Source organism: Capricornis sumatraensis, chromosome 4 (genome assembly GCF_032405125.1).
Source record: "Capricornis sumatraensis isolate serow.1 chromosome 4, serow.2, whole genome shotgun sequence".
NCBI classification, from domain to species: Eukaryota; Metazoa; Chordata; class Mammalia; order Artiodactyla; family Bovidae; genus Capricornis; species Capricornis sumatraensis.
In genome coordinates, this window is record NC_091072.1 from 140,903,424 (window position 1) to 141,047,602 (window position 144,179).

The following is a 144,179-nucleotide window of genomic DNA, read 5'->3' on the forward strand; positions in this document are numbered from 1 at the left end:
AGTATATTGTTAGTATATTCATCATCAATATTTAAGTAAAATGTCAATATTTTTAATGTGCAAGTGATATTTTTGTTGGTGTTTTACAACAATGAAATAACACACGTTAATTCCCAATGTTTCTAAAGTTTCAAATTACACTGTACTAAATATTAGGTTTTTAAAGTTCCCCTATACATTTCTAACTGATAATAAGCATTTTGAATGTTTTGACAACACATTTTAACGGTCATGCAACAGTTATTTTCCCATTAAATATTAAGATCACTTGGCATGATTTTAACTTGCATGGTCATTGCAGCAGTAGCTTAAGTAACAGCTGTAGAGATTACAGATAGTATATTTTCCATCAAAGAGAGACTCTTTTTTTCCCTCAGGCATTTAGGTAAGGGGCTGATCAACTTAAGTCAATCAAACAACAAGCCAAGCCAGGGCTGTTTTATTAAGACTACAGTCTAACTTTGGTACAGTCTTGAAGTAGCTGGGTTCAGTTCTTGGTAGCAAAACCAACACGCTGGCTGGCAGGAAGGGTGGGGTGGCAGGGAGGGTGGCGGGGAAGGGGGAGAGGGGGTGGGGGAGCGGGACTGGAGTTGGTAGGAAGAGAGTTGAGCCCTTAACAATGTACACGGCGCTTTTAAGTACCAGACAAGGCTCTTTTAATCCACTCAGCAGCACTGTGAGTTGACATTAAAACCCCAACTTTGCAGATGTAAAAACTGAGGCCTGGGGCTTCCCCGGTATCTCGGTGGTAAAGAATTTCACCTGCCAGTGCAGGAGACATGGGTTTGATCCCTGATGCGGGAGGATCCCACATGCCCATACGACACAACTATTGAGTCTGTGCTCTAGATCTCAGGAGCCATACCTACTGAAGCCAGCAAGCTCTGAAACATGACAAGCCGCAGCAATGGGAAGCCTGTGCACGCAACCAGAGAAAGACCCATGCAGCAAGAAAGATGTGGCACAGTCAAAAATAAACAAATAAATGTATTTTTTAAAACCTGAGGCCTGCAATCTTCTGAACAGATGTCCTCTGATTCCTAAATGTTTTTTGCTACCTGACCACATGAAGAATTAGGCCCCTTTTCACTGTACCTAGTTTAGTAACTAAAATAGATGATCAGCTCTAATATCAAGACCAACTTTGTTAATCATTCGATAATCATTATGCAACCCCTGGCTGTGGTGAGTGAGGAAAAGGCTAAAGCAAAATAGATCTTTACCCTTGAAGATCTTCATTTATAACAAAAGGACATGGCTATGAGCAGCCCCTCTCAGGGGCTCTTGAGAGCAACATATAATTTCTTATAAGCTGCCCACTACTTCACATTTTAATATCTCTGAATGCTGTAAAATCAACTGAACACCACAGTTAACTTGTTAGCATTTGTGTTCTATGTTAATGGGATGTAAAATAACATGCCTCTTAAAATCAACGGCATCTTATAAAAGTAAAGAAAACATAAAATAATTAAGTGGCCACTTATTTTATAGCAATCAACAAATATTTGTCAAAAAGCAGATGGTGACTGCAGCCATGAAATTAAAAGACGCTTACTCCTTGGAAGGAAAGTTATGACCAACCCGGATAGCATACTGAAAAGCAGAGACATTACTTTGCCAACAAAAGTCTGTCTAGTCAAGGCTATGGTTTTTCCAGTGGTCATGTATGGATATGAGAGATGGACTGTGAAGAAAGCTGAGCGCCGAAGAATTGATGCCTTTGAACTGTGGTGTTGGAGAAGACTCCTGAGAGTCCCTTAGACTGCAAGGAGATCCAACCAGTCCATTCTGAAGGAGATCAGCCCTGGGTGTTCTTTGGAGGGAATGATGCTAAAGGTGAAACTCCAGTACTTTGGCCACCTCATGCGAAGAATTGACTCATTGGAAAAGACTTTGATGCTGGGAGGGACTGGGGGCAGGAGGAAAAGGGGACGACAGAGGATGAGATGGCTGGATGGCATCACCGACTCGATGGACGTGGGTTTTGTGAACTCCGGAAGTTGGTGATGGACAGGGAGGCCCGGTGTGCTGCGATTCATGGGGTCGCAGAGTTGGACACGACTGACCAACTGAACTGAACTGAACTGAACTGAAGCCTTTTTATCCACAGGTAATAAAGTTAATGCTGCTGCCGCTGCTAAGTCATTTCAGTCGTGTCCAACTCTGTGCCACCCCATAGATGGCAGCCCACCAGGCTCCCCCATCCCTGAGATTCTCCAGGCAAGAACACTGGAGTGGGTTGCCATTTCCTTCTCCAATGCATGAAAGTGAAAAGTGAAAGTGAAGTCGCTAAGTCGTGTTCGACTCTTAGCAACCCCATGGACTGCAGCTTACCAGGCTCCTCCGTCCATGGGATTTTCCAGGCACGAGTACTGGAGTGGGGTGCCATTGCCTTCTCCAATAAAGTTAATATGTTACCATAAAACTGGAGATCATTAGTATCACCGTTATTGATTCCCACTGCCCCACTTGGGTTCAAGGTCTTCCATCCCAAGATACAGGCACAGCAAGAGGTTCCTCAGTTTTGGTTCAGAAAAGCCTGCACAAAGGAGGCAAACAATCAGGCTGACAATCCCAGATGACAGTGTAACCAGTGGGCAAATATGCAAAAAGCATAATTATGTTGAACTTCGTCCTTTGTAAAATGACTATAAAAGACGTTTAGCGGTGTGATAAGGAGAGAGAATGTTTGTAAAATATTTGGTAGGGACAGCAGACACTCGATAAGTGGTAATAAAATTGGTTAGACTGTTTTGAATAGAAGTAAATCCGAAAAGCTGAGCTTTTAGGAAATTAACGTAGAATCTGTGACTAAAATGGGTTGGATAAAGAAAGTGATAGGTAGAAATCTAGTTAATATGCTTTTTCACTAGGACCTCCATCGGTGGAGATGCGGCAGTCGGGGGTCCCTAGAGGCGAGGGCTACAAAGACTGCGAACCTGGTACAGTACCTGCCTGGGTACAGAGCCTGGTGGGTGGCGGCCCCGCAAAGCACGCGAGGAATCCGGAGGATCTGCAGCCCAAGTACCAGAGAGAGGCCGCGGAGGGGGACAGATTGGGGGTGTGGAGAGAACGTGTTCCCCACCGCTACCTAAGTCCCGCCCTGGGGAGCATCTGTATCCAGGCAAACAAGTCAGTCAGTACTGGAGGCTTAGACTGGCAGAAACCGGTTCCCCCGCGGGATACTGGCGGGCAGCCGGGATACTGGCGGGCAGCCGGGCTGAGGCGGAGCCCGCAGTCCTTGCTACGCTTCTCCAAGCGCGTTCCGAGGGGCGGAGGCTAAGAAGCCCGCCCATCTTGGCCACTCCCACTAGTCGCGCCCCGCCCTCCCGCCACCCCGATTGCGTTCTGAGGGGCGGAGCCCAGTGCGCGACGCCTATAAGGGCCACGCCCATCCTCCGCGCCCCACCCTCCCTCGCTAGACCCGGAGCTCTGCTCGCGCCTACTGCGCCAACCTTTTTCCCCTACCCCGCGTTTCCCCGCGCGTCCTGCGCACCGCGGCGACACCATGTTGGGCATGATCAAGAACTCGCTGTTCGGGAGCGTGGAGACTTGGCCTTGGCAGGTCCTGAGCAAAGGGGGCAAGGTAGGCCCACAGGGCTGTTGAGGACCGGAAAGGGGGCTCTGCTGGGAGGAGGGGGGACAGAGAGACAGGATGGGTTTGAGGGGAGAATCCCAGCTTAACGAGATGGGCTGCGCCTGTTGATTGCACTGGTCCATTTATACATTACAAACATTCTGAATATTCGTGTACTGCGAGGTCTTCGGTTGCAGGAAGGACTGAAAAAGTGCTTATCCTTAAGAAGCTGCCAAACCGTCCTCGGTGGAGAGCGGAGTTTAAAAGAACAAGATCCGCGCCGCGTGGAGGTAACTCTGGAAGGCCAGGAGCACCTGGCAAGGAGCAGTCCAGTTCTGCCAGTGGGTGATGGTGAGGCCTTCGCAGAGGAAGTGCCTTCAGCTGGGCCTCGGGAATATGCAGGAATGCTCAGAACCGAGAAGAGCCTGTGCAAAGGCTCAGAGCTGTGAAATGTCTTGTTGGTCAATGGAACTCCCAGAACTGGGCGCCTAGAATACAGGATGAATGAGACATCATCGCAGTTTTCCCCCAAATTGACATCAGTGCTCACCCAGGCAGATTGGACTGCTCCCTGAAAACCAGGAATCTGCCACTGGGTGATAAGCTCCTTGCAGACAGGTACTTTGTGCTCCTCCTGGCTGGATACTCAGCTCCCCACTCAGTGCTTTTTTTGTTAAAAAACTGTGTTGTCTAGGCGGCCAAGGCCAGGTACCCATTACAACAATCATCACACAAAACCCTCAACTAGAGTCTGGACTGTTAAAGCAGCTAATAGCCAGAGGCCTGTGCCTTTGTCTTTATCTGTCTCCTTGCTCATATGTAGAATGAGCAGTTTAGATCTATCAAAGGTGACCTTTTCAGATGCCTACAGGCAGCCAGGCACGTGATGAAAATGGGTGACAGACTGAGGCAAGCTGAGGCTAACTGGAGTGAGAACTCAAGTGCTCATCTGCAAAGAGTGATTCCAAGCAGTTGTCATGCAGTGGTAAAGAATCCACCTGCCAGGGCAGGTGATGCAGGAGACGTGGGTTCGATCCCTGGGTCAGGAAGGTTCCCTGGAGGAGGAAATGGCATCCCACTCTAGTATTCTTGCCTGGAGAGAATCCCATGGACAGAAGAGCCTCGTGGGCTACAGTCCATGGGGCTGGAGAGTCGGACACAACTAAGTGACTGGGCACACACGTCATGCATCGATGTGACCCAGGGTTGCCAGGTTTTTAAGGAAAACCAGCAACACAGACTTTTGTGTGAAATTTCTAGATACACAATTCATTCATTCAACAAATAACTGTTAAGTGCCAAGTGAGGGTCAGGTACTCTTATAGGCAGTGGGGTAAAATAGTGAACAAAACTGGAAAAAAATCCCTGTCCTCATGGGGCTTCCGTTTTAGTGACTAATGAACAATTAAATGTCAAATATTTCATGTATTGGGTGGTGATCAGTACTGTGATTTAAAAAACAGAAAAAAGCAGGAAAGGGGAGTAAGGGCTAGAGAGTGTTAGGCTGAGGCTGTAGTTGGAGTAGGGCAACTGTGTCAGTTTTAACTGTTAAAATGTTTGTAAACATTGCAGATCAGGTGGGCAGGAGGAAGTGTCTGTGATGGGATGTCGCCCGTGTGCACACCCATCTGTGGACTCAGCCCAGTGACCTCCAGGGTCCTTGTTGGCCTTGACACTGAAGAATCCACCTGTTACTTAAACCTTGCAGAGATCTTTCCTTTCTGTAATAGAATTGGGCTTACTTTGTCTTTGGGGTACAGGATTATTTGCAATGCAGGTTGAGGGTCTGGTCTCCTAGGAGAAAGCACTAGATGGAGACAGGAGGATGGGAAGAAGGGAGAGACCAGGGTATTTCTCATCTCCTTCTCCACCCTATGAGGTCTCTGGAACCAGGAGCTTCTCTGGGGCTCCAACTCTTGCTGGCCAGGTTACCATGGTTCTAGGTTTCACCACATGACCCAGGTATCTGAGCTCAGGTAGCAGATCACCCTCCCTCCATAGCCCTGTAGGGCTCTTGCAAACCTCTGGATTGCTTCACTCTTCCCTGGTGGGCTTCTCAGCTCTTTTGCTAAGTTGTTCAGTCGTGTCTGACCCTGCAACCCCGTGGACTGTAGCCCACCAGCCTCTTCTTTCCATGGGATTCTCCAGACAAGAATACTGGAGTGGGTTGCCATGCCTTCCTCCAGAGGATCTTCCCTATCCAGGGCTCGAACCTGCATCTTACATGTCCTGCATTGGCAGGCTGGTTTTCTTCACCACTAGCGCCACCTGGGAAGCCCCTTTCAGCTTTTTTAGTATCTGTGAAATCAATTCCTTGAGTCAAGGTGCCTCTGTTCAAAACTCTTTTCCCTTACTAGCCGCTTATCACTACAGAGTCACCTACCACGGATTTGTGGTCTCCAGGCATAAGTGCACCTCCCTGATAAGCATCTTTCCTCAACATTTGGTAAGAATATGGGGCCAGTTTACAGCAACATGGGTGGACCTAGAGATTACCACATTGAGTGAAGTAAGTCAGACAGAGAAGGAGAAATATTCTATGACATCCCTTATATGTGGAATCTAAAACGATACAAATGAACTTACAAAACAGAAAGAGACTCACAGACTTAGAGAACAAACATGGTTGCCTGTGAGAAGGATGAGGAGGAGGAATAGTTAGTCCCTGATGGATCTGTACAGACTGCCATATTTAAAATAGATAACCAACAAGGGCCTACTGTATAGCACAGGGAACTCTGCTCAATGTTATGTGGCAGCCTGGAGGGGAGTTTGGGGGAGAATGGATACATGTATATTGTTGGCTGAGTCCCTTCCCGTTCACCTGAAACTATCACAGTGTTGTTAATCTGCTATACCCCAATAGAAAATAAAAAGTTTAAATTAAAAAAAAAAAGAATATGGGACCATACAGGGTGTTATTAACAAGCCGAAGCAAATCATTTAACCCGAATGAACCTCAGTTCGTGCAGCTTAGAAGGGGTATGAAAATATCTCCTCCATCCACTCCCAGAGTTGACAGAAATTTTATATTTGTTTGAAAAACATGAAAATGATTTATAAACTAAAACACCTTACAAGTGTAGTGATATTGTTATTTCAGACTTCAGCTCAACTCCACTCTCACTAGCTTCATGGTCCTGGGTAGCTTAACCTCTCTGATGCTGATGAGGGGGGAAAAATACTTCACATCTTATAAGATTGTATTGAAATTTAAATGAAACCCAATTATAAATTGTGCAACAGAATACCTAGCACTTGATTGTTAACTTTCCTTTTCTTACAGGTAATTTGGGGTAAGTTACTTAACCTCTCAGGCTCAGCTGGTAAAGAGTCCATCTGCGATGCAGGAGACCTGTGTTTGATCCCTGGGTTGGGAAGATCCCCTGGAGAAGGGAAAGGCTACCCACTCCAGTGTTCTGGCCTGGAGAATTCCATGGACTATATAGTCAATGGGGTTGCAAAGAGCTGGACATAGCTAAGCGACTTTCACTTCACTTTGCTTAACCTCTCAAACTCTCTGAACCCTGAAATTCCTCAACTGTAAGATGAGACAGTGCCTTGTGTGACAATTAAACATTCAAAGACTCTTACAACCCTTTTAAAAAATATATACACTTTCAGGGTGTTATCATTGTGAAGAGAATCTTTTTTCTGAAATGATCTCTCCTTAGAAAGAGTCTTAAGTCAGAAACTGTTGTCCACTGTCCTGGGTCAATGGATGGAGCACACGGTATGCCCCATGTAGCTTAAGGTTAGGTTCAACCAGATATTCAGGGTTGATTCCAGGTACCTGCTGGGGGCCCAGGCTGCTGCAGACCTTATCAGGTGCCTTCTGCCTTGCCTGGAGGGGGAGAAGGACATAGAGCTCTCTGTGTGGGTTTGGGTGGGACTTGTGGGTGCTCGGTGCAGGACTGATATCACTAACTGCACTGCCTGGCTTGCAATCCTGGCTCCCCTTCTTGCCACTGTATCTTGGGCATGTTGCTTAACCTCGTGTGCTCCAGCTTCATCTGAAAATGAAGATGAGAACGCTTCACTGGGTTGTTGGAGGGTTGAATGAATGGATCCACATAAAATGTTTAAAATAATACAGGACACATAGAAAGTACTCAGCTTGATCATCATTATTGTTATTCTCTTATAATGAGAAAGCTGTCTTCCAAAATCAGTGTGTGTACCCACCACATCAGGTGGTGTTGGGGTCCCTTAATGGACCGGAACCTGGTGGTCCAGAGTTGACGATAAGAAAGTGAAAGAGAGAGAGCCAGAGGGAGGGAGAGAGAGAAAGAGAGAGGGAGAAAGAAAGACACGGGGACCCAAACTCTGATGGAGCAAAGATGCTTTAATGATCTTTCTGTGAGTGTATATAGGCTGTTGTTCAAGAAATTTCTTTGGACAATGATAAAGATCAGAAAACCAAACGTATAGCAACCGTTACCAAGGGAATAAGGGATTAATAATGGTCACAAGGGCAGGAGACAATCCATATCTCAAGAAAGGGGATCCGGACTAAGCAGTTTTGTTGTAAAGAGAATGTTTACGGAAGGAGATTCAAGCCTGTCTCACGTAATGACCTCAGTCCTGGGAGCAGCTTTCTGTTCCACTAGTTTCTGACGATGGAAACTGATAGGGAACAGAGGATTTATGAGAAACAGCACATAGGAATCCTCCTCTTAAACATTCCCTGACAATTCCCCCTTATTTATTTATAATATTTCTAAAAAGGGTTCTGACCATTAGAGTTTGTTTAGCTTTAACAATTTTTGCATGAAGGCAATGGTAGACGACAAATATAATTGTTAAGACAATCACCAAAATTATAGTTCTAGACCCGATGTTGTGAGTAATGCTTTGAAACCATCCGTGTGGGTCTAGCCCAGATAATTGATCAGCTAGTTCAGCTAAAGTTTTCAAATTAGTGAAAGAGGGCAGATTTTTAGAAAAGGTTTCAAAGATTTCTTTTTTTAATAATTGTACATTCAGAGAGGCATTATCATGTATGTTTTGTAAATGAAATTTGATTTGTTCCCAGTTGTAGGCCCTATTATTGAATTGAACAGGAGTAACACAAAATTGAGTAGAATTCCAATCACATTTTAGCATCACCTGTTTTTGTACATCTATTAATTGATCTCTAACCCATTTGATGGCTGTTTTTAGTTCCTGTATTTCATCTTGAATGTCCTCATCTATCTGAGCCTACTGCTAAGTCACTGCAGTCGTGTCCGACTCTGTATGACCCCATAGACGGCAGCCCACCAGGCTCCCCCGTCCCTGGGATTCTCCAGGCAAGAACACTGGAGTGGGTTGCCATTTCCTTCCCCAATGCATGCAAGTAAAAAGTGGAAGTGAGGTCGCTCAGTCGTGTCCAACTCTTTGCGACCCCACCGACTGCAGCCTACCAGGCTCCTGCGTCCATGGGATTTGCCAGGCAAGAGTACTGGAGTGGGGTGCCATCGTCTTCTCCGATCTGAGCCTCAGTGGCCCACATATGAGGGCCACTTATATGAGCATCTTTAGTCCAATTTTGGATAAAATTATGTGTTTGAATTGAAGTTTGTAAAGTAACACCAGTGACGGCAGAAGTGGTGCAAATAACTGTTAATCCCAAAATGCCAAAATGCAGCCATCCAATGAATTGCTTAGATCGCCAGAGCAATTTAGTAAATAACCAGGAAGCAAGTCGAGCCATGGGATCTTCCCAGGCTTCCCAGGGCCGCTGGAGATTTATTGGTAACCACAGATTATGTCGAGATTAAAGAATCAAAAGGGATTCATTTCTTAAGGGAGCAGAGGAATTAAGACAAGTAAATAATTTGCAATTTATACAAGTTACAGAATGTAAAGTCTTATTGAATTGTTAATTTTGTATAGCTGCAACAAAAGGGAGCGGAACACAGGCTTGTATGAAATATGATTGATTATAGCAAAAGAAATAATTACTATGACTATGATTGGTCCCTGTGAAATGTCCAGTCTAAGTCCTAAGTCCTTCGGTGCTCTCAGCAAGTTTCCAGATGTCCCATTGTTTAGGCCCAATCTGTTTATCGAGGACAAATTGAGGGCGAAAAGGTGTCATTTCGCCATCAAGCCAGCCAAGGAGTCCTTTTCATGGAAGCGTTTCATTGAACTGTTAGTAATCTTCTATGCTACTTGAGTAGCGTAGTCGCACATAGTGCTGTTAATATCATCTGAGCAGTTCAGTTCAGTTCAGTCACTCAGTCGTGTCCGAGTCTTTGTGACCCCGTAAATCGCAGCACGCCAGGCCTCCTTGTCCATCACCAACGCCCGAAGTTCACCCAGACTCGCGTCCATCGAGTCAGTGATGCCATCCAGCCATCTCATTCTCTGTCGCCCCCTTCTCCTCCTGCCCCCAATCCCTCCCAGCATCAGAGTCTTTTCCAATGAGTCAACGCTTCACATGAGGTGGCCAAAGTACTGGAGTTTCAGCTTTAGCATCATTCCTTCCAAAGATATACCAGGGCTGATCTCCTTCAGAATGGACTAGTTGGATCTCCTTGCAGTCCAAGGGGCTCTCAAGAGTCTTCTCCAACACCACAGTTCAAAAGCATCAATTCTTCAGCGCTCAGCCTTCTTCACAGTCCAACTCTCACATCCATACATGACTACTGGAAAACCATAGCCTTGACTAGACGGACCTTAGTTGGCAAAGTAATGTCTCTGCTTTTGAATATGCTATCTAGGTTGGTCATAACTTTTCTTCCAAGGAGTAAGCGTCTTTTAATTTCATGGCTGCAGTCACCATCTGCAGTGATTTTGGAGCCCCAAAAAATAAAGTCTGACACTGTTTCCACTGTTTCCCCATCTATTTCCCATGAAGTGATGGGACCGGATGCCATGATCTTTGTTTTCTGAATGTTGAGCTTTAAGCCAACTTTTTCACTCTCCTCTTTTACATTCATCAAGAGGCTTTTTAGTTCCTCTTCACTTTCTGCCATAAGGGTGGTGTCATCTGCATATCTGAGGTTATTGATATTTCTCCCGGCAATCTTGATTCCAGCTTGTGTTTCTTCCAGTCCAGCATTTCTCATGATGTACTCTGCATAGAAGTTAAATAAGCAGGGTGACAATATACAGCCTTGACGTACTCCTTTTCCTATTGGGAACCAGTCTGTTGTTCCATGTCCAGTTCTAACTGTTGCTTCCTGACCTGCATTCAGATTTCTCAAGAGGTGGGTCAGGTGGTCTGGTATTCCCATCTCTTTCAGAATTTTCCACAGTTTATTGTGATCCACACAGTCAAAGGCTTTGGCATAGTCAATAAAGCAGAAATAGATGTTTTTCTGGAACTCTCTTGCTTTTTCCATGATCCAGCGGATGTTGGCATTTGATCTCTGGTTCCTCTGCCTTTTCTAAAACCAGCCTGACCATCTGGAAGTTCATGGTTCACGTATTGCTGAAGCCTGGCTTGGAGAATTTTGAGCATCACTTTACTAGCATGTGAGATGAGTGCAATTGTGCAGTAGTTTGAGCATTCTTTGGCATTGCCTTTCTTTGGGATTGGAATGAAAACTGACCTTTTCCAGTCCTGTGGCCACTGCTGAGTTTTCCAAATTTGCTGGCATATTGAGTGCACCACTTTCACAGCATCATCTTTCAGGATTTGAAACAGCTTAACTGGAATTCCATCTCCTCCCCTAGTTTTGTTCGTAGTGATGCTTCCTAAGGCCCACTTGACTTCACATTCCAGGATGTCTGGCTCTAGATGAGTGATCACACCATCGTGATTATCCAGGTCATGAACATCCTTTTTGTACAGTTCTTCTGTGTATTCTTGCCATCTGTTCTTAATATTCTCTGCTTCTGTTAGGTCCATACCATTTCTGTCTTTTATCGAGCCCATCTTTGCATGAAATGTTCCCTTGATATCTCTAATTTTCTTGAAGAGATCTCTAGTCTTTCCCATTCTGTTGTTTTCCTCTATTCTTTGCATTGATCGCTGAAGAAGGCTTTCTCATCTCTTCTTGCTATTTTTTGGAACTCTGCATTCAGATGCTTATATCTTTCCTTTTCTCCTTGGCTTTTCGCTTCTGTTCTTTTCATAGCTATTTGTAAGGCTTCCCCAGACAGCCTTTTTGCATTTCTTTTCCATGGGGATGGTCTTGATCCCTGTCTCCTGTACAATGTCATGAACCTCCGTCCATAGTTCATCAGGCACTCTATCAGATCTAGGCCCTTGAATCTATTTCTCACTTCCACTGTATAATCATAAGGGATTTGATTTAGGTCATACCTGAATGGTCTAGCGGTTTTCCCTGCTTTCTTCAATTTCAGTCTGAATTTTTAGATACTCACATACCATGGGGTCCCCAATGAACAATGGTGTAATTGGCCATAAACATTAATTTCTCTGATTTAGCTTGACATTTATCTCAATAAACAGGAGTATATTTAAAGTCTTTATAAGTAAACCCCTTACATTTTAACTTTTGTCCTTTTCCTAGAGTTTTGGTAGTATTGACATGGTTTTTATAAAAGGATAGGGCAGTAAACAGTCCAAGCAACGTGTGGAAGTTCCTTTTTTGGAGGCAGGATGAAAGCCCATGTTTGTCGATTAACATTAATACGTAATTTTATTGGGCCCATGCATAAAGGAAGGATTTCATAGCCTAGAGAAATGTTAATTAGTCTTCCTTCTTCCTCAGGATGAGAGGGCTCCTCCAAGCTCCAAGGAGGGGGCATATGTGTTGAGTCATTAGTGGATACGATTGGTCTTATGTCTGTCCATTCTATAACCTATAATAAAAGGGGGGTGTTAGATATATAAGCCCAATAAGTGTGATCAATCAAGTCAGCCTGAGCGGGGGAAGCAAAAGCAAGCATAGTGACAAAAATATTTTCAGGATTCTGAGGCATTCCCTGTTGAGAAATCAGATTTTCAGCTTGATTAGGAAGGGGTTTTAGTCTGTCCCCAAGTAGGGAGATCATGAGGTCGATGACGTCGAGTGTGGCATTTTTTGGAAACTTTAATTTTTTTATTTTTTTCCTTTTTTTTAAATTTCACTTTACAATACTGTATTGGTTTTGCCACACATCAAGATGAATCCGCCACGGGTGTATATGTGTTCCCAATCCTGAACGCCCCTCCCACCCCCCTCCCCATACCATCTCTCTGGGTCATCCCAGTGCACCAGCCCCAGGCATCCTGAAAGTGAAAGTGAAGTAGCTCGGTCATGTCTCTTTGCAACCCCGTGGACTGTAGCTTACCAGACTCCTCCCTCCATGGGATTCTCCAGGCAAGAATACTGGAGTGGGTTGCCATTTCCTTTCCTGCATCAAACCTAGACTGGTGATTCGTTTCTTATATGATATTATACCTGTATCAATGCCATTCTTTTAAAGCCGCCATGGCTTGTATTGGAATGTCTTCCTCTTGGGGTTTTTGTTGTTTCGCCTCTAGTTTGAATGCTGGGGGCCCCCTTAGTTGAATCTTCTGAAGAGGAAGCCATGTGAGTTTGTTGGATCCATCTGGAGAAATAGAAGCATACCCTTTTCCCTGTAAGATTAGTTTCTTAGATTTCCATTGATTAGTTAACCCGTCTTGATACCAAATGGGCAAAGGAAGGGAGGTGTCCTTCAATGTCTCGAAATATTTTTCTGCTTTTGTCAAAATACCTCCTTGTGGTACATTTAAAAAATTTAAAACAAATAAAGCTATATTAACAACAGTTATAGAAAGAAAGGAAAGCAATAATGATGAAAACATTCCTAGGAAATATTTCATTCCCCAAAAAAAAATCATCTAGAGATCTGTTTGAGGACTGGTATTTGGCTGTGGTTTTGAAGTAATGAGTCGATTTTCTCCTCATTCAGTATATACACTTTTCCTGATATAAAAAGAAATGGGATCTGACTGTGTTTTGAGTGGTTTGTGTTATTTGGGGTAAAGAATTAGGAGCAAACACTCAAACATTTTTCCTAAGTGAAATTACTGAAAAGCTGATGCAGAACAGCTTGACAAATGAAACGCTGCTCACATCCAAATACCTGACCATATCCCCGGAAAAGAAAGGCAGCCTGGCAGCTGCTGAATCTCTCTGTTCAGTGTGTCAAGGAAGATGATTATACTTTCAAGACAGACATGAAAAGAAGGTGAATATTTTGCACTTTCATACTCTTAGGAACAAATAACTTATTTGGCAAATGGTGTATTTTTCATGTTGTTTTTGTTTTGTATTGTGAAACAGACACTGAAGTTGATGTTATTTTAAGAATCTTACAGACTGGAAATAGAAATAAAGCTATATTATTAACAATAGTTATAGGCTTAAAGAATATATTGTGTTGGAATCTAGTAAAGTCTCCTCTGGATAAGGAAAATAAAAGTATTCCTGTGTATTCCCTTTATTTAATTTTTTATTTATAGTTTTAGTGTGTAATGTGTTTGTTTAATTATGTCTTGTGTTTGTGGATTATAAGGAATGTTTATAATCTGTTTAATAGAGAATGAATGTAAAAATTGTTTGAATTGTTTATAAATATAGGCAGGGCCATTGTCTGTTTTTATAGAATTAGGTGTTCTCATTATTGTAAAGTAAGCTATCAGGTGGGTTATAACATGTCGTGTAGTTTCACCTCGGAGAGGTGTGGCCCCTATAAAAGAAGAATTTGTATCAATTGAGACCATGTAAGAAGGAAGAGGAAGAAAGTTCAGGGAAATGAGTTACATCCATTTGCCATACAATTTTCTTTCATTTGTCATAAACCTTTTTTATACTTTTGTATTCATCATTTTATTTGCCATTTCTTATATCTCTTTATTAAAAGCATATATCTTACTTTTCTTTAGCAACTATGAAGTGTCTTGTATGTTAGCATTTTATAGATTGGTGAATATATTTATTATATTATACATTATATATATTTATTTTTATATAAATATATTTATATTTATTAATAGTTTAAAATCTCTAGTTTTTCTGTAAGAAAAACTTTTTATAAGAGGAAGTTAGTGTTCAGTAATTAATGTTTTAAAATCTTACTTTATTTGGAAATGACCTAGCTATTTAATAAACTTTTATCATTTAGTTTATCATTTCTAAAATATAATTATTTTTAATAGAGTTTATCTAAAAGTTTTATCTTATTTATATATTTACATATATATAAAGAGTTACCTTTTTGTTGACAAATTTAGTTTACCTTGAACCTAGGCATAATAAAAGTATTACATAATGTTGATGACTTAAGACATGTCTTAATTAGATTAGCAAACAATTATACTTAAATTATATTTATATTTAAATAAACATTATATTTAATACTGAATATTTTTCAGTTCATGTGAACTTGAATTTAAATAGAGCTCATTAATTTCATATTATCCAAAAACAAAGACATATAGTGAGACATAGATAATTTTAGATAGACAGGCATAGTTTTCTGCTTGAAATTTAAAATATCCTTTTTTTTTTGAGTTCCACCAATTTGTTTATGGCTGGAGTCCTAGATAGAGTGGGCTCTGTATCCCAAGGACATGATAAGAGTTAACTTTAGGTTTTTTCTTAGGCCTGTTTTTGTTTCCCAGGCAGAATTGGAGTTCCAAAAAAGTATTTTAACAAGTTAACCTTTTCCTAACTGCATGTGTAAGAAGAACCAGTTTTGCAATTTCAAAAAAGATCTTATTTTAATCAGTTTTCCCTGGAGTCTAAAGAATATCATGGCCACTCAGTGTCAAAAATACCATTTCTCCTGTTTGCAGTTACAGTATATTATTAATGATACATTGCATGAGGGAATTGCTGTCACACTGGATGTTAAGTCTTGGCTACAAAATTCTGGCAAATAGTAGGACTGTTAAGCATACCTGAGGTAACACAGTCTATTGAAATCTTTTATGAGGCCCAATATGATTAGGATAAGGAAGAGAGAAAGTGAATCTCTCCCGGTCTAAAGGGTATAAAGGTATATTAAAAAGCAGTCTTGTAAATCAGTAATAATAATGTGCCAATTTTGAGGAACAGTAGAAGGTGGTGGGATCCCTGGTTGTAATGCACCCATAGGTTTCATAAATGCATTAAGTTTTCTAAGGTCTGTTAAGAGATGCCATTTGTTAGATTTCTTTTTTATGACAAAAATAGGAGAATTCCAAGGAGAGCAAGATTCCCAGTATGTTTTAATTCTAATTGTGTGTCTATAACCAGGAACGCTGAAGAAGCTGAAGTTGAACAGTTCAGTGAAGACCTACAAGACCTTTTAGAACTAACACCCAAAAAAGATGTTCTTTTCATTATAGGGGACTGGAATGCAAACCTAGGAAGTCAAGAAACACCTGGGGTAACAGGCAAATTTGGCCTTGGAATACAGAATGAAGCAGGGCAAAGGTTAATAGAGTTTTGCCAAGAGAACACACTGGTCATAGCAAACACCCTCTTCCAACAACACAAGAGAAGAATCTACACATGGACATCACCAGATGGTCAACACCAAAATCAGACTGATTATATTCTTTGCAGACAAAGATGGAGAAGCTCTATACAGTCAGCAAAAACAAGACCGGGAGCTGACTGTGCTCAGATCATGAACACCTTATTGCCAAATTCAGACTTAAATTGAAGAAAGTAGGGAAAACCACTAGACCATTCAGGTATGACCTAAATCAAATCCCTATGATTATACAGTGGAAGTGAGAAATAGATTTAAGGGACTAGATCTGATAGATAGAGTGCCTGATGAACTATGGACGGAGGTTTGTGACATTGTACAGGAGACAGGGATCAAGACCATCCCCATGGAAAAGAAATGCAAAAAAGCAAAATGGCTGTCTGGGGAGGCCTTACAAATAGCTGTGAAAAGAAGAGAAGTGAAAAGCCAAGGAGAAAAGGAAAGATATAAGCATCTGAATGCAGAGTTCCAAAGAATAGCAAGGAGAGATAAGAAAGCCTTCCACAGCCATCAATGCAAAGAAATAGAGGAAAACAATCAAATGGGAAAGATTAGAGATACCAAGGGAACATTTCACACAAAGATGGGCTCCATAAAGGACAGAAATGGTATGGACCTAACAGAAGCAGAGAATATTAAGAACGGATGGCAAGAATACACAGAAGAACTGTACAAAAAAGATCTTCATGACCCAGATAATCACAATGGTGTGATCACTCACCTAGAGCCAGACATCCTGGAATGTGAAGTCAAGTGAGCCTTAGAAAGCATCACTATGAACAAAACTAGGGGAGGTGATGGAATTCCAGTTGAGCTATTTCAAATCCTGAAAGATGATGCTGTGAAAGTGGTGCACTCAATATGCCAGCAAATTTGGAAAACTCAGCAGTGGCCACAGGACTGGAAAAGGTCAGTTTTCATTCCAATCCCAAAGAAAGACAATGCCAAAGAATGCTCAGACTACCACACAATTGCACTCATCTCACATGCTAGTAAAGTAATGCTCAAAATTCTCCAAGCCAGGCTTCAGCAATACGTGAACCATGAACTTCTAGATGTTCAAGCTGGTTTTAGAAAAGGCAGAGGAACCAGAGATCAAATGCCAACATCCGCTGGATCATGGAAAAAGCAAGAGAGTTCCAGAAAACATCGATTTCTGCTTTATTGACTATGCCAAAGCCTTTGACTGTGTGGATCACAATAAACTGAGGAAAATTCTGAAAGAGATGGGAATACCAGACCAACTGACCCGCCTCTTGAGAAACCTGTATGCAGGTCAGGAAGCAACAGTTAGAACTGGACATGGAACAACAGACTGGTTCCCAATAGGAAAAGGAGTACGTCAAGGCTGTATATTGTCACCCTGCTTATTTAACTTCTATGCAGAGTACATCATGAGAAATGCTGGACTGGAAGAAACACAAGCTGGAATCAAGATTGCCGGGAGAAATATCAATAACCTCAGATATGCAGATGACACCACCCTTATGGCAGAAAGTGAAGAGGAACTAAAAAGCCTGTTGATGAAAGTGAAAGAGGAGAGTGAAAAAGTTGGCTTAAAGCTCAACATTCAGAAAACAAAGATCATAGTATCTGGTCCCATCACTTCATGGGCAATAGATGGAGAAACAGTGGAAACAGTGTCAGACTTTATTTTGGGGGGCTCCAAAATCACTGCAGATGGTGACTGCAGCCATGAAATTAAAAGACGCTTACTCCTTGGAAGGAAAGTTATGACCAACCTAGATAGCATATTCAAAAGCAGAGACATTACTTTGCCGACTAAGGTCCGTCTAGTCAAGGCTATGGTTTTTCCTGTGGTCATGTATGGATGTGAGAGTTGGACTGTGAAGAAAGCTGATCACCAAAGAATTGATGCTTTTGAACTGTGGTGTTGGAGAGACTCTTGAGAGTCCCATGGACTGCAAGGAGATCCAGCCAGTCCCTCCCAAAGGAGATCTTTCCTGGGTGTTCTTTGGAAGAACTGATGCTAAAGCTGAAAATCCAATACTTTGACCACCTCATGCAAAGAGTTGACTCATTGGAAAAAGACTCTGATGCTGGGAGGGATTGGGGGCAGGAGGAGAAAGGGACAACAGATGATGAGATGGCTGGATGGCATCACTGACTTGATGGATGTGAGTTTGAGTGAACTCCGGGAGTTGGTGATAGACAGGGAGGCCTGGTGTGCTGCAATTCATGGGGTTGCAAAGAGTCAGACATGACTGAGCGACTGAACTGAACTGAAGTGAACTGAACTGATTCAGATACCAGTGATGTCCATAAGGATTTTTTTATCTGTATTGCCAAATCTGCCTGTCCGTACATTATTAGAGAAGTTAATAGAAATGTAAGGTAAAAGAAATAATTGAGCAATTTTGTCCCCCTTTTTGAATTGTCATAGAATCTGCGATGACATCTGAATTTGAATCTCTCCTTTATAATCTGAATCGATTATTCCAGGGTGAATAGTAATTCCTTTAGAAGTCAAACTAGACTGGCCAAGTAAAAGACCGAAGGTTTGTGGGGGCAGGGGTCCAAAAAGTCCAGTAGGTATTTTAGAAGGGACTGCTCGAGGGTAAAGGAAAAAATCATTTAAGGCTGGTATATTGACAGCAGGGAAAAGATACAGTTTGCCCCTGGTTTTTGTTGAAGGGGACCCGGGGGTGGGGCATCCCCTGCTTGAAGTTTCCTGGAATAGGTTTTCTTTCAATATCAAATTTAGATTTACAGTCTTTGGCCCAGTGCATTCCGCTATGGCAGCAAGGGCAAATTTTTGTAGGTTTTTTATTAGCCTTCTTAGGGCAGTCCCTTTTTAAATGGTATTTATCTCCACACGTAAAGCATCTTTCATTTTCCTTTCTAAAGGTAGCAGCCATTGTCTCAGCTAGCGTTTGCATCATTTGAGTTTCTGATCTTAGATTGCAATAAGCCTTCAAATAATCAGTAGTAGTCCCAGTCTCATGAACTGGAAAGATAGCTTTTTGACATTTCTGATTTGTATTTTCATAAGCAAGTAATTTCTCTAGCTGTTTTTTGGTTTCTTCTCCAATTACAATACGGAAAATAGCAGTTTCTAATCTAGCTAAAAAATGAGCATAACTTTCATTAAGTCCTTGTAATATTTTAGTGTAGCTACCTGTAGGCTCTTCTTGAGGAGTAATTCGATCCCAAGCTTCAAGGGCTACTGTTTTTCATTGTTCATGCAATAAGGGAGGCCATTGTGTTTGAGCTTCTATGGTATCAAATTGTCTGGTGCCAGTTAACATTTCAAAAATAATTTGGTTTTGGGGACTGCCAGCTCGAGCATTGCCAGTTTTGCCAGTTTTGTTGTCAGAAAACATCTTAGGAGAGTCATTATTAGAATCCTTAGGGTCTAACAAAGGAAGACTTCTGGATTCGTGCCTGCTGGCAGAGGAGGAGCATTTGGAGCAGCCGGGGCAGGGCTAGTAGGAAAATTTTAAAATATTTTATGTTGTTCTAATTGGGCCTTTTGTAAAGTTTCATCATCTAATTCATATTCATATTCACTTATTCATAATAAGTGTTCTGTCTGTTTTCAAATATCATGAAGGCTTGAATTTACCTTGAAATGGCAGAATTACAGCTTTAATGAGAGCCCATAGGGGCCAGAAATCAACTGGAATATTTTTTCCCTGCCTGGTGGCTCGTTCAACATTTTCTTTGACCTGGTGCCAGATTTGTAAGTCAAAATGCCTCCATCAGGGAACCAAGGATTACATTTTAACCACTGTTTGAAAGCAAGCCTCTATTCATTGGTGCAAAACCAAAATTCTGTGACCTTTAAACAAATGGTGAAGTAAAGTAGAGAAACGATGGGGCTTTCTAGCCATTTGACCCGTGTCTTAGTACTTACCGACCTCAGTAGGTCCTGACCTCAATAAGCCTGGAGTCACTCTGTCTGAAATGCTACATATGCCAGTGTCCCTGTTCTGGGAGCCACTTATTGGGGTCCTTTAATGGACCAGAACCTGGTGGTCCAGAGTTGACGATAAGAAAGTGAAAGAGAGCCAGAGGGAGGGGGAGAGAGAGAGAGAGGAAGAAAGAAAGAGAGACGGGGACCCAGACTCTGATGGAGCAAAGGTGCTTTAATGATCTTTCTGTGAGTATATATAGGCTGTTGTTCAAGAAATTTCTTTGGACAATGATAAAGATCAGAAAACCAAACGTATAGCAACTGTTACCAAGGGAACAAGGGATTAATAATGGTCACAAGGGCAGGAGACAATCCATATCTCAAGAAAGGGGATCGAGACTAAGCAGTTTTGTTGTAAAGAGAATGTTTACTGAAGGAGATTCAAGCCTGTCTCACATAATGACCTCAGTCCTGGGAGCAGCTTGCTGTTCCAGTAGTTTCTGACGACAGAAACTGATAGGGAACAGAGGATTTATGAGAAACAGCACGTAGGAATCCTCCTGTTAAACATTCCCTGACAAGGTGGCAAGGGGAAAAACCAGCCTTGCAAAGGGTCTTGCAGATCTTATTACAAAAGGCATTCTTTCAACATCTCTGTCTGGGACTTGACTATGGTTCCCACTGAATGTTGAAAACTGGTGTTTGTGGCCACTGGCTGAAATCCTCATCTAGTAACTGGGAGCATGAGCTAGCTGAATGTCGGACCAGGAAGGGGCATTATTTTGTTCAATGTAGCAAGGAAAAGCACTGAAGGTGTTAAATTTGAAGAACCAAATGTGCTAACAGTGGTAACTTAGATGCTTTATTTTCTGCAGAAAGAACCTATTTAAATTCAGCTCGCTGGAGAACCAGAGTAGTTGGATAATATCCGTCTCTCAAACATGAATTTTCATAGTGATCCAGCGGTTCAGGTGAGAAGTTGTAGACATAGATGCTGTGAAAACAGGGGGTACCTGTTGGAGAACCTCCTTTCGACAGTGTGATGCAGCCTTCCTCCAAGACACATAGAGTTAGGCTAAGTGCTCATTCTCCAGCCAGCTATGGTTGCCGAATTCCTTGTCATTAGAGTAAAGCCAGGTTTCACCCCCACAGCCTCCTTTTCCACATATCCTTATAGAGACCCTGCTATACATATTAAAGACACGGTCCTCGATGCTGAGAAATAACAGTGGTAAACGATTCAGACAGTCCCTGACCCCATGGGGCTTATGGTTGCCAGTAGAAATTAAACATGTTATTATTCCATTACAATTTCCATTCTAATTATATTCCAATGTTGCTCAGTTGCTAAGTCATGTTGGACTCTTTGTGACCCCACGGACTGCAGCACGCCAGGCTTCCCTGTCCTTCACCATCTCCCAGAGTTTGGTCAAATTCATGTCCATTGAGTCAGTGATGCTATCTAATCATCTCATCTTCTGTCGCCGCCTTCTGCTTTTGCCTTCAATCTTTCGCAACATCAGGGTCTTTTTCAGTGAGTCAAATCCCCTTCAGGGATTACAGCCTTGTCGTGGCGAAGGGACTTGCATAACTCAGTGAAGCTATGAGCCATGCTGTACAGGGCCACCTAAGACAGACAGGTCATAATGAAGAGTTCTGACAAAACACGGCCCACTGGAGGTGTAAAAGGTGAACCATTCCAGTATTCTTGCCGTGAGAACTCTAAGAACAAAAGGCAGAATATCATGGGGCATCTGTTTTAAACCGGGATCCTCTCTGAGGAAGTGACTTTTTAGGTTGAGACCTGTTGGATGAGTAGGAGTTCATCACGCAGAGAAAGGAAGGGAATCCCCCAGGGTACAGAGGCTCTGCAGGAATGACCTGCATGGACAAAAATAGCAGAAGGCCAATGAGGAGGTGCTCTAGCGTGGCTGGCGAGGTAGGTAGACACTCGGTGGTGCCTGAGCCATCTTAGGAAAGAGCTTGGTGAATGAAAGCTTTTAGGTGGGGGATTCATGAACACGATCAATTTATACAGAATGCTCTGTATACATTCCCAGGTGGTGCAGGTGGCGAAGAATCCGCCTGCAATGCAGGAGACTCAGGAGACTTGCCAGGGTTCAATTTCTGGGTCAGGAAGATCTGGAGGAGCACGTGGCAACCCACTCCAGTGTTCCTGCCTGGAGAATCCCATGGACAGAGGAGCCTGGCAGGCTGCAGTCCTTGGGGTTGCATAGAGTCAGACACGACTGAGCACACAGCAGCACAAGTATACGTTCCCTGGGCAACGCAACCTCATTCACAGCTTTGGTTACCCCTCTGCTGATGCGTCCCAACTGAGCCAGGCCCTGGCTGAGCTCCGGACCTGTTTGTCCAACTATACAGTGGACTGCTTGCTTGTCCTAAGAGGCAGATGAACTGATGGATCTGTAAGCACCCTTCCAGCTCTTACTGGAGAGAGCTGGTCATTGGTTTCTCCACTTGCAAGAGAAGGAACTGCGCTGAATGACTTTTGATGCCCTTGATCTGAGTTTGACGCGGGCCTACAGATGTCAGTCAGAAATACCTACCTCTGTACCTAAACAGAGAGGCTGAAAAACACTCACTTCATCCCCCATGGAGCATACAGCCTTGTGACAAGTGTTAAACCACTGAGTGAAAGTCGCTCAGTCGTGTCTGACTCTTTGTGACGCCATGGACTATACAATCCATGGAATTCTCTAGGCCAGAATACTGGAGAGGGTAGCCTTCCCCTTCTCCAGTGGATCTTCCCGACCCAGGAATTGTGCTGGGGTCTCCTGCATTGCAGGCAGATTCTTTACCAACTGAGCTATCGGGAAAGCCCCTAGACCAGAGTCTGGGGCTTTAAATTCTGGTTCCTAGTTTCAAATGCTTAGCAGCTGTATGTTGTTGTTGTTGTTGTTGTTCAGTCGCTAAATCATGTCTGACTCTTTGCGACCCCATGAACCGCAGCATGCCAGGCCTCCCTGACCATCACCAACTCCCGGAGTCCATCCAAAGCCATGTCCATCAAGTCAGTGATGCTCCAGTCATCTCATCCTCTGTCATCCCCTTCTCCTCCTGCCCTCAATCTTCCCCAGCATCAGGGTCTTTTCAGATGAGTCAGTTCTTCGCATGAGGTGGCCAGAGTACTGGAGTTTCAGCTTCAACATCAGTGCTTCCAAAGAACACCCAGGAAAGATCTCCTTTAGAATGGACTGGTTGGATCTCCTTGCAGTCCAAGGGACTCTCAAGAGTCTTCTCCAACACCACAGTTCAAAAGCATCAATTCTTTGGTGCTCAGCTTTCTTTATAGTCCAACTCTCACATCCATACATGACCAGTGGAAAACCATAGCCTTGACTAGACGGACCTTTGTTGACAAAGTAATGTCTCTGCTTTTGAATATGCTGTCTACGTTGGTGATAACTTTCCTTCCAAGGAGTAAGCGTCTTTTAATTTCATGGCTGCAGTCACCATCTGCAGTGATTTTGGAGCCCAGAAAAATAAAGTCAGCCACTGTTTCCACTGTTTCTCCATCTATTTGCCATGAGGTGATGGGACCAGATGCCATCATCTTAGTTTTCTGAATGTTGAGCTTTAAGCCAACTTTTTCACTCTCCTCTTCCACTTTCATCAAGAGGCTCTTGAGTTCTTCACTTTCTGCTATAAGGGGGGTGTCATGTGCATATCTGAGGTTATTGATATTTCTCCCGGCAGTCTTGATTCCAGCTTGTGCTTTCTCCAGCCCAGTGTTTCTCATGATGTACTCTGCATATAAGTTAAATAAGCAGGGTGACAATATACAGCCTTGACGTACTCCTTTCCTATTTGGAACCAGTCTGTCGTTCTATGTCCAATTCTAACTGTTGCTTCCTGACCTGCATACAGGTTTCTCAAGAGGCAGATCAGGTGGTCTGGTATTCCCGTCTCTTTCAGAATTTTCCACAGTTTATTGTGATCCACACAGTCAAAGGCTTTGGCATAGTCAATAAAGCAGAAATAGATGTTTTTCTGGAACTCCCCTGCTTTTTCAGTGATCCAGTGGATGTTGGCAATTTGATCTCTGGTTCTTCTGCCTTTTCTAAAACCAGCTTGACCATCTGGAAGTTCACAGTTCACGTATTGCTGAAGCCTGACTTGGAGAATTTTAAGCATTACTTTACTAGCGTGTGAGATGAGTGCAATTGTGTGGTAGTTTGAGCATTCTTTGGCATTGTCTTTCTTTGGGATTGGAATGAAAACTGACTTTTTCCAGTCCTGTGGCCACTGCTGAGTTTTCCAAATTTGCTGGCATATTGAGTGCAGCACTTTCACAGCATCATCTTTCAGGATTTGAAATAGCTCCACTGGAATTCCATCACCTCCTCTAGCTTTGTTCGTAGTGATGCTTCCTAAGGCCCACTTGACTTCACATTCCAGGATGTCTGGCTCTAGGTGAGTGATCACACCATCGTGATTATCTAGGCCATGAAGATCTTTTTTGTACAGTTCTTCTGTGTATTCTTACCACCTCTTCTTAATATCTTCTGCTTCTGTTAGGTCCCTACCATTTCTGTCCTTTATTGTGCCAGTCTTTGCATGAAATGTTCCCTTGGTATCTCTGATTTTCTTGAAGAGATCTCTAGTGTTTCCCATTCTATTGTTTTCCTCTATTTCTTTGCATTGATCGCTGAGGAAGGCTTTCTTATCTCTCCTTGCTATTCTTTGGAACTCTGCATTCAAATGGGTATAATATCTTGCCTTTTCTCCTTTCCTTTTCGCTTCCCTTCTTTTCACAGCTATTTGTAAGGCCTCCTCAGACAGCCATTTTGCTTTTTTGCATTTCTTTTTCTTGGGTATGATCTTGATCCCTGTCTCCTGTACAGTGTCACGAACCTCCGTCCATAGTTCATCAGGTACTCTGTCTATCAGATCTAGTCCCTTAAATCTATTTCTCATTTCCACTGTATAGTCATAAGAGATTTGATTTAGGTCATACCTGAATGGTCTAGTGGTTTTCCCTACTTTCTTCAGTTTTAGTCTGAATTTGGCAATAAGGCGTTCATGATCTGAGCCACAGTCAGCTGCCCGTCTTATTTTTGCTGACTGTATAGAGCTTCTCCATCTTTGTCTGCAAAGAATATAATCAATATGATTTCAATGTTGAAAAAGAATATACATATATGTCTGAATCATTTTGCTGTACACTTGAAACTAACACAACATTGTAAATTGACTATACTCCAATTAAGAAAAGAAAAGGCATGTATCATCGTGCATCCAGTCCATAAGGGTAAAGTGTTATTTTGTGAAACTTTGCTTCAGACATGTATGTCCATGATAGGGCATGATGTAAAAATGGATTTCTTGTTCTGGATTCTGGGTTGTTTTTTTTCTTAGTTTGGAAGCACTGCTCTACTGTATGTTTGGGAATGCAAAATTATATCGCGTTTGTGTGTGTGTGCTCGGTCTTGTCTGACTCTTTGCATCCCCATGGACTGTAGCCCTCCAGGGGAGGATTCTGTCCGTGGGATTCTGCAGGCAAGAATACTGGAGTGGGTTGTCATTTTCTTCTCCAGGGGATCTTCCCAAGCCAGGGGTTGAACCGATGTCTTAGGTCTCCTGCATTGCCAGGCACGTTCTTTACCAGTTGAGCCACCAGGGAAGCCCAATATCATAATGAGACGTCAAAGGGCAAGGAGGAGGAAGAGGGCTGGAGGAGAGCTGTGTGGGTCTGTAGGGTAAAGATAATGACTTGAGCACAGAGACTCAATGCAGGAAGAGATCACTGCCAAGGAGGAAGTTTTGAAGGGGAAGTGACAGTGCAGCTGATTTCTCAGGGGATGTGCTTAGTGAGCCGGGCTGGGAAGAGGAGTCGTGACTGGGAGTGCAGTGCGAACAGAGCTACTCTGATTCTTCTTGAAAGGCAGTCCTGCTACTAGATTGAGGCCACTCTTGGGGCCTCAGAGTTTTGTGGGGTTGTCATTGTAGCTGTTTGTTTCCTCCTTTGCCATTTTGTTTTCTCTTTTCCTGTGTGCATGCATGCTCAATCGCAAAGTCATATCCAACTATTTGCAACCCCCGTGCACTGTTGCATGCCAGGCTCCTCTGTTCATGGAATTGTCCCAGCAAGAAAACTGGAGTGGGTTGCCATTTCCTCCTCCAGGGGTCTTCCCAACCCAGAGATCAAACCCTGGTCTCCTGTGTCTGCTGCACTGGTCGGCAGATTCTTTACCCTTGAGCCACCTGGGAAGTCCTCTCTTTCCCTAGACCTCTTATTGTTCAGATGTTGGATCTCTTGGCGTGATCCTTTTCCTTTTCTGTTTTCTACATCTTTGCCTATTTACTTGACTTTCTAAAATATTTCCTTCAATTTTATCTTCCAACCTTTCTACCGAATTTTTTCACCTGTTATATTTTTAATTTCCCAGAGCTCTTTGATCTCAGACCATTCTGTTTTTACAGCATTCTGGGGCTGTTCTGGGTGGTTTGGGACGTGATATCTTCTATTATTTCTCTGAGAATGTTGATTATATGAGGTTTCATGTTCTTGATAAGGCATGATATAAAAATATTTCTTGTTATGGATTGTGATTTTCTTTTTAAGTTTGAAGGCACTGCTTTACAATATGGCAAAGGGTGAAACCAATACAACGCCAATCCCACAAAACTCTGAGGCCCCAAGACCAGCCTCAATCTAGTAGCAGGTCTGTAATTCAAGAAGAATCAGAGTAATTCAGTTCACACTGCACTCCCAGATGTGACTCCTCTTCCCAGCCCGTCTCACTAAGCGACATCCCCGTGCCCCTGAGAAATCAGCTGCCCTGTCACTTCCTCCCAAATCCTTCCTCGTTGGCAGCAATCCCCTCTCTGCTGTCTCTAGGTCTGTAAGAACTCTCAGAGTCCATTTCTTATGGTCCTTCATACTCCGGCCTGTCTCTTCCACTGTCACCAGAGTTGGGCTCATTATGGAAAGTTCCTTAGCAGCTTGTGCCTCTTGTAACCGGACTTTTACTGCTTGTAGGGGCTTCCCTGGTGACTCAGATGGTAAAGAATCTGCCTGCAATGTGGGAGACCTAGGATCGATCTCTGAGTCAGGAAGATCCCCTGGAGAAAGGAATAGCTACCCATACCAGTTTTCTTGTCTGGAGAATTCCCTGGACAGAGGCTACAGTCCCCTGGGTCACAAAGAGTCGGACACGACTGAGTGACTAACACTTTGAGAGTCATCGCAGGTTGCTCCCTTACACCTCTTCAGTGCTGTGCCTTCTCTGCCTCCAGGGAGATGTCTTCTACGAGGAGAGGGCCTGTGAAGGCGGGAAGTTTGCCACAGTGGAAGTGACAGATAAGCCTGTGGATGAGGCTCTGAGGGAGGCCATGCCGAAAGTCATGAAGTATGTGGGAGGCTCCAATGATAAGGGTGAGTGTCCCTGAAGGATGGGCTCCGGTCACGCGGGCCAGTGCTGCAGCCTCACGTCATCGATGGAAAACACAGGAAGGGTCCCCAAGACACCTGTCACTTCCTGTTTCGGTGTCATGTGACCTTGCTGCACTGTGTGGGCAGGGGGACTTTGGGGAGACCTGCTGACTTCATGCCCGCCCAGTAGCACTGAGTTCATGCTTCTCTCCCCTGTATGAAGACGCACGCTTTATTTGTTTGTTCGTTTGTTATTTTTTTAACATTACAGTGCTTTTCTTTGGATTGGTGAACTGGGTAAGGTGTGTCTGTGGTAAGCCAGGCCACAGAACAAAGCCGACCTCTGACTTGAGACCTCTGCCCCCAGGCCGAAAATCTCGTCAGCGCCCTAGTAGCTCAGATTCTATGGGGTTCTGAAGATCAGTGAGTGATGAGCGTGGCTGGTCCCCAGCTCTGTTCTGGCAAATGAAGAGACTGAGAGTTCTTAGTCCCCTTCTGAAACACTTGACAGTCTATGGGGATTCCCTGGCAGTCCAGTGGTTAGTACTTAGTGTTCTTACTGCTGGGGTCCAAGATTTGATCCCTGGTCAGGGAACTAAGATCCTGCAAGCCACATGGCATGGTCTAATTATAGTAAGACCTGGTAGTCCATGCCGGCTGCCTCCCTGTTCTTATGATAAAATGAGAGGCCTGAAGTTTCAGTGTACCTGTTTGCATGTAAACCATATTTAAACAGGACTTTAACACTTAAGGGCTTCCCTTGTGGCTCAGCTGGTAAAGAATACACCCACAATGTGGGAGACCTAGGTTCGATCCCTGGGTTGGGAAGATCCCCTGGAGAAGGAAAAGGCTACCCGCTCAAGTATTCTGGCCTGGAAAATTCCATGGACTGTATAGTCCATGGGGTCACAAAGAGTTGGACACGACTGAGCGACTTTCATTTAACTCTTAAGCTCTCTAACTTGGCCTGCAGTTTAGAATCAGTACAAACCCAAAATGGTTCAGAGTACAAGATGAAAAAAAAAATGTGTTTAATATTTAGGATATATCTCAAGTTGATAAATGAGAAAGAAGCTCGTATCAAGCTTAGTAATATTTGCTAGAACCAAAGAAATCAAGCTTTGGACATAAGTCGACCAGTAGGACACAAAGAAGTCTTTTCCTTCTTAGCACTGTCATAAATTTTCTTCAGAATAAAATATGTGTAAAAATTATAAATTCATCAAACATTTTTGAAAATAACAAAACAGCACCCCAGTCCATCTTTTCTAATGTAATCATTGTCATCTTTGAATGTATTTTCAGGGCTTTTTAATAGGTTTTTAAAATGTAATCATCTTGGTGGCTCAGATGGTAAAGAATCTGCCCACAATGCAGGAGACCCAGTTTCAATCCCTAGGTCAGGAAGATCCCCTGGAGTAGCAAATAGCAACCCACTCCAGTATGCTTGTCTGGAGAATTCCATAGACAGAGGAGCCTGATGGGCTGCAGTTCATGGAGTTGCAAAGAGTTGGGCATGACTGAGCAACTCACACACAATATGTAATCGTAGTGTTTGTGCAATATATCCTGTTTCTGTTCCTTATTTCATAATTATTTTCCACTGTAGCTAACTAGTCCTAAGCATGACTATTCATAGCTAGATCGTATTGTATCATGTGCCTGTGATTTACTTAGACATATTCCTCTTTTGAACATATCTCAGTTTTTCACAATTATAAGTTCTGCTGCAAGGAAAATCCTGTTCCCTAAATAGCCTTTTTCATATTTTAGATTATTTCATTAAAATCAACAATTATGACTTCTCTGGCAGTATAGTGGTTAAGAATGCGCTTGCCAGTGCAGGCAAGTGGGGTGCCATGGGGCAGCTAAGCCCGTGCACAACAGCTACTGCAGCTCGTGTGCCCAGCGCCCGTGCTCTGCAGCAAGAGAAGCCACTGCAATGAGAAGCCCGAGCATCGCCACTAGAGAGCAGCCCCCACTCTCTGCAACTAGAGAAAGCCCGTGCACAGCAGTGAAGACCCAACACAGCCAAAAATGGAAAATAGAAAGTCAGCAATTAGACAGGAAGTACTCTGTTGTTGTTTAGTCGCTAAGTTGTGTCCGATTCTTTTGCAACCCCATGGACTGTAGCCCACAAGGATCCTCTGTCCATGGAATTTCCCAGGCAAGAATATTGGACTGGGCTGCCGGGGCATCTTCTCCAGGTACCTTCTCCAGGGGATCTTCCTGACCCAGGGGTCAAACATGTATCTCCTGCATTGGCAGGTGGATTCTTTACCACTGTACCACCTGGGAAGTAATTGGGTACTGATATATTTATAGTCTTGATATATATTGCAAAATAATTTTTTTCCAGACAAGTTTGAATCACTACCTTCCTACCTCTAGTATGTACAATTAAGAGGTACTTTATATGTGTGTGTTGATACATGCTAATCCCTGAAATGCCTATTATAAATTTCAAGAACAACAAATATTGTCTTGAAAGAAGAATGAGACCAGCAGATGGTCCATGGGCCTGAGTAGGTTCTATCTCTAAAACCCATGTCTCTCTGTGGGGCTTTTGTGTTTCCAGGACTCGGAATGGGGATGACAGTTCCTATCTCCTTTGCTGTGTTCCCCAGTGACGATGGGAACCTACAGAATAAATTAAAAGTCTGGTTCCGGATTCCAAACAAGTTTCAAAGCGACCCGCCGGCTCCCAGCGATGACAGCATTAAGATCGAAGACAGGGAAGGCATCACTGTCTATTCCACGTAAGGAGACAATTCTTTGGTCATCCAAGGGTAGCACTTGATTTCCATAATCACTTCTTGAATAATCTGCCATGAACATTTGCATTTAAATTATTTTTTTCCAGTTTTGAGCTATAACTGATACATAATATTGCATTCAAGTGTGCAAAATAATGCTTTGATTACATATTTATGAAATGATTACCAATGAAAGTTAGCATCTTTCATTTGACAAAATTCCAAGTCTTTTTCCTGAGATGAGAAATCTTAAGATCTACTCTCTTTAAAAAAAAAAAAAAAAGATCCACTCTCTTAGTAACTTTCAAACATGTAGTGCAACATACAGTGTGGTTAACTCGAGTCACTTTGCTATACCTTATATCCTCAGAGCTAATTTATTTTATAGCAGGATGTTTCTACCTTTTGACCACCTTTACCCATATCTCCCACCCCCTCACCTCCCCACCCTATGGCAACCACCAGTCTGTTCTGTGTGTATATGAGTTCAGATTTTTTTTTTTAATTTTAAAATCTTTAATTCTTACATGTGTTCCCAAACATGAACCCCCCTCCCACCTCCCTCCCCATAACATCTCAGTGGGTCATCCCCATGCACCAACCCCAAGCATGCTGTATCCTGCGTCAGACATGGACTGGCGATTCAATTCTTACATGATAGTATACATGATAAAATGCCATTCTCCAAAATCATCCCACCCTCTCCCTCTCCCTCTGAGTCCAAAAGTGAGATAATACAGTATTCCCCTATCTCTGTCTGTCCTATTTCATTTAGCATGATGCCTTCAAAGTTAATCCATATCATCACAAATGGCAAGATTTCCTTCTTTCTATGGCTGAATAATATTTCACTGTACATATATTCCACATCTTCTTTATCCATTCATCTGTCTATTCAGTTCAGTTCGGTTCAGTTCAGTTCAGTTCAGTCGCTCAGTCGTGTCCGACTCTTTGTGACCCCATGAATCGCAGCATGCCAGGCCTCCCTGTCCATCACCAGCTCCCGGAGTTCACTCAGACTCGCATCCATCGAGTCCGTGATGCCATCCAGCCATCTCATCCTCTGTCGTCCCCTTCTTCTCCTGCCCCCAATCCCTCCCAGCATCAGTCTTTTTCCAATGAGTCAACTCTTCTCATGAGGTGGCCAAAGTACTGGAGTTTCAGCTTTAGCATCATTCCTTCCAAAGAACACCCAGGGCTGATCTCCTTTAGAATGGACTGGTTGGATCCCCTTGCAGTCCAAGGGACTCTCAAAAGTCTTGGCTGTTGGTAAATTGGCACTCCTTTGAACATAGGGGAGCCACTATCTCTTCAAGTTAGTGGTTTCATTTCCTGCAGATATATACCCAGAAGTGGAATTGCTCGATCATGTGCTTCTATTTTTAATTTTTTCGAGGAATTTCCATACTGTTTTCCATAATGGCTGCACCAATTTACATTCCCACCAGCTTTACACAAGGATTCCCTTTTCTCTACACTTGTTACTTCTTGTCTTTTTCATAGTAGCCATTCTAACAAATGTGAAGTGACATTTCGTTGTGGCTTTGATTTGCATTCCCCTGCTGACTAGTGATGTTGAACACCTTATTATATACCTTTTGCCCATTTGTATGTCTTCTTTGGAAAAATGTCTATTCAGATCCTCTGCCCATTTTTTTAGTTAGATTGTTTGGAGTTTTTTAGTCTCAAGTTATAGGATTTTTTAACATATACTGGATATTAACCCATTACGTATGTATGATTTGCAAACAGTTTCTCCTGTTTAACAGTTTGCCTTTTTCCTTTGCTGTGCAGAAGCTTTTTAGTTTGATGTAGTCTCACTTGTTTAGTTTTGCTTTTGTTGCCTGTGTTTTCGGTGTCAAATACCAAAAAAAAAAAACCATCATTGTCGAGATTGGTGTCAAGGAGGCTACCCTCTATGGTTTCTCCTAAGAATTTTACAGTTTCAGGTCTTATGTTTAAGTCTTTTATGTACTTTGAGTTGATTTTTGTGTATGGTGTAAAATAGTGGTCCAGGGACTTGCCTGGTGGTCCATTGGTTAAGTTTTGATGCTTCCATTGCAGGGAACATGAGTTTGATCCCTGGTGGGGGAACTAAGATTCCACACGCCACACAGTGTGGGCAAAAGTTTAAAAAAAAAAAAGTGGTCCATTTTCAGTATTTTGTATTTGACTGTCCAGTTTTCCCAACACAATTTATTGAGGAGACTGTCCTTTCCCTGTTGTACATTCTCAGCTCTTTTGTTAAAAATTAGTTGGCCATATATGCATGGGTTTATTTTGGGGCATTCTATTCTGGTCCATTGATCTATGCATCTGTTTTTATGTCAATATCATACTGTTTTGATAATGATAGCTTTGTAATATAGCCTTGAAAGCAGGAAATGTTATGCCTTCAGCCTTGTTCTTGTTTCTCCAGATTCAGGGTCTTTTGTGGTTCCATACAAATTTTAAGATTTATTTCTGTTTAAAAAGAAAATTCCATTGGAATTTTGATAGGGATTGCATTTAATCTGTAGATTGCTTTGAGTTGTATGGACACTTGAACAATATTAGTTCTAACCCATGAGCCTGGAATCTTTTCATTTATTTTTGTCTTCTCCAGATTTTCCACTAATGTTTTATAGTTTTGGGTGTGAAAATCTTTCACTTCCTTGGTGAAATTTATTCCTGGGTATTTTGTTCTTTTTGATGCAATTGTAAATGGGACTGTTTCTTAACTTCTCTTTCAAAACTCATTGATGAATTAAGTAAGAAATACTGAGTACTAACAGTTTCTCTCAGAATTTCTTCAGCCTACAGCACACAAACATTTGCCTTGTATCTAAGTAAATGCCATTATGTGCTGTGTGTGTGCTCAGTTGCTCAGTTGTGTCTGACTCTTTATAACCCCATGGACTATATAGCCCACAAGGCTTCTCTGTTCATGGAATTTCCCAGGCAAGAATACTGGAGTGGGTTGCCATTTTCTTCTCCAGGGGATCTTCCTGACCCAGGGATCAAAGCCACGTCTCTTGTGTCTCTTGCATCAGCAGCCAGATTCTTTACCACTGTGCCACCTGGGAAGCCCATGTTGAATGCCTTTGCCTGTTGCCAAATTGATGTGGATATAGAGAATATCCTCCCAACCCCAGCTGAAGCTGGACACCTACATTAGCCACAGCAGAATTCTGGGAGAATCAGAATATCTAGGTTAGTCTGTAGTTTGGGGTCATGAACACCTGGGGAGCATAAGGGGCTGGAGATATCTCTACCCCCCCTTGAACTCCCCACATTGCCCTTGAATGCCAGACGGGCAGGGAGTGCTATTCATGGTCTGTGGGCTTTTAGCAGGCCACACATGCATCCTATTGTTCTGGTCTTATTTCCAGGGCCTCACATGGGGTCCAGGTCCCTTGACTATAGAGAACAACAGGTGCACGTGTTTTCATAATTTTATTCTTTAGGCCTCAGCCTCTCCTCAGAAGTCAAGTCTCTTCGGGATAATCAGTGACTTCCCATTTGCTAAAATCCTCCTGTGTGACAGGTGTGAAACCATGGACAGACGAGTGAGACCAGGAGCTTCACCAGGGATCTGCTCTAGAACAACCTCGTGAAAAATATACAAATAATCTCCCACTGGACAGTTTTTGTCCACTCCTCGGGTCTCCAAACTTAGTTATTTATCTGCCCTGCTCCAGCTCCACCCACAAGGGTGCAGCTTTCAACACTGCTGCTGCTGCTGCTGCTGCTAAGTCGCTTCAGTTGTATCCAACTCTGTGCGACCCCATAGACGGCAGCCCACCAGGCTCCCCCATCCCTGGAATCCTCCAGGCAAGAACACTGGAGTGGGTTCCCAATTCCTTCTCCGATGCGTGAAAGTGAAAAGTGAAAGTGAAGTCGCTCAGTCGTGTCCGACTCTTCGCGACCCCATGGACTGCAGCCCACCAGGCTCCTCCGGTACACTAATGCTGAGAATGTAAGCTTGGCTGCTCTGGGCAGTCCTAGACTGCGTGATGCAGAGCCCCCCAGAGGACAATGTGTGCACTGCAGCTGGACAGCTGGAACTGGAACCTCCAACTCCCACCGCAGTCCTCTTTCAGACTTTGCAGCCTTCACTGCAGAGGCTGCAGAGAAAGCAAACTCTACTTAGAGAATGGCAAGACGATCTTTTCACATGGCAGGAAGTAAGGTGGGGAAGCGGGGTGCCTGTTGTGCAAAATTTAAGGAGGCGCTCACTCTCACCGTTGTCTAGTACATATAGGGTAGGCCCTGAGAGTGAAAGAAAAGTGAAAGTGTTAAGTCACTCAGTCGTGTCTGACTCCTTGTGACCCCGTGGACTGTAGCCCTCCAGGCTCCTCTGACCGTGGAATTTCCCTGGCAAGAATACTAGAGTGGGTTGCCATTTCCTACTCCAGGGGATCTTCCCAACCCAGGGATCAAAACCAAGTCTCCTGCATTGCAAGCGGAATCCTTATCAACTGAGCCAGCAGGAAAGCCCTTTTTAGCCAGAACACTTTGGTAAAGAGAACCTTCCCACATCTACTGTTTGGTTTCCCTAAGACAGAGTCACAGAGAGAAGGCCAGATACTTTCTCTTTAGCTTGATGCCTTCTCTTTATCAGTTTCCAGAATAATGACTTCTTTTCTTAACATCCTCCAAAGGGGAGATAGTGTTGATCTCTGTTTTCTGAGTATCAATATAAAGATATGAATTCAAACATATTTGATGTGTTTTAATTCTTTGCAGTTATTATTCTCATTGATGTTCAAATTGTCCCAGCTTTGGCCAGTGAGAGCCTCTTCAAGTTGGTTTCTTGGTCCTTTTGACATGACCCTGGTAATCTCCAGTAGCTCCCTTGGTTATTGGTAGGACAAGATATTTTAAGCACATCTTAATGTTTCTTGCTTTAGAGCTGAAATTAGCCATTTTGCCAAGGAACCCTGCTACCCTATGGTGGAAAAGGGACTCTTCAAAAGGTAATTTTCAAGGCAAGTCTGTGGAAGTTTCCTTTACTGCAATTTAAAGGAACTTCTCTCTTCTCTTAAACACAGGAGAGTGTCTAGCATAGCTTAGTGAATTTTTTTTTTAGCCTGTTTATTATCTCTGATGGGCTTTCTTGGATTTCAGTCCCTAGGCCGGGAAGATGCCCTGAAGAAGGGAATGACACCCCACTGCAGTATTTTTGCCTGGAAAATTCCGTGGACAGAGGAACCTGGCAGGCTACAGTCCATGGGGTCGCAAAGAGTCAGACGCGGCTGAGCAACTAACACTGACTTTATCTTTGATGCTTTTAGTATCTGATCATTCCTCTACTTGCCACTTGGTGTCACTGCATAGTCGAGTGTGCACTTTAAAGTGCCTTTCTGTGGAAGGCAGTTAAAGACATAGCCGAAGGCACAAGCACTGTTTCGAATACATTGGGCGCCAACCCACTTCAGTCATGTCAGCTTCTCTACGACCCTGTGAACTATAGCCTGCCAGGCTCCTCTGTCCATGGGATTCTCTAGGCAAGAATGCTGAAGTGGATTGCCATGCCCTCCTCATGGGAGGGATTGAACCTGTGTCTCCTTCAGCTCCTGCATTGGGCAGGCGGGTTCTATTCCACCAGTGCCACCCAGGAAACCCTTCAGATACACGGCGCATCCTTAACTCAGTCTTCCTGTTTTGTGACCTTGTGATGTCCATTGATTAGTAGTATGTACTAAAAAACAAATGCTGCTTTTTAAATGAATAGAAGTCTATGAGGAATTAAGAGTTAACAGCTGTTCCTCTGGTCTTTTACAAACTGGTGCTTACAGGGGGCTTTCGGTCATTCATTTCCAGGTAGATGAACCCAAATCAGCAGGGCTTGTGCTGCTGCCTTTTGTCCCAAGTTTCCTGGGAGGTATCGCCAAGTAAACCTCCTTTGCGCTGTGTGTGCCGTGTTCAGTTGCTTCCATCGCTTCTAACTCTTTTCGACCCAAAGGACTATAGCCCGCCAGGCTCCTCTATCCATTGATTCTCCAGACAAGAGTACTGGAGTGGGTTGCCGTGCTCTCCTCCAGGGGATCTTCTCCACCCAGGGATCGAACCTGTGTCTCTTATTTCTCCTGCATTGGCAGCCAGATTCTTTACCACTAGCACCACCTGGGAAGCCCCCAAATCCCCATGCCCTAGTGCAACTCAGATTCCCTCCCACTGTGTTCTGAGCTCTGCCTTCCTAGAGGCCCCCTCCACCCTCCCCATCCCGTTCAGATCCATCCTGACTCCTCCGTCCTCCACATCAGTTGCTAGCCGAGTCCTCATCACCCCCTGCTGTGCATTCCCCTCCATCCTTAAGCCACAGTCTTCATCATCTCTTGCCTGAACTGTTGCAAGGCCTCTTGAGCATTTCTAGTTCTTCCACTTCTGCCCCTTCTGACCCGTCCCTTTGTCTCCTCCAGCCCTAAAGCTAAGGACCACCGATGGCGCTACCGCCCCCTTCTGTTCGACTCTGGTTGTGGGCCTCGCCTGCCTCTGCCTGAGGCACACCCCGAGGTTGGGACCAAGCCCAGGGTAGTAGTAAAACCAGACGGGAGAGGGATAGGCTTTGGGTTAGGTCCCCAAAGGTTCCACCAGGCAGTGAATCCTACCGAGTAAAGAGCCTTGTCGTGGCACATGCTGTCCTCTACAACACAGCCCCACTCCAGGGTTCCACCTGGCCTCAGAGCATCCCATCTCCACCTCCCAAAGCCCACTTACACCCACACATACAACATCCACGACCAGACCTTCACTCACTCACCCAGCGCCTCTCAGCCCCTCCCCAGTCTCTGCTCATTGGCAGGAATTTTGGTCCTGTTCGTTGCCAGCAACACAAGAGATGCTCCAGCAATAACAGCTTGATGTCACATCCTCCTTAGCCTCCTCCCCTTCACGTTCTAAGTCGGAACCAATCATTCCTTGTTCCTTGCCCCGAGAGCGTTCCGTATGTACCTCCATTCTAATCTTTTCTCCTGTCCTGCACAATTTTTGTGTTTCTGTCCTGACCACTACAGTTGGACCTTGCCAGGGCAGAAGGACTTCCCCATCATCTTTACGGCTCTCTGTTGTCAAGCGCGTGTTTCCTGCTCGGTGATTCTCAACCTGTTAAGCCTGGCTCCGTCCGATCAAATGGAATGCCATATGGTGTTATGCATCCTTCCCATTGACATGGAATTATCAGCTCTTTGTCTTAGGCTTCTCTTGCCTAGCACAGGAGCTTCCTGCATAGCAGACTCTCCACAAATCTGTGCTGACCTGTAGACTGCGAAAGTTCTAGACCGAATGGTCAGGCTCAGAGTCATTCCATTTCTTCTCCTCTCACTGCACTCCCTGAAAAACAACACTTGATCATTTTTTGAACTTTGGACCAGAGCTTCCATCTGCTAGCCCACCTTCATCATCCCCCTCCACCCCAACTCTTCCGGACCTTTTAGTCAGTTCCTTTTGTATTTCTGGAATCCAGGGTGTGTGTTTTCTTTCTCAGTTCCCATGGCAACCAAATTCTCAGGAATCCTGAACTCTGACGTTGAATAAGATAAAAAAGACAGCCCTGGAGGTGAGCAGCTTTGAAGATGGAGACTTAGACTCTTGTTAACAGACTTGTATACAGTCTAATCTATAGACTTCTCATTTATTTCTTTTGAGGAGCTCAACAAGCTTACGAGCATTCCTCAACAGGTGCAAACATGCCTGTGGACTTGGAGAATGGGGCACCACACGGTTATCTTCCAGGTGCAGCGTGGAAGCTGAGCTCTGAGGAGTGAGGCAGCCAGAGCTGCTCCTTCACATCTTAGGGCCCCGGGCCTGGAAGGGTTTGGTGTCCTGGCTTATTTGTGCGGTTCTGTGGTGGAGGTTTGGGAGGGGTGGTCAGACTGAAGGCAGGGAACACACGTGGATCTTTCTGCAGCTCACCCAGCTTTGTTTGTTTCCTTGATGAAGCAATAGGGAAATTTTCATGCTCGTTACGAGTGTCTCAGTCAGCCTGGGAATAAATATCAAGAGTCAAGGATTTTTATTCCAGTAATGAATGAAAGCGGAGAAGGCAATGGCACCCCACTCCAGTACTCTTGCCTGGAAAATCCCATGGATGGAGGAGCCTAGAAGGCTGCAGTCCATGGGGTCGCTGAGGGTCAGACACAACTGAGCGACTTCACTTTCACTTTTCTCTTTCATGCACTGGAAAAGGAAATGGCAACCCACTCCAGTGTTCTTGCCTGGAGAATCCCAGGGACAGGGGAGCCTGGTGGGCTGCCGTCTGTGGGGTGGCACAGAGTCGGACACGACTGAAATGACTTAGCAATGAATGAAAGAATGAATGATGATGTTCTCCACATCACTCTGCTGAGTCTCCCTGGACTCAGACGGCTCCTTCTCAGTGGCCTTTTCTGAGTCCTCACCCTCCTCCCACCACCTGGGGATTAGGATTCCCGAGAACAGCATGCCTGTTTGCTCATCACCTGGCCTTGTCTGCCTCTTGGCCATGACCGCAGCCAGCACTCACTCACGGGTGACGCCCGGGTGTCTGTCACTGGACTCGTCTTTTTCCCCAGTTGTTTCTCTGACTCTAGTTCTTCCCAGAGCCTGAGATTTCACAATGCCCTCCATGTGCTTAGGGGCACAGTGACTATTGCATGAATGTGGTTCATTCCTAAGAGACACCTTCATATCAACATGTCCCAAACCAGATGATGAACCCACTCACCCTTCCTCTCCAAAGGGACCCTTCAGAATCCCTCTTCTGGCTGGCGGCATCCGTTTCCACTCAGAGACTTAACTGGAAGCCCTCGAGAATCCTCCCTTCTCCCACCCCTCGCCCTGGCCTCCCCACTCTCCAACTCACATCCCAAACTTGCCTTTGTCCAGGCTTTCATTGTCTCACATTTGGCTGTTCCTAGCCTCCATGTCTCCCTTCCCCATCCCTCTACCACCTCCAGAGGGGTCTCTTCAAACTGCAGTCTGATAATGGCAGTCCCTTAACCTTTTTTACGGGGGTAGGTGGGGAGGGCCACATCTTGTGGCATGCAGGAGTTTAGTTCACTGACCAGGGTTCGAACCCGTGCCTCTGCAGTGGAAGCACAATTCTTAACTACTGGACCATCAGGGAAGTCCCTAGTCCCTTAACTTTAAAACCCCTTCCATCTCTGTGTCTAAGGTCACGCTCAGAGTCCTTAGCATGACCTTCAACATGACCCTAGTCAGTCCACTTCCTTTGAATTCCCACCACTGTGCCCTTAGTAGGTGCTTCAGATTTTATTCTACAAGGTAGTGAATATGGAGGCCAGCAGATTCAGTGCCCTCATCTTTAGGTCTATCAGCCTAAAGACAACAACTTTGATTGTTTATCACAAAATTGTTCATTTAGCCAAGGGGTCTGATATGTGTGTTAGGTCAGAATATGCTGGTGGACAAAGAGTGACCAGGATCACTGCCCTCATGGGGCGTGAGTCTCCCTACCACGGAACTCAGACCGTAAACAATGAATAATTTATACAGCATGTTAGAATAAATTATTTAGTATTCAATATGTTAGAAGGTGAGAAGTGCTGAATAAAGAAAAGGATAGAAGAGGAGGAAGAAAGAAACAGAGGGAGGAAGGGTAAGGGAAGAATGGGGAAGGGGGGTGCTATTAGACGGTAAAAAGCATTTCGAGAGGAGGCCTCACTGAGAAAATGAGATTGTCATTTGAGCCAGGTCTTCGTTATTAGGCCCTGGGTTCTGGATCTTACTCTCAGTTGCCATTCTGTCCCTCAGCTTGGGAGGCAGGGAACTGAACAGCTGTTGTGAGCGGACTGCAAAGTACAATGACAACAATACCTGCTGTTTGCTGTGAGCTTCCTCTGTGATGGGCATGAGGCTGAGTCGTTTGCAGGGTCTTCTCGTCTGTCATCTTCACAACAGTTTTCTGAGATTGACACCCTCATCCCTACTGAGCAGATGAAGGACCAGAAGGCTAGAGACATTAAAGCCCTTCCCCAAGACCAGGAGCTAGACAGACAATAGCAGAGCTAAGATGTGAGCCCACAACTATCCATTTTGCCTCCAGCTGATGAATGAAGAAGGTTGAGGACCAACCACTACTTTGAGTGTTTCTAGAAACCAGTAGCTTAAAAAGCCAACATCGTCCATTTTCACAGAAAACAGCTCAGTATCAATATATGAGAGGGGGCCGCAGAGGCACCAAATTCCTGCCCCTCGCCCCGTTCAGCATTTGATTGGTTGCAGACAGGTGGTCCTCATCTATAGACATTCTTTGAAAGTAAGCACAGCATCTTACGGGCTTTTATTGCCAAACTAGTACCTCCTTAATGTTCACCCTCTGTGTCCTCATCCAGTTTTATCTCACTGGAGCCTCGGTGAAGCTAGAACTCACCTTTCTCCATCAGCCTTACACTCTTTCTTGCATAGACTTGAAGAACTAACCGTCAGGTCTCCCAAATTGGTCTCAGCCCTGTGTTCCATAGCTGTTACCTAGACACTGGAATAACCAGCTCCTTCAAGATGAAATCCTGGGTATTTGCAGATCAGTAGCCCTGTGATGTACGTGCTGAATGCTCAGCAAGCCTGACTAACTGCTCATAAAAGAGCAAAGCGTGAGTCAGAGAACCCCACCAAAAATAATGCATTTGGCCGAATCTTGGCTTGGTGTGGATTCAGGCCTTTGAGTCATAAAGCTCATTAGAAATGGGGATGTCCTCTGACTCTAATAAAGATTTTAGTGCAGCCCAGATTGAGAGTGGTATATTTAGGGGAGGTCGCAGGATGAATCTTTGGAGTAGAGGCAGTGACGCAAGGAGAGAGTCATAGTCTTGAAAAGACGAGCTTTATTGTTTCTCTGTCTCCACCTTCTGCCATCAAGAAAAATGCCTGATTTAGGAAAATTCTCTTTACTTACTAGAAAACGAAGGCTTTCCGGATTTGAGCAGCAGAAGGGGTTCATTGAATCTTCCCTGGTAGCTCAGATGGCAAAGAATCTGCCCACAATGCCGGAGACCCAGGTTCGATCCCTGGGTGGGGAAGATCCCCTGGAGTAGGAAATGGCAACCCACTTCAGTATGCTTGCCTGGAAAATTCTGTAGACAGAGGAGCCTGGTGGGCTACAGTCCATGGAGTCGCAAAGAGCCAGACATGACTGAGCAACCAACACAAACACACACGCAAGGATTTATTGGGCTTCCCAGGTGGCGCTAGTGGTAAAGAACCCACCTGCCAATTCAAGAGACGTAAAAGACGGGGTGTCAGAAAGATCCCCTAGAGGAGAGTATGGCAACCCATTTCAGTATTCTTGCCTAGAGAATCTCATGGACAGAGGAGCCTGGTGGGCTGCAGTCCATGAGGTCACAAAGAGTCAGACATGACTGAGCAACTTAGCATGCATGCATGCAGGGATTTATTCCAAGTGATTTCTTTTTTTTTTTTTTTTCCTAGAGTTTTAGTTTTATTAATCTTATATATGCTAACAGTTGTTTTCATTCGTTTCCACAGTAAACTGTTAATTCTTTTCCCTATATGTGAATGAATGAACCATCTTGGCCTTGAATTTAACTGTTCACTATAGACTTTTTAACATTTGACATGATCTCAACTATTAAAATTCTGAAGATACGTCTTAAACAGTATAACCCAGAAATGCTCTAAATTTCACAAAATACAATCAAAAGATGAGTAAAATAGAATTGTAAGCTTAATTCATTACATTTTCCAAGGGGCATGCTGTCCCTTTTCCTGAATTTCTAGAGTTTTGTACCATAGAATCAGAAAAGAATAGGCATCCACAAATGACTTCAAGATATCTAGAAACAATAGGTTAGTGTTTAGTGGTATTAGATAAAATTTTAATATAACAGATACGGAGTTACAGACTGTATAGTATTAAGACAGTATCTAATATGCAAAAAAGTTCATTTTCCTTAAACACTTTTTTACAGAGACATAAAATTGTTCTTTAATTAAGAGTCAAAATTTTAAACCACTGCTAATTAAACCAATGTTGTTATTGAGAAAGATTACGGATCTCAATCCATTGATTCACACAAAGTAATAGCCATTATTACACTGATTTCAAACCTTCTGGGAAAGCAGAACACAAACCCTGAACTTAAATAAGGTTCAGAGTTGTTATAAAAATGGTGTAAGTCAATACTTAATCAATCAGAACAAATCTGTTTTTGTATAAAAATTTAAACACACAAAATGAACACCTGGAGACACTTTGGGAATATATGAAAGCAAAGAATTTCCAAATAAACACAGCCCGCGCTTATGAGTGAAGCCCTCCGCTGTTGTGGGCTGCAGAAGAGCAGCGCAGGGTAGACAAAGCATGATAGGGCCGTAGATCACAGTAATAACATTTGCAATAAACAATAACAGAACAAAGCAGACATCTATAAGAATCCCACAAGGAATTTACGTTATCCATTATTTTTCTTTACATTTGAGAAACTATGGCAGGAAAGGCCATTACATTCAACGGTACCAATTAATTTCTGCAACTTTTAATGACATCTTTCTGAGTAAAAACCTCACATAATGCCCTGAGCACATGATTGATAGCAGCTTATGTTTGATTTGTACTGGATTCCTGATTTTTTTTTTTTTAGTATTTTTAAAGAGTCCCTCTGCAGCCAATCAAGCAATCAACATGAAATACTCAGATTCTCTCTTGAAAAGTACAGGAAGAAAGAAAAGACAATGTGGCTTCTTTCCTGGGCCAACAGATGACTACTGATATTAATTAAGTAGTTTTCAGGCTGATGGATTATAGAGATTTTTATTTTAAAAAAATGACAAAGAAAGCCATTTAATTTTTGCTCTATTCAGGATATCAGAGTATGCTGCTGCTACTACTAAGTCGCTTCAGTTGTGTCCTACTCTATGCGACCCCATAGACAGCAGCCCACCAGGCTCCCCTGTCCCTGGGATTCTCCAGGCATGAACACTGGAGTGGGTTGCCATGTCCTTCTCCAATGCATGAAAGTGAAAAGTGAAAGTGAAGTCACTCAGTCATGTCCGACTCTTAGCGATCCCATGGACTGCAGCCCACCAGGCTCCCCCGTCCAAGGGATTTTCCAGGCAAGCCAAGTGATTTCTTGGCACATGCTTCAAGCTTGCCTTGGACCCCTCCCAGGGCTTCCTCGGGTCCCTGTCTTTGGCTTCTCTGTATTTTAACAAAGCTGCTACTTGTCCCAGCTAGGATGTGTGAGAATCCAGTGCCCCATCTCCACCCTAACAACCCTGGTCCTCCCCTATCCCCTCCACCTCTCCCCCCACCCCCACCCCAGCTGGAGACAGAGAGGCAGCTGGGGCAGCAGAGGGAGCTAGAGAAAACAATGAAGACTTGGCCTTGGGAAAAGTTGGCCTCCCATCTCTTGGGGAAATTTCAGGAAAGGAAAGGAAGCTCACCTTTAGTATAGTACTGGTTCCAGGAACCCCGCCATTACCAAAATCCAAGGATGCTCAAGTCCCTTATATAAAATGGCATATAATCCTTCTGTATACTTTAAATCATCTCTAGATTACTTATAATACCTATCACTATAAATGCTATGTAAATGTTGATATGTATCATTGTGCTCAGTCACTCAGTCATGTCTGACTCTTTGTGAACCTATGGGCAGACTGTAGCCCACCACACTCCTCTGTCCATGGGATTCCCCAGGCAAGAATACTGGAGTGGATTGCTGCTTCCTCCTCCAAGGGATCTTCCTGGCCCAGGGATCAAACCCTTGTCTCCTGAGTCTCCTGCATTGCAGGGGGATTCTTTACCACTGAGCCACCAAATAGTTGGTGGCAGGTGGCAAGTTGAAAGTTTTGCTTTTTGAAACTTTCTGGAAGGTTTTTTTTCCCCCTAAATATTTTCAGTCTGCCATTGATTGAGTCTGCAAGCCCAGAACCCACCAATACAGAGGGCCAATGGTACTGTGTTTCAGGTTCCGCGTTAGTTTTTTTATACCCATGCTTGTATGTTCATAATTAATTGGAAGGAAAGGGAAGCATACTCCAATTTTGGGTTCTCAGGTGGTGTTAGTGGTAAAGAACACACCTGCCAACGCAGGAGACATAAGAGACTCAGGTTCAGTCCCTGGGTCTGGAAGATCCCCTGGAGGAAGAAATAGCAACCACTCCAGTATTCTTGCTGGGAAATCCCATGGACAAAGGAGCCTGGCAGGCTACAGCCCATGGGGTTGCAGAGAGTTGGACATGACTAAAGTGACTTAGCACGCATGCACCCGAATCTTACACAGGATGCTCTGAGGCTCAGCGAGCTTCAGTCCACCCCAGTAGGAAGGGGCAGATGCGAAATCTTACCGCTATAGCCTACTTGTTGTAAATAAGAGTGATGAGTGACTTTTTTGGAAAAAAAATCCCCCCTCTCTCCGAGACTCTGCCCTTTCTTAACCTGCAACTTGCTCTGTGTCCCCAGGCAGTTTGGTGGTTATGCTAAGGCAGCTGATTACACTGCCCAAGCCGCCCAGCTGCGGTCCGCCCTGGAGAGCACAGCCACATACCAGACGGACTTCTACTTCTGCACCGGGTATGACCCTCCCATGAAGCCCTACGGACGTCGCAACGAGGTCTGGCTGGTGAAGAGCAGTGAATGAGTCACTGGCTGAGCCCCGAGCTCCGAGGGTGTCTGCATCTGTGCCTACTTCCCCTGGGAGGAAGCAGCGCCCCCATGCCGCTCCAGCAGAACCAACTTCCCCTCAGAGCCAGTCACTGCCAATTTCCTGAGATAAGCACGGTCCAGATGCTGAGGCTGTGCTTCTCTTGGTGGGAAATAATGTACCCACGATACACGTGCATTCTTCTAACGCATGTGTCTATAATTGACTTATAGACAATTCAGTGGTAGGCCAGAAAAACCCAGCAGCATTTTTCCAGCTCTCTGGATCCCCTAAAAACAGATTTTTAAAAATCATGAAAACTGTATTTTTGTCAATCCACAAAGAAGCGTGATTTATGCGTGATCTTTCGTATGTAATTCTTAGAAGAGCTTTCTTTAAAAAGAAACCAAAAATAAAGATCTTTGCCTTGAAACAGCTAAAACAAATCCTGCTGTGGTTTAGTCACTTTCTCTTCTATCCCCAAAAACCCCAAACAGTGGAGCATCCTCAGATGACGAAAGGAGGACTTTCAGTCTCCTGCCCCATGGTGAGGACACAGGTAATGGGGTGGCAAACAGTGAATGAAGAAAAGACGGGGACAGCAGCCAAGGAAATATCAATAGGTTGTGTATCTTCATTCTGGATTAAATAGTGAAAAATGGAACAGAGACCAAGGTGACTGATTGTCAAGCTGTGGCCTAGTAAAGCAGTCTTTTTTCCCAACTTCAGCCCCCTTGCTTGTCTGCATATTTCCCAAAATAGAGGCTGATGAGAAGACCTTGCTCATCCCTCTCCTCTTCTTCAGGGCCTACAGTAGAACATATGGCCAGTATTTTAGATTTAGATTGTTGTGTGATTAAGTTGCAAAACAGTAGACAGTAGAGATATTAGCAAATATTCAAACTGTGCTCTAGATGGAACACTTGGGTTCACAGCCTTAAGACTGCAGGCTCTCTGGAGCTGCACATACAAGGATGCTCTGCATTCCACCACAAACCCTCTTCCCATGCCATTAATATTCTTGTATGCAACTCAACAGCAAAGAACAAACAACCCAATCGAAAAATGGATGGAAGACCTATAGACATTTCTCCAAAGAAGAAATACAGATGGCCAATAGGCACATGAGAAGATGTCCAACATCACTAATTATTAGAGAAATGCAAGTCAAAACTACAATGAGGTACCACCTCACACTGGTCAGAATGGCCATCATTAAAAAGTCTATAAATAACAAAGGCTGGGGAGGGTGTGGAGAAAAGGGAACCCTCCTACACTGTTGGTGGGAATGTAAGTTTGTGCACCCACCTTGGAGAACAGTAAGGAGGTTGCTCGGAAAGCTAAAAATAGAATTACCGTATGATCCAGCAATCCCTCTCCTTGGCATATATCCAGACAAAACTAAAATTTAAAAGCCCCTATGTTCATAGCAGCACTGTTTACAAAAGCTAAAACAGAAACAGCCTAAGTGTCCATCAATAAATGAATGGATAAACGAGATGTGGTAAGGTTTCCCTGGTGGCTTAGTGGTAAAGAATCCTCCCACCAGTGCAGGAGACACGGGTTTGACTCCCAGTCCAGGAAGATCCCACCCGCTGCGGAGCAACTAAGCCCGTGAGCCACAACTATTGAGCCAGTGCTCTGAAGCCCAGAAGACACAACTATTGAGCCCATGTGCTGCAGTTGCTGAAGCCCTCACATCCGAGAGCACGTGCTTCACAAGAGAAGCCACTGCAATGAGAAGCCCAGGCAGCACAACCAGAGAGTAGCCCCCACTCACCACAGCTAGGAAGAAAGCCTGAGCAACGATGAAGAACCAGCACAGCAAAAATAAGTAAAATTATTTTTTTTCACTCCAAAACTAGTGTTTAAAGAAACATGTGAGATGTGCACACACACACACACACACACACACACACACACACACACACACACTGGAATATTACTCAGCCGTAAAAAAGGAAATAATGCCATTTGCACCAACATGGATGCAACTAGAGATTATCATAGTAAGTGAAGTAAATCAAAAAGAGAAAGACAAATACCATATGGTATCACTTATATATGGCATATAAAATATGACACAAATGAGCCTATCTATGAAACAAGCAATCGCTAACAGAACAGACTGGTAGTTGCCAAGGAGGAGAAAGTTGAGGGAGGCATGGAGTGGGAAGATTGAGGTTAACAGATATAAGCTAAAGAGTGGATAAACAACAAGGTCCTAATGTATAACACAGAGAACTATATTCAATATCCTATGATAAACCATAATGGATATGAATATTTTTTAAAGTATACATTTACATATGCATACATATATATGTTGGAGAAGGAAATGGCAACCCACTCCAGCATTCTTGCCTGGAGAATTCCACGGACTGAGGAGCCTGGTGGGCTGTAGTCCACAGGGTTGCAAAGAGTCAGATACAACTGAGCCACTAACACACACACACACACACATATATATATGTATAAATGAATAACTTTATTGTACAGCAGAAGTTAATATTTCTGTAAGTCAACTATACTTCAATAAAAAATATTGATTAGAAAAATAAAACATCCCTCAAGAAAAAAAAATTATCCTTGTATGTTTTGTAATCACACCCAATAAACTTTGTCCTGTATATACCACAACATAATTCCACACTCTCCTGCTTACACAAATACTTAGGGGCCATCAGATGATTGTCTATACTGGGCAATGCTTAGCTGAGCTCAGGGTCATCACATTTTTAAGACCTCCTTCATTTACATTTGGCTTCTCCACTCTTGAGTAATGTTACTTTGATCTTGAGCACTGTAATTAAAGGTTCATAGCATGCCACACAGATGGGTATTTATTTGATTGAATGCCATAGATTTTGCCTTCGAATTTATATCCTTGACAAGCTCTAGGTTTTCCTTTAAAGTATTTGGTTTATATAGCAACTATAATCCTCTAGGAATAAGAAGATAGACTGAAGCAATATCTACACATGCAGAATCAGAAACCAATCCATATAAGGTGGAAAATGGCCAGGGTAGACTGAAGGTGTGGGCTGCATAGAGTCATCTCATAATCAAACATGGAGTAAAATCTGAATCACCCTTTCTTGGCAATGCATTAATTCAGTTGCTTCAGTCATGTCTGACTCTGCGATCCCATGGATTGTAGCCTATCAGGCTCCACTGTCAATGGAATTCTCCAGGGAAGAATACTGGAGTGGTTGCCATGCCCTCCTCCAGGGGTTCTTCCTGACCCAGGGATTGAACCTGTCTTTTATATCTCCTGCATTGGCAGGCAGATTCTTTCCAATTAGAGCCACCTGGGAAGCCCAGACTTTCATCAAAAAGTCATTTTATGTGCTGGCTCAAACACAGCCTTTTCTTACATCATGCGTCTTCCTCTCTCCTGGGTTCCCTTGCCTCTAGCAGAACCAGAATAAATGCCGGTTCCCCTGCAATGTCCCCCACTTTCATGCTCCATGACTTTGCTTCCCTTGCCTCCCACGCCTGGAATCCACCCCCCACCTCCCTATCTATCCTCTACCCATCTTTCAAGTCCCAGCTCAAGAGTCTTTGAATCTGTTAGGATAGGACAAAGGAGTCCAGAATGGGGGTGGCCAAAAGACAAGGAAGGGAAAAACCTTCAAAAATAGAACCAAGGAAGGTCTGAGGACCAGAGTGAGGACCTCAGGTAGAACAAACAGCTCTCCCGGCTAGCCCAGTTTACACAGGGCAGGCCCAGGGTGGGGAGAAAAGAACATATAAATAGAGGAGCCAAAGGGCCGGGGGTCTCTCTCTCTCTCTCTTCTCTTGGGTCGGCATGCCCTCATGCCTTGAGGATGTATTTTCCTTTATTTTCTAAATAAAACTGAGCTGTAACACTATCCCTGTGACACGGTCTCCAGGTACATCCCTCTTTCTTAGTGACTTACAGCCCCCGGTCACCCCGCAGAGTAAGGGCAAGAAAGGGAATACTGCCTGCCATGTCAGTAAACAGAGGCTGTCGTGGTCATCAGCCAGTGAGCCCTGGGGGAACTCAGGAAGGAGAAGAATACCTGCCATCTAGTAGCCATCAGTGGAGAAGGCAATGGCACCCCACTCCAGTGTTCTTGCGTGGAAAATCCCATGGATGGAGGAGCCTCGTAGGCTGTAGTCCATGGGGTTGCTAAGAGTCGGACACGACTGAGCGACTTCACTTTCACTTTTCACTTTCATGCATTGGAGAAGGAAATGGCAACCCACTCCAGTATTCTTGCCTGGAGAATCCCAGGGATGGGGGAGCCTGGTGGGCTGCCGTCTATAGGGTCGCACAGAGTCAGACACGACTGAAGCGACTTAGCTGCAGCAGCAGCAGTAGCCATCAGACTGCAGCCTCCCCCTACGGTGAGCCCTGAGGACACTCCGGATGTGAAAAGACAGGCCGCTGGCCCCAGATGCCTGAGGTGCGTATCAAGTAAATGATTTTAGTGAGCCCAGACTCTTGCATCTTCCCATACAAAGAACAATGCTAAATTCCTTAACTTATTTTCCTTTTAATTCACAATAATCTCTAGACTACCTGCCCTTTGTTCAGACTACCAGCTCTTTGTTGCAGAACTTTTGTGTAACCTAGCTCCTTTGCCTCCTCAGACCAGTTCTCTCAGGGTTACTTGAGATACTGCCTCCTGGGTTTGAAGTCCTAAAAATTCCTGCCGAATAAAACATAACTCAACGTTTAGGTTGTGAATACTTTTTAAGTCTACAAGGGTATGTGTACAATAGATGCTCGGTCTTAATGTAGATCAGCTGAATTTTTTAAAATCAGAGTTATTGATCGCTAGCATTAAGCATTCACCATTACGCAAACTTGTTACATGAATTCCCTTTTTATTAGACCCCACAATCCTATGAGGGAGTCACAGGCAATATCCCATTTACAGATAAACTAGCGCAGCCCCAGAGAGATTCATTAACATGCTCTAGGCTACACAGATGATACTCAACAGAGCCAGAATTTGAACTTAGGCAGTTTAACTCCAAGACCAAATGCACTGAACTCTCAGTTTAGTGTCTGTTTCCCTTGTCCGGCAAGAAAGGTAATGAGGCAGAATGTGACTCTACAAGTGAGTGTACGAGGTGGATGCTCCCTCCTCCCTGTATCATTTATTCTGAGGCTCAGCCAGTGTGGCAGTGCTATGATCCCTGTGTCTCTAGGGCATAAGCCGCTGCCTGGAGTGTAGATGAACAAATTCCATGAGCTTATTACTCTAGAAACAGCACAGAGAACAGCAGCAACCTATTTGCCACCTGTCAAATCAGCAACCCTGTCTATCCTCTCTCTTGATTAAAAGTCAGATAAAAGAAGTTCTTGTGACCCCAATACTAACAGAGGACCGTCATCCCTCCTTAAACAATGTCTACAACATAGGGACTTTTTCTTCCAGTTTTAATGAGATATAATTGACATAATGGACTTCCCTGGTGGCTCAGACAGTAAAGCGTCTGTCTACAATGCGGGAGACCTGAGTTCAATCCCTGGGTTGGGAAGATCCCTTGGAGAAGGAAATGGCAATCCACTCCAGTACTCTTGCCTGGAAAATCCCATGGACAGAGGAACCTGGTAGGCTACAGTCCATGGGGTCACAAAGAGTCAGACACGACTGGTGGCTTCACTTCACTTCACTTCACAATTGACATGCAGCACTGTATAACTTTAAGGTGTATAGTATAATGATTTGACTTCCATATGTCATTAAATCATTACCACAATAAGTTTAGTGAACATCCGTCATCTCATATGGAAACAACTTTAAATGGGAGTTCCTTGGTGGCCTAGTGGTTAGGACTCTGGGCTTTCACTGCCAGGGCCTGGGTTCTGTCCCTGGTTGGGGAACGTCCCACACATAGTGTGACCAAAAAAAAAAAAAAAAAAAAGGAAGGAAGAAAAAAAGAAACAACATTAAACAAATAGAAAAATATTTTTTCCTTTTGATGATAACTGTTCAATTCAGTTTAGTTCAGTCACTCAGTCGTGTCCGACTCTTTGCGACCCCATGAATCGCAGCACACCAGGCCTCCCTGTCCATCACCAACTCCCGGAGTTCACTCAGACTCACGTCCATCGAGTCCGTGATGCCATCCAGCCATCTCATCCTCGGTCGTCCCCTTCTCCTCCTGTCCCCAATCCCTCCCAGCATCAGAGTCTTTTCCAATGAGTCAACTCTTCTCATGAGGTGGCCAAAGTACTGGAGCTTCAGCTTTAGCATCATTCCTTCCAAAGAAATCCCAGGGTTGATCTCCTTCAGAAAGGACTGGTTGGATCTCCTTGCAGCCCAAGGGACTCTCAAAAGTCTTCTCCAACACCACAGTTCAAAAGCATCAATTCTTCGGTGCTCAGCCTTCTTCACAGTCCAACTCTCACATCCATACATGACCACTGGAAAAACACTTAACTGATAACTATTAGGATTTCCTGTATAACAGACGTCAGTGTGAGTTATATTTATCCTTTTGTAGGGCTTCCCTGGTGGCTCAATGGTAAAGAATCTGCCTGTCAGTGGAGGAGACACGGGTTCTCCCCGTTGGATCCTGATCCTTCAAAGCGGGTAGGGAAGACACCCTGAAAAAGAAAATGGCAACTCACTCCAGTATTATTGACTGGGAAATCCCGTGGACAGAAAAGCCTGGCGGGCTGGGGTTGCAAAAGAGTCAGGCACAACCTAGCGACTAAACAACAACAACATGATTGCTTTACTGTTTGCGTTAGTTTCAGGCGTGCAGCAAAGTGATTTGGTTATACACAAACACAAGTATCTATTCTTTTTCAAACTCTTTTTCCCATTTAGGTTATTACAGAATACTGAGCAGAGTAACACTATTCATTTCTGTACCCTCAGCTCCCAGCAAAAGCTCAGCGTATGAATGTGGGATGAATTAATGTGTTTCCCAATTCATGCAGCAGCTGAAAGCAAGCTGGAAAATGAGGGATGGAGAGAGGTAGCCAGTCCACCTGTTTGCCATCCGGCTTGGTATGCGTCTACAATGCCAACAGGAAGTTAAACGTTTTTTAAAAGTACAAAAAGGCAGAAATAAATCTATAAGCTCCAGATGTATGGATCCAATGACTTGCTTGACGTTTTCACATAAGTAACTCAGATTTCTCAGATGACACAACCAGAATGGAACTTTTTGTTCAGATTCTTTAATCCCCCCAAATCTTTTTCTTCCTCCATCTTCCTGGACTCTCTGAACAGCACCACTATTCACAAACTCACTCTAGTCAAAAAGCCAGAAATCATCCTGAGATCAAGACATTTGCCTAAGACCAGAGAGCTAGTTCATAGCAAACAGCCAGACTCAAGTCAGAGTGCAAGCAAGAACTCATTTAATAAGGCTAGTATTTTTCAAGTTTTTTCTTACCCCGATCCACAATCAGAATGACATTTTGCCTTTCAACCCAGTACAAGCACTCACACATGTGTAACACATGTTTTATGAAGCAATACTTTCCATTACTACCAATGGCAAAGTAAAAGCAGTGGAGAGAAGGAGGGGTGAATAGATGGAGTATAGGTGATTTTTAGAGTAGTGGAACAATAAATACTATATGACCCTGTAATGATGGATATATGTTATTATACATTTGTCAAAATCCATAGAATTTACAACAGAAAGAACAAGTGTGAGCATCATAGACTTCAGAAAATAATTCCATGGACAGAGGAGACTTCCCTGGTAGCTCAGAAGGTAGAGTCCACTCCTCTGTCCATGGAATTCTCCAGGCAAGAATACTGGAGTGGGTTGCCGTTTCCTTTTCCATGGGATAGTCCCAACCCAGGAATCGAACTCAGGTCTTCTGCATTGCAGGCAAATTCTTTACCATCTGAGCCACCAGGGAAGCCCTTAGAAAATAATAATATATCAATATTAGTTCATCAATAGTACAAATGTACCACACTAATTCAAGATATTAATACTACGGGAAACAAGGGTAGGGAGAAAGAAAAGGGGAGAATGGGAAATCTGTATGTTATACTCAATTTTTCTCTAAAACTAAAACTGCTCCTGAAAAAAAAAGTCTATTGGGAATTCCCTGACTGCCCAGTGGTTAGGACTCCATGTCTTCACTGCCTGCCTAGGGCACAGGTTCAGTCCCACAAGCGACACAGCCTAGTCAAAATAAATAAATGAATAATTTTTTAAATTTAAGTCTACTTTAAAAAAAAACATGACAGAGACAACATTGCATAGTATTTTATTGCTATTCATAGAGAATATAAAAATTCTAAATAAATAACACAAACAAAAATTTAGACATGATTGTTATTGAGTGAACAGATGTGCTTACCTGTGTGTAAAATTCATTCCAGCGGACTGCCCGAAGACACAATAGCATGTACATCTGCTACACTATTGGACCTGGTTCTTTCTCTTTTTAAATCCAACCAAGCTCTCTCTCTGCAGTTCACTTCAGCTCCCTGCCACCCTCCTGTCTTCAACATGCCTGGCCCGGCCCCCAGTGGCACTAACGTGAGCTCCTCAGGGCGCTCTCCCAGCAAAGCAGTGGCGGCCCGGGCGGCGGGATCCACCGTCCGGCAGAGGAAGAACGCCAGCTGTGGAGCAAGGAGCGCAGGCCGTACGACCTCAGCGGGCACTGGGGGGATGTGGCGATTCTACACAGAGGATTCACCAGGGCTCAAAGCGGGCCCTGTTCCAGTGTTGGTTATGAGACTTCTGCTCATCGCTTCTGTATTTATGTTGCACGTTTGGGGCAAGTACACTCATTCATAGATTTGGCTACATCCACCTGTCTGTCATCTGAAGAAGAAAGGAAAAAATCCCAACATATTTAGGACCAAAAACAGTGATTTTCTGTTCATGAGGAAGAAATTTTCTGCAAGCTTACTGTTTTATAGGGACCTTAATAAGAATTAAAGAATCAATTTTTTTCCATGGCTAATAAACTTTTTAATTCATTTATATCAAGTCTCATTGTTGATGCCTGACTGCTAGGGCACTTAGTCACTCTTTAGATTTACAAGTAAATATGTAGAAATCGTTTTGTGTAGTTTTTTTTTTTTTTGGTTGGATTGACAGTTTCTTACATGACCATGTAGTCATTCGAATCCAAGATGCTGTAATTGACCTTGGCTTGTTTTCTTCTAGGTATCTCCATCCTGATGATTGTCATTTTGAGTGTTTTGTGGTTTTCAAGGAGTGTGCCTATGACTCCATCAGGCACATCTGTGTTCAGAGGCAGCTGGTACCCAACAGAATCATCATAGAAATCATCCAGAAATCTTGGATGAAATGTTTGCTCGTTCTGTTCTTTGTCTCTAAAACCACAGATAATATTTTTGCCTTTTCTTTCTTTCAGTTCTTAATCCTGTGAGTCTAGATGAGGGGTTTCAGTCTATTTTATCACTTGTCGATAAACCCCTTTGGAAGTAATTCATTTGATAAATTAGATTTCTTATATAAAATTTTGTTTCATTTTGAAAATTAAAGACCTTAATAATCAGTGTGAGATACCAGAATTTCTAAACTGAGTTGTTATAATTCTAACCAAAGATAAAAATTTTTGAAGTGTCAAAAAAAAAAAAATAAATCCAACCAAAATTGAAAACCCTAAAAATTCACCCAAATAGGTTGTTGTGATTGGTAATATAGTAATCTTTAATATTTAGCACTGGAAATTTTTCTTTAATCTTAATCTATATGATAAACATAATATCAGTATAAGAATTAAATGAAGTCACTTATTCTCTTCCTTATTCAATTATTGATTTACAGTTTTGAAAAGCAAGTATCTTTTATTCACATTTTTCATTCAAGCTTCATATTTTCCTCTAAAAAGTGTGACTGTGACCACGAGAGAAAAGCGCAATGTAAAAATGCATATCTCTAACTTTATTTCATTCAAACTGACTTTATAACATTCCATTTTATGTATTGCAATCATGTTGAAAATATGCATCAGCTAGAATTACTCCAATTATAAAGAAAATTTAAAGATTTTAGAAGGAACGTCCTTTTCGATGGAATGCTGGTGCCTCTGAGATTACCTGATCCTTTAGGGATACGTGCCTTTGGCTTCAACTAGACTGTTTTAGAACTCTTTAGAAATAAACTTGAACTTGTAGAAAACTCATAGCAAAGCAAGTATGTCTTGCATTTGACAAATACATAAATTCTGTTCAACGAAGATTTGATTGAACTGCTGAAACAAGAGAATCCATTTCCCAGCAAACTTCCATTCCCATGTCTGGTCCTTCAGCCATGGTTGCTGGGAAGCCGGGGTCAGCTTGTGAGGTTGACCAGAGAACCTACGTGTAGTCGCTTGTCTGGCTTGGGCTTCTGAGAACAAGGAAGCTGTGTCTCAGGAGAAAGAATCCAGAGTATTCCAAGGGACCAAAACTGAAGCTGGAAGGCACATTTTGACTTAGCTTGGCAGAAATCGCATATCATCAACTCCACCCCATTTTATTGGTTACAAGAGAATCACTAAGGCCAGCCAGAGCTTCAAGTGGAGGGGAATTCGACCCCATCTCTTAATGAATTACAGCCCTCTTTTAAAACTGCCACATTTCTTGGAATCTTCAAATGTGTTTGACCTGTTAAAATATACCATGGTTTTCTTCCAAAATTGTTCTCAAGAATGTTCAAAAAAGCATTTAAAAGTCCACTTTTATTATCCAAATATCATGTAAATATCTGCCAAGTGAGATAGTTTTTCGACTCAAGAAATTGACATCTTATTTCTGAGTTTATATATTATGCTCAGCTTAGTACCTTCTGGCAACCAGGATTTCCACCATGTGCAGTAAGTGGATATAGTCAGTTCCAACATGTGAACAAAATATGTCTAAAAGTTTTGCTCACTGGCATTTCATTTGATTTCAAGAAATTCATGAGGTTCAAGTAAAATCTCTTTAGGTTGCAAAGCTTCATGATGAATAAACCAGGGTTGTTAGCCATTTTCAACCATTTTTTATAACTCTGCCATATTTTTGGTCATATTTGTTGTCTAAGTTTATAACTCCTTTACGGTTTTTCTAGTTTAAACAGTTGAATTAACAATATATTTTTCCAACTCAGAGATCATACCTAATCCAGTGTGAGTGAAATTAAACAGCACAAGAAATCCTCTATAAAAACTGTTTTTTTTCACTCATTTTGAATCTCACCAAAAGTGCTGGTAATTTTCAACAGTGCTTTTATCAAGCTGAATCATAGACTCTACATCATACCGTAATTGCGTTAAAACGTTGCTTCCCTGTATTCTGTAGTAATGCAGATTTGATGAACTGTTATGGGATACGAAGAGGTATAATTTTTCATTGTTAGCTGATTTATCATTTTTATCCTCAAAAATCATAACTACTATTCCATGGGGCTTCCCTGGTAGCTCAGTTGGTAAAGAATCTGCCTGCATTCCAGGAGACACGAGTTTGATCCCTGGGTTGGGAAGATCCCCTGGAGAAGAAAATGGCAAACCATGCCAGTATCTTTGCCAGGAAAATCCCATGCACAGAGGAGCCTGGTGTGATCCCATGGGGTCACAAAGACTTGGGCGCAACTGAGAGACTAATACAAAAACAGCATATATCCTAAAAGAATGAATTTTTAGCAGCTATGTGTCCCATTTTGGTTTTTTGTCTTTTTTGCCACCTAATATATTATTGGGCTCCCCTGAGGGTTCAAGTGGGCCTTAGGAAGCATCACTACAAACAAAGCTAGTGGAGGTGATGGAATTCCAGTTGAGCTATTTCAAATGTTGAAAGATGATGCTGTGAAAGTGCTGCACTCAATATGCCAGCAAATTTGGAAAATTCAGCAGTGGCCACAGGACTGGAAAAGGTCAGTTTTCATTCCAATCCCAAAGAAAGGCAATGCCAAAGAATGCTCAAACTACCACACAATTGCACTCATCTCACATGCTAGTAAAGTAATGCTCAAAATTCTCCAAGCCAGGCTTCAGCAATACGTGAACCATGAACTTCCAGATGTTCAAGCTGGTTTTAGAAAAGGCAGAGGAACCAGAGATCAAATTGCCAACATCCACTGGATCATGGAAAAAGCAAGAGAGTTCCAGAAGAACAGCTATTTCTGCTTTATTGACTATGCCAAAGCCTTTGACTGTGTGGATCATAAGAAACTGTGGAAAATTCTGAAAGAGATGGGAATACCAGATCACCTGACCTGCCTCTTGAGAAATCTGTATGCAGGTGAGGAAGCAACAGTTAGAACTGGACATGGAACAACAGACTGGTTCCAAATAGGAAAAGGAGTACTTCAAGGCTGTATATTGTCACTCTGCTTATTTAACTTCTATGCAGAGTACATCATGAGAAACGCTGGGCTGGAAGAAACACAGGCTGGAATCAAGATTGCCCGGAGAAATATCAATAACCTCAGATATGCAGATGACACCACCCTTATGGCAGAAAGCGAAGAGGAGCTAAAAAGCCTCTTGATGAAAGTGAAAGAGAAGAGTGAAAAAGTTGGCTTAAAGCTCAACATTCAGAAAACGAAGATCATCGCATCCGGTCCCATCACTTCATGGGAAATAGATGGGAAAACAGTGGAAACAGTGTCAGACTTTATTTGGGGGGGCTCCAAAATCACTGCAGATGGTGACTGCAGCCATGAAATTAAAAGACGCTTACTCCTTGGAAGAAAAGTTATGACCAACCTAGATAGCATATTCAAAAGCAGAGACATTACTTTGCCAACTAAGGTCCGCCTAGTCAAGGCTATGGTTTATCCTGTGGTCATGTATGGATGTGAGAGTTGGACTGTGAAGAAGGCTGAGCACCGAAGAATTGATGCTTTTGAACTGTGGTGTTGGAGAAGACTCTTGAGAGTCCCATGGACTGCAAGGAGATCCAACCAGTCCATTCTGAAGGAGATCAGCCCTGGGATTTCTTTGGAAGGAATGATGCTAAAGCTGAAGCTCCAGTACTTTGGCCACCTCATGAGAAGAGTTGACTCATTGGAAAAGACTCTGATGCTGGGAGGGATTGTGGGCAGGAGGAGAAGGGGACGACCGAGGATGAGATGGCTGGATGGCATCACGGACTCGATGGACGTGAGTCTGAGTGAACTCCGGGAGATGGTGATGGACAGGGAGGCCTGGTGTGCTGCAATTCATGGGGTCGCAAAGAGTCGGACACAACTGAGCGACTGAACTGAACTGAACACTGTAGACACAGGTTTGATTTCTGGGTCAGGCAGATCCCCTGGAGAAGAAAATGGCAATCCATTCCAGTGTTCTTGCCTGGAGAACCCCATGGACAGAAGAGCCTGGTGGGCTACAGTCCATGGAGTCTGCAAAGAGTCGGCCCCAAATTAGCCACTGAACACACACACACACACAGTATATTGCTAAATAGATGATTAGAAGCTTATTTCATTAATAGTAGATAACTTAGAAATCATTGATAAATTCATGTACTTTACCTTTGGAAATATGAGTGGGATTTAGTGACAAGATACCATGTTGTTTCCCTGGATGTGTTTTTAATTTTGAAGATTTTAAGTTTTCATTTATAAAGATTTCATTATAAATTATATGTTGAGTCTCACTTCTGTTATGTTTTGCATATTTTTAAAATCACATTTAAATCATCTTAATTATAAAATCTTGCATCTACTTCTTCCTTTTCAGAATACAGCTCAAATAAAATAAATTTTTTTATTAATCAACATTTTTCTCAGTATTGTCATGTTTACACTTCCAGATCCAGAAGTTGAACTGGAACATACCTCTATATTTTTCCCATCATCTGCTGTCTTATAATAATGATAAAACAACCCACTGTAATAGCAATGTATATTAATTAGGGCTTCCCTGGTGGCTCGGTGATAAAGAATCCTCCTGCCAATGCAAGAGACCCAGATTCGATTCCTGAGTCCAGAAGATCCCCTGGAGAAGAAAATGTCAACCCACTACAGCGTTGTTGCCTGGGAAATTCCATGGACAGAGGAGCCTGGCAGGGGTTGCAAAGAGTTGGACACAACTTAGTGACTCGACAACAACATATTCATTCAATTAAAACGTTATAATATGCAAAAACTGGAGAAAAATGTCAGATAAATTCCCTCCCCCAAAGTGAGTGAAGTCGCTCAGTCATGTCCAACTCTTTGTGACCCCGTGGACTGTAGCCCACCAGGCTCCTCTGTCCATGGGATTCTCCAGGCAAGAATACTGGAGTGGGTTGCCATTTCCTTCTCCAGGGGATCTTCCCGACCCAGGGATTGAACCCAGGTCTCCTGCATTGCAGGCAGACGCTTTAACCTCTGAGCCACCAAATACCCCTATTAATTAAATAAGACTTGGTTGAGAGTTTTCACAGTTTCCTGACCCAAATAATATACTGCAATTGTTCACAACTATTAATAACTTCACATTATAAAATGCAATTAAACTCTACAATATTAACATCCTGATAAGAAATTGATCAAGTTAGTTATCATATGCCAGAAAATTGAAGGAGATGACCAGGACTAGTTACATAATTTGCATCAGTCAGTTTAGTCACTCAGTTGTGTCCAACTCTTTACAACCCCATGGACTCTAGTACACCAGGCTTCCCTGTCCATCACCAACTCCCAGAGCCTGTTCAAACTCATGTCCATTGAGTCAGTGATGCCATCCTACCATCTCATCCCCTGTCATCCCCTTCTCCTCCTGCCTTCAATCTTTCCCAGCATCAGGGTCTTTTCCAATGAATCAGTTATTTGCATCAGGTGGCCAAGGTACTGGAGTTTCAGCTTCAGCATCAGTCCTTCCAATTAATATTCTGGACTTATTTCCTTTAGGATTGACTGGTTGGATCTCTTTGCAGTCCAAGGGACTCTCAAGAGTCTTCTCCAACACCACAGTTCAAAAGCATAATTTGCATGACCCAGTGCAAAATGAAAATGTAGTATCCTGCCTGGATATAAATCAATCTCCCCTTTACAAGGGTCTATCACCCCAACCCATGTCAGACAGGTGAGCCCAGGTGGAGTGTGGAGGGAGTCTAGGGACAGGGGAAGAAATGGGGAAACCAGGGCCCCTGGGGCCCCAAGGGGTGGCAGAGAGAGGGTGGCCAAGAACCTGTCCCAGGGAGATAGGCAGGTAATGAGACACAAAAGGGAAGGGAGGCAGGATCATGCATGAGCCGAGGCTCCAAGCCCCATCTGACTTCACTCATAAAACAAATTCAGGGACTTCCTGGTGGTTCAAGGGTTAAGACTCCACCTTTCCACTGCAGGAGACACCAGTTCAAGCCCACATTGGTGACTTAAAATCTCGAATGCAATAAATATATTTCTTTAAAAAAAATTTTTTAAGCCAATAGCTTTTTCATTAAAAATAAATAAATAAAACACAAATTCAAGATTAAATTATTAAGAATTTCAAGATGGTGATGGCGGGACATTAGACTCTAAGCACAGGAGCCCTCTGTGTATTGTGTCCTAAACAACTACACTGGTGACAATCCCATGAAGCCAGACCTGGAAAGGCCAGTGAGCAAAAGAATCAGTGAAGTTCCTCCCAGCCAGATCAACCCATTGTATATAGCTGGTCCTCACATGTTTACCATGACAGCTGAAGCTCCAATAGTTTGGCCTCTTGACTCAAAGAGCTGACTCATTGGAAAAGATCCTGATGCTGGGAAAGATTGAAGGCAGGAGGAGAAGGGGACGACAGAGGATGAGATGGCTGGATGGCATCACCAACTCAATGGACATAGGTTTGAGCAAACTCCGGGAGATAGTGAAGGACAGGGAAGGCTAGTATGTTGCAGTTCATGGGGTCACAAAGAGTTGGACACTACCAAGCAACTGAACAACAATGACAGCTGTTTTGGGATAAAGGGTATATGATGCATGCTCCTAATCAACATTTTTCTTTCTTTCTGATACTGACCCATTTGCCACATCTAAGGGCTTATTCCTCTTAGGGCTTGTCCTCACAATATGAAGCATATCAGGAAAGTAACCTGGTAGAGCAGCAAGAATGGGACCAGGAGTCAGACAATGCTGGCTGTCTCCCCTAACACCCCACCCCCTGGGTGCCTCCCTTCATCTCTCGGTCTCTGCCTCCCTGTTGTTAAAATCCTCCTATTATTATAGTGGCTTCCTTATTCTTATTAATGAAAGGGTTAGATTAGGTCACCTCTACCATTCCTTCCAGCTTGTTTCTAGGAGAAGGGAACAACACAGAGATGTTTGGCAAAAGGCGTTTGGCCTCTTGACAGTTTTATCTCAGTTTTTAATGGACTTGTTGTAATCAATATACTTTGGTTCATCAAAGCCTGAGCTGTTTGGTGTGACGTTGTCACAGCATAAAAGACAAAAGGAAGGAGATGTGAGTAATTTGAATGTGTGTAGGCAAAGGGAGCCCTCTTTCCTTGGGGCCTAAAAGGAGATGGGCTAACTTTATTACCCTAGATTTTAAAATAAGGATAATTAGTACTTGAGACAGTTCTTTTATCTAAGGTGCTCAAAGGGCTTTGTGGTCATTAACCCATTAATTCACCTGCCTCAAGCCATCAAGGGGTCAGGAGGAATCTCCTTAGAAGACAAGTATGCCAGGAACTCTAACCTCACAACAGTGAGGAATGCCTGTGACTAAAGCCAAAGGGGTTGACCTTCTCTGTCTCTCCTCCAAAGGTCACCAAAATGGTCATCTTGGAAGAATTCAATGGGAAATCCTCTCCTGCTGGTCTAGCAGCAACTTCGCCATTCACACGTGTCTTTGGGTGAATCCTCCCAGATGTCATATTTCAGCATCTGGAAAATCCCTTTACCCTTAATGTAAACTTTATAGAAAAGCTTTTACAGCTTCAGACAGACTGTGATTGTGCCCAAAGTGAGTAAAGAGGAGGACACTTCTCCCTAAAATAGTCTTCTCTTAAAGGCAGGGGCTGGGGGGTGGACACGGCTTTTTAAAGTTAAAGAGATTCTAGATGATAGAATACCACTTCAGAATGAATTTGTCCAGGGCTTGTTAAGATTCTTATCTCAGGTGGCTTCCATTTAAAAGCATGGGTTGGAAAAACACACTACTAAAAAGTAACTCCATGTGGCCTGGAATTCTACCCTTAGAATGCTTCCATTAGTCAGTTCATCCATCACCTAGGAGGTGCTCCCTGCAGGGCCAGGTGCTATGAGGACATAAAATGTGGAGCCTAACCCCCAAGCAGCTATAATAACCAAAGGGATGAATTACAAATAAAAGAAATTAATAAATGTACTGTTTTTATTGGAAAAGACCCTAATGTTGGGGAAGATTGAGGGCTGGAAAGGGGGATGATAGGGGATGAGATGGTTGGATGGCATCACCAACTCAACGGACATGAGTTTGAACTCCAGGAGACGGTGAAGGACAGGGAAGCCTGGCATGCTGCAGTCCATGGGATTGCAGAGTCACACATGAATTAATAACTGAACAACAACGACAATGGTTTTCATTTATTATTTTTTAACTTTTTATTTTGTGTCAGGGTATAGCTGATTAACAATGTTATGATAGTTTCAAGTGGAATGCAAAGGGACCCAGCCCCACATGGCCCAGATCATGAGGAAATTTGAAACCACACTATACATGTATCCATTATCACCAAACTCCCCTTCCATCCAGGCTGCCACACAGCACTGAGCAGAGTTCCCTGTGCGCTACAGTAGAGCTTTGTTGGTTGTCCATGTTGAATATAGCGGTGTGCACATGTCGACCCCAAACTCCCTGATCACCCCTTCCCTTCATCCGTCTCCCCTGGTAACCATAAGTTCCTTCACCAAGGCTGCGAGTCTGTTTCTGTTTTATTATTATTTACTTAAATTCATTTTATTTCTTATGGTTATTCATAAGTCGATTAATACAAGTAAAATGGGCAGAAAACATTATTTCCATAACTTTGGACAGTACAGACGGTGAAGTTCCCTGAGGGAGTGATCAGTGAGGACCAGAGTGATGAGGGCAGGAAGGAGTGCTCACAGAGAAGGCAAGACGAACTAGATCTCCAAGGCACAGAAAGTACCTGGGGAGAAAGCAGGATCAAGGAGAATCGAGCACAGAGGATAAATGGGAATAGAATGAAAGGCAGTTCAGGACAGGGACAACCTCTAAGAAAAGGTGAGCAGATGGGAGGGAGAAAACTGACCTGGATGAAAAACAAGGCCTGGAGAGGAGAAAGAAATATGGTTGGACCGTGGAAAGAGGGGCTGGACCATGGGGAGACTTGAAGTCACACTATAAAGTACTGTATGGGTCTTCAGAAGCCCTCTGTTGGAGCCTCCCTGGTGGTTCATCAGTTAATACTCCATGCTTCCACTTCAGGGGTGCAGGTTCAATTCTTGGCCAAGGAACTAAGATACCACATGCCAAAAAATAAATAAGTAAATAATAGTTTAGAAGCAAATATCCATATATTCAATAACTCATAATAAACCATAATGGAAAAGAATATGAAAAATAATATATATATACAAAGTCAAGTGGTTCAGACATGAAATAACACAACATTGTAAATCAACTATATTTTCAATTTTTTAAAATTAATTTTAGATAAGTACTACTGTACAGTATAGGGAACTCTACTCAATACTCTCTAATGGCCTATACAGGAAAAGAATCCAAAGAAAGAGAAGATGTAGGTATCTGTATAATTGATTCACTTTGCTATACACATAAAACCAACATTGTAAATCAAGTATACCCCATTAAAATTTTTTTGACTAAATTAAAATTTTAAAAATTATTAATTTTAAAAATGAAACTAAAACCTCCAAACATTTTTTTAATGCAAATATCTAGGAAAAGAACCAGAGTAAGTAAATTTGAAGGGGGGATTAGGGGTGGCCTGTAGTCAGATAGCCTGGACCCTGTCCCGCATGCTGTATTATACATCACCACAAGAGAAAAAGAATATGTTATACCAATATGAGCTGGAACTGTTAATTGCACATTCTTCTGTCCTGGGCCCTGGGAAAGCCTCAATGGAATGAGACCCAATAAGAGTGCATTCTGATAAGGGTGAGGGGAGCAAGGAGAGACGGAAGTTATACCAAAGGCCTTGGCAATCCCGGAAGAGCTGGTCCAGGTAAAGCCCCCACCTTATAGGCAGCCAAAGCTTGAGGAAGGACCTCCAAGGAGAGGCAGAGTAGGAAAGTAACATTTCCCTGAAGTCACAGAGATGGCAGCCAGTGGACCTTTGAATGTGCGTGATCCTTCTAATCCTTTATGGCTCAGCCAACCTTTGATTCCTTTGGAAAGGATGCTCCTTTGGATCTTAAGATCAAAATCAAGATGTGGGAAAGACTCTGGAGATGGCTTTGTAGGGAGTGGTGGTGGTTTAGTCACTAAGTCGTGTCCAGCACTTGCAACCTCATGAACTATATCCCGCCAGTCTTCTCTGTCCATGGAATATTCCAGGCAAGAACACTGGAGTGGGTTGCCATTTCCTTTTCCAGGGGATCTTCCTGACCCAGGGATAGAACCCGAGTCTTCTGCATTGCAGGCAGATTCTTTACCACCGAGCCACTTGAGAAGCTTTTTGTAGGGAGCAGATCAGAAGAAGAATGATGTGTCCTCATGTGGCTAAAGGGAGGCCTTTTGCAGCCCCCCATCACATCGGCACCTGTGGGGAAGAGGTGGTCTTTCCTAAAGCCACACCCCCTTCAGGACCTCCCTAAGGTCAAGGTGCCTCTAGTGAGCAGTAAAATGAAAAACAGTTGTTCTCACCAAAGAAATCTCTGTAGACAAGCTGCTGGGAAACTTCAATAGGTGTGTCTTTCTGACCTTCCGGTTCTTTTTATAGGCACTATAGGAACCCCAGTGGGTGCCTCCATCCTTCCGCCCATTTGGGGAGAGATTAAAGACGCTGAGGTTGTCTCTTTCTTACTCATTGGCAGTTACAACTTCGCAGCCAGTACAGCCTCAGCCTCCAGCGTGAACACAGAGGAGGTAAGTGGGAAGGAAGGGACCATGCCTTCAGCTGTCAGCCTGGGTCACTCAAGCTAGCTGGCTCAGGAATACCCAGAAGGGAGAGGAACTAGGGGTATTCAGCTGCTAGGTACTTGTTTCCAAATGAATATATGTGATTTTTTTTCTAGACAATGCTACTCAAGACAGAGTTTGGTGCTACACTCTCCAAAAAATTAATTGAGGGCAGAGACCACTTTGTAATATTCTTTGACAAATGAACAGTGGATATTTAAGCATAACGTATTGGATTGACTTGAATTAAAAGAAGGAACAGTCATTAAAATGACTGGGAAGAGCCTGTCTCCTTTGAGGAGCACCTCATGTCTTGAATGATCAAATGGTCCATTAATGTTGACAACCCTTGTTCTGGAGCCTGCTATAGCTGGAGTCCAGCAATCATACACGTGTTGTCACACAGCCCATCTTTATGTAAAAATTCTGCCTTAGGCTTCAAAAAGCCTTGGTAGAAATTACGACATGAAATTCATGAATGATCCGGAGTCCTCAAGTGAAGATGGTTCTCCTTTCCTAGCAGGACAGATCTAAGAAAGTTTTGAGGGGTGGATAGTTCTGAGCTATTTCATTCAGTGTATCCAGGCATCTTCATCTGGGAATCAGAGATATTATAGTGTCCTGTCCAGGACTACCCAACAGACGTTCTTGTGGGTGAAGGTAAAGTCATGTTTGTTTCATCTTGGGTCTGTTTTTTTTTTTTTGCAGGGGAACAGAAGATCGTTCTAGTGAGGTACCAACAAGTCAACATGTATGAGGACTGCACGGAGTCCACTGGGGACTATTACTTCCTCTGTGACACTGACGGGGCATGGGGCATTGTTCTGGAGTCCCTGGCAGCAGTTGGCATAGTGGTTACAGTTATGCTGCTCCTGGCGTTTCTCTTCCTCATGAGAAGGGTCCAAGACTGCGCCCACTGGAATGTCCTCCCCACCCAGTTCCTCTTCCTCCTGGGTGTGCTGGGGCTCTTTGGCCTTGCTTTTGCCTTCATCATCCAGCTGAATGAGCAGACTGCCCCCATCCGCTACTTTCTCTTTGGGGTCCTCTTTGCCCTCTGCTTCTCGTGCCTCTTGGCTCACGCCTCCAACCTGGTGAAGCTGGTCCGGGGTCGAGTCTCCTTCTCTTGGACGACAATTCTGTGCATTGCTATTGGGGTCAGCCTGTTGCAGACCATCATCGCCATTGAGTACGTGACTCTCATCATGACCAGGGGTGGCATGTTTGTGCACATGACACCCTATCAGCTCAACGTGGACTTCGTGGTCCTCCTGGTCTACGTCCTCTTCCTGATGGCCCTCACGTTCTTTGTCTCCATGACCACCTTCTGTGGCCCTTGTGAGAACTGGAAGCAGCACGGCAGGCTCATCTTTGCCACCGTGCTCGTCTCCATCATCATCTGGGTGGTGTGGATCTCCATGCTCATGAGGGGCAACACACAGCTCCAGCGGCAGCCCCAGTGGGACGACCCCGTCATCTGCATCGCCCTGGTCACCAACGCGTGGGTCTTCCTGCTGCTGTACATTGTCCCGGAGCTGTGCATTCTCTACCGATCATGTCAGCAGGGTTGCCCCCTGCCAGGCAATGCCTGCCCACTCCCGACTTACGAACACAGCTTCAGAGCAGAGAACCAGGAGCTCTCAAGAGGTACTCTCTGGGGAACTCGGGGAGGCTCTCTTGTGAGCAAAGCAAGAGGGAAAACAGGGCCGGAGGATAAAGCAGGAAAGACAAAAAGGGAATGGTCAGGATCTAGTGTTAGTCGCACAGTTGTGTCTGACTCTTTGCAACCCCATGGACTGTAGCCCACCAGGCTCCTCTGTCCATGGGATTCTCCAGGCAAGAACACTGGAGTGGGTTGCCATTTCCTCCTCCAGGGGATCTTCCTGACACAGGGATTGAACCCAGGTCTTCCGCATTGGAGGCAGACTCTTTACTGATTGGACCACTAGGGAAGACCCATGGAGGTGACTAAATAGCTCAAGCCTAGAGAGGCAGAGTCAAGGGTAAACTTTCCTGAAAAATCAGTTCATCCAGAATACAGAGATTCATGAGCAGAGGCCAAGACAGAAATGACTCAGAGGTCTCAAATAAAGAGGGTGTAGCTCTGAGGATTCTTACTGGATAAAGAAAGGCACCCACTATAAAATGAGTTTACCAGCCCCAAATTAGGCTTTGGTTGTGCCCTTGCATGACATAGCATGCTAAGTCCAGATGTTCTGGCCATTAAGAGCAAAAGTCACCCCTGGCAGCAGTGACTGACAGTTTCAAATTTTAAGTCTCAAAACTAACTTCCCCAAACATCATAGTAGACTGATGCATACGACTCATCATCTCATTAGAGTAACAGAGCCCAATAACTTCTGGATGTCTGCTTCGCAAACCATTCACTTCTTGAGAGCCTTCAAGGTTTACAAAAAGTGACAGGAAGCGCCTTGAAGTGAGAATTCTGAGCAGAGGTTCAGATGTGTAATCATTAATAGAAATAAAGAACTTGCTTATGTGACATTTTCATAATAATTTCTGGGTCAGATTTGAATCCTTATGTAAGACCAAGTCACCTGACTATACATCGTTAAAGAATAAAATGTATTATCCATGATAACAAGGTGACTTGGACCCCAATAACCTGGGGGAATAAATGGCTAATATCAGTGATCTGGAAATACGTCAAAACTCATTAATTCCCTTCTGAAACATCTGGCCCATTATTCATAACCCAATATCACAGTTTTGCATCCATTTCTGTGTCTTAATAGGCATCTGATTTCTCACAATGTATTTCTAATGTGCAAAGATGATGTTATTTTACATATTGCATAGGGCACATTATGTTCACCAGGCTCAAAAAAATTAATAGAAGCTTTCCTGTTAAGTCATACACTTTTTGAGCTGTAATCTATGGCTAATTACACATTCAAATTAGTTCCTGTTCAGATAGCTGCATCTATTAATTCTGTTCAGTTCAATTGACCATGAATCGGAAATTGAGACTACACATCCTTCCTAAAGGAGTTTCTCATTGCTTTTGATGATGTGAGGTTCATGGCAGAATTGCAGAGTCAGTCTTTCTTGAAATGACTTCTCATAGTTCTCACCAAAAAATAGGATAACACTTCTATGTCTGCTTTGTTTGCTGTCATATGTCTCTAGGAAACAAAATCAGAGAGTGAGTTCTTAGTGTTTCATAATACCCAAAACACACTGGGGCTTGTAACGATCAATTTTCCATACCCCCCAAAGATTAGGCAGGTATTTAAAGTGTTCTAAGAAATGTCCTATGGAAAAACAAGAGCTTTCAAAAGCACAACGTTTCCTTACAACTATCTTTATTACTAGAGCGTTGGTAGAAAATCCATTTCTGCCAGAGATAGTCACTGTCAATGTAATTTGATATTTTGTGGGAAGAAAACTCGGTGGTGTAGAAAAGAACGTGTAGATTGCTCTCCAAAACTGGGCAGAATAACCAGAAACTTAACCTTAGAGAAGGGAATCAGGATGGAGGTTACCTGGAAAAACGTACAGATGTCAAAAATTAGAAGAATGATTCAAACTCAGGAAAATGTACAAAATGACACCTAGCTTGGAAAAAACATACAAAGAGATGCAAAATAGAGAAGAATCAGAGCAGTACAATGTAATAACAATAATGCGAAGATTCTAAGTGCTGCTGTAGGTCGAGAGCTGGCAGTGGGAAAGCAGCTCACAGCTGTGTTTGTTTGTGGCTGCTCAAGAAACAGTCGCAGTGCTGTGAGGACAGATGTGTGGTCAGCAAGGACAGCCAGGCCTTTGTTCTCAGCAAGATGAGAATACCCATTCCAGCTCTGGGATCCACTGAGGAGAAGTGTGGAGATCTGGAGAGGTTTGGTGGAAAACCTCAAAGATGATGAAGGGGTTATATCATTAGACCTACATGGGAAGCTTAAGAAGATGAAAGTGAGATGGTAGTTCTTAAGCTTTAGATGGCTTTCTCACCGACATTCAGGTTCTCTCTAAATTCTGTACCCAAACACATTTTGTTCCAGTCTGTGACTCTTCTGATTTATAGCTGTGATTGCAGTCACATAATTATTTGATTGACCACTGGGTTCTGAGACCAGAATTAATCGTTAAAAGAAGAGTAAAGACAAGAGGGGATTAGCAAGGAATTTCACACATATGACGACTTCTCCCCAAGAGGCTGTTGTCCTGTTTTCTGTCTCCAGCTAAAGATGAAGGGTAGAAATAGACCCAAATGGAAGCGCGAAGCATTCAGATTAAATGCAAAGAGTTGGTACACTGAAATAAATCAGCAAAGGGGATTAAGGATTTCATTTCCCTGAAAGTCTTTCAAAACATTAGTCTTTAAAGATTCTCTCTAAAGTGATGTGTGGACTTAGTTCAAAGATATAAAAACGTCTAGATGAAGAATAAAAATCCAGTCAGGCATATTCCTACAAAACACCAAGCAAATGGGTATAAAAAGTCTGTGCCCTGAGATATAAACATGTTCCTGAAAAACTGCATATCAACTGAATTTTTAAAATCAACTGCTCTTTTAACTGAGAATTTTTAGTGTGATATCATTTGCAAAGATCCTAAACCTAGACTATCAGGGGGACTTCCTGGTGGTCCAGTGGTTAAGACTCCATGCTTCCACAGCAGGGAGTGGGGGTTCGATCCCTGGTCAGGGAACTAAGATCCCACATGCCTCGGGATGTGGCAAAAAAAAAGCAAAAAAATCTAGAATATGAGCCATGAACCTTTTTTTATGAAAGGAAAGCTCCTGTTCTAGTAGTGCCTACCATATCTGTTTTAGATTGCTTAAAATATTGTTTTATCAAGTTCGCTAAAACCAAGACCCATGCACATTTTAAAGAATCACCTTATTGTGGGCATTTTTTCCATCCCTTGTTTAAACATCTACAGGCAAATCTAGTATGATTTTTTGGAAGGTATTAAGACAGAAACGAGGCTATGCAATGTAAAAAATGAGTCAATGAATAGCAAATGATGGAAAACGTTCTTGCCAACACAAGCCCTTCAGATTATTTTCCTTACCGCAAATACCAGCTTTTGCTCAGCATAGAAAGTGATGATGAGGCTTCAGCCCCTTCAATTACTAAGCACAGAGGTACTTCTGCATACACAATTGTGATCTGTATGCAACCTTCCTCCAAAGCTTTAACAATGCTCTTTTTTAAATCACGAATTGAAAAAAAGAAAAATGTAGCCTCAGTGGAGAATTTATTGTTAAAGGAAGGAGCCTCTTTGCAAGCCACTGAGCCCCACCCTCCTCAGGTGCTGTTTCCAGGTGAACCTCTGACACTAACCCAGACCTTCCCTCCTTTGGCTTTCAGCCCGAGACAGTGATGGCGCTGAGGAGGATGTGGCATTAACTGCGTATGGTAGCCCCCACTCAGCTGCAGGTAAATGTGCTCATCTGCATTCTCCAAGGAGGGACGGAGGAAGCCCCCCTTCCTCAGGCGAGCTGTCAGGCTTCCTCTCCAGTGGCTTTCCTGACCCAAGAGAGGACAGATAGGGCAGGTCATTCCTCCAGACATGCGGAGCCTGAGCCATCCAGACCGAATCCATACCAGGGCAGTGCGATGAAGCTAAATTGTGCCTTTTGCTTCTTCCCAAACCATTCCCAACCCCCCTCTGCCGCTGCCATTGACAATAAATTCTGATGCAGGTGAATGTCCCTGAAAGAAAAGGCAGCTTGAAGGGTTCATGTTGAGAGTGAAGAGGAGAAGTTCACTGCTTTTTGCCTTGGGAACAAAGAGGAGGGAGGTTAGAAATATGCATGAGTGTAGGAACTGTTTTTAGCATCAGTTGTCTAAACGCATCTCCTGGACCATGCTGGCTGCCCTCTGAGTCACTGTCTGGGCCGCCCCAAGAGCTGGGCTGGGTCTGTCAGGATCATCTGGATGCCCAGATGGGTGCACCCATTTTATGCCTGCAAAAACAGGGACACTGTTGAGTAGAATCAGAGGTAACTTACATTGGTGCCATGATGGCTTGAAGACAACAAAGCCAAACAGCCAAAAATACCACTTTGGGACACATTTGGATTATGGGGTCAGAAGTCATTAAGATCCAAGAGAGAAAGCCATGCCCAGACTGCTCATTCAATGAACTGTACTAGGCAACTGTAACTAGGTTAATCCCTTTGGTCTGTTATCTGATGTTGCCTTTTCCTGGAATGACACACAGGCCAGGACATAGCTATATCATTTGCTGTAATTAAGCCTCCAGAGGGTATTTACACGATGAGAAAATCTTCACCATCTCCGCCAAGAACTTCTTGGGTTACTTTCAACTTCCAGTAATTTTGCAAACAGATTCTTATTAATGGCTAAGCGCAAAAATGATGTGGGTAGACTCAACATTTTTTTTCTTTTTTGTTTAAATTAACAAAGGATTAAATGATGGTGAAATGATACTATTTCGGGCATAGTTTTGCAGAGTATCATCTCCTATGTTGGCTGAGAAAGCTATTAATGGCATTTCTTCCATTGCAGATTGTTGATGCCACACAGAAATATCTCATTCCATGGGCTAAAGGAAGTCCCCAGCAAGATGCAGAATTATAAAGTCCACAGAAAACAAGAGTCCTGAAAACCCAGAAGATCATCCTAATGTCATCCCGATGGGCAAGTGGAAAGCCTATCTGCCAACAAAGCATCCTTCCTTCCCTGCCTCCTGGTCCTCTCCATCCATCTGGGGCCCTTCATCAGGACATTGCCCTTCAAGCACAATTACAATCTTTCTGGCCACCCTACCGTGACTATGTGTCTCTTTCTTCATTCATGTAACTGAAAGATTCTCTTCCCCAGCAATGCCAGGAAATAGGCACCTCTTACTAATGAGACCAAAAGACCTCAGTTTGATGAACTTAGAGTCATGCTAATGTGACAAAATACAGATGGCAGTAGCAACTTACTATTGGATCACTCCTCTAGCCATTTTTTTTAAAGGGGTCCCTAAATATGATTGACCCAAAATTTGCAACAAATGTCATAGCAGAACCCTCAGGATCTCCACAATTGTACATTTCGTGGGCTTGCAATCCCCCAGGTTTCTCCCACAGCTTAAGAACTCCCATGACAGCAAGTATGGCGTAGACATGACTGAGGTCAGTGACCTGCTTTGATGAACCAGTAACAGAAAGGTAAGAGCCACCCAAGTTGATGCTCATAAAGGATTTCAGCATCGTCACCCATCCTCCTAGTTTTTATCCCCAAAATGATGACAACAACACCTTCAACATAATTTTGGTTTGTTTAGTTTCAAAGGTAAGAGGTGTTTGAGTCAGCTAACAAATTTCAGTAAACCCATTAAAGACATATAGGATGGCTAATGCTGTTTCCCAAGATGTTTCCCCTAAAATTAGTAAAGGTAAAATCAAACCTCTTTGTACCAAATTGCCTCTGAGGCTTATCCTCATTTTATCAAAATTTGGACCATGTGTTAGTTAGATTTGCGGGGTTGTAAAGCTGCAAAGTGTCTCCTTCAGGCTGTCTGAGGAATGGAATTGTAAGGTTACACCTTTCAGGAAAGAGAAAACCCTCTCTGGGAACCCTCTACAGTCCCTCAGCCAGCTTCATAGAGATGGAACACTGTCAGGTATTGAGGGGACCCTGCTTTCTCCCACCCCATTCCCACAACCACTCCTCTCCTAACACTTTGACACTTTCCTCACTATTTCCTTTTGTGATATTTTTACTTATCCAGCTGACTCATTTTCTCCCTGTAGGGCGTAATTCAGATTCCTGAGAGAGACTCTGGTTCAGCTGATCGCCGTGTCTCTGATTGGGCGCTCTTTTACATTGCCCACCTGTTAATTTATACTCACCCTGTGGATTGGCTGTCCTTGGGCCCGGTACTCACCACTGATCCCTTCAGCTGTGTTTGGCGTGATCGTGTGGTACAGACTTGACTGCATATGTCTGCTTCCTCGGTGAGACACTCATGGGCAGAGAATTATGCTCTGGGCAGCTAGAGAGCAATAACATGCAACGTGAGTGACCAACTCCAGAAAGATGAATCCAGGAAAATATAATTTTATGAAAATTATAGAATATCTTTATGAAAATATCAATTCTTTTGAGTTTATGTAGCAGTTCACATAACGCTAAACACCCCAATCATCTTCTGAGTTGGGATCCATGAGGAACCACTTGAACAGATAAAACTATTAATGATTAGCTTGTGGTTTTAGTTGTTCAATTGCATTCAACTCTTTGTGGCCCCATGGACTGTAGCCTGCCAGGCTCCTCTGTCCATGGGATTTCCCAGGCAAGAATACTTGTGTGGGTTGCCATTTCCTCCTCCAGGGGATCTTCCTGGATCGTGGATGGAACCCACATCTCTTGTGGCTCCTGCATTGGCAGGTGGATTCTGTACCACTAGCACCACCTTGGAAGCCCATGATTAGCATGTTGCAGTCAATTAATCAATTCAATAAGTAGTATTTGAAGATCTGAACACACTTACTGAGACTTCCGTGGTGGTCCAGTGGTTAGGAATCCGCCTTGCAATGCAGGGGATGGGAGAAAGTTTCCATCCTTGGGGGGGGAACAAAGATCCCTACATGCCAAGGAGCGACTAAGCCAGAGAGCTGCAGCTGCTGAGCCTGTGCACTCCAGAGCCCGGGCGCCACAACTAGAGAGTCCGTGAGGCACAGTGAAAGGTCCTGCATGATGTACAAATGTCCTATGTGCCGCAACTAAGACTTGTCACGGCCAAATAAAGAAAATACGTGTGTGTGTGCTAAGTCGTATCTGACTCTTTTCGACTCCATGGACTATGGTCCACCAGGCTTCTCTGTCCATGGGATTTCCCAGGCAAGAATACTGGAGTGGGTTTTCATTTCCTCCTCCAGGGGATATTCCTGACCCAGGGATCAAACCCACATCTCCTGTGTCTCCTGCATTACAGGGGAATTCTTTATCTGCTGAGTCATCGAGGAAGCCCATAAACAAAATAAATAAACTCACTTACCGGATCTGAAAGCTATCTATTCTCTTAAATATTTTAGATCATCTTCTGATTTTATTTATTTACCAAAAGAAAGTGTATCAGTGAAAAAATTCATTATAAAACACCTTTCTGGTGGAGCATGGCTGATATACTCAAGCTAATGAAATATCTTCCCAGGTAAAATTGATATCTTTCATCTTGATGCTTTTTTTTCCTGATCCAGAGCATCAGAGATTTGTTTCCTTCCACATTACATTTCATGAACTCCTCATAAGCTTAAAAGTCCTTGTTGTTGCTGTTCAGTCACCCAGTTGTGTCCAACTCTGCAACCCCATGGACTGGAGCATGGCAGGCCTCCCTGTCCCTCACCATCTCCCAGAGTTTTCCCAAGTTCATCTTCATTGCATTGATGATGTCGTTCAGCCATCTCATCCTCTGATGCCCTCTTCTCCTTCTCCCCTCCATCTTTCCCAGCCTCAGGACTTTTCCAATGAGTTGTCAGTTCGCATCAGATGACCAAAATCCTGGCGCTTCAGCTTCAACATCAGTCCTTCTAGTGAGTATTCAGAGTTGATCTCCCGTAAGATTGACTGGCTTGATCTCCTCGCTGACCAAGAGACTTTCAGGAGTCTTCTCCAGCACCACAGTTCGAAGGCATCAATTCTTTGGCGTTCTGCCTTCTTTATGGTCCAGCTGTCACAACTGTATGTGACCACTGGGAAGACTATAGCCCTGACTATACAGACCTTTGTTGGCAGAGTGTCTCTGCATTTTGATACAGAAATGTATCGAAAGTTTTGTCTAGTTTTGTCATTGCTTTCCTTCCAAGAAGTAATCATCTTCTAATTTCATGGCTGCAGTCACGATCTGCAGTGATTTTGGAGCCCAAGAAGAGGAAATCTGTCACTATTTCCACCTTTCCCCCTTCCATTTGCCATGCAGTAATGGGGCCAGATGCCATGATCTTAGTTTTTTTTTTACTATTTAGTCTTAAGCCGGCTCTTTAAAAAGGTCTTATGCCTTATTTTAGCCTGTGGTTAGGTCTGGAATAAGATCCCACATGCTGTGGAGCAACTAAGCCTGCGAGCTGCAACTACTGAGTCCATGTACTCTGGAGCCCAAGCACCACACCACAACATTGATGAAGTTTCCTCATTCGCTAGAGCCATTATTCTTTCTTCTCTTAAAAAATGCTCCCTTTTCTTGGAGTTCTATCTACTTCATATTGGCCAGATTCATGACTTCGCAGCCTTCTTTTCCTCCTTCCACCACCAGTTCTAAATCTACCTTTTCCCAGAAACTCTCTGAAGACATGGGACCAACAGGACTGTCTCACACGAAGCCTTACTTATCTTGTGGCAGAATCAAAGTCTCTTTTTTCCTTCAAACTCAGATGGCAAACAAAATCGTTCTGTAGCCTCTTCCTCAGAATAAGCCTAATCATTTATTTCAAAAGTGCATAATTCATGAGAAATAAACTAGAAAATATTTTTCTGCTTCCTTGATACAAAAACCTCTGTATTTTGCATATGAAGGAATGCTTCTCAATTAACATTGAATGGGAGTGAATATCCTTAACTTCTAAAAAGTCAGGCTTGACATCTGAATAAAGAAAGACTTTCTCTTGGAGTTGTTTAAAATGTTCTAGTCAGACATGACTTAGTAACTGAACAGCAACAAAATGGCTCAGACCAGTTTCAAACTGCTGGCCTCCAGTGGGAGATCTTGTTTGCCTATCTATCTTCAAAGATAGATTAGTTATAATTAAGTTTGCATTTTAACATAAATCAGAACTTAGTTATTCAAAGAACTTCCAAGGCATAAACATGCACCTTTACTTAAAACATTATTAGGGCCTTTCAGGGACTGTCTTCAAGAATATCTCAGGAGTCTTCCCTGGTGGTTCAGAGTTAAAGAACCCATCTGCCAGCGCAGGAGATACAGATTTGATCCCTGATCCTGGAAGATTCCACAAGCCTCAGAGCAACTAAGCCCGTGAGACACAACTATTGAGTCTGTGCTCTAGAGCCTGGGAGCCGCAACTACTGAGTTCACCTGCTGCAACTCCTGAAGCCCTCGCACTCTGGAGCCTGTGTTCCACAGCAGGATAAGCTATTGCAATGATGAACTTGTGCACCACAACTAGAGAGTAACCCCCACTAACCACAACCAGAGAAAGCCCTCCCCGCAACGAAGACTCAGCACAGCCAAAATAAATAAATACAATTAAAATTTTAAAAAGTAACCTATAAAAAAAGAATATCTCAGGAAAATCAGAAGGATTGGGTTGCTAGGATGGTCAAACTGATCTGTCAGAGAGGTGAGTTCAGGGGTGAAATTTCTTTAATGGAATGCAGCCAATTTTATTCAAATTCTCCAGAATTTGAAGCTCCAATACTTTGACCACCTGATACGAAGAGCCAACTCATTAGAAAAGACCTTGATGCTGGGAAAGATTGAAGGCAGGAGGAGAAGGGGACGACAGAGGATGAGATGGTTGGATGGCATCATCAACTCAATGGACGTGAATTTGAACAAACTCCAGGAGACAGTGAAGGACATTTTGCAGTCATGGGGTCACAAAGACTCAGACCCAACTGAGCAACTGAACAACAACAACTGTGGCTGGTAAAGAAGGGGATCAATAATGTCACAGCACCCTTTGGGGTGATGGAAGAAAACAGAGACCAACGAATGAGCCATGCTCGTGGCTGAAAAGACTGACGTGGGGAATGCACAGAATTATTATCTATGGTCCCTTTGAGCTGTGTAAGGTCTTCCATGGATGCATCCCAATTCTGTGTTAAGATTTCAGAAGTCAGTGTTTCCTAGAGAGAAATCAAAGCATTTCTTTTTTTAAAACTTTTTATTTTCTACTGGAATATAGCAGAGTAGGAGGCAACGTTGTGATAGTTTCAGACGAATAGGAAAGGCACTCAGTCAGACATATATACGTATCCATTCTCTCCCAGACTCCCTCCCGTCCAGGCTGCCACATAGCACTGAGCAGAATTCCCTTGCTATACAGTCAGTCCTTGTTTGTTATCCATTTTAAACATAGCAGAGTGTACACGTCCATCCCAACCTCCCTGACTATCCCTTCCCCACATCCTTTCTCCCTTCCTCCTGCAACCATAAGTTCTGAATTCAAAGCATTTCTATCCACTGCTGGAACCAACACTCTACAGAAGGAAAGATACTCTGCTGCTCCAGAGTAATTCTGCATTCGTATTGGCATTTTGTATGCCTGTAAATCTTCCCTAGTGGCTCTGATGGTAAAGAATCTGCCTGCAATACAGGAGGCCCGGGTTCAATCCCTGGGTTGGGAAGCTCCCCTGGAGAAGGGCATGGCAACCCACTCTAGTATTCTTGCCTGGAGAATCCCATGGACAGAGGAGCCTGGTGGGCTATTGTCCATAGGGTCACAAAGAGTCAGACAGGACTGAAGTGACTTAGCACGCAAAGTGTATCTAAATATTCTTGCCTAAAACCATGCTTGTCGGCCAAGTAGGCAAACAGCATCTGACCGTCCCTGGCTGACTGCATTTGCCCCGGAGTTTCTAGATCTTCTAACATCTTCACAGTTGGTACAGTTTCTACCTGAAGCTGTCTCAATTGTGCAACAATAGTGGTTCTTTTTTTCTCCCAATGCATGAGGAATACCCTCAGAATAAAGTATTTTTATACTTCCATAGCAAAGCCTACCACATTGGTATCACTAAGAAGACCCTATTTACCTTGTGACAATTCTTTCTCATTATTTAATCTCCTTTACAGAGAGAAATTCAAGCAATGGAAAGACTAGATGCTGATCCAAAAAGTGTATGATGCTAGTAGCCAAGTCATCCCCGCCATCTTGCCAAGGAAAAGGATACACTTTTAATACTGATCTCATCCATCGCTCAAAGAACTACAAGTACACTTTGGAAATACTATTGTCTATCTTTCTAGATTTTTCTAAAGCTAGTGGAACTATTAGAACTTAAACCCTGTTTAGGATGTGGTTAAATCAACTCTGGTTTGGAAAAGAATCCTCTGGGCAGATTTTTTATTTTTTAATGTAAAAATTAAGAGTAGGATATTGACTTTTCTATGTTCTTGGAGAAACCCTTTCACATCTAAACGTTTGACATTTGATCTGAGATTTATTCACACTTTCACACTTAAGTTCTTTCATTGGAGATTAGACATAATTTTTTCATTTCAACAGGATTTTCACATGATTATAGTCACAAATTTTGGAGACAAAAGTTCTGTGTCATCACAGAATTCAAGACAAATGAAACTGATAGGATCTATCAGTAGACAGATCTATAATTGTCCACAAACTGTAGAATAAAGGAGTCTATACTATAAACATGGAGAAGGATATTCATTTTAAAAGGTTTAAAATAGAGGCAAAGAAAAGAGACAAAAGGTGCCATTGTGTATATATTTCAATTTATAGAACTGACATTTCTGAATTCTAACATGTTCCTTCTGTGATATAAATGCTCTATGCAGAGTACATCATGAGAAACGCTGGGCTGGAAGAAGCACAGGCTGGAACCAAGATTGCCGGGAGAAATATCAACAACTTCAGATATGCACATGACACCACCCTTATGGCAGAAAGCGAAGAGGAACTAAAAAGCCTCTTGATGAAAGTGAAAGAGGATAGTGAAAAAAGTTGGCTTAAAGCTCAACATTCAGAAAATGAAGATCATGGCATCTGGTTCCATCACTTCATGGGAAATAGATGGGGAAACAGTGGAAACAGTGTCAGACTTTATTTTGGGGGCTCCAAAATCACTGCAGATGGTGACTGCAGCCATGAAATTAAAAGACACTTACTCCTTGGAAGAAAAGTTATGACCAACCTAGACAGCCTATTAAAAAGCAGAGACATAAAAAAAATAAAATAAAATAAGCAGAGACATTACTTTGTCAACAAAGGTCCGTCTAGTCAAGGCTATGGTTTTTCCAGTAGTCATGTATAGATGTGAGAGTTGGACTGTGAAGAAAGCTGATCACCAAAGAATTGATGCTTTTGAACTGTGGTGTTGGAGAAGACTCTTGAGAGTCCCTCGGACTGCAAGGAGATCCAACCAGTCCATTCTAAAGGAGATCAACCCTGGGATTTTTTGGAAGGAATGATGCTAAAGCTGAAACTCCAGTACTTTGGCCACCTCATGAGAAGAGTTGACTCATTGGAAAAGACTCTGATGCTGGGAGGGATTGTGGGCAGGAGGAGAAGGGGACGACAGAGGATGAGATGGCTGGATGGCATCACCGACTCGATTGATGTGAGTTTGAGTGAACTCCGGGAGATGGTGATGGACAGGGAGGCCTGGCGTGCTGCGATTCATGGGGCCGCAAAGAGTTGGACACGACTCAGTGACTGAACCGAACTGAAGGGAGCACTTATTAAAATTAAAGGGAGAAATTAAAATTTCTTTTTAATGTGAAATTCATCTCTTAATTGTTTTTTTAAGATTTAAAGATTTGGGGGAAAATGTTAAGGATGTGTGTATATCTTCCACCAGTGTATAGAGAGGGGGGCTGGCTTTTTAAAATATATGCTACAGAGGGAAAGTGGACTTTACATGTATTTAGGAGAAACTTGTAGAGACTTCATCTGCAATTCATTTTTAAATTCCTTAACATCTAATTCAGTGGCGTCATTCCCAGGGCAATTTGTTCCCGGAAAAATTGAGTTTTTCAAGTTTTGTTTTGAATATATAGCTGATTCATACTGAAAGAATGTTTTCTGTGGTTCTGTTCTTATTAAGGGTTTATTTTAAAAGCCCATGAAAATCAACAGAAAAGAAGTGAAAAAAATACCTGTGGCAGGAGAAGATCTTATTAATAGAACATAAAGGTCTTTGGGATGGCTAGTCCGTTGGGCTAACAACAATATGTTTTTAAATAGAATTTGCATTTCAGCATTCTACCGTCTACAGAAGGTTTTCACATCCACTACCTACCTCATTTGATCTATTAGATGGGTTAGGCGATTTATTTGTGTAACTAAGACACTAAGAATCTCATCTAAAATTGAACTTGGGCCACTACATTCTGCTGTTTTTTACAATATAATCTGAACTATAAAATAAAATAGACACACACTCCCAAAAAATCCTTATTTATGAGCAGAGATGTCACTGAAAATTTTCCGAAAAACCTGTGCTTTGGGTTTTAGTTATCATTGTTTTTGCCAGGTCTCGCTGTTGATAATGCATTTTCCTGAATGCCAAAACAACTGGTAGAAAAGGCCATTTAAGAAACAAGAAAGTCAATTTTATGGAAATTGTCGACTCTGGGAGTCATCAGTGCTGTCTGCCAAATGTTTCCAAGCTCTTCTGCCCTCCAGGAACATGGGAGGCTTATACTTTTTGCCCCTTTAGAGGTTGGGTGGGACCATGACACTAATTCTGGCCAGTAAGTCGGAGCAGAAATTATGTCACTTTCAAAGCTGATTCCAGGAAGAAACAATTCATTATTGGTACCAGACTGTCAAGAGTTTTTTTCCTCCACCACACTGGCAAGCAGAGCTGCAAACAGTGACTGCTCTATCCATCTGGGTTCCATGAGGAACATGCGGTGTGAATAAGAAATAGAACTTTCTTATTGTAAACCCCCAGTTTGCTATCTCAGCTAGCCATGCCCAGCCTGATTGATGCAGCCAACTGTTTGGTACCTTGAAGTAAAACAAAGGAGGTACTCGCCTGAATGTTTGACTTTACTACTTGTTCTTCCAGTTTTCTTCAAAGGCATCCTTAGATTAAAGAAGAACCACCCTGAACTTGACCGATACACGCCACACTTTTGTGGCAGGCGTGTGGTTTCACAGCTATCCACATAATTACACTTCACTGGGATAGCTGCCATCATAAGAACATGCAGAAGATGAAGTGGTAACTTAGAGTCACTCTGTCTCAGAGACCGAGGGCAAGAAAGACTTCCCGTGGAGGTCAAAGCTTGAGCTCTGTCTTACGTGGGAGGGAGGGAGGGCAGAATTCATGGGGAAAGATGTGGGGAATGATACTCAGAGCCGCCACTAACAGGGAGCCTTTGTCCAAGCTAGGAAAACGTGCCCCTTCTGGGTGAGTGATGGGCTTCCCAGGTGGCTCAGACGGAAAGAGTCTACCTGCAATGCAGGAGACCCAGGTTCAGTCCCTGGGTCAGGAAATGGATAAGGAAATGGCAACCCACTCCAGTATTCTTACCCGGAAAATCCCATGGACGGAGGAGGCTGGCGGGCTACAGTCCATGGGGCTGCAAACTCAGACACGACTGAGCAACTAACACTGGGTGGATGAATGGGAAGACATGACTGCAGCCCCCATGGATACAGCCTCATGCCAAGCACACTGTGTGGGGAGAGGGGCGGAGCGATGGGGTGTGGGGCTCCATAAGTGGAACAGGGTTGAATTCCAACCCCACTCACCATCTCAGCCATGTATCTCTGAGCAGTGCAGAAATCAACAACTATGTGACTGGCTGCAAAGACCCAGGTTTGCAGAGCAGAAAACACCCCCGAGTAACGGTGTTGCTGCTGTTGTTTAGTCGCCAAGTTCAACTCTATTGTAACCCCATGGACCGTAGCCCGCCAGGCTCCTTTGTCCATGGGATTTCCTAGGCAAGAATACTGGAGCGGGTTGCCATTCCCTTCTCCAGGGGATCTTTCCCACATGGGGATCAAACGTGCAGCTCCTGCATCACACACAGATTCCTCACCACTGAGCCGCCTGTAAGAGCGTACCTGCAAGGAAAGCCAAGGCATTCCGTACTGAATCACACAAAGCGGAAAGCAATAGGAGTTGAGGCTGGAGAGCTGAGCTTCCTGGGCTCACACAGGACTTAGATCCCGAAAGCAGGAACCCGGACGTGGGTGTGAAGGGCATTGAAAGGAGGGGCCGGCCGACCAGCAGCACTATGCCAAGTCAAGCTGGAATCTGGGGTGGAGGCACACATGTGTACCCCTGGCACAGGCTTATCAACAAACCCGCCCATGTTTTGAACCCAGTGGAAAAAGTTAAAAGCTCTCCAGTCAAAAAAAAAAAAAAACCTAGAGTTCTTCGTTGCCCAATCTGTTTACACGCCTTTGTCAACCCTCATAAACCCCTGGGAGGAACGTGACAGCCACAGTAGTCCAGGGACCGCAGCCTGATGGGAAATAATTGTTGCTGTTGTGAAATAAAGCAGGGTCGTGAAACAAACCACGACAGCCTGTTTTTATAAAACATCTATGTGTTGTGGATCATGGACTTCCTGCACTCATTTTTCTTTTATTTGTTAATATTGTAATCCATCTTGGTGACTGAGGGTCTTGGCGCTCCCTTGAATTTTGTGCTGGAGCTAAGAGCCTTGATCTCCCCACCCTGGCCCCAGCCCTGTGAATGGATCAGATCTGGCTTGTGGGGAAGGGTGGGACAGAGGCTGGAGTGGGAACCCTGGCTGCATGTTAGAGTCACTTGGGAAGTTCTAAAAGCTGTCCATGGCCTGACCTCACCACAGACCAATTAAATCAGAATTTCTGGGAGTGGAGCGCAGGCATGTGTATGTTATAAAATCTTTCCAGATGATTCTGTTTGGCAGCAAACCAGGCTTGCAAACCACAGCCTTAAACAGATATTTAGGTTTTAATGTAGGGAATGAGGAAGACAGAGGAGCCAGTATCCTGGCTTGGGTGACTCACAGGACCACGCTTCCAGTTTGCAAAAGAGGGAACCTCAGGTAGAGGGTCCAGGTGGAGAAACAGAGCTGGAGGTGGAGAGGACAATAAATCAGTGGTTTTGAACCAACTGAGTTGGAAGTGGAAGCACCTGAATGAACACAAGGCTGTGAAGTTGCAGTGCAGACAGAAAGGGAGGTTGGGGAGTGCGCTTAGAGGTGGAGGTGGGTGATGAAACAGGAGATGTGATCCTGGCCGGGAGGGGGAGGGGCAGAAGGAAGGGGCCCCAGAATGCCTAGCAGTGAAGAAGGCTGCTCCATCCCTAAGGGGTATCTCTCCTGATGCCTGTGTCTCCATGTCCAGTTTCACCTTTAACCCTAGGAGGTCTCCACCAAGATCCCTCCAGGGAGGGAACTGGAGTCTTGTTTGCAGAACCACACTATGGCTCCCAGACGGGAGAACAGACTGAGAGGCTTCCTATGGACTGAGTTCAAAGGTAGGGAAGGCAAAAAGTAGGGTTTGCCTGGAAGATTGGTGAATTAGGAAAGGTGGACCAAGATGGCTAACTCTGTGATGCCTTTCCCCAGATGTGTGGTGCTGGAGAAGATTCTTGAGAGTCCCTTGGACTGCAAGGAGATCAAACCAGTCATTTCTAAAGGAACTCAACCCTGAATATTCATTGGAAGGATGGATGCTGAAGCTGAAGCTTCCATGCTTTGGCCACGTGTTGTGAAGAGCTGACTCACTGGAAAAGACCCTAATGCTGGGAAACATTGAAGGCAAAAGGACAAGAGGGTGACAGAGGATGAGATGTTTAGATAGCATCACGGACTCATGGACATGAATTTGAGCAAGCTCCCGGAGATAGTGAAAGATAGGAAAGCCTTGCATCCTGCAGTCTATGAGGTCATAAAGCAACAGACACGAGTTAGTGACTGAACAATAAACCTGTCCAGTCAGGAGAATCAGCTGGGATGCCTATTGCAAGGATAACTTTTCATACCTGGACCCCGATCTACTACATCAGACCTTCCAGGAAACGGCCCTGGAATCTGCATTTTTAACAAGCTTCCTTCCCTTGTGGCTCCGCTGGTAAAGAATCCACCTGCAATGCGGGAGACCTGGGTTTGACCCCTGGGTTGGGAAGATTCCCCTGAAGAAGGGAAAGGCTACCCACTCCAGTATTTTGGCCTGGAAAATTCCATGGACTGTATAGTCCATGGGGTCGCAAAGAGTCAGACACGACTGAGCGACTTTCACACTTCACATCACTTCATGTGACTCTTTAGACAGCGTGAGTTTGGGAGGTGCTGCTCTGTAGACAAGAGAAGCCTTCCTCTGTGTTCTGGTTTGGAGCGAAGACTGTCCAGGTTTTTCCAATTTGGCTCAAAGAGGCAGAAAGTGATTGGTTTGATATGGCATCAATGGAAAGATTTTATGAGTCAGTCCTGTTCCTGGGAACATTCAGCTTCCCTTTGCATCTTCTTCTCTCCTCTTCTCCAGTGTAATGTGCAGCCCAGCCCGAGCCCATCCCTGCCACGTCCCCACTGACCCTCGCCTGCTGCCACCCAGTTGCAATCCAGGACACATTGACCAGTTTTCCCAAGAGAAACTGTTGCTGGAAACAACAGTTGCCTTGAAATGTAGGAAGACAAATCCTTTCAAGCCTCTTTGCTGGCACTCTCATCTATTTCCCGTTTGGTTTATGCAGTCTGAAAGGTCCTTGTTCATCCATTTGTTTCAAGTCAGTTTAGGAAAGTAATGTACTTGAAAAATAAAAGATTGCCATTGATCTTCAGGGGGATCAGTCTAATCCACTTCTCTGATTTTTGCCTTGGGGGCTGCTTTTCCCTTTTCTCATATGTGAAGTTTGTTCTTATGTAGTTCTCCAAGGAAACGGCACTTTCCCAAGCTTGACAAAGAAAAGCCTCAGGGAAATAAAACTTGGATGTGATGAAATGAACTCAGCCCCCAAAGTCAAGAATTTCCTTTCTCTCCTCCAAGCCTCAGGTTTGTGAATAGCTTTTATCACATTGGAGTTTAGAGTTGTTCTTGTATGGAAGAGAAAAAAAAAAAAACCTGATGGTGGATCAACTGGAATTCATCATAATTATTTAAAGATAAATGACACCAAAAGATACCAGAGCAGACTAGAGGGACTCTGACAGCGGTGCTCGCTAAGTGAGGTGTGTGTGTGTACTCAGTTGCTAAGTCATGTCCGGCTCTTTGCAACCCCATGGACGGTAGCCCTCCAGGCTCCTCTGTCCATTGGGATTCTCCAGGGAAGAATACTGGAGTGGGTAGCCATTCCCTTCTTCAGGGGATCTTCCCAACCCAGGGATCGAACCTGAGTCCCTTATGTCTCCTACATTGGCTGGCAGGTTCTTTACCACTGAGCCACCTGGGAAGCCCCTGAGTGAGAAGCCAGCATCCTAATTAGCCTGTGATAAACGAACAAAAAAAAATTACCTTTCTCCCCCAAAGTTTATTGGTTCATGCAACAAATTCTCATATGTGTGCAGGCACGGAACTAGGCCCTGGGGCTATAAGAGGACACAAAAGAATTCTCTGCCTTCCTAAAACTTTCGGAATAGTGGGACAGAAACAAGTAAAATGAGAAAGAAATGTAGTTGCAAGTGATAAGTGCCCTGAAGCAAACAGCCCGGTGACTCTGAGGATCAGCTGCAATGGGACACTAGCGCTAAATAGGCTGGCAGGGCGAGGCCTTCCTAAGGAAGCAGCATGGGAGCTGAGATGCAAATGTTGCAAAGGGGAAGGGCTGGGGGAGACTCCAGGGAGAGGCCAGTAGAGCTGGGCTCCCTCCAGGGTAGGACCAACAGAGAAACTCATCTCAGAGTGAATGATCAAACCATTAAAGACAGGGACCTCCCTGGTGGTCCAGTGGTTAAGACTCTGAGCTTCCAATGCAGGGGCCACAGGTTCTATCCCTAGTCAGGGAACTAAGATACCCACTCGTCGAGGCATGGCCACACACATGCACTCCAAAACAACAACAAAAAATAAAAAACATTAAGAACTCTAACTGGAAGGATCAGAACCAGAGATAGGAGAGATGTACAAAGTGGGATGATGACAAGGATGGGCTAAGCAACGGGCAGCAGGCAAGTTTGAGAAGACCAGAGCCCAAACTGGCTCTTTCTGCAATGTCCAGCAGAATCCATTTACCCCCATGTGTCTTCACTTATTTATATCAGCTCCCAAGTGTCCCAGTAGGTGAACTGATTGGAAGGCCCTACTTAAGGCTTCAGTGGCTTCCCCGGCGGGTTAGTGGTAAAGAATCCGCCTGCACTGCAGGAAACGCAGGAGACGCAGGTTCAGTCCCTGGGTTGGGCAGATCCCCTGGAGGAGGAAATGGCCACCCACGCCAGTATTCTCGCCTAGAGTATTCTATGGACAGAGGAGCCTGGAGAGTTATAGTCCGTGGGGTCGCAAAGAGTCAGTCATGACGGAGCAACTGAGCACACACAAAGCTTTTGGTCCAAACCAAACCAACTTGCAAAAACCCACCTGGGGTTAACCTCAGCTAGGTATCTAGATTCTACGCTCAAATCTCTTCACCATCTTCCAGTTTTTCAGACTGGAAAGCATTTCTGGCTGATGGAACACCTTGGGAAAAGCAGGGGTCTAAGAAGCTGAAGAAAAGGAGGTAACGACATTGTGTTGTGACACAGCCCTAAGGACGGGTGAGATTGTGGGAACCAAGGTCACAGGGACGGGTCAGTAGGAGACACTCGGTGGCAGGCATCCCTTGTCAGTTATTCAATCAACAGCCTTCTGATTTGCCACTGATTTGAATGGAAATATTTTGGGAGGGGGGGATCTATTCACTCTACTCACAAGGCACCGTCCATTCTAAAGCAAGGCTAGGAAGAAGAGTTCTGCAAAATACAGCTACCTGCCAGGGGTGGATCGTGACAGCCAATAATTACACTTACTACAAGCTAAGGGCACATCCAAGCCATGAAGACATTCTTATTCTCACCTGAGGGCAAAGGAAGTGCAGGGGCGGGGGAAGAAAACGGTGTGGAAAACTGATAACCCCTCCACGGGTCTTAGAATCAAACCCTAAGAACGGCAGCTTGGCAAGTGGGAGTCCAGAGTCCGGAGACTCCTTGAGGTTACCTGGTCCAGCCTCACTCCTAACACAGAAGTCACCCACATCATCCTCAGCAGAGCACCCTCGACCTTGAACACCTCCAGCAAGAGATGACCCACCACTCTGCAGGTAGCCCTTCCAGGGTCGGTCTCCTTCAGATTTCTGCGCCGGTGGCTCAGCAGTAAAGGACCCGCCTGCCAGTGTGGGAGACACAAGAGACACGGGTTCAGTCCCTGGGTCGGGAAGATTCCCCTGGAGGAGGGCATGGCAACCCACTCCAGGGTTCTCGCCTAGAGAATCCCACGGACAGAGGAGCCTGCAGGCTACAGACGATGGAGCTGCAAAAGAGTCAGACACGACTCAGTGACTAAACAACCTGAAGGATCTGCCTCCGGATTGCTAACTCTGGAGCCGTGCGCTGTGCTGCTATTGTTACAGACAGTTGAGGCAGTCTGGGGCTGGCTTTGACTCCCAGCCCCCAACTCGGCAGCTGTGTCACCGCGGGCATTAGTTAACCTCTTAGTGCTTCCGTTTCCACAGATATTAGATAAAGGAAGTATCCAACCAGTCCATCCTAAAGGAAATCAGTCCTGAATATTCATTGGAAGGACTGATGCTGAAGCGGAAACTCCAGTACTTTGGCTACCTGATGCAAAAAACTGACTTTTTGGAAAAGACCCTGACGCTGGGAAAGACTGAAGGCTGGAGGAGAAGGGGATGACAGAGGATGAGATGGTTGGATGACATCACCAACTCAACAGATAGGAGTTTGAGTAAACTCCGGGAATCGGTGATGGACAGGGAGGCCTGGCGTGCTGCAGTCCATGGGGTTGCAAAGAGTCAGACACGACTGAGTGACTGAACTGAACTGAACCAGATAAAGGCAGGGGGTAATAATCGTCATAACTCATATGGTTTTAGCAGTAGTATATGACACAAGTAAGGCACTTAGAGTGGAGCCTGGTACCGAGGGAGAGCACAGTAAATATTAGCCATGATGACGGTCACGCACACTGCAGAGTCTTCTTCTTTCCAGATGAAACATCTCCAGCTCCATCAACCGTGCTGTAGATCATGTAGTTCTAAAAACAGGTCCTCCCTTAGAAGCTCCTCCATACAGTGAGACCCGGAGGAACTGATGTGATATTCTGACGTGGTAGAACCTGCCCCCAGCGCGGTGGGTTTAGCATCTGCCTTGACACAGACTTCACAGTGGTATCAGTGCTGCCTTTGAGTTGGCTTTTTATCTGCTCAGTCACATCACTAGTCCTTATCAGTCTCATCAACACCTAAAACTACCAGGTTTGGTTTGTCGTTTGTTTTTTTTTTCCATAAAAACAACTGTCAAACCAAGCCTTTCCAAGCTATACTTATGTAATTTCTTTTGGAGGCATGAATATATTTACATCTATTAAACTTAATTCTAGGTCTGGGATCTTTGTTCCAGTCTATTGCAATATGTTTGTATTCTGGTTTTATTATTTCAGTCTTTCCTAAGGTTTTATCTTGTGCAAAATTGGAGAAATATGCTTTATTTTTATCTAAGTGGTCAGTAAAAATGTTATCCAAACAGATCCAAAAACAGAGCCCTGTGGGAAACCACTAGAGACCTCCAGCTAATAAATGACCTTTTCTTGAATATTTGTCTTATGAGTTGGCCTAACCCTATGATCATTATCCTTCTCTTTTTCACGAAGATAGCTTGTTCATAAAGATATGCTGAAACAATGTATGTTTTTTATATTTCGATTCCTTGTGGGTAAAAGAACTATTGATCTCGAATTATTCCTTGTAAGAAAGAAAAGTAGTGGCATTACATAATCACATGATACGGTGCTAACCTCCACCACCACATCCCAGAGTTCAGGGTGTAGCTACACTGGCTTCTGGGAGCTCTAATCGAGTTGATAAAAATCCAGCAGTTTTGGTAGATCGTATTATGCAAGGGAACCTGACACAAAGCAGCTGAGACCAGACAGTTTGGTGTTAAGCTGTAGTAACGAAATTCCATTGAAGCTTCATCTTTTCTGTTGAAGATCCTGGTTGGATCTGGTGCTTGGGACACAACAGTTCCTTGCCACATTTTCCTAAGGACTGCCTCTGAAATACGCCATCTGAAACCACGTAGGGCAGTGATCAATTTGTAATGTACAAAAGTATGGAATCACTATGCTGCACACCTGAAACTAATATAATATTGTAAGGCAATTATACTTTAATTTTTTAAAACAAGAAGAAGAGGGCTTCCCTAGTGGCCTGAATGGTGAAGAATCTGCTTGCCAGGGCAAGAGACACAGGTTCGCTCCCTCGTCCGGGAGGATCCCACATCCAGTGGAGCAACTAAGCCTGTGCTCCAGAGCCCAGGAGCCACGACTGCTGAAGCCCACACGCCCTGAAGCCCAGGCTCCCCAACAGGAGAAACCACTGCAATGAGAAGCCTGCACACGGCAATGAAGATCCAACACGGCTAAATAAATAAACAATTTTAAACAGAAAAAGAAATCCCATAGGAGTAAGAGATTGCCGATGTGGGTGTAAATCCACAAGAAGCAAAAAGCTGCTGGATATGGGTGTGGGGGTTGGGGGTGGTATTTATTTTGGGGCTGCTGAGGGTCTTAGTTGCAACACACAGGATCTTCAAGCTTCGTTGCAGCATATGGGACCTAGTTCCCCGACCAGGGATCAAACCCGGACTCCCTGCATTGAGAGCACTGGGTCTTAGCCACTGGATCACCAGGGAAATCTCTATGCATGAGTTTTTGACTGAGGATGAGACTCAAGGAAGTGGAAGAATTTTCACAGCAATGGGAAGATTGGAACCTCTGCCTCGCCCTGAAGCCCCTCCCCAGGAGGCAAAGACTCGCGTGGCTAGGAGACTGTGGACGAGTGACCTGGGGTGACCCAGAAAATGTCGGTCCTCAGCCAGTCCCTCTGCCCACAGCTTCCACGCCCAGCAGAGAAAACAGGAGCAGGAAAGGAGAACTTCCCAGGTAAGGAAGATGAGAGGAGAGCTTCAGATACATACTGACTGTGGTCATTTTTATATGAGTCTTTCTTCAAACACCCTCTTCGGGGGAAAAAAAAAAAAAAAGGTGTCTAACACGGACCACACAAGTGTGACAGTAGAAAGAAGACAGAACCAGAAATCTGGGCCTGGGTCTACTTAAGTCCTTTAAATCTGTAAAATGAGGGCTGTGGAGACCAACTAAGGAAGCCCCGTGAGCTTTTCAAATGCGAACGTTTTAGGCGTTGGAGTGTCCCACTCTGAAGAGTTAAGGAAGTGGGGGCAAGCAGCAGGTGGCAGAAACCAGGGTCAGATGCCACACAAACTCCTCTGCATACGTGGAAACCCTGACACCAAGGGGACCAAGCATTATCTGCCCCAACAGAAGGGATGAGAGACTGTGACCAGAGGAGGACCAGTGAATTTCCAGAAGCAGCAGGCTACACACTGGAGGCTGAGCTCCCAGATTCGGGGGCTCAGCCATCAACACCTGAGAAAGAGTTGTCTGAAGCTGCCACCTCCAGTTCTGAAATAACCCCATGTTTCAGGCTGGGGCTGGGACAGTGGCAAACCTGCAAACCCAGTAGCAACAGGAGGAAAATGGCCGAACAGGGAGGTCAGAGGGGCGCAATTCAGTTCTCTGTGATGATGACAAATCTAGAAATGAAGGTGGAAAACCCAGAATGCACCGGGTGGGGGTTTCACTGCTGCATTTTCAGGGCCAGACTGTACTCCTGGTTTTGGTAAACATTTCCGGACAAAACCGAGTGTTCTCACCGCATAAATACTCTTCAACACTAATAATAGCCTATGAGACCAATAAGGGCTTCCCTGATAGCTCAGACAGTAAAGAATCTGCCAGATATGCAGGAGACCCAGGTTCAATCCCTGGGTGGGGAAGATCCCCTGGAGGAGGAAATGGCAAAACAATCCACTATTCTTGCCTGGAGAATTCCATGGACAGACAGAGGAGCCTGGTGGGCTACAGTCCATAGGGTCGCAAAGAGTCTGAGAGACTAACACACGAGGCCAGTATCTGCCTGCAAGGAGAGTTTCACAAAAATGAGACACGGAGCAGTGGGGCTCGGGCAAAGAAGATGGAGAGCAGATTCTTTAAAGACGGCGGGAGGGACGATGCAAACAGCTCACACGGTCAAGCCTTTTAAAATGGAATGCACGTTTGCCTCAAGTCTGCGGAACAGCTGCAGCCCTGCCCGGTGCCCTTCGTAGAAGAATAGCTGTGGACGTTTGCGGAGTCCCTGAGGGCTGATGCCTGAGGCTTTAGCGCCATCCAGTGGAAGCAGAGGGTATGGCGGCTGTCGACGGCTTCAGCCTGAAGTGAGAGGCGGAGATGAGACTCGGTCTGTTTTTCATCTGACAGTGATAGATGAGGGGAAGGTGGCTGAGCTTCATTTCATTATCACCCGTTTAGTTCCAAGGAGATACCGTCTTGGGTCCCAGCCATCAATCAATTGGCATCATTCAAGGACCAGGCTGGGCTCAATTTGCCCATTCTATTTCAGCCCAGGTGGCGATGGAGACCTGGGGGAAGGGCTGTGAAACCCTCTTCTCCAGTCACACACTGATTCTCAGATGCCCCAACCTCCAGTCCCTGGGGTGTCCCTATTAATAAAAGAGTTTAATTATGTGCAGAACACGGAGACCTGAAGTCAGATTAGCCTCTGGAAGGGAGGGTGGGGGTTGCAACAATTGCTGCCTGAATGGGGAACATTCTTCCACCACCCGCAAGAAAAAGAACTCAGAGACAAGGATGGTCTGCGTGTCCAAACTATCCCTCGGAAGAGAAAGCAGTCTCTAGCGACAAGCGCCATATTCGTGCCCTCTTGTGTTTCTGAAGAGAGTGACTTAAGGATGACCCCTGAGGGGCTACAAAGGCCTGGCACATTTTTTCCTTAAAAAGAAAGCAAATCCAGAGTGGTGGCTTCGCCGTCCCACAGCTCCTTTGCTTGGCTGACAGGCCACAGACACAGAAGAAAAGAAAAGAGTGCAGGAGGACGTCCCTGGTGGTCCAGTGGTTAAGACTCAGCTCCCACTGCAGGGGCCACAGCTTCCAGCCCCGGTAGGGAAGTCCCACGTGCCTCAAAGTACAGCCAAAAAGGAAAAAGCTAAATAAATAAAAATTGTTGAAAAGAGGGAAGGAAATACATATATTTCTTGAGTACCCACACTGTGACAGATAATATGCATGAAATTATATTGTTTTATCCTCACAGCAAACCTCATGGGTTATGGCCTCTTTGGGAAAACTAGAATAACCTAGAAGGGTCCAACCATCATTTGCAATTCCCCTTTTCTTTTGTTTCCCTTTGGGTGGGGAGGTTGGCTATTGATTTCTAGTTTCATCCCATTATGATCATAAAAAAATACCTGTTATGATTTCAATTTTCTACAATTTGTTAATACTAGTTTTGTGGTGTAAGATGTGATCCATCCCAGAGAATGGTCTATGCATACTTAAGAAGAATGTGTATTCTGCTGTTTTGGGGTGGAGTATTTTATAGATAGAAAGATATTACATATATATTACATATATTACATGTATATATATTATATATATACATATGTATATTACATATCGATATTAATATATATTTGGCCACATGTGAGGCAAGTGGGAGCAGTAGCCCGCCAGGCTCCTCTGTCCATGGAATTCTCCAGGCAAAAATAGTGAAGTTGGCAGCCATTTCCTTCTCCAGGAGATCTTTCCGATCCAGGGAGTGAACCCAGGTCTCCTGCACCGCAGGCAGATCTTTATCACCTGAGCCTCCCGGGAAGCCCTACATGTATATATATATTATATATATATGTGTGTGTGCATGTATATATTGAAGCTGGCACTAGGGGTCAAGAATCTGCCTGCCAGTGCAGGAGATATAAGAGATGTGAGTTCAATCCCTGGGTCAGGAAGATCCCCTGGAGAAGAAAATGGCACTCCAGTGTTCTTGCCTGGGAAATCCCATGGACAGAGGAGCCTGGCAGGCTACAGTCCATGGGGTCACAAAGAGTCGGACACGACTAAGCAACCAACACACACACACACACACATTATATATATTACATATATGTATTAATATATATTTGGCCACACTGTGGGGCAAGTGGTAAGTGTGGAGTCTTAATCACTGGACTGCCACAGTGAAGTGAAAGTCATTCAGTCATGTCCGACTCTTTGAGACCCCACGGACTATTCCATGCATGGAATTCTCCTGGTCAGAATACTGGCAGGGGTAGCCTTTCATTTCTCCAGGGCATCTTCCCAATCCAGGGATTGAACTCAGGTCTTCCACACTGCAGGAAGCTGAGCCACAAGGGAAGCCAGAGAAGCCCCTGTAACTCCCCTTTCCAATACAAAACTGGGCTGACGTTAGCGCAAAGTCATGTGAGAAGCAATCAGCTAAATCTCTGTGAAATGTCCATCTCCCTAATTCAGTGTGTCATTAATTCCCTCCAACCTCACCACACCCCTCCCCACGCTGGGTTTTCTTTGTGATGAGAAGCAGAGCGTCAGGCTTTTGGGTGGTAAATCCTTAACTCAGCAATCGATCTTATAAATGTCATTCAGTTTTTCTTCTTTACCCAAAAGCAATTTTATGCTGCCCTACCCAACAAAGCTGTTTCTGGGATTAAGCAAATGATAATTGTTAGGCAGCCTGTCTTTTCTGAGAGAGATTATGAACTAATTCTATTAAATTAGAGAGCTGGATTTAACCCCTCCTACAATTTAACCTCAGATGAAATGCGACACTGGCTTTGAGGTCTCCTCCTGGTCTGACCCTGGCTGCCAAACTCCATTCTGAAGTTGCCATTCCTCTGTTTACTTGGAGCAAAACCTCAGATGTTTGACCCTTCCCAGCTCCCCTCTCACCTTTGTCACTCACCCCTAAAACTGGGCAACACACAAATTGTAGACACAAGGAGGAGGAGAGACACGTGGAGAAAGTTCAAGTCCACACCCAGTGGGACCGAACCTTGAACTTCAGCTCCCACATAAAGACAAATGTCAGGCGCCCACGGCTCACATGGCTGTGGCCACACTTTTATTGCATCTGGAGGGAAGAATGGCGAATAACTTATTTTACAAGAAACAACCCCCTGCCCGTGTGTGGACAATACCCACTTCCAGAATGCAGAGGGTGAACACAGGGTACTTCTATTTACAGAGGCTGAGGAGCAAGGGGATGGGAACTCAGAGCAAAACAGCACACATTCTCCTGGCAAAGAGAATTCAGGCTTGTACACCCTGGTGCAGTCTGGAGGGACGGCCCCTGGTGAGGCACAGCAGGGAGGTAAGTCTGAGGACCAATAGCACGTCTGGGAGAGCTGGCGCTAGGGACCCTGGTTAGGCGGCATCACAGAGGTGCGAAAATTTCAGGTGACTCTTAAGCCTGCCCCAGCCAGGCAAGAAGGGAGGTACCGGTAAGTTGGCTTCCAGTGTAGATGTGGGCAGAGTGGGCTGAGAGATGATCCTTTGCTGGTTTTGCTCAGATGTGCAACTCTGCTCTGAGCCAAGCGATTGGCACAAAGCCAGCCCAGAGTCAGAAGAGTTGGCGTCAGAGGCTGAAGAGGTCAGCGTGTGGGTCAGATGACCAGAGCCTCAGTCACGTGTAAAATGGCAGGGATGGTAAGAGTTGCCCTGAGTTGCCCTGAGTTGCCCGAGACTCACACTCGAGAGAAGTAGCCTTGGGATAGGATCAAGGAACAGCCACAGTGCTGCTGAGAACTGTGGTCCCTGCAGCCCCATCAACCCCAGGACAGAGGATACGGGAGGAGAGATCTTCCTGTGATGCTCCTGGGAAGACTCAGGACTCAGCCTTCATCTTGTGGACTCCCTGCTGTTTCTGCTGACATGCTGCGTTCATCTCACCCGTTGGGTCATGTTAACTGACATCTTTCCTTCCTTCGTAGTCACTGTAAGGGCTAACCCGAGTCTGGACCCGAGGAATGGAGAAATCCTTTGGGGAATCTCGATTCTGAAAAGGAAGCATTTCGTCTTGTTCAACTCAGTCCACTTCCCGGCCATTTCCATAGCACCTCTTACTCCAACCCAGGCAGGATTCTAACATTCCTCCCCTTTCTTCTCAGTCCTCCCCTGCTCTGTGCTCGGGTCTCCTATCCTAACCTCAAGAGGCAGATTACAGGAAAAGTAGACCCGTCATCCTTTCTAGGTGACATCTAGAGGCCATCAGAGTGGCAATATCATCTATTCCCAAAGGACAGATGCTCTTGGGGGGCTAACACTGCCGACGAGAAAGGGGAAAGGGCTCCTTTACCTGTAGCTGGAAATGGGTGGAGTACGGCGCATAGAGCGTGCTCCCTGTCTCTTCAGTACCTGAAACAGACGGAGAGGAATAGGTAAACATGAGGATCCCCTCTGTTGTGCCCCAATCCGTGCTCACCCCAGGTGCTAAGTCATGCTGCTGCTGCTACTGCTGCTGCTGCTAAGTCGCTTCAGTCATGTCCGACTCTGTGCAGCCCCGTAGACGGCAGCCCACCAGACTACCCCGTCCCTGGGATTTTCCAGGCAAGAGTATTGGAGTGGGGTGCCATTGTGCATATCCATTTAATTCTGTCTCCCTGGGAGACAATCAGGGGTTTTGTTTTGTTTTGTCGTTTGTCTGTTTTTAAAGAGCTCTCTTACTCTCTTTTTAATTCTTTAAATATTGATTTATTCACTTGGCTCCACCAGGTCTTAGTTGCAGTACCTGGGATCTTAGTTCCCTGACGAGGGATTGAACCTGGGCCCCCTGCATTGGGGGTGCAGAGTCTTAACCATCAGACCACCAAGGACATCCTCAACGGTCAGTTTTGTGCCAGAGAAAACTGTCCTCAGGCCTAGGACCAGGCACAGAGTCAGCCCAAAACTGGCTGAATAAATGAACAACCAGCCACGTATAATCACTAGGGAAATGCCTTCCAAAACACCCTCCAGAGGGACACACGCACACCCATGGCTGATTCATGTCAATGTTTGACCCAAAACAACAAAATTTTGTAAAGCAATTATCCTTCAATTAAAAAATAAATTAATTTTTTTAAAAAACCCTCCAGAGGCTCTTTGTCCTAGGCCACTTCAAAAGCACATTTGAAGCTAGTGTTTTCAGACATAGATCTGACCAGAGGTGTATCTAGAGGGAATCTTACTGAGGATTTACCCACTTCTTTACCTGCCCGACAAGGAAAGGTGGAAGTTCCATGATTTTGTGAAGGGATAGAATCTATGAGCAATCATTTTCTGTTATTTGGGAGAAATCAGAGGGTTGGTTTTTTTTTTTTTCATGGACAAGTGGCATAGAGGATCCAACCAGGGATTGAACCTATGCTGCTACAGTGAAGGTCAACCACTGGTCCACCAGGGAAGCCCAAAATCAGAGGGATTTAAACTCAGGAACAGACCGGTAAACACACACATTCATCACAGAAACTACTTAAGGATTCCCTTCCAGTCCAGTGGTTAGGCTCCGCACTTTCACTGCCGTGGCCCATGTTCCATCCACGGTTGGGGAACCAAGATCTCCCAAGCTGCCCATGCAGGCTTGAGTGCATGCTCAGTCATGGCCAACTCTTCACAGGGCAGATAAATATGCAAAGACAATGCAATTTAAAGCAATCCATTTATTTCCCACCAAATGTACCTCTTCAATTTACTCAACAAATACCTAAGCACCTTTGGTATGTGAGATATTGTGAAAAATAGAAGGATTAATCAGAACGATTCCTGCCCTAAGGCTGACACTGGAGAGTCCAGAATATCTGACAGCTACGCAAATAACCAAGATGAGACAGACTCTGATAACAGCATCTCAAAGGTCTAGAGCTAGACGGGTGGAGAAAAGACTGAGCGAGACTGGGGAATAGGGACGCTGGAAAAGCGAGAGAATAAGGTGGGACATGTCCTCTTTGAATAAAGAGAATAAGGAGGGACAGTCTTTGAGCCCAGACAGGCAGACAGGAAAGTACAGGGAACTTGGTTTATTGGAACGGAGAGCACAGCTTTGGGGATGGTGGGGTTCCGGCTGTGAAAAGCCTCATCAGTACTGTGTGCTCAGTTGCTCAGTCGTGTCTGACTCTTTGTGACCCCGGGGACTGTAGCCCACCAGGCTCCTCTGTCCCTGGGACTTCCCAGGCAAGAATCCTGGAGTGGGTTGCCGTTTCCTTCTCCAGGGGGTCTTCCCGACCCAGGGATCGAACCCGCATCTCTTGTGTCTCCTGCATTGGCAGGCGGATCCTTTACCACTCACTGAGCCTCCTGGGAAGCCCACCAAGGATTTGGTAAATGCAGTGGATCCTGGGGAGCCAGTGAGGCATAGAGGCAAGAAAGGGGGTGGGCAGAAAAGTATTTTAGGGAGAGGGAGCTGATAGTGGTCCATGGAGTGAAGGGAAAGGATTAAAGGAAGGAAGGCCAGTTAAGAACCCATAACATGGATTCAGGCACGAGGTGATAGACTGAAGCACTGGGAATGGACAAGAGGAGATGGGTGGGAAAATATCCCCTCTGCCCTGCCCCCTGGCTCTCCCCCTCCCTTCAGACTTCCCGGGGTACAGGAGAGGAACCAGGGCTACAGAAATAATACCAGCAGGTTGTGTACCATAGGCTCCAAGGGCAGAAAAATTCACTAGCTGGAGCTATGAACCTGGCCTTGGAGGACCCTCCCTCCTATTCCCAACCCTCTCCCCTTCCCTGATTAGGCCCAGAAAGTGAAGTTGCTCAGTCGTGTCCGACTCTTTGTGACCCCGTGGACTGCAGCCTACCAGGCTTCTCCATCCTTGGGATTTTCCAGGCAACAATACTGGAGTGGGTTACCATTTCCTTCTCCAGGGGATCTTCCCGATCCAGGGATCGAACCTGGGTCTTCCGCATTGGAGGCAGGCACTTTAACCTCTGAGCCACCAGGGAAGCCTGATATAAACTCAAGAGACCAATGCACAGAGGCATACGAAAGTGAAAGTGAAGTCACGCGGTCATGTCTGACTCTTTGCGACCCCATGGACTGTAGCCTACCAGACTTCTCTGTCCATGGGATTTTCCAGGCAAGAATCCTGGAGTGGGTTGCCATTTCCTTCTCCAAGAGATCTTCCTGACCCAGGGGTTGAAACTGGGTCTCCCGCATCGTAGGCAGACGCTTTACCAGCGGAGCCACCAGGGAAGTCTAGAGACAGGTATAAACTCAAGAGACCAATGCACAGAGGCATATGAGTAAAGGCAACTTCTGGCTGTTAGTGTAGTCTGCCTGCTCACCATTCCAGACAAGAGCAAAATTCCCTCCCGCAGGCGAGAGACGGACAAGAAAATGTAGCTCTCCAGGCTACATCGAAATCCTCAGAAACTTTATGGAGATTCCTGCTGGTTTACGAGAAGAGAGTTTTTCCCCCACTTGTGCTCTGTGGCCACTGTATGGCTGGGCTTTGTGCACTCAAACCTACAAAAGCAGGGGCCTCCCTGGTGGCTCAGCGGTAAAGAATCTGCCTGCCAGTGCAGGAGATGTGGGTTCCACCCCTGACCTCGGAAAGTCCCACATGCCTGGGAGCAACTAAGCCCGTGTGCCACTACTGAGTCAACGCGCGTGGGAGCCTGGAAGCCACCACTACTGAGTCCCCGTGTTGCAACTCCTGAAGCCCAAGTGCCCCGTGGTCTGCCACAAAAGGAGCCCCTGCAATGAGAAGGCCTTGCCCTCAACTGGAGAGTAGCTGCCACTGGCCAAAACTAGAGAAAATGCCCTCGCAGCCATGAAGGCCCAGCACAGCCGACAATTAAATAAATATATATTTTTAAAAATCCACAAAGTCTCCACATTTCTATAAAAGTTGCCCAACTGTCTTTTATAAAGGACACCATCATCTCACCCACTTGTCTCTGGGAATTTCTCTAAACACTCCTTTGCCATTCCTTTGCTCCATCTTGTTTTGATTCCGAGAAACCTACATGGTATTGGATAGAAAGTACTAGATAGGGACTTCCTGGTGGTCCAGTAGTTAAGACTTCCCCTTCCAATGCAGGGGTTGCACGGGTTCAATCCCTGGTGGGTGAGCTAAGATCCCACATGCCTCGCGGGCAAAAGGCCAAAACATAAAGCAGAAGCAATACTGTAATAAATTCGGTAAAGATTGTAAAAATGGTCTGTGCCTGTGCGCTCAGTCGTGCCTGAATCTGTGACCCCAGGGACTGTAGCCCGCCAGGCTCCCCTGTCCATGGGATTTCCCAGGCAAGAATACTGCAGTGGGTTGCCATTTCCTTCTCCAGGGGATCCCCCTGACCTAGGGGTTGAACGCCCATTTCCTGCACTGCAGGCAGATTGTTTACCGCTGAGCCACCAGGGAAGCCTAAAAATGACCTACATCAAAAACAGAAAAAGCACTAATGATTCCTGAGGCCGGCGCTAGTTCTATTTGTCTCTAACCATCTGGATGATTTTAAGCAAGACCTGAGTTTTGGAGAACTTATGTTTTATCAGGAGCATGTCCTGCATGTTCCCTACAGTAATAATATCTTACGATTTTCTTTTATTCTATCCATTTTTTCCACAAAGGATTCTGCACCCAACCAGGTTCTATACCTTGAATGATCCCCTCTTGAGAGTAAGCTCTGTTCACCACGCCATAGCTCTGCTTCATAAACTGAGGCTGACAGAAAGCATCCTCCACAGGGTAATCCATGGGGTTCTGTTGCCTTGTGAGCAGCTGAAACTCGGGTGCAATGTAAGCCAACAGGAAAACCCAGCCATTGGCCACCAAGGCTGAACTGAGGATGGTGTCGTCCCACTGGGGGCCGATGGTAGGGACCAAGAGCAGGGTGATCCACGCCACCCAGATGGCAATGGAGAGGATCGTGGCGAGGTAGATATGGGCCCCGTGTCTCTTCCAGGCAGTAAAAGATCCCTGGAAGCTGAAAGAGGCCGTGAGGAAGGTCAGCGCCATGAGGAAGAGGACGTAGATGAGCAGCATGACGAAGTCCTCGTTGCGCCGTGGGGGGGAAAGCTCAGAGAAGATGTTGGCGTTGGTCCTGTTCATGGTGAGGACCACATACTCGATGGCAATGATGTCCTGCACCAGACTGAAGCCCAGGGCCAGCCCCAGCATCACCAGCATGGAGAGCGGCTGCCTCCCTCGCACCAGCTTCGTCAGGTTGAAGGCGTGAACCAGCAGGCAGGAGAAGCAGAGGGCAAAGAGCACGCCGAAGAGGAAGAACCGCGTGGGCCCCGTGCCGCCGTCGAGTGTGATGAGGAAGGCGAAGGTGAGGCCGAAGATCCCCAGCACACCCAGGAGGAAGAGGAACTGCGTGGGGAGCAGTTTGCGCTTGTTGGAGTCCTGCACCTTGCAGATGAGGGCCAGCAGGGCGATCATGAAGGCCACCGAGGCCACAGCCCCCACGCCGGCCAGCGCCTCTAAGACGATGCCCCAGGCTGCCTTCTTATCACAGAGTCTGTAGTACCTGGGGTCCAGGTCTGAGCGGCAACCAGCAGGGGCTGTTGTGGACATTCTGGCCCTGCAAGAAAGCAAAGTTGGGCTGGGGGTGACTCTCTCCCATAAACTCAGGCACAGAGGACCAGAAACAATTCAGAAACAATTTTGTATATCTAGTCAGGGTTTTTTGGAGGAGGAAATGGCAGGTGAAGTGAAAGTTGCTCAGTCGTGTCCAACTCTTTGCAACCTCATGGACTATACAGTCCATGGAATTCTCCAGGCCAGAATACTGGAGGAGGTAGCCCTTTGCCAACCCAGGGATTGGACCCAGGTGTCCCGCAATGCAGGTGGATTCTTTACCAGCTGAGCTACTAGGGAAGCTCAAGAAAATAGCAACCCACTCCAGCATTCTTGCCTGGGAAATTCCATGGACAGAGGAACCTGGTGGGCTACAGTCCATTGAGTCGCAAAGAGCTGGACACAACTGAAGCAACTTAGCACAAGCAGTCAGTGTTTTACCCCTGAATTCACAACGTTAGATCAAGCTACTAGCTGTTCTCCACCTCTCACGGCAAATTCTAAAGGCTGATGAAGGGAAAAAACTCCTCATACCTCCCTCCCCGCAATTTAACTATATTAATATTTTCCCTGAAGCCAGGAAACTCAGAACTTTGAATGGAGTATTTGAGCCACATCTCAAGAAATAACGTCGCAAAGAACTTGCCAGGGTTCCTGATATTTTTGACTAGTACTTTCTTAGGAACTGGTGAACATGGAATTATCTAACCATAAGGCTAATACTTTGTGAATTCCTTGGTGGTTCCGTGGTTAGGACTCCACGCTCTCACTGGCAGGGCCCGAGTTTGATCCCTGATCAGAGAACTAAGATTCTACAAGCCTTGTGGAGCACCCAAAAACATGAAAAAAAATAATAATAAAGCTAACACTTGAATCGTATTAACAGTCTCCAGTTTTTCTCTACCTCAGGCCCAGCCATGGATGTTATCTGTAAGCCTCCCAATCTCTCAGACAAGAGAATCATAGGTACTATCTGAGTTATCTGATTTCTCTGCAGAGTGTCAGCCTTCCCCTCTTAGCCACTGAGCCCTCATCTTGAGCTCTGCTGCCACACATTATTTTCCCTCCCTAATTAACATTTGTAAGGATGGCACTGCTGATCCCAGAAGAAATGGAACCAGTCTTCCCTGTCATAGGGTTGGCCGTGCTGCATGGCCGTGCAGGATCTTAGTTCCCCAACCAGGGATCGAACCCATGCCCTCAGCAATGAACGTGTGGAGTCCTAACCACTGGACCACCAGGAAAGTCCCCATAGTGAGCTCTTAATTAGCTACTCATAAGGAGGGACATCCTGGATGACACATCCTGGAATGACATCCTGGAAAACAGGAGGCGATCCAACAGAAAATATTACCAATAGCTGATGCTCCTTTGTGGGCTTCCTTGGCGGCTCAGATGGTGGGAAAAAAAAAAAAAAAACTGCCTGCAATGCAGGAGACCCAGGTTCAATCCCTGGGTTGGGAGAATTCCCCTGGAAAAGGGAATGGCAACTCACTTCAGTATTCTTGCCTGGAAAACCCCATGGACAGAGGAGCCTAATAGCTTCTCAACAGACCTATATTTTTTTTTTTTCTGAATTATTTGACTGTTTTTAAGTTTCTATGACACAATAGAAAGCTTTTGTTTTGTTGTATGCTGTTTATGGAGTTTTCTTTTTTTTTTCTTTTTGCTATGTTGCAGGGGTGCTATGTGAGATCTTAGTTCCCTGATTAAGGGTGGACCCCATGTCCCCTGCATTAGAAGCACAGAGTCTTAACCACTGAGCCCCAGGGAAGTCCCTCTAAGCTTCACTTTGTAACCCGGCCATTCATTCAACCAGCACCACTATGTGTCCATCATTCTTCCAGATGATCAGCTGGTAAAGGGGAAACAGACATCAGACATGTTTCTTGCTATAGTAGAAGAAACAGATCTGACCTGCCACTGCCACATAGCCTTCCCATGGACTCCCCTGGCCAGGGATCTGTCACCTGAACTCCAACCCAGGGATATAACGCCCTGGTCATCCCAACCGCATGCAGGGCACAGAGCAAAGAATGGGTTACGTCCCACCTCCGCAAGGCAGTGCAGAATAAGACGCAAGTGAACACAGAAAGGCAGATGAGCTTCAGATACAGGCAACCCCTGATGTACAAGGCCCCCAAAGGTCTGATATGGGTGGTACAGGATGCAGAAGAGGAAGGGCCCGGTCTAGCTCAAGGGCAGCATCCGCAGGGGAAGGGACCAGGTTCCGCTTTCTCCTCCCTCACCACCTCCCCGCCTCACTCCTCTCAGAGTAACCATGAGGGCGGCTGCCAGCTGGAAAGGTATTTCTCTCACCCTCCGTGCCCCTCCCTGGCACTGCTCCTTCCCCACCCCTCAGGGCAGTGCTGTTGGCTGACAAGTCATTGTTGTCATAATTATCTGATAATTATAAAGGACTCTGAACCAGTTTATTCTGAACTCTCAATCTTGAGAGACTGATGAGGTCTCCACTAAAGGAACGTTCTGGTGCTGCACAGCGGGGTGGTCAAGCAGAGACACCCGGCCCCCAACTTGGACCTCTGAGCCCCTCACTTCTGTGCAGCTATACAGGGAGGGTTTGTGTGCCGGGGCCTTCTGGCACCCACAGACCAAGGTCCAACACAGTAAGCTCACAAGGCAGGGGGTCCCCGAAGAAAGAGAAGCAGGTATGACTTTCTTAACCTAAGAGAGACCATTTTTAGCCTGAACCATTTTGTGATCTATGCCTGGCCATAAGACTTGCCCTTGAATAGGTCTCAGCAATTAATGTTCTGTTTTGTTTTGTTTTTGGCTACACCTCTCATCATCTGAGATCTTAACTCCCCAACCAAGGATCAAACTCATGCCCCCTGCGTTGGAAGCAAGGAGTCTTAACCACTGTACCACCAGGGAAGGCCCCACTAGATCATTTTTAGCCAGATCTCAGACATCATTCTCTACATAGCTGCTTCAGCATACATTTGTAAAGGACAAAACTCCTTTTTAACTTAATCCCACTTTAGAAATTAACAATGACGGTTTCATGTCAAATAACCAATTAAGGTTCATGGTTCTCAATTCTCTCAAATTGAGAAAATTTGAAAAACTTTTCAAATGAAAACTTCCTGGTAATTTTTTTTTTTTATCTGAGTGACTAATTTTTTGAAACTCTCCTTCCTATTTCACCTCTCAGTCCTCCTCCACCCCTTCCCTAACATGGCAGCGATTGCACAATGGGTCTGAAATGTCCCTAGTACTTTACATTTTGTCAGAGGGAAATAAAACTGAACAAACTCACTCACAGCAGATCTGCACTGAGAAGGCACTGGGTCACGCAGGGAAAGGCCCAGATGAGCCGCCAGGATGGGGGCTGGGGAAAGGGAGAGGGTTCTGAGGAGCTGAAGTCCTGTAGAAAGCAGGGTTTGAGGAAGAAAAGAGCAGTACCACCATTTGAGAATAGAAACCTCCAGGAGCTAAAGCAACAGCCTCGGAGAAAAACGTGAGGGCTGGAGAGAAAGAGAAATAAGATTAGAGGTCACACGGTCATCATTCGTAACCAGAGTCAAGGGCAGAGAGACCTATGGGACTTCCCTGGTGGCCCAGTGATTAGGACTCCATGCTGTCACTGCCGTGGCCCAGGTTCAATCCCTGGTCAGGGAACTGAAATCTTGCAAGCTTTATAGCACAGAAAAAAAAAAAAAGGAAGGGTGGGCAGAGAGACCTAGAGTCCGACCAAGAAAGCAGGTGCTCCTACAAAGGCCAAACAAGGCCAAAATGAGACAATTCACTCTTGGACCTGCTCTGAAGAGGAGGGAAGGTCTCATAACTCATTCTCACAATGGGTCAAGCATGGTTGTATACAACTCACTTGTCTAAGTCTTGCAATCATTTTTTAATATTTATTTTCATTTATTCATTTGGCTGTGCCAGGTCTTAGTTGGGGCACACAGACTCTTTTAGGTGCGGTATGTGGGATCTAGTTCCCTGACCAGGCATTGAACCCGGGCCCCCTGCTTTTCGAGCATGGAGTCTTAGCCACTGGCCCACCAGGGAAGTCCCCGGCTCAGGCTCTCAGAGTCACTCTCTTTGTGGCCAGGGGATGAGCTGTCACCTGTACACCCTCAGCCCCTGCCTACCTCTCCAGCCTCATGCCTTACCATCCCCATATGTGTGCTTCTCATTATCCTCCCAACAAGCCCCACTATCTCACTTCAAATCCGCCACCGCATCTGTATGGGACATCCTCCCTGACATCCCTCACCTTAGAGGTCCCCTCTTCCAGGATGTTTCCCTGGATGCCCTAGTCCAACGAGAGACTGCTGCTGTTGTTTACTCACTACGTCATGTCTGACTCTGCAACCCCATAGACTGTAGCCCGCCAGGCTCCTCGGTCCACGGAATTCTCCAGGCAAGAATACTGGAGTGGGTTGCCATTTCCTACTCCAGGAGATCTTGCCGACCCAGGGATTGTGTCTCCTGCATTAGCAGGCAGATTCTTTACAGCTGAGCCACCAGGGAAGCCCCCTGATGAGAGCTACAACCCTTGAATTCCCAGAGAGCCTCCACGTCGCCTGCATTTATCACAGAATCCTGTAGGGCCTCTTGGTGAGTCTTCGTCTTCTAAATTCAAAGCCTCCTTAAAGCAGGGATTGAGCTGTTAAAATTCTCTCCCTGACCACTAGCCTCGCGCCTGACGCAGTGAAAATGAACGTCGCTCAGTCGTGTCTGACTCTTTTTGACCCCATGGACTATATGGTCCATGGAATTCTCCAGGCCAGAATACTGCAGTGGGTACCCTTTCCCTTCTCCAGGGGATCTTCCCAACCCAAGGATCAAACCACATTGCAGGTGGATTCTTTACCAGCTGAGCCACAAGGGAAGCCCAAGAATAGTGGAGTGGGTAGCTGTTTCCTCCTCCAGTGGATCTTCCCGACCCAGGAATAGAACCGGGGTCTCCGGCATTGCAGGTGGATTCTCTACCAGCTGAGCCACCAGGGGAGGGCAAGCACCTAACCAGGATGGATGAGTGAGCGTGTGGATAGAAGTAGAATCTGGTGGGGAGCAGAGCTACTCTTGAGACAGTGGGGTGGGGCGGGTTTCCTCATAAGCCCCCACTGCGTTCGTCCCCAGCTCTGACTCCCTCTCACCCATCCTCCTCAGGTGGGTCTGAGGTAGGAGTCTGGCCACAGCTGGGCTACTAAGTGATTCCAGGTGCCTCCTGGTAGCTTGGATCCTGAGTAAGCAAATCCAAGCAGAGGTTTTACTGGAATCCAGTCATTCGCTCCCACCCAATTCTCTGATGACTAAACCCTGCACTATGGAGGGAGATGGTGAGGTTTCAGCATAGCCCCAGACACGAGCAAGGACCTTGAGTCATAAGGGTGAGACCCCCTTCACTTATTACAGCAGCTGAGCCAATCACGCCCATCCAGTAATCCACCAACACCCACAGCCAAGACCCCGACAGCCCTTGGTGCTGGCTTAAACCCTTTTCAGATGAGTCAGTGCATGACGGAAAGGTTAAAAAAACGAAAGACGGAGGAAAGAGAGAGGGAAAAGAAAAACCAAAGCGGGGGTTGGGGGAAAGACGAAGCAGGGAGGGAGGGAGTCCCTGGGCTCTACTGACTCCGATCTTTAGGACAGAGGGGTTTCGGCTGCCTCTCTGTATGGACACCATCTCCTGGAGCCTCTGTTCTCTCCTCTAAGAAAGGCACCAGGGTGCTGAACTAGGCATTCTGAGCCCATGTCCAGCTCTGCTGTTCATCCCAGAGGGATGAACAATTTGTAGACAATTCCCAAATCTCTTTCTCCCATCCCCTCATCCTGCTTCCTGCCCCATCTCCTGTCATTAAAAGAATGTCTGCCCCAAACTCCTAACCAAACTCCAGACCAGGGCTGGAGGTGAGGTTGAAGGGTCTGAGTACCGGCACAGGACACCAGGGGAACACTCGCCTGCCAGACAGAGCCGCAGGGTCACTGGAGCAGGACTGACCCTGGAGTGGCCCTGACCGACACAGGCGCTGACGGGGATGCAAGGTCAAATGCCAGCACGTGAAGGGTCTCTCAGGTACTCCTTTCTAACCTCTGAGATTCCTCTTTTCCCAGAGAGGTGGGGAGGGTGTCTGGAGTTACTTACATCCAGAGTTAGTAGGTTGCCTAGTTGGCTGTATGCGACTCTCCCCAGATTATCTGAGCAGGAATTACCCATGGCCCTGAATTTTGCCCATAGCTGATCTTACGTTCCTCCTTATATGAGATTTATCTCATTCTGTCATCTAAAAAGAAGACATCAGATGGTGAAGATTCCGCCTGCAATGTGCAGGGTTTGATCCCTGCATAACCCACTCCAGTATTCTTGCCTGGAGAATTCCATGGACAGAGGAGCCTGGCAGGCTAGTCCACAGGGTCACAAAGAGTCGGACACAACTGAAGCGACTTGGTACAGCACATATATATACATAGGGGCTTCTCAGGTGTTGCTTGCGGTAAAGAACTCACCTGCCAAAGCAGGAGACTTAAGAGATGCAGGTTGGATCCCTGGGTCAGGATCACCTGGGAGGCCCCTATGTATATATATATATATATATATATATATATGGTCCCTGAGTCAGGAAGATCCCCTGGAGGAGGAAATGGCAACCCATTCCAGTATTCTTGCCTGGAGAATCCCATGGACAGAGGAGCCTGGTGGGCTACAGTCCATGGGGTAACAACTGAAGTAACTTAGCACGCATATATATAACAGATTCCCTTTTCTGTACACCTGAAACTAACACAACATTGTAAATCAACTACACCCCAGTAAAAACAGAAAAAAAAAAAAAAAACCTTTCAATAAACAGAAGAGGATGATAATGACCTCTTAGGATAACTGCCTGGGGAATGATAAAAAATAACTCAAGTGTTTGTTAAGTCAAGCCAAGTCTTCACACCATCCCAGCCAGGCAAATTGGCCATTTTCTAACATTTTAATTTTCTCTCTATTCTGGAGTTGCCACATTCCATCAGTAGTAATAACAATAGTCACAATATAAGTATGAATAATATAAATGACAACTACTGTCACATATGGAGTCCCCTTAAGAGCCAGACTCGATGCTGAGAGTTTATATGTTTCCATGTGTATTCACTCATTAACATGGTTTTACATCTATTTTCGGAGAAGGCAATGGCACCCCACTCCAGTACTCTTGCCTGGAAAATCCCATGGATGGAGGAGCCTGGAATGCTGCAGTCCATGGGGTCGCTGAGGGTTGGGGACGACTGAGCGAGTTCACTTTCACTTTTCACTTTCCTGCACTGGAGAAGGAAATGGCAACCCACTCCAGCGTTCTTGCCTGGAGAATCCCAGGGACGGGGGAGCCTGGTGGGCTGCCCTTTGTGGGGTTGCACAGAGTCGGACACGACTTGAAGTGACTTAGCAGCACATCTATTTTATCATTTAATATTCGTACAGCCCATTTTGTAGGTGATAAGACTGATTCTTGGAGAGATGAATTTACATATTCAGTGTAACAGGAAGATTATCCCTTTATGAATAGTCTTAATTAGAATTTAATCTTTTGTTTCATCTCTAAATCACTATTACGCTCCCTGAAGCTTTTCTCTCTGACTCCAGCCTCTATTTATTTTATTTTTATTTTTTAATTGAAGTATAGTTGATTTACAATGTTGTGTTAGTTTCAAGTGTACAGCAAAGTGATTCAGTTATGCATATTTATATTCTTTTTCATATTCTTTTCCATTATGGTTTATTACAGGATATTAAATACAGTACCTTATGCTACACAATAGGACCATCTTGTTTATCCACTCTCTATATAATAATTTGCATCTGCTAACCCCAAACTCCCAATTCATCCCTACCCCAGCCCCACTTCCCTTTTGGCAACCACAAGTCTGTTTAAGCCTCTCTCTATTTAAACAACATCTGACAAGTCTCCAAAGTAAGCAGTTCTGCAATTGGTCAATCTTCCTGTCAATCAACATTTAAGTGTCTACTTTGTGTCAGGTGCTGTGTTAAGCATACAAATCACTCAGACCCTCAGACTCAGAGTGTGGCTGCGGCCCCAGGACGACCAACAGAGTCACACTGACACACAAATAAGGGTTACAGAGTGTTTGGGGAATCTTGAGGGCACACGGGAAAGAGTGACCCACTCTCCCTAATGGTTTTCTTTTTTTTTTTAAAAAAAAAAAAAAAGGCTTTAGAGAAGAAACCAGGGAGATGAGGCCGGAGAGATGGGCAAGGAATGGTGGGAGATTCTTAGGAAGGCAGAATCAATGGAGCTTAGAACCACAGGCTTGTGGAAAGATATGCCCAGTTTAGATCTGTTGAATCTAAGATGAATTGGGGGGATTTCCCTGGAGGTCCAGCGGTTAAGACTCGGCTCCCACTGCAGAAGGCACGGATTCCATTCCTTGATCCCTGGTCAGGGAGGCATCATTTAATCCTCACAACAGCTCTGTTATTATGCCCCCATTTTTTATTTTATTGGAGTCTACTTGATGTACAGTGATGCATTAGTTTCAGGTGTATAGCAAAGTGATTCAGTTGTACATATACATATATTCATTCTTTTTTAGAGTCTTTTCTCATATGGGTTAACACGGAGTATTGAGGAGAGTTCCCCTGTGCTATACAGTAGGTCCTTGTTGGTTATCTTCTGATTCATATAGTAGTGTGGGTGTGTTCATGACAGATTATGCCCCCTTTTTACAGTGCAGAAAACAGAGGTACAGAGACATTAAATAACTTGCCCAAGGTCACTGACTTTTAGAAACCCAGGCTCCTAGAAGTTCCCTGGTGGCCTAGTGGTTAGTATTCTGGGTTTTCACTGCCATGGCCTGGGTTCAATCCCAGGTTAGGGAACTGAGATCCCACAAGCCATACAGTGCAACCAAAAAAATAAATAAATAAAAGCCAGGCTCCACGACACCAGGTTGTGCTGACCTCCCTGTGCTCAGACATATGAGTCTGAGGCTCAAGAGATGTTTGGGCTATGAGCACAAGTGAGGGGCCACAGACGGGTCAGCGCAGGCATTGGAAGGCTGTGGATACCAGATCATACAGAGAGCACGTATGGCAGCAAGAGCACCGAGGACAGAACCCTAGAACATCGTCTCAACAAAGCAGGAATCAGCAGAGGTTGTTTAAAAGAGATTGCCAGCTGGTCTCCCAGGAGCCAAAGAGCAGCTTCCCAGGGTGGTTGATGGAGTAAGATGCTCCAAGGACAGCAAAGAAGAGAAGACCTGAAATGGACTTTTGGATTTAGGAGTTTTTTAAAAAATGGATCTGCCAGGGGACTTCCCTAGTGATACAGTGGTTAGGACTCCCCCTCCCAATGCAGGGGATGCAGGTTCAACTCCTGGTCAGGAAGCTAAGATCCCACATGCCTCTGGGCCAAAAAAACTGAAACATAAAACCGAAGCAATATTTTAATAAAGCCAATAAAGACTTCAAAAATGGTCCACATCAAAAACATCTTTTTAAAAAAAAGCATATCATCTCCTTTTTGTCTATTAAAACAGATTCAGCCTCAATTTGAGCTTCGAGGCTTTTCTCCAAATAGTCCTCCCACTTACTTTTTCCAGCCTTCCTAACTCCCATCCTCACATCTATGAAAAACTTCCAAGAGTATTTTCTCTCTGGAAGGGAACTGGGGCTCATCTAAGACCTTCTCTGACAGAGTGGCTCTTTGCCTCACCACATGCATTATTCTCCTTGCCAGAAGGATCCTTCTCCCCCTAATCACAATTCATGTATCATGTTTCTTAGAAATTTGACTCCAAATTTACCTCTACCTTGAGGGTTTTTTAGTTATCAGTCCCATTTCATTCTAAATCTGTGATCTCATTGTAGTTATTAACTATTAACTATTTTTCAGCACTCAAGTCTTTCCATAGATACGTCTTATATTACAGCGGTCCCCAATCTTTTTGGCATCAGGGACTGGTTTCTTGGAAGACAATTTTTCCATAGACCAATGTGTGGTTGGGGGGGTGGTTTCAGGATGATTCAAGTTCATTACATTTATTACACACTTTATTTCTATTACTATTACATCAGTTCCACCTCAGATGATCAGGCATTGGATGCCAGAGGTTGGGGCCCCCTGATACAGTATACATTAATATCAGTGCTAACTCACCTATCAGATACCAAACTTTTAAGAAAATAGAGCAAATCTATTCGTTGGCATTGCCCTCACTATGTACTCTGCACAGTGGCTGTTGAGCAAATGATTTGCACTGAGTGTGAATAAAACTCAAAGCAAGTTATTCATTAGTAAGTGTGAGTAATGGAAAGGAAAGATTTTGGGAGCTGCACATGTGGTGCTAATCCTTGTGTTTTAGTCTAGGCTGAGTCCTAAGATGAGGGTGGAGTCCCACAGACGTTTCTCTGTACTAGGTGCAGGATTAGCTGTAAATGGAGAGTATTTACAACAAAATGTCCAGGATCCCCTCTTCCAGGTAAGCCACCCGGATTCGGATGACACGAAAGTGATGCATCATCGCAACAGCATGTGAACAACATCTGAGTAACATCACTGAGTTGAGTTTCTGAGTAGTAACTAGGAGAAAATAAATCATCATTCCCACATAGGCAGAGTCAGACAAGCACTGAGCTGGCCAGAAAGTTCATTTGGGTTTTTCATAAGATCTTACAAAAAAACCTGAATGAACTTTTTTGGCCAACCCAAAATAAGAACAGTGTTCATCCCAATTTCTTCACTTTGGGGGGGTATTATCATATTCCTCTATTCTAAACAATGCATGTGAACTTTTGATAAATTACTGAAACATAAAATAAAATACAGGAAACCACTTTTTTTTACTTAATATTTTGAGTGAAACTACTAAATATCTTATGCCCAGAATTTAAGGATGTGAAAAGCATCGAGAAAATAGGTGGATAAGATGAAGTCCTCTTCTGGTATACCACCTCAAAGACACCTTCTTTCAAGTGTTTTATTTCCACATATAAAGGTGATATATTTACGGTCTGAAACTTATCTCTCCTTACAAACCTGTATTTCTAAACCCCGAGAATGGTACTACCATACAGTCAGTGTATCTAAAAATACAATATAGATTATCTAATGTGGGAGAAGATAGAGAGAGCAGACTATGTGGCCAAAATTAGATGACAATAGCAAGCAACTATTATTACAATAAATGTAAATGGAAAGTTTTTTATTTTGAAAAGACTAAATCAAACCATATTATGCCTATAAGAACCCCACCTAAAACAACAGGATTCAGAAAAGTGGAAAGGAAAGGAAAAATAAGTGTAAAAAAAGCAACAACAGATAGGTTTATTTAGCAAGTATTATGTATCAGGTACAAAGTTAAATAATAGCTTGTTCAAGGTAAAAAAAATGAGAATTGAGTTATTATTATCACACAAAGTTTAGTTAAGGCAAAAAGCTATTATGCTGATGTAAAAACTTTTTTATAATAATTAAGAATGCTCCACATTGAAGATATAACCATCATAAATTTGTATGCAGTGAATAATATACCACCAAAATACATAACACAAAAGCTACCAGGAATACAAAAAGAAATCAAAAGAAATTGATTACAGTTACAGGAGACTTTAACACTTCTTTATCACTCCTCAGCAAATGAAACAGAAAAAAATAAATAGCAATAAGGTAAAATTTTAAAGTGTTCTATGGATACTTTAATCAAAATATACTCTATCTTTATATTTTATTAGATCTCTATGATTAATAATATAATTCAGATCCTCTATATCTGTGACCAGCACATATTTTCTCTAAAGGGCCAAACAGTAAGTAGTTTAGGCTTTGCAGTCCTTTTGTTTGTAGCCGAAAGCAGCCATAGATGATATATAGACAAAATGAGCATGGCTGAGTTCCAATAAAACTTTATTTACAAAAACAGGCTGTGGGATGTTTTTGGCCAGGAATCTGGTTTACCAACTTCTCTATATGATTTCTTCTATTGAAGTGGTCATGAAATATTTACAAAACAGCATATTTTAGACCACAAAAAATAATAACAATAAAGTCTAAAATAAGAAATGCACAGACCATATATTTTGACCACAAGGCAATCAAAATAGGAATATAAGCAGAAACTAACACACCAAACTACTCAGAAAATTCGAAGACTCCTCAAGCAAAATTATTCTTCCATTCATTGTTTTTAAGGGCCCAACACATCATTTCCTGCCCGTTTCCTCAGCTCAATCTGTAGGTTTTTAAAAAACAATGAACCTGAAGACAAACCCCCAGAATGAGAAAGAGAATAAAACCATAGACAAAATTCTTCTTCACGTCCTGTTACCTTCAATTCTCACTAAGGAGTAGAATACAAAAAAGCATACTCCAAAGAGGATGCTCAAAGAGACATATATAGATAGAGAGGGGCTCTTGGCCTTGGCCCTGGGAGGGAGCTTAGGACCCTTTCAAGACCCCTTAGGAGGAACTCACGGTCCAGCTCAGCCTTTTCACAGCTACAAGCCGGCAGAGCTGGGATGAGGAGTCGGGCTTCCTAGCTCAAGGCTAAGAGCACTTCCCAGAGTGTTAGCTCGCTCTGAGTTCCACTCATTCCTATGTGCCCTTGAAGTTCCTATCTACCTCTCCACACCTCGAGGATACTGTCTCCCAGATGACACCTCTGTTGACCTTCCCAGTACCAGCACAAAGACCAGAGGACAGAGCTCTGACTCCCATCCTCGCCCCCCCCAGGGGCCACAAGTAACTCAAGTATTCCCTTCAGGAATGAGTCCACAGCCCTGGCTGAGTCAATCAAACCCTTCAGCAGGTGTGGCGTGTACAAACATCAGCCTGGAAACAACTCAGGAATGGAAAGTCCTACAAATTCCTTGAACCTGAGCTGGCTTTCCCTGCCTTCTACCCGGGGAGGTTTAAGGGACCATATCCGGCAGTTGGGGGTCATTGCTGAGTCCCATCTGGTTGGTGCCTGAAGGTGGGGTATTGCTGGATACTCAAATGGACGTTCAACCCAGGAGTCCAGAGTAACTCAAGGGACAGCAGATGGGAGAAAGCTGCAGAGTTCATGGCCACGCTCATGTCACGAGAAGAGGTGGCTTCTAGAATCTACTTTGCAAAATTCAGAAGGGCACACTTGTGAAAGGACAAAATAAATGGACATTTCTCAGCATCTGGGTAAACTAGCAGGGGTCACCATGTCCTTCTGCTGCCCACCCAGCCAGTTCCCTGCCATGCCTCTAAGATCTTCCTCCCTCTTTTCTCTTTCCCTAGACCGAGCCCAGAACTTTCACCTGCCGGGCCAGGATTCCACCTACTCAGTGTGTTCAGTGTATCTGAGCAGGAACTATTTATCCTGATTATCTTTTTGCTCTCTGCCTCTTAGCCTGGAAAGTTCAGGGGGGGTAAAAAAAAAATCTGAGTTGAGTTAAACTACAGGAATTCCTTTTCTGGGATTTTTTTCCCCCTCCGAGCCAGCTGCAGTTCATTACCAGGGTTTCTCTCCTTTGGCATCCGTAGCTTCTAACACTCCCTGCGCCCCTCCCCCTACTCCGCAACCCCCACCCCCGAGGATTTCAATCACCGAACCCAACGCCCTCTGGCTGCGTGCGCCTCACTTACCCTGATGCCTCGGCTTTGGCGCGTGAACTTGGCGCTGCTTCGCGCGCGTGGAGGGAGCACTGTAGCCCCTATAGGTTCTGGGGGAGCCCGTGGGCAGGGATCGCGCCCTCGCGGCGCCGAGCAGCTATAAAGGCGGCAGAGGGAGGAGGGAGCGAGGGGTGAGCAGAGGGACAAGGGGCGGGAGAGGGTCAGGGGGGGAGGACACGCCTATTCCAGCTCCGCGGCACTGCACGCTGTTATGAAAATAAAGTCCCCGGGCCAGGGCACGAGCCAAAAGCCGCCTGACGTCAGCGGCACAGCCACCCTCGGAATGGGTGGTGGTGGGAGGGGAGACCCAGAGCGCCCACTCCGCTCCACGTGCATCGGGACGTCCCAGGGCATAGGGTAAAGGAAGGGGCCAGAGAGCAGATGCTCCCTATCCCTTTGACCAGCTGTCACCTCCAGGAGGGAGCCACCCCCGCCCTCCCGCCGGACACTCCAGTCCGCCCAGGACACGGGCTGGACAGTTCGCAAGCCCCATGTGATTCCTGGGTACCCTGGGAAGCCAGGCCAGGGAAAGGAGGAACTGGCCAGCGCCTGAGTGCTCCGCTGTGGCAGTCAAGGCTGATGGAGGCCAAGAGAAATATCCAGCTCTGCATGGCAACTTCCCCGGTCAGAACTGTCCCCAGACCCACCAGTGCTGCCCAATGGCGGAGAGAAGGAGAGGAGAGGTCCTTAGGTCTTCATTTCCTCACTAACCCCCTCTTAGAGCCTTGACAACGCAGGTGGAAGAGAATGGATGCCAGATAAAATTATGAAATAAAGGAATTTGCCTTTCCGTCTGGTTCCCTCTCTCTCCACTGCCCACTCCTCCACCACTGAAACCTGCTTTTATTGACTCGTCAAACAATCCCTGAGTGGCTGCCTCCTGGGTGCCAGCCTCCAGCAAGGCTCTACCCCACTGCCATGTAAGAGAGGGAGCTGGGTGCATTTAAGGTGCTGGTTAGTTAGCACACCTGGTCAGCACACCTGGGGTACTATGCATGTAAGTGAACTGAACAGGGAAGGTCTAGGACTCCCCAACTTTTTCCTCACATCTCCTGGCACCCTAACTTTCCAGGTTTTTTTTTTTTAAGTTTTTATTGAATTTGTTACAACATTGCTTCTGGTTTGCTTTTTGTTTTGCCCCCGCCAGGAGGCATGTGGGATCTTAGCTCCTGGGCCAGGAATTGAACCCACACCTGCTGCACTGGAAGGCAAAGTCTCAACCACTGAACCCCCAGGGAAGTCCCTCCAGAGGCTTTTTAAAGCTGGTATTTTGGAGACAGTAACTCCAGCTTTGTTAGTTTTTATTTCTCTCTCAAGAAACCACAGCCAACGTATAGCATCTTGGAAGACTTTCCTTGAGGCCTGCAGCTCAAAGGTCTAAGTCCACAGGCTCCTCTCCCAGGCTCCTAGGCCTGCACACGCGCTTGTGAATGTGTGTGTACGTGTGTGTGTATGTGTGTGTGTCTGTGATTGTCAGGGACTGGAAGTGACAGCGCTTTTTAGCCTGTGCTCTCTGCTAAAGCAGGTCTTCTCTCTGGACCTCAGTTTTCTCATCTGTTGAAGGAGGAAGTTGAAGTGGCTCATCCTTGTCACATGTCTGTGTCATTCAAGCCACAAAGGTCAGCCACAGGTATAATTTAAACTTTCTAGCAGCCAGCCACATTAAAAGAAATAAAAAGAGGGGAATTAATTTCAATGATGTATTTTATTTAACCCAAGAGATCCCAGACATTGTCATTTCAACATGTAATTGACATTTTAAAAAAATTTATTAATGAGCTGCTTTACAGCCTTATTTCAAACTATGTTCTCAAAAGTGCAATATTTTATACTTTCAATCCTGGCCAAATTGAACCAGCTCCAGTCCCAGTACTCAAAAGCCCTGGGCTGGTGGTCTCTAAGGGATCTTCGGGCACCAGCATTTTAGGGGTCTGGATCACCAAGATTGGGATGAGGTTCATGACACCAGGAAAAAGATATCAAGTTGACAGAGGGGGTAAAAGCAGAGGGGGGGTCATGACTTTGAGGGTTCCCTACCCCCAACATCCTGCAATCCCCAACTCCCACAAGAAATTCTGGGAAAACTAATGAGAAAAGCGTGAGTGCTTTTTCTTTTTCCTGTTGCTCCTGGCTGGCTGGCTGGCAGACCCGGGGCTGCCTCCAGGGGAGCCTTGTGGACATGCCTGTTTGGAAGCGCTGCCCTTGGTCACTGGTGCCCATCAGTCTCCACACTTCTGTTTACTGCAGATTTCCCACCTAGTCCTCTAAGTGTTCTCCCTTTTATTTTTTTTTTCTCTAATAGTGTCTTGTGTTTATTTCTCTGGAATCTTCCCTGGTGACTCAGACGGTAAAGAGTCTGTCTGCAATGCAGGAGGCCCGAGTTCAATCCCTGGGTTGGGAAGATCCTCTAGAGAAGGAAATGGCAGCCCACTCCAGTATTCTTGCCTGGAAAAATCTCATAGACAGAGGAGCCTGTCGGGCTATAGTCCATTGGGTCACAAAGAGTCGGACATAACTGAGCGACTAACATACACAGTATCTTGTTTTTTTCATATTTATTTATTTATTTGGCTGCACTGGATCTTAGTTGCGACATATGGGATCTTGTCCCCTGACCAGAAATCAAACCCTGGGCCCCCTGCATTGGGAGTGCTGAGTCTTAGCCTCTGGACCACCAGGGAAATCACAACACTCTCTCTTCTAGCCTCCTTTTCTCTTCCCATGTGTACCCAGTCACTCAGTCTGGTCTCTTTGCAACCCCATGGACTGTAGCCCGCCAGGCTCCTCTGTCCATGGGATTCTTCAGGCAAGAATACTGGGGTGGGTTGCCATTTCCTCCTCCAGGGGATCTTCCCAACCCAGGAGTCAAACCCACATGCATCTCTTGAGTCTTCTGCATTGCCAGGCAGATTCTCTACCACTGTGCCACCTGGAAAGCTCTTATCAATTGCCAGCCCAGCGTCCATCCAGGACTGAGATGAGGCACTCAGGGCACAAATTTAAGGTAGCACTAACTCAGCCCCGAGAGTGGGTGCCTCCTTAAATGCTGAGCCCTGGGCACCTTGCCCTGCCCCAGAATCCTTGCCGGTCCAGCTCTGTGGGAGGTGGGGGAGCCTGAGGAGAGGTCACTAGCTGATTAATTTTGCGATGTCCCCAAAGAAGACAGGGAGAGACCTAGTAGCTGAAATAATTTACTTGCTGATGGTCAGGAGAGCGAGGTTGAGGCCCTTAGAAATCAGTGAGAAAAAAAGCCTAAAGGGAGTCTGAATGGAGTTCTGCTCCTGAGTGTTATCCAGCTTCGAGTGACCGGTGGCATTGTTGAGGGACAAGAAGGGAAGCCCACGTGACTGGAAATGAGAGGAGAGAGAGACTCACAATAAGGGTGCTTGTTCCCAAGGTTGGAGAGGACCTGCATTCAGCCCCAAGGCCGGCAGGGATCATTTTCCATGAGAATGGGCCTGGGTTTGCACAAGGACACAGTCCCTGCTGACCCCTCCCTCACCACCACCCCCCAACGGCCGACCATCCCCGCCAGGACCCCACCCTTGACTGCAGGACAGAACTGGTCACACAGGCAGCTCTCCCTAGTGTCCTGGTGCTCGGACCCTCTCACCAAGGCCCCCTCAGCGTTCAGGGCTGTAGAACCTCAGCCCAGGGGCTGCCCTGTTCTCTGCCCACCCTTCCCCACCAGCAAGATGGAAGGTGCCACCTGCCAACCCCGCCCCCACCCCACCCCCCCAACCCCTGACCTCCATGAAATCCCATTCAAGAAGCATGTGAGGAATTCCTTGGAGGTCCAGCGTTAGGACTCCTCACTTCCACTGCAGGGGACATGGGGCTGATCCTGGTCAGGGAACTAAGATCCCCCCATGCCACTCAGCAAGGTCAAAAGAAGGAGGAGGAGCAGCAGCATCTGAGTTGGGGCAGGGTGGGGTGGGGGGAGCCCAGGGGAATTCTGTGTCCTCGGGTCAATTACACTCAGGCAAAAGCACGGATCACTGAACCTCAGCTCCTGCCAGCTTCCTGCTAACCGGGCTTTTCCATCCAATTGCTAAACCATACAAGGAGCATCTGAGAGCCAACTACACACGCATCGCAGGGAATGTAATAAACGTATGAGAAATATGCTACTCAGTCTCTACCCCTGGGGGGAATCTCCACGCTGTTTTTTGTTGTTGTTTTTTTTTTAGCCATTTAGCCACCAGGGATGATCTTCTGTGTAACATGCTGGGGATTCATAAGAAAACTGCCTTGAACGAGCTCCACCCAGAGGTGAGATGGATATAAGGAAACAAAAGTATGCATATTAGAGAGAAGCATAGAAACTTATATACTAACATATGTAAAATAGATAGCCCAGTGGGAATTTGCTGTATGACTCAGGGAACTCAAACCAAGGCTTTGTGACAACCTAGAAGGGTGGGATGGGGAGGGAGGTGGGTGGGAGGTTCAAGAGGAAGGGGACATACATAGGTATACCTATGGCTGACCCATGTTGATGTGTGGCAGAAACCAACACAATATTGTAATTATCCTTCAATTAAAAATAAATAAATTGAGAAAAAAATACAGCTTTGAAACACAAAGTATGCATTGTGTCACATGCTATTGTGTCACCAAAGAAACATACAGGGCCACGGCTGGGCACAAAACGCCACAGCGTGCAGAGTAGCCCTCCCAAGAGGTAGGGGAGGGGAGAGGCTTAAAGGATGAGTAAGCTTTTCAGGTGGAGAGGGAGGAGGAGGAGTGAGGGGGAGGACATTTCAGGCCGAGGGGACAGAATCTGCAAAGGCACAAAGGTTGTGACAGCCCTGCCCAGCAATGCAGCATGGGCACCAAGTGTGGGCAGCAGGCGATGAAGCCAGACAAGCAGACAGTGGCCAGAGGGCGAGTGGAGGGCCAGACTCATCCCGGAAGCAGACAGGCGCTGCAGCAGGACGCAGGCAGCTCACCTGAGAGGGCGGGGACAGGCAGCCTCTGCTGGGGTCCTCAGTGCAGTGACCAGGGTCCTTATAAGAAGAGGACAAGGGGACTTTCCTGGCAGCCCAGGGGTGGAGAATCCATGCTTCCACTCCAGGGGACATAGGTTTGATCCCTGATTGGGGAACTAAGGGGGCTCCCCAAGTGGTTCTAGTGGTAAAGAATTGGCCTGCCAATGCAGGAGACATAAGAGACATGGGTTTGATCCCTGGGTTGGGAAGATCCCCTGGAGGAGGGCATGGCAACCCACTCCAGTATTCTTGCCTGGAGAATCCCCATGGACAGAGAAGCTTGGTGAGCTGTGGTCCATGGGGTTGCAAACAGTCAGACATGACTAAAGAGACTTAACCCACATGCACAGGGAGCAAAGATCCCCCTTGTGCCCTGGAGAAAAAAATAAAAAAGGAAGAGGACACGGAGAGATACACCGGTACAGACGAGGCAGAGACACGGAGGAGCCACAGGAAGGCAGTGGCTGGGGTTACTCTGCCACCTGCCAAGGAGCATCAAGGATGGACGACAGCCTCCAGAAGATTCTCCTTCAGTGCTCCAGAAGGAACCAGCTCCACCCACACCTGGGCTTCAGTCTTCCAGCCTCCCGAACAAACTTCTGTTGTTCTGGTCTGGCATTCTTTGTTACGCAGCCCTGGGAAACCAAAACACCCTGGAATGAAGGTGAGCGTGTATCATCCAGCAGGTTCTGTGAAATGCTGAGAGGAGCCCACCTGGCGCAGCAGGAGACCCAGGTCTTTGTCTTGACATGGCCTTGGCTCCGTCCTCCCACCTCCAGGAGGTCAAAGCGGGGAGAAGTGGTGAGTGCAGAGGGTAGACACATGTGACTCAGGAGACACGACACTCGAGGTCCCAGGAGGCAGCCTGTTGGGGAACCCGAGCTTGTGGCCAGTGGGCTGGCCAGCCTCCAGCCCTGCCTCTTGTGATCAAACCATTAAAAATGCAGGGGTTATAGCTCACACTTGCCCACCTTCTCTGGAACTGGCTTTAATATTGGGCTCATATTCAGGGTCTTGATTCCAAGGAAAGTTACGAGCTGAAGCTGCCACATGAGACAGGTGTCACCAGTGACCCCAAAGTTGGAGTGGAGAACCCTCTTAAGTGCCCAAACTGGTTCAGTGGCGAGAAACCTAATACAGCTGCCAGTCTCGTCTTCCAGCTCCCTCGCACCTGCCCAGTGGATCTGCCCTGACCTCCCTCTCTCCTTTCTCTCTCCGTCTCTCTTTCTGGCTGTTCGCAACCCAGGGCAGGGAGTCAGTGACGAGAGGGACTCACATTAGAATGAATTCCCATGACTTGACCCTTGGGGTCGGGAAGATCTGCCCTGAATCTTATAAACAGCTCCAGGATCTGTTTCCTCATCTGAACAAAGGAAGCTGACTTCACTGAATTCCTGGTGTTGTCAGGAGCATCACATGGAGTTAGGGTGATGCACTGGCAGTTCAGTAATGTGCACGCACTCACTCGTGGATTTCCAGCCCTGAAGACAGGAAGGCAGCTTCCTGAGTCTGTGCAGGAAAGACAAGCAAAACCGTGAAGCTAGACAAATTGTCCGTCGGTATCTGGCCCTCGTCAGGTCTCTCCCTCGTGTCTAGTTACCCAAACACTCATATTTCCCATATGCTGCTCAATCAGTGGCTAATTCCAAGAAAAACACAGACTTAAACCAGAGCGAAACTCCTATGGAAAGACTCTGGGGTGGCATTGGGCAACACCCTAGGGGACCTCGTCAGCGGGGACACACACCCGTGGTACCTCTAAGCCGCCCTGGCCCGAGGCAAGTGCAGAGCAAAACAAGACTGCTGTTGGGCCTACCGCTGCCTGCCATCACTTCCTTATTTCCCTGGTGCCACCCCAAACCACCACTGCTTGAAACATCTTTTCAAGAAAACGACAGGCGTGGCCTTGGGAGGGAACAGTATAAACAGGCACCAACAAAGGTAAGCATTGAGAAAAGAAGACGAAGTTAACGGAAAGACCAAGCCGACCTCATTTTGGTAAAGATGAAGGCCCCAGGAATTTCTGGGGTGACTAGTCAGTTTCCCAGAACCAAGGCTTGTCTTGGGTCCCTTGAGGAAGATTTCTGGATTGAAACTTTAGGAAATTTTATTTTCTCATTGTAAAGAAATACGGCTCTCCTCCATATTAATACTATATGTATGTGATATTGTTGTTGTTCAGTCGCTAAGTTGTATCCGACTCTTTGCAACCCCACGAAATGCAGCACGACAGGCTCCCCTATCCTTCATTATCTCCCAGTTTGCTCAGATTCATGTCCATTGAGTCAGCGATGCCATCCATCTATCTCCTCCTCTGCTGCCCTCTTCTCTTTTTGCCTTCAATCGTTCCCAACATCAGGGTCTTTTCCAATGAGTTGGCTCTTCACAGCAGGTGGCCAAAGTATTGGAGCTTCAGCTTTGGCATCAGTCTTTCCAACGAATACTCAGCCTTGGTTTCCTTTAGGATTGACTGGTTTGATGTCTTTGCAGTCCAAGGGACTCTCAAGCATCTTCTCCAGCACCACAGTTCAAAAGAGTCAATTCTTTGACATTTAGCCCTCTTTATGGTGCAACTCTCATATCCATACATGACTACCAGAAAAAACAAAACTTTGACTATACGGACCTTTGTAAGCAAAGTGATGTCTCTGCTTTTTAATATGCTGTCTAGGTATATATGCACACTTTGCAATGTTGAACTGTTAGTTAATCATTGGGGGTGAGGAAAACAGCATAGTATGACTGGCCCATGATGCATACAGTTTCAGTGATTAGCAGCTGTAGGTGGGAATAAGCTTGACCAATAAGAGGACTGAAGTTCAGAAAGGCCAAGGGGCTCCCAATGCAGGGGGCCCAAGTTTGATCCCTGGTCAGAGAACCAGATTCCACACACCAGAAGTTAGAGTTTGCATGCCAGGACTAAAGATCTCACATGCCGCAGGGAAGATCGAAGATCCCATGTGCTTCAACTAAGACCCAACGCAGTCAAATAAATAAAAATAAATATTAAAATTTTAAAAAAGGTCATGTGAGCACACAGCAAGATGGTGGATCGACCTCAGAATGAAACGACCTTGCCAGCACTTTGATCCGGACTTCCAGCCTCAAGAAGCATGAGAAAATAAACCCCTGTTGTTTAAGCTTCCCCATCAGCCGTGTTTTGCTAAGGCGATCTGAGCAGACTCGGACGACCAGTTCACTTTCTTTTCCACAATTGTGACACCTGGCATCCAGAGTCTAGTTTCCACAGCACTTGTGTCTTCTGTCTCATGTTTTATGTTTCCAGAAACTCTCCAGTGCAGATGTTATTATCCTCAATTTATGGATGAGGAAACTGAAGAGATCAAACCAGTCAATCCTAAGGGAAATCAACCCTGAATATTCACTGGAAGGACTGATGCCGAAGCTGAAGCTCCAATACTTTGGCCACCTGATGCAAAAAGCTGACTCACTGGAAAAGACCCTGATGCTGGGAAAAATAGAGGGCAGGAGGAGAAGGGGACGACAGAGGATGAGATGGTGGGATGGCATCACAGACTCAATGGACATGAGTTTGAGAAAGCTCCAGGAAATAGTGAAGGACAGAGAAGCTTGTAGTCTATGGGGATGCAGAGAGTCGGACACAGCTTAGGAAGAGAACAACAGACGGAGGTTTGGAGAGGCAAGTGGCCTACACATCGGTCAATGGCTTCAGAATGTGGAGCCATGTCCACACACCCAGGCCCTCCTCACTCCACAGTCAGGCCGTTTGCAGGGAATCGCCTGCCTTGGGCCCCTCAGCCCATGTGTGGCTGACTCTCCAGGGACCTCAGGGCCGGGTAACTGCCATGTTTTCCCTGAGAGCCCTGGTGGCCTCGCCCTGCTGAGTTCATTTGCAGCTGGTCCTGCCCTGAGGCCTTAAACAGCTTGCTTTTTTTAGCTTTGGCAAGAGCTGTGGCTCCTCCCCTCCTCTCTCTTTCCCAGGTGAAAAGAACTGACAAATTGACTTCACTGGGGCCAGGCTGGCACCTCGTAGCAAACGCCTCCATTCACCACTTGTTTTCTGTGATTAGGATTTGGTGCCCTTGCTGTATTTCTATACATTCTGAGAGGCCTAACTGAGTATTCATCAGGGACCTCATTTCCTAGCTGCAGCTCGCCTGTAACTTTAAGGGCTCTGGAACACACAGAGAAGGGGATGCTCCTGACCCTGGGTCTTCTGTCCCCTCCCCTCTCCACTGATTCCACATCCTTCCCCGTTTTTCCTGTGTTCTGAACTCTTTGTTTTGTTTGTTTTCTGTTTTCTTTTGTTTTTCTTCTAACATTTATTTGACTGTGCTGGGTCTGCAACACACAGGATCTTTGATCTTCATTGCAGGGTCTTTAATTGTGGCATGTAAGCTCTTAGTTGCAGCATGTGGGATCTAGTTCCCCAACAAGGGATCGAACCCAGGCGCCCTGCACTGGGAGTGTGGAGTCTTAGCCACTGGACCACCAAGGTAGTCTTTGTTCTCTGTTTTAACCTGACATCTGTTGAGAACCATGCAATGCCAGGCCCAGCATTCGTTGCTTTATAGGCCTTCTTTCGATCCTTTTTCCCTCCCAGGAAGAAGCTGATAAACACATTCTTGGCAAGGGATACCAGACAGATATGGTTTAATGGGTCATTTAGCCCTGGGACACTTCAGTGGAAACAGAACTTCCGCCAAAGCTGAGTCTGCCATTGTAAATACAAAAGTATTCATCAGCCAGTTAAGGAAGGCAGTGCGTGGTTTGGCTTAGTTTGATAGATGGGAGGTGCCTTCCTTTGAGATACTGAATCATGTTATGAGGTGCAGGGTCACCTGTTCCTCTTTCGCAAGGCTGTTCCCTTGGCAAGCATTGTTACAGGGAAGAATCTGTTTCTTTTACTTTAACCTTCATTTCCCATTGCTTCCGTTCATGAAAACGGTACTGTCTATGCATAATGACCCACCTCAGGAAACCTGCTGTGAGATATTTGCAAGATTAATGGCGTTTTTACTCTAATTCCTCACCTCCCCCTCAATTCTGTTCTGTAAAAGAACCTAGCATCCAGGCCCCAGCAAGATGGTGATTTTGAGACGTTAGTCTGCCTTCTTCTCTGTCTGCCAGCTTTCCAAATAAAGTCTTTATTCCTTGCCTCAACACTTTGTCTGTAGACTTACTGACCGAGCCAGCTTGGACTCAGTATTGATAGGGACAGAGTGAAGGACAAAGTAGGTGATTAAATCGTTAATCCCACTAGGGGATGATGAGTACAAAAATATGGGAGACCCCTGCAAGTTAATGATTACTCAAGAAGGCAGGCTTGCTTAACCGCAAAACCAAGCCGGCTCGCTTAGCAACAAAGCCAGGCAGCGGAAGCATGAGGCATGCTCCCAAAACAATAAAACAATGGACGCATGAGACCCACATCTCACCCAGTGAGCTCAGTAGGTTAATAATCCCTAGGATACACTCTCTGAACACATAAAAAACAATAATTTGTGGACCTAGATTGACCACCCAGGGACAAGAAAACTCCTCTGCCCAAGCTGTAGGAAGAGCTGATGATGGAAGCATGATGTCTACTCAAGAAAGACAAAGAAGTTCTTTTCCCCCTCCCCACTTTTCCTTTGATTATGAAACTGTAACACAGTAAATTCTCAGGACAGGGCACCCCCCTCTTCCATCAGCTTATAAGCCTCACATGCATCCTATCCTAATTCAGTTCAGTTCATTTCAGTTCAGTCGCTCAGTCGTGTCTGACTCTTTGTGACCCCGTGGACTGCAGCACACCAGGCTTCCCTGTCCATCATCAACTTCCGGAACTTACTCAAACTCATGTCCATCGAGTCAGTGATGCCATCCAACCATATTAACCTCTGTTGTCCCCTTTTCCTCCTGCCTTCAATCTTTCCCAGCAACAGGGTCTTTTCAAATGAGTCAGTTCTTCGCATCAGGTGGCCAAAGTATTGGAGTTTTAGCTTCAGCATCAGTCCTTCCAGTGAATATTCAGGACTGATTTCCCTTAGGATGGACTGGTTGGGTCTCCTTGCAGTCCAAGGGACTCGCAAGAGTCTTCTCCAACACCACAGTTCAAAAGCATCAATTCTTTGGCGCTCAGCTTTCTTTATAGTCCAACTCTCACATCCATACATGACTACTGGAAAAACCATAGCTTTGACTAGACAGACCTTTATTGGCAAAGTAATGTCTCTGCTTTTTAATACACTGTCTAGGTTGGTCATAGCTTTTCTTCCAAGGAGTAAGCATCTTTTAATTTCATGGCTGCAGTCACCTTGCAGTGATTTTGGAGTCCAGGAAAATAAAGCCTCTTACTGTTTCCATTGTTTCCCCATCTATTTGCCATAAAGTGATGGGACCAGATGCCATGATCTTCATTTTCTGAATGTTGGCTTTTAAGCCAACTTTTTCACTCTCCTCTTTCCCTTTCATCAGGAATCTCTTTAGTTCTTCTTCACTTTCTGCCATAAGGGTGGTGTCATCTGCATATCTGAGGTTATTGGTATTTCTCCCAGAAATCTTGATTCCAGCTTGTGCTTCTTCCAGCCCAGTGTTTCTCATGATGTACTCTGCATATAAATTAAATAAGCAGGGTGACAATATACAGCCTTGATGTACTCCTTTTCTGATTTGGAACTGGTCTGTTGTTCCACGTACAGTTCTAACTGTTGCTTCTTGACCTGCATACAGATTCCTCAGGAGGCTGGTCAGGTGGTATGGTATTCCCATCTTTTTAAGAATTTTCCACAGTTTGTTGTGATCCATGCAGTCAAAGGCTTTGGCATAGTCAATAAAGCAGAAATAGATGTTTTTCTGGAACTCTCTTGCTTTTTTGATGATCGAACGGATGTTGGCAATTTGATCTCTGGTTCCTCTGCCTTTTCTAAAACCAGCTTGAACATCTGAAAGTTCACAGTTCACGTATTGTTGAAGCCTGGCTTGGAGAATTTTGAGCGTTACTTTACTAGCATGTGAGATGAGTGCAGTTTTGCAGTAGTTTGAGCATTCTTTGGCATTACCTTTCTTTGGGATTGGAATGAAAATTGACCTTTTCCAGTCCTGTGCTGAGTTTTCCATATTTGCTGGCATATTGAGTGCAGCACTTTCACAGCATCATCTTTCAGGATTTGAAATAGCTCCACTGGAATTCCATCACTTCCTCTAGCTTTGTTCGTAGTGATGCTTCCTAAGGCCCACTTGACTTCACATTCCAGGATGTCTGGCTCTAGATGAGTGATCACACCATCGTGATTATCTGGGACATGAAGATCTTTTTTGTATAGTTCTTCTGTGTATTCTTGCCACCTCCTCTTAATATCTTCTGCTTCTGTTAGGTCCAGACCATTTCTGTCCTTTGTGGAGCCTATCTTTGCATGAAATGTTCCCTTGGTATCTCTCATTTTCTTGAAGAGATCTCTAGTCTTTCTCATTCTATTGTTTTCCTCTATTTCTTTTCACTGATCACTGAGGAAGGCTTTCTTATCTCTCCTTGCTATTCTTTGGAACTCTGCATTCAGATGCTTGTATCTTTCCTTTTCTCCTTTGCTTTTCACTTCTCTTCTTTTCTCAGCTATTTGTAAGGCCTCCCCAGACAGCCATTTTGCCTCTTTGCATTTCTTTTTCTTGGGGATGGTCTTGATCCCTGCATCTTGTACAATATCATGAACCTCCGTCCCAAGTTCTTCAGGCACTCTATCTATCAGATCTAAACCCTTGAATCTATTTCACTTTCACTGCATAATCGTAAGGGATTTGATTTAGGTCATACTCGAATGAACTTAGCCTCTTGCTGAATTATTTTCTGTGCTGAGACATAAAGGACTATGGTACCAGAGCTCTTTGGAGTCCCACTAAACAACATCTAATGGTTTCAGTATCATTACTCAGTTGACCAGAGAAGGCAATGGCACCCCACTCCAGTACTCTTGCCTGGAAAATCCCATGGACGGAGGAGCCTGGAAGGCTGCAGTCCATGGGGTCGCTAAGAGTCAGACACGACTGAGCGACTTCACTTTCACTTTTCACTTTCATGAATTGGAGAAGGAAATGGCAACCCACTCCAGTGTTTTTGCGTGAAGAATCCCAGGGATGGGGGAGCCTGGTGGGCTGCCATCTATGGGGTTGCACAGAGTTGGACACGACTGAAGTGACTTAGCAGCAGCAACAGCAACTCAGCTGACAACACAATGGTACTTATTAAGCACCTTCTGCGTGAAGGGATTATATTATTCTTGCAACACAAAGACCTCTACACAAAGGAGGTTGCTGAACTTGAAACTGCAGAAAGTTTGTGAATGTTTCTTGACATCTTCCAGCGGAGATGTTTCATGCCTTTCTGAGATTTTCAAGGACCTTCAACTCGCTCATGATTCAGAATGATTGCTTTACAGATTTATTATAAACCTCCGGATGTTAAGATACTTTGTGAAAGAACAAATATATGTAACGAGTATGTTCTAGTATTAGTAACATATGAACTAATATGTAAACACATAGAAAAATGAAGTCCCTGTTCTCTGTTGCCATCTATCATGGAGGCATGTCATGACCTTGGGGAACAGAAGTACCCTCTCCCGCTTCCATTCTCCCCTCTGCTCAAGGAGCGTCAATCTGTTCTCGAACAAAAGGACTGGTTATCCAAGCTACTCCATCTAAGGCACTTGACTGAGTTGGAAGGCCCAGAAACTGACTGATCTCTTCTTTAGCCTCATTCCTTTGGTACTGTTGCATGTGTGTGTGCCAAGTCACTTCAGTCATGTCCACCTCTGTGTGACCCTATGGACTGTAGCCCACCAGGCTCCTCTGTCCATGGGATTTCCCAGGCAAGAATACTGGAGTGGGTTGCCATGCCCTTCTCCAGGGGATCTTCCTGACCCAGGAATCAAATCCACATCTCTTGAGTCTCCTGCACTGGCAGGCAGGTTCTTTACCACTGCTACCAAGCACTGTTACTCCTCAGAAATCACTGTTTAGTTTGTGTCCTTGGTAGACTGCCTTGAGTGAAAGGAGTCATCAAGCTAAGCGATTTTAAGTACATACACACAAATACACAGACACACTCGCATACATATTGTAATTTAAGTCAGCAAACACACTGCTTAGCCATTCGGTTCATTCATGCATGCATTTAATCAACATTTATTGTCTTATCTGGAACCAGGCTCTGGAGTTAAGGACACAAGTCAAGTAAATCCTGGTCCTTAAGGCTTTCACAGTCTACTGAGAGATAGACACCTAAGCATATGATTTATGAGACAGACAGTGGGTTAAATGCAAAGAAGTAAATAATTGGAAATTCAAAAGAAAGAGGGTGATTTCTCCTGGAGGGATGAAGGCAGGAAAGGCTTCACAGAAGTGACTTATGAGCTGAAATACAAAGGAATGAAAATGGGTCATTTGTAGAGACATGGATGGCCCTAGAGTCTATCATACAGAGTGAAGTAAGTCAGAAAGAGAAAAGCAAATCTTATATATCAACACACACATGTGGAATCTAGAAAAATTGTACAGATGAGCCTATTCACAGAGCAGGAACAGAAAGGCAGACACAGAGAATGGACTTGTGCGCATGGAGAGGAAGAAGGGGAGGGGTGGGTGGACTTGAGACAGTAGCACTGACATAAACACACTGTCGTGTGTGAAATGGGCAGCTCGGGGGAAGCTGCTGTGCAGCTCGGTGCTCCGTGATGACCTGGAGGGGTGGGGTGGGGGGGTGGGTAGGGAGGTTCAACAGGGAGGGGACATAAGTATGCGTAGAGCTGATTCATGTTGTTGTACAGCAGAAACTAACACAACATTGTAAAGCATTTATACTCCAATTAAAAAAATAGAAGTGACTTACGAGCTGAAGAATAAGCTAAGACCAGACGTAACAAAGAAGACACAGTCTGATTTGCCCCCCCCCAGAGGGGCATCTCCTCCTTGGAAACACTCACTCAACACTAGCTAATCTAACACCTGTGGGTGCTGAGCACTAAACGCCCAGTCTTCCACTCTGCAATGGCAGTAACACATAGTCAAAGCACCCATGGGCCCTGCCCCGTATCCCGGAGTGAGAAAAGCAATTTGCATTGCAAACATCTCGGCTGGGGTGGAGGGCACTTTACAGCAGGTGTTCCCGAGCCTAAGCATTTTATAATCCAATTCAAGTCTACTCCCATCTCTGGCTAAGTGAAAGCCAGCCTTTGACATGAGCTGTGTCAGGAAGGCCCACCTAACCCCCAAATCTCCTGCCAGAAAGAACCCTGTCATCTACCTGGAGGTGGACCATGAGCATCAGTCAGAGTCTTACTTTGAAATGCTAGTTTGCTGTCAAATGCCCCCTGCATTGGAATCACAGAGTCTTAACCACAGGACCCCAGGGAAGTCCCCTCCTCTCCTCAGTTCAGTTCAGTCACTCAGTTGTGTCCGACTCTTTGCGACCCCATGAATCACAGCACGTCAGGCCTCCCTGTCCATCACCAACTCCTGGAGTTCACTCAGAATCACGTCCATTGAGTCAGTGATGCCATCCAGCCATCTCATCCTCTGTCGTCCCCTTCTCCTCCTGCCCACAATCCATCAGAGTCTTTTCCAATGAGTCAACGCTTCGCGTGAGGTGGCCAGAGTACTGGAGTTTCAGCTTTGGCATCATTCCTTCCAAAGAAATCCCAGGGCTGATCTTCAGAATGGACTGGTTGGATCTCCTTGCAGTCCAAGGGACTCTCAAGAGTCTTCTCCAACACCACAGTTCAAAAGCATCAATTCTTCGGTGCTCAGCCTTCTTCACAGTCCAATTCTCACATCCATACATGACCACAGGATAAACCATAGCCTTGACTAGGCGGACCTTAGTCGGCAAAGTAATGTCTCTGCTTTTGAATATGCTATCTAGGTTGGTCATAACTTTTCTTCCAAGGAGTAAGCATCTTTTAATTTCATGGCTGCAGTCACCATCTGCAGTGATTTTTGGAGCCCCCCAAAATAAAGTCTGACACTGTTTCCACTGTTTCCCCATCTATTTCCCATGAGGTGATGGGACCGGATGCCATGATCTTCGTTTTCTGAATGTTGAGCTTTAAGCCAACTTTTTCACTCTCCTCTTTCACTTTCATCAACAGGCTTTTTAGTTCCTCTTCACTTTCTGCCATAAGGGTGGTGTCATCTGCATATCTGAGGTTATTGATATTTCTCCCGGCAATCTTGGTTCCAGCTTGTGTTTCTTCCAGTCCAGCGTTTCTCATGATGTACTCTGCATAGAAGTTAAATAAGCAGGGTGACAATATACAGCCTTGACGTACTCCTTTTTCTATTTGGAACCAGTCTGTTGTTCCATGTCCAGTTCTAACTGTTGCTTCCTGACCTGCATACAGATTTCTCAAGAGGCAGGTTAGGTGGTCTGGTATTCCCATCTCTCTCAGAATTTTCCACAGTTTATTGTGATTCACACAGTCAAAGGCTTTGGCATAGTCAATAAAGCAGAAATAGATGTTTTTCTGGAACTCTCTTGCTTTTTCCATGATCCAGCAGATGTTGGCAATTTGATCTCTGGTTCCTCTGCCTTTTCTAAAACCAGCTTGAACATCAGGAAGTTCACAGTTCACATATTGTTGAAGCCTGACTTGGAGAATTTTGAGCATTACTTTACTAGCGTGTGAGATGAGTGCAATTGTGCGATAGTTTGGGCATTCTTTGGCATTGCCTTTCTTTGGGATTGGAATGAAAACTGACCTTTTCCAGTCCTGTGGCCACTGCTGAGTTTTCCAAATTTGCTGGCATATTGAGTGCAGCACTTTCACAGCATCATCTTTCAGGATTTGAAATAGCTCAACTGGAATTCCATCACCTCCACTAGCTTTGTCCGTAGTGATGCTTTCTAAGGCCCACTTGACTTCACATTCCAGGATGTCTTTGCATGAAATGTCCCCTTGGTATCTCTAATTTTCTTGAAGAGATCTCTAGTCTTTCCCATTCTACTGTTTTCCTCTGTTTCTTTGCATTGATCGCTGAAGAAGGCTTTCTTATCTCTTCTTGCTATTCTTTGGAACTCTGCATTCAGATGCTTATATCTTTCCTTTTCTCCTTTGCTATAGTTGCTAAATATTGTCCCTATTTGGAGTCTGCTCTGCCTACACCTATGAAGTGCCAGCCATATCAGGGCATGGACATCCCCAAACTGAGAACCCAGGCCTGGCTGCCCAGGGTTCTGGAAAGATGAAACAACACATGGAAGGGAGCTGTTTACCCGGGATCCTTCTGCTCAGCTCCTGAACCTAGGCCAGCCTTTACAACTTTGAGCAGGTGGCTTAACACTTTCCTCCTCGGCTTCCCAGTCTGTAGGTTGGGGCTAACACCTCCTCCAGACTTCTAGATCTGTCCATCCACAGTGATTGCCTGGAAACTCTGAGAGGTGCTGTGGGGACGAGGGATGGAAAACCATCAGCCTTCAGGGGACTTCCAGTAAAGCTGGGAGATGCTTAGAGTAGTGCCCTGTTGAATGAAGAACTTACACAGGGTGTGAGAAACTGCCGGTATATGGTTCTTCCTCTGGGGTTCTTTAAAGGTTGGGGGGATGGAGGTCTGGGGAAGTGACCCACAGTGGCTAAAAGAGTGAGGAGAGGCTCTCGCAGATCTGAGACATGAGCTGTGGACTTTGTCATTCAAGGCCCCATGTGGAATCGGGAGCAAGCATGGGGTGTTCCTGGACAAGAGGTTAGCATGGGTCCTATCAGAGGTCAGTCATTTAAAACATAATTAGGACTTCCCTGGTGGTCCAGTGGTTAAGAATCCACCTGCCCACGCAGGGGACATGGGTTCAATCCCTGGTTGGGAAACAGATCCCACATACCACGGGGCAACTAAGCCCATGTATGGAAACTACTAATCTTATGAGCTCTGGAGCCCAGGCACCATCACCAAAGATATCTCATGACGCAACGAAGATCCACTGTGCTGCCGCAACCAAGACCCAACACAGCCAAATAAATACCAGTAAATAAAAATAAAATGAAGCATAATCTTAGAACTTCAGCATCCCCTAATTCAGTGGATGAGACACCACCAGGCTCATTCTTCGCCCAAGGTCCCCTTTGCAGCCACCGGAGTCCCCTGTTGCCAGCTGTTCCCAGAACTTCTAAGAACTGTGGGCTACACGGCCAACATGTGTTCCCAAAGAATATTTGAGAAACACAGCATCTGAAAGGCCAAGGATGCCCCAGCAGAGTAGCTAATCAGATCTCCCTAGTGTTTTACACACCAAATAAACCAGAAAAAGCAAATAAACACTCCCAGTCTGACCCGTAGGAGGACAGATGAGGCAGTTATGAAAGATGGGGTGTGACTCTTCTGGTACAGCTGGGGAAAAAAACTCTCTTTCAGAGAGAATCATTACTTAGTTTGCTTGGTTTCCCTAGCGGCGGGGTGGCCATGGAGGTGGGAGGATACATCAATTAATGATCAGTAATTGCAGGCATAAGCAGTGGAAATGGGACCTATCCCTCCTAGCTAAACTATCTCTACCCAGTTACTTGTAGCTACTCATCTGCTTCTATCAAATTGTACCCTTTTAACTGGTGCCTAAATAAACAAGCGGAAAAAGTTAATTTCCTGGCAGGAAATTCCTGTGTAATTAATCAGCAGCTTCAGCCCCTGCCCTGTCACTCACCAGCACCGTCTCCTTTATCAGGGCCACCTCTCTCCATCCCTGAAACCCTCACCTTAAGCCAGGTCCCTCTCCTGGGCCACACAGCTTCCTATTGATCTCTGTCTCTAGTTCTCTTCCCTCAAGTCTCTGCCACTCTGGAGATCTTCAGCATAGAGACCTTCCTAAATCCCAAATCTGGTCCACCCTCCCGTGTTTAAAATCTGCAACACCTCTTCATTCACTCTAGGATAAAATTCAAACAACCTTGCACAGCTTACAAAGCCATGCTCTGGCCCCTGCTTACCATTCCAGACTCCTTATCCCCCCTTCCCCATCTGGAGTCTATGGGGTCGCAAAGAGTCAGACAAGACTGAGTGAGCACACACATGGCTAATTACAGAAAAAGAATACAGTCCAACAATAACCCGAGCTTGTCAGCCTTCCTGTCAAACTAACACAGTAGAAAATTTCCTCTAGACATGTGACTTTACATCCACATTGTATATTTTGTGACTGAATTAATTTATTCATTATATTCCATTTACTAGAAAATCCATTTTGTCTTTACTTTGGGAGAGCACGAGAGAGGAATTAATCCGTAGACTTTGGTGCATATTAAACTGTAGACTGGTTTTCCTTGATGGCTCAGTGGTAAAGAATCCCCCTGCCGAAGCAGGGGACATGAACTCAATCCCTAATCCAGGAAGATCTCACAGGCCAAGGAGTAACTAAGCGCGTGCATGCTGAGTCGATCAGTTGTGCTCAACTGTTTGTGACCCCGTGGACTGCAACGCACCAGGCTCTCTGTCCAGGGGATTCACCAGGCAAGAATGCTAGAGTGGGTTGCCATGCCCTCTTCCCAGGGATCTTCACAACCCAGGGATTGAACCCAGGTCTCCTGCTTTGCGGGTGGATTCTTTACCATCTGAGCCACCAGGGAAGCCCAAGAATAGTAGAGTGGGTAGCCTATCCCTTCTCCAGGGGATCTTCTCAACCCAGGAATCAAACCAGGGTCTCCTGCATTGCAGGCGGATTCTTTAGCAGCTAAGCTACCAGGGAAGCCCAGCTAAGCTCATGCGCCACAACTACTGAGCCTGTGCTCTAGAGCCCAGGAGCCACAGCTATTGAGCCAACGAACCCTAGAGCCCCTGCTCAGCAACAGTGACCCAGCACAACCATAACTAAATAACTATTATCAACAGTAGACTGGACTAGCCACTCTTTGAGGGCAAAAGTGAATCTCGTTCAGCCTCATATCTCCATGCTGATAAAAGCACCTGGTATGAGGTAGCTGCTTATTAAGGATGAGCTGAATGAATGAATAAAGGAGGAGGTTAACTCACAATACAAAGTGCAAGAACTGGGCTGAGTGTTTTACCTAGAATACCTCACTTACTTCTCACAACCATCTGCGATACAGGCGGTGTAGCTACTTCTGATTGAAACCACTCTCTAGCATTCAAACGTTGTTTCTTTATCTTTCACCAGGGAGTGAACCCAGACCTTCGGCCGGGAAAGTGCAGAGCCCTAACCGCTGAACCACCAGGGCATTCCCTCAACACCTTGCTCCTCACTACGTGCATCATGGAGTCAGGCTGATCTTTCCCAGCAAGGAAACTTGTGGTACCATTTAACTGGCTAGAGAGAAGACACAGAATTTATCTTCCAATCATTACAGAAATATGTAAATAAACTTTGAAAGGTAAGATAAGCTGGTGAAGGCAATCTAGCTGAGACAACTGTTGAACAACAGGAGCAGAATGAGGGCCAGGTACGCAGATGCCTTCAAGACCATAACTGAATATTTGCAATTCATGGATGAAAGGAATCCTAGTCTGAGAGATCAAACAAGATGTCAGGAGACAAAGAACCTCTGTTGTAAAAGAGAAGGCTCTGCATTTTAGCTCCCTGTCAAAGAGATGTATGTATATCAACCTAGGTCCCATTAGGAGGCAAAAACCGATGTCAACAGGAAATGTTTACCATAAAGAATTATGGGAACTTCCTGGTGGTTCAGTGGTTAAGTTTCCGCACTGACAATGCAGAGGGTGCAAGTTCAATCCGTGGTCAGGGAACTAAGATCCCACATGCTGTGCATCATGGCCAGAAGATTTTTTTTTTTTTAAAGAATTATGAAGCTATGACAGGAATGCAACTATAAGTTGTAAAAAGACCTCTAGAGTGTACCTCAAGGCTGAAGGAGAATACCCAAGGAAAGCCAAAGGTGGAGGGGAGCTCCCCGCCAAAGGCTGGGCTTCTGATCTCATCAGAGAAGCTGTAATTGCAGCCCATTGGGTGGTGAAGTTCACCAGGCTGATCAGACCAGAGTTGGTCCACAACTTCTGGGCAGGCAGGAAACAACTCGCCAGGGTGCCGGCCTGCTGAGACTGGTGGACAGGAGGGCAGAGGGGGTTTGGGCACCACTGCAGGCCTGGAGTGGGCAGAACCACGTAGGGAGGGCTGCAGGAAGGCAGTCACTGGGCCAGAAGTTCTCCAAGAGACCAAATGTTCTGGGCACACTGCTGAGGCCCAGCACTGCTGTGCTCACAGACCTGCACCACTGACCATCCATGTAACAAGAGACAGAAAGGAGGGAATTTCCTGGAGAACCAGTGGTTAAGATTCTATGCTCTCACTACAAAGGGCCCAGGTTCAATCCCTGGTTGGGGAACTAAGATCCTGCATGCTGCAACTAAGAGTCTGAACGTGAAACTAAAAAGGTCCCATGTGGCAAAGAAGATCCTGCGTGCCACAACTAAGACCAGACACAGCCAACTAAATAAAACAGATAGATAAATATTTTTAAATAAAAAATAAATTTTTCATTAAAATAAAAAGAAGAAATGAGGTGGAAGAAACTGGAGCCTATTATACAGAATGAAGTAAGCCAGAAAGAAAAACACCAATACAGTATACTAACACATATATATGGAATTTAGAAAGATGGTAATGATAACCCTGCATGCAAGACAGCATAAGAGACACAGATTATAGAACAGTCTTTTGGACTCTGTGGGGGAGGGCGAGTGTAGGATGATTTGGGAGAATGGCATTGAAACATGTATAATATCATATATGAAATGAATCGCCAGTCCAGGTTTGATGCAGGATACAGGGTGCTTGGGGCTGGTGCACTGGGATGACCCAGAGGGATGGGATGGGGAAGGAAGTGGGAGGGAGGTGCAGGATGAGGAACATGTGTACACTCGTGGCAGATTCATGTTGTTGTATGGCAAAACCAATACAATATTATAAAGTAATTAGCCTCCAATTAAAATAAATAAATTTATATTAAAAATAAATAAATAAAGTACATTATAAAATTGAAAAAAATAAAATACAAAGAAGAGCAGAGGCCAGAGTACACTTAGAAACTAACTGCTCAGGACCCAGAAACAGAAACCATCATCATCATTAATATTTACTGGTGTCTGTTCTTGGGCTTCCCTTGTGGCTCAGACGGCGAAGAATCTGGCTGCAATGCAGGACACCCGAGTTCGATCCCTGGATAGGGAAATGGCACGCCACCCCAGTATTCTTGCCTGCAGAATCCCATGGACAGAGGAGCCTGGTAGGCTACAGTCTATGGGGTCATCATTATCATTAATATTTATTGGTGTCTATTTTTGGTTAGTTGTTGTTTATTTGCTAAGTCATGTCCGACTCTTTGCGACCCCATGGACTGTAGCCTGCCAGGCTCCTCTGTCCATGGGATTTCCCAGGCAAGAATACTGGAGTAGGTTGCCATTTCCTTTTTCAGGGGATCTTCCCAACCCAGGGATCAAACCCACATCTCCTGCATTGGCAGGTGAATTCTTAGCCACTGTACCACCAGGGAAGTCCAGCCACCCCCAGTTTATAAGAAAGAAAGGCACAGCAGTGCATAGAGCTTAAACACCCAGTGTGACATAACCCACACGTAGCATAGCCGTGTCACTGAAGCATAGAGGACTCATGGTTTCCGTCACCGCCTTAGATCCTCATGGGACTCCGTTCACCTCTCACAGGCAGCAGTGTGGCCCAGGGCAGTCGAGGTTGTTCTCTGCTCCACCTTGCTAGAGGTTTAAGGCAACTCACCTGATTTCTCCACTTGATGTTTGCTAATTTGAAAAACAAGAGGTGAAAAGAAGGGACTGTCATCAGAAATTGGCAGTTCCACAGTGCAGAAGTGAGCCAAAGCTGCTCTCCATACTTACCTCTCAACCATCGGGGTGGGCTCAGACAGGCTCTGGTGCCATCTGTTTCCAGAATTTCCCAGCTTCCACAATCCCACTGCATCCCCTGCAGCTAGTGACTTGGTTAATGCTCTGCTTTGGCATCTGATAAAAGTTAAATCTGAAAACTTTAATGTGGCATCATTGTATTTATTTTGGCTTCTAATTTACAAAGGAGAAACTCATTTTATTTTTCCAAAGTCAGGTGATGAAGAGGAAAATGAGCCAGGCCACTCCAAGCTGAATTAACAGAGAGCTGGAGGTGGAGATGAGTGAGTAGTATTAGCACCCGCTCAGGCAGCTCTTCCAAAGGCAAGCGGGAGGGTCACGCACCATTTAACATGGCGACAAGCCCAGGTTCAGGTTCAACATCAGCCAAACCTATCCTGACTCACAAGGTGTGGCAAAAGAAGAGGCTGCCTACAGGACAAACTGAGTTGAAAATAACAATATGAATTCAGAATTTTTTCCTCTTTAAAAAATCTACAAGGAAAGGCAAACTGATAGAAACAATAGGCAAATGACCATAAGGAAATCTCTGGGGGTTGTAAGTGTTCTAAAACTGAATTATGGTATGGCTACACAAATTACCAGACTAGAAAGGAGAAGGATGAGGTAGGGCAGGAGGTGGAGTGAGGGGAAGGGGTGTCTGGAACAGAGCCAAATCAGCCTAAGCTCCTAAATCTGCTAATCAACCAAAGGTAAATGTCCCAAACCATTAGCAAATGGATCATATAACTAACCCACTTCTAACTAGGGCTTCCCTGGTATACCGCTCAGATGGTAAAGAATCTGCCTGCAATGCAAGAGACCCAGGTTCATTTCCTGGGTTGGGAATATCCCCTGGAGAAGGAAATGGCAACCCAGTCCAGGATTCTTGCCTGGAGAATTCCACAGACAGAGAAGCCTAGTGGGCTACAGTCTATGGGGTCACAGAGTCGGACATGACTGAGCGACTAACTTTCACTTTCATATAATTAACAATAAGCCATTTGGGAGACATTTGCCTCTATAGTTTTTCATCTCTCTTTGATATAGACAATTATCACTGCATCCACTGTATTATAGTAACTTGCATACTTATCTTTTTACTCTCACTAGGCTGTAATCTGGGAGAAGGCAATGGCACCCCACTCCAGTACTCTTGCCTGGAAAATCCCACGGATGGAAAGGCCTGGTAGGCTGTAGTCCATGGGGTCACTAAGAGTCGGACACGACTGAGCGACTTCACTTTCACTTTTCACTTTCATGCATTGGAGAAGGAAATGGCAACCCACTCCAGTGTTCTTGCCTGGAGAATTCCAGGGACGTGGAAGCCTGGTGGGCTGCCGTCTATGAGGTCGCACGGAGTCAGACACGACTGAAGCGACTTAGCAGCAGCAGGCTGTAATCCTCTTAAGTGTAAACACTGGGAGTAACTGGATTTTATTATTATTATTATTTATTTGGCTGTGCTGGATCTTAATTGCAAAGGATCATTAATCTTTGTTGCAGCGTGCAGGATCTTTCGTTTCAGCATTCAAACTCTGAGTAGCAGCATGTGGTATTTACAATAATTCCCTGACCAGGGATTGAACTCGAAGCCCCTGCATTGGAAGCGCAGAGTCTAAGCTACTGGACCACTAGGGAAATCTCAGGATTAATTATTTATGTACTCCACAGTGCCTAGGTAACTGAGAATATTCATTCAATAAGTTATATTAATATTTACATATCACTTATTTTTATTTGTTTATAGGTAAATGTATTCACATTGTTCAAAACTCAAAAGTTACTTACTTAAGGGCATACATATATAATGAAGAGTTTCCTTTCCTCATCACCCCCAGATGTACTGGCAACAAATTTCCTCAGCGTTTGACTATGAAAGTCTTTATTTCTTCATTTTTAAAAATAATTGTATTTATTCATTTATTTTTGACTGCGCTGGGATACTCTCTAGGTGCTAGCTGTAATACGAAGCTTCTCATTGAAGTGGCTTCTCTTGTGGAGCATGGGCTCTAGGGTGTGCAGGCTTCTGTAGTCGCATCACGTGGGCTCAATAGCTGTGATTTCCTGGCTGTAGAACAGAGGCTCGATAGTTGTGGTGCACAACTATTTCATTGCTCTGCAGCATGTGGGATCTTTTCAGACCAGGGATCGAATCTGTGTTGCCTGCATGGGCAGGCAAATTCTTAACCACTGGACCACAGGGAAGCCCCTATAATCAAACTTTTAAAAGATGAAGACAAAGTTGAAAGCATCAAGAGAGACATGAATCATCACATACAGTAAGATTATCAATATTATTGATCCTCAATAAAATAAGATGATCAATGGCAACCCACTCCTGTGTTCTTGCCTGGAGAATCCCAGGAACGGGGGAGCCTGGTGGGCTGCTGTCTATGGGGTTGCACAGAGTCAGACACGACTGAACTGACTTAGCAGTATAGTTCTCATCAGAAACTCTGGAGGCCAGAACACAGAGGACTGATAGACATATTCAAAATGCTAAAACAACAACAACATGTCAACTACGCATCCTATATGTGGCAACTGTCCTTCAAAAGTGAGGGAGAAACTAAGACATTCCCAGATAAACAATAGCTAAGGGACTTTGTGGCCAGTAGACCTGCCCTGCAAGAAATGTTTAAGAGACTCCTACAAGGTGAAATGAAAGGACACTAGATAGTAGCTAGAAGCCATACGGAGAAATAAGGACATCAATGAAGGTAAATACATGGAAAATTATAAAAGCTAGTACTATTATAACAATGTTTTGTAATTGTACTTTTTATTTTCTACATGAGTTGAGACTAATACATTTAAAGAAAAAAATTGTGTAAAAGCTATTATTGCTATAACTTTGGTTTGTAACTTCAAATCTTGCTTTCTACATAATTTAAGAAACAAATGCATTTTAAAGAATTATTAGCTCATGTTTTGGGGCACACAACATATAAAGGTGTAATTTTTTGACATCAACAACAGAAAGGACTGGGGACAGAACTTTAAAGAAGCAGAATTTTTTATGTTATTGAAATTAGGCTGGTATAAATTCAAATTAGACTGTTATAACTTCAGAATTTTAAATGTAATTCTCATGGTAACCAAAAAGACAATAGCTAAAAGGAAATGAGAAGGGAAAGTAAACACTTCACTACAAAAAATCAACTAAGCACAAAAGAAGACAGCAATCTGGAAATAAGGGACACAAAAAAAATACCCCTAAAGCATACTGAAAACAAATAGCAAAATAACAGAAGTCCCTCCTTATGAGTAGTTACTTTAAATGTAAATGGGTTAAACCCTCCAAGGACAGAGATTAGCAGAATGGATAAAAGCACATGAGCCAACCATATGCTGTCTACAAGAGACACACTTGAGCTCCAAAGACACAGAGATCGAAAATAAAAAGATAGAAAAGACATTCCATCCAAAGAGTAATCAAAAGAGAGGAGAGATGCTATACTAGTATCAGACAAAATAGATTTCAAATCAAATAAGTTTACAAAGAAAAGCATTATATGTTATAAAATGTTCAGTACAGCAAGATGATATAACAAGTGTAAACATTCATACGCCAAATGATAGACCATCAAAATAAGTGAAGCAAAAGCTGGCAGAATTTGAGAGAGAAATAGTTCTAAAATATACTGGCAACTTCAATACCCCACTCATAATAATGGACAGAACAACCAGACAAATGCAAGGAAATAGAGGACTTAAAATAAACCAATTAACTCTAACATACATAGTATATGGAGCACCCTACCCAACAGCACACACATCATTCTCAAGAGCAGGCAAGACACCGTGCAAGCCAGGCCACAGATTCAGGCTCAGTATGATATCTGACCGTAACCAGATAAAGTTAGAAACTGGTAACAAAAGGAAAGCTAGAAATTGATGAAATTGTGGAGAAACCAAATGACACATTTTTAAACAACCAATGGATCAAGGAAGAAATCACAAGGAAAATTAGAAAGTAGTTGCAGGCGAGTGAAAATGAAAACACAATTTACCAAAACTTATGGAAAGCGGCAAAAGTGGTGATTTGGGGGGAAATGGTAGTTATAAACATATTTTTTTAAAAAAAGGAAGGAAAGAGGCAGAAAGAAAGGAAGACTAAAAATGGATAAAGGTACAGTACAATGATAAGAAAATAGTTAGGGATTTCCTTGGTGGTCCAGTGGTTGAGAATCTACCTTCCAATGCAGGGGACTGGGGCTCAATCCCTGCTCAGGGATCTGAGATCCCACAAACTGAGGAGCAACCAAGCCGACGTGCCACAGCTATTGAAGCCCAAGTAGAGAGTCTGTGTGCTGCAAGAAAGGATCCTTTATGCTGCAACTAAGACCCAGATGCAGCCAGATAAATAAATATTTTTTAAAAAAGAAACAAAAAACCAGAAAACAATAGGTTTTGCTGAGGATGTAGAAATTGGAATGCTTGTGAATTGTTTGTGTAAATATAAAGTGGTACAGCTGCTATGGAAAATAGTTTAATGCTTCTTCAAAAAATTAAAAATTATCTATGATCCAGCAATTTCACTTCTGGGTATATATACCTGAAAGAATTGCAAGCTGGGTCTCAAAGAGATATCTGTATACCCATGTTCATAGCAGACTAACATGGAAGCAATCCAAGTGCGCGCTTAACACATGAGTCGATAAGCTAAAGGTGGTCTGTACATACCATGAAATATTATCGTGTCTTTGTTTTTTTTAAGGAAATTCTGAAATATGCTAGAACATGGATCAACCTTGAGGACATTATGCTAAATGAAATAATCCAGTAACCAAAAGACAAATACTGTAGATTCTACTTACATGAGGTAGTTAGACAAGATCATAAGGATGAATAGTATAATGGTGGTTTGAGGGGAGGGGAGAATGGGGAGTTGTTTAACGGGGAGAGTTTCAATTTTGCAAGATGCAAGAGCTGTGGGGACAGATGGTGGTAGCGGTTGCACAACAATGTGAATGTGTATAATATCACCTAACTCTATACTTTGGGCTTCCCTGGTGGCTCAGAGGTTAAAGTGTCTGCCTGGAGTACGGGAGACCCAGGTTCGATCCCTGGGTTGGGAAGATCCCCTGGAGAAGGAAATGGCAACCCACTCCAGTACTCTTGCCTGGAGAATCCCATGGAGGGAGGAGCCTGGTAGGCTACAGTCCATGGGGTCGCAAAGAGTCGGACACGACTGAGTGACTTTACTTACTTACTTAACTGTATACTTTAAAATAGTTAACATGGTAAATTTTATGTGTATTTTACCACATTAAAGGAGAAGTGGGAGGGGAAAAAACCTGCCCAGGAATGTTTACAGCAACTTTATTCATAATTCCCCAAACTTGGAAGCAACCTAGATGTCCTTCGATAGGTGAGTGGATTAACTATGATACATCCAGGCAATGGAACGTTATTCAGTCCTAAGAAACGAGCTGTCATGCCATGAAAGCTAATCTCAACAGCTAGAGAGGTGGACCATAAAGAAGGCTAAGCGCTGAAGAACTGATGCTTTCAAATTGTGGTGCTGGAGAAGATTCTTGCGAGTCACTTAGACAGCAAGGACATCAAACCACTCAATCGTAAAGGAAATCAACCTTGAATATTCACTGGAAGGACTGATGCTGAAACTGAAGCTCCAACACTTTGGCCATCTGATGTGAAGAGCTGGCTCTTTGGAAAAGACCCTAATGCTGGAAAAGATGAAAGGCAGGAGGAGAAGGGGATGACAGAGGATGAGATGGTTGGATGGCACCACTGACTCAATAGACATGAATTTAGCAAGCTCCGGGAGATGGTGAAGGACAGGAAAGCCTGGCATGCAGCAGTCCATGCAGTTGCAAAGAGTCAGACACAACTTAGTGACTAAATAGCTATATATATATATATATATATATATATATATATATATATATATATATATATATATATATACACACACATACACACTGCATGATTCCAACCATATGACATCCTGAAAAGGGCAAAACTATGGAGACAGTAAAAATAGTAGTGGTTGCCAGGCTTTTAGGGCACAGGGAGGGACAAACAGGTGGAGTGAGGATTTATAGGGCAGTGAAAATAAAATATTACAGTAGTAGACAGATACAAGTCATTATACATTTGTCCAAACCCATAGAAGGTATAATACCAAGAGTGACTTCTAAGGTAAACTATGGACTTCGGGAAATTATGATGAGTCAATGTGGGTTCATTGACTGTAAAGTATGTCCCACTCCGGTGGGGGATGTTGATAATGGAGGAGGCTATTTCATGCATTGGAGAAGGAAATGGCAACCCACTCCAGTATCCTTGCCTAGAGAATCCAAGGGATGGGGGAGCCTGGTGGGCTGCCGTCTATGGGGTCGCACAGAGTCGGACACAACTGAAGCGACTTAGCAGCAGCAGCAGCAGCATACACATATGGGGACAGCAGCATATCTCTATACCTTCCTCTCTATTTTGCTGTGAACTTAAAACTGCTCTTAAAATAATTTTTTGTATTATTATACAAAATAATACAGTTCAATTCAGTTCAGTCGCTCAGTCGTGTCCAACTCTTTGTGACCCCATGAATCACAGCACTCCAGGCCTCCCTGTCCATCACCAACTCCCAGAGTTCACTCAGATTCACGTCCAGCGAGTCTGATGCCATCCAGCCATCTCATCCTCTGTCGTCCCCTTCTCCTCCTGCCCCCAATCCCTCCCAGCATCAGAGTCTTTTCCAATGAGTCAACTCTTCACATGAGGTGGCCAGAATATTAGAGTTTTAGCTTCAGCATCAGTCCTTCTAAAGAACACCCAGGGCTGATCTCCTTCAGAATGGACTGGTTGGATCTCCTTGCAGTCCAAGGGACTCTCAAGAGTCTTCTCCAACACCACAGTTCAAAAGCATTAATTCGTCAGTGCTCAGCTTTCTTCACAGTCCAACTCTCACATCCATACATGACCACTGGAAAAATCATAGCCTTGACTAGATGGACTTTTGTTGCCAAAGTAATGTAATGCTTTTGAATATGCTATCTAGGTTGGTCATAACTTTCCTCCCAAGGAGTAAGTGTCTTTTAATTTCATGGCTGCAGTCACCATCGGCAGTGATTTTGGAGCCCCAAAAAATAAAGTCTGACACTGTTTCCACTGTTTCCCTATCTATTTGCCACAAAGTGATGGGACCAGATGCCATGATCTTCGTTTTCTGAATGTTGAGCTTTAAGCCAACTTTTTCACTCTCCTCTTTCACTTTCATCAAGAGGCTTTTTAGTTCCTCTTCGCTTTCTGCCATAAGGGTGGTGTCATCTGCATATCAAAATTGCTCTTAATAATAATTTTATTTGGCTGTACTGGATCTTCATTGTGTGATCTTCAATCTTTGATTTCGTTATATGGAATCTAATTCTCTGACCAGCGATTGAACCCCAGCCCCCTGCACTGGGAACTCAGACCACCAGGAAAGTTCCCAAAATAATTTTTTTTAACCATAAAGATATATCAGAGTTTTGTTTGAAAATTAATTTCAGAATGAAACATAATTTTTCTAAAAAGGCTATTATCAGAATAAGTCTCAAACTTTCCCAATATGCACCCCTATTTGACATATTTTTAAATACTTTCATCCTTGTATACATACAAGTGGTCATTAAAATAATGCTTTATATGCATTATCAAAATATACAGAAATAGAAGTCCAAAAAGGGTGAACTTTTAAAAATAAATAGAAGTAAAAATTCCAGTATCTGCTGCCCACAACTCCTCGAGGTCAGAGGGAAAAGAAACCCCTGGCCACAGGCCACTGGCCAGTGGGTGACTCAGGGAGTCCGCAGAGTCGGGGAGAAGGGGCAGGAAATGACTGCACTGCTGCTCAGTACCATAAACTCCAAGCCGATGTCAGACTATCAGTCTCAGGAGACAGACACTCTCCTTCCTCTCCCCTCCCTCTGGAACCC

General features: G+C 44.8%; 3 protein-coding genes and 1 pseudogene across 3 annotated transcripts; 2 read left to right on the forward strand and 2 right to left on the reverse strand.

Annotated features, from left to right (window-relative positions):
* Positions 1-3,434: 3,434 nt before the first annotated feature.
* HEBP1 (heme binding protein 1) lies at positions 3,435-45,028 on the forward strand. The gene is made up of 4 exons (XM_068971655.1): positions 3,435-3,589; positions 27,129-27,267; positions 29,843-30,023; positions 44,425-45,028. The coding sequence occupies exons 1-4, from the start codon at positions 3,512-3,514 to the stop codon at positions 44,600-44,602; spliced, it is 576 nt and encodes a 191-aa protein (XP_068827756.1). The 5' UTR covers positions 3,435-3,511; the 3' UTR covers positions 44,603-45,028.
* A 20,286-nt stretch (positions 45,029-65,314) lies between these two features.
* On the forward strand, positions 65,315-71,134 carry GPRC5D (G protein-coupled receptor class C group 5 member D). Its single transcript, XM_068972040.1, has 3 exons — positions 65,315-66,209; positions 69,899-69,953; positions 71,050-71,134. Exons 1-3 carry the CDS (start codon positions 65,315-65,317, stop codon positions 71,132-71,134), a joined length of 1,035 nt encoding a protein of 344 aa, XP_068828141.1.
* Positions 71,135-76,100: 4,966 nt separating this feature from the next.
* On the reverse strand, positions 76,101-77,418 carry LOC138078746 (eukaryotic translation initiation factor 3 subunit E pseudogene; annotated as a pseudogene).
* A 15,960-nt stretch (positions 77,419-93,378) lies between these two features.
* Positions 93,379-113,509, reverse strand: GPRC5A (G protein-coupled receptor class C group 5 member A). The gene is made up of 4 exons (XM_068971024.1): positions 113,387-113,509; positions 98,873-99,801; positions 94,592-94,650; positions 93,379-94,291 (listed from the first exon to the last, which is right to left on the reverse strand). Exons 2-4 carry the CDS (start codon positions 99,792-99,794, stop codon positions 94,199-94,201), a joined length of 1,074 nt encoding a protein of 357 aa, XP_068827125.1. The 5' UTR covers positions 99,795-99,801; positions 113,387-113,509; the 3' UTR covers positions 93,379-94,198.
* Positions 113,510-144,179: the final 30,670 nt, after the last annotated feature.

What these genes read in the sequence shown, in the direction of transcription:
- GPRC5D (XM_068972040.1), top strand. Translation starts at nt 65,315, where the DNA reads ATGTATGAGGACTGCACGGAGTCCACTGGGGACTATTACTTCCTCTGT. An exon ending in GAACCAGGAGCTCTCAAGAG is followed by an intron (nt 66,210 to 69,898) that starts GTACTCTCTGGG and finishes TTTGGCTTTCAG; the next exon opens with CCCGAGACAGTGATGGCGCT. An exon ending in TTAACTGCGTATGGTAGCCC is followed by an intron (nt 69,954 to 71,049) that starts CCACTCAGCTGC and finishes ATTAATGGCATT; the next exon opens with TCTTCCATTGCAGATTGTTG.
- HEBP1 (XM_068971655.1), top strand. Translation starts at nt 3,512, where the DNA reads ATGTTGGGCATGATCAAGAACTCGCTGTTCGGGAGCGTGGAGACTTGG. An exon ending in TCCTGAGCAAAGGGGGCAAG is followed by an intron (nt 3,590 to 27,128) that starts GTAGGCCCACAG and finishes CTCTGCCTCCAG; the next exon opens with GGAGATGTCTTCTACGAGGA. An exon ending in GGCATCACTGTCTATTCCAC is followed by an intron (nt 30,024 to 44,424) that starts GTAAGGAGACAA and finishes CTGTGTCCCCAG; the next exon opens with GCAGTTTGGTGGTTATGCTA.
- GPRC5A (XM_068971024.1), bottom strand. Translation starts at nt 99,794, where the DNA reads ATGTCCACAACAGCCCCTGCTGGTTGCCGCTCAGACCTGGACCCCAGG. An exon ending in TCAAGAGGGGATCATTCAAG is followed by an intron (nt 94,651 to 98,872) that starts GTATAGAACCTG and finishes CGTCTGTTTCAG; the next exon opens with GTACTGAAGAGACAGGGAGC. An exon ending in CCACCCATTTCCAGCTACAG is followed by an intron (nt 94,292 to 94,591) that starts GTAAAGGAGCCC and finishes CTTCCTTTTCAG; the next exon opens with AATCGAGATTCCCCAAAGGA.